General features: G+C 38.2%; 1 protein-coding gene across 2 annotated transcripts; it reads right to left on the bottom strand.

Annotated features, from left to right (window-relative positions):
• Positions 1–382: 382 nt before the first annotated feature.
• Positions 383–90,929, bottom strand: LOC124605121 (biorientation of chromosomes in cell division protein 1-like 1). Of its 2 annotated transcripts, none has more exons than XM_047136597.1 (7): positions 90,629–90,929; positions 89,001–89,141; positions 49,558–49,706; positions 2,376–6,995; positions 2,201–2,279; positions 1,968–2,092; positions 383–1,129 (listed from the first exon to the last, which is right to left on the bottom strand). In XM_047136597.1, the coding sequence occupies exons 1-7, from the start codon at positions 90,640–90,642 to the stop codon at positions 1,053–1,055; spliced, it is 5,205 nt and encodes a 1,734-aa protein (XP_046992553.1). In that variant the 5' UTR covers positions 90,643–90,929; the 3' UTR covers positions 383–1,052. The 2 variants fall into 2 exon arrangements, with proteins under 2 accessions (XP_046992553.1, XP_046992552.1); XM_047136596.1 differs by having other exon boundaries at positions 89,001–89,125.
• Positions 90,930–121,896: the final 30,967 nt, after the last annotated feature.

Here is a 121,896-nt window from a genome sequence, read left to right as displayed (position 1 = left end):
GAAAGTCTGTTGTGAGATAATGACTTGGCCGTAAAAATTACTGTGTGTGTATGTCCATTCGATCACCCCCCCCCCCTCCCCCCCCCCACACACACACATACACACCAGCAAGTATCAGACTGAATTGTTTGCTTGTAACACCATAAATGAGATTACTAGCTTAACTTTTGGTTGATGCTAATATTATCTTTGACCAGAATTGTTGATTGGGAACTACGGAAAATGGTAAATAAAATATCAAACACAAAATATTACTGATATATCTTAAAAAATTACAATTTTATTTTGTTGATTAAGTACATACCAGTTATTATCGTGACAATATATTTTCATCTTATTATTTTTTGTAAAAAAAGAAAAAAAAAAAAAAAGAAGAGAGTATAATCAAATGTCACTGAACCTGCAGTTGCATAAAAACAGAAACAACATGTTTTTCGGAAATGAAAACACAGGAATTCCATGAACATAAAGTCTGTACTGTAAAATTTAAATTTTACACAGTCATAAATGTAAAAACTGCAAATTTCTTGCTGTACAAATTATCACAGCTAATAAAACAAAAATGGTAACATTGGTGGTATGAAACTATGCTGGTGTGCCAACTTTTGAAATGAATGTAGACACATTGCAAAAGTATATAAATAAGAATTATTTATACAAAGTAAGTAGAATTGCAACTGAAAGATAGAGTTCTGTACATCAGTCAATATTCTTGAATTTCTTAGTGTTCAAATTGCTACTGATTTGAAAGACTAAACATTCAATACACTGAGTTTTTATAACTACTGTAACTGTAATCTCGGTTTTTCTAGGAATTCTTTCCATACATCCAGTCCAATTCTGTTCACCTTGCACTCGAGTCTGCAGAATCTACAGTCTTTTATTACTATATGTATACTATGTACAATACAAACTCTTGCACTGTCTTACTCATAACCTTTTTACATTTGTCATGTCCTCTAATATACAGTTTAAGTACACAATGTGTGAGTTTTCACCCTGGTTTTAATAGGAATCTGAGGGATAAAAACTCATTCAAACCTAGTTGTTAATCATCTGTATGTGCCTTTTTCAGAATGAGAGGATTCACATCCTTCAACAGTTGACCGACGCTTCTTCACTGTCACTTCTGGAAACAAAGGAACAAACTGTAAAGAAGCATATCCAAATGCAAAATATATACTCAGGTATAGTGGAACAAATATTTTCACAAAATATGATTAAAGTTACAAATGAAAAGTAAAATATATAAATAATACTTTTGGTAGATAAAATATACTTACTTAAACTTCGCCATTACTAGAACAGCTGGCATGAAATTTACAGAAAAAAGTAATTAAAGAATATTAATCTTGAGCTCTCACAACAAGGAATTCCTCCACAAGGCAAAGAAGTAGTGCGTTGGGGCACACATATGAAAAGGAAAAAGTTGTGTACATCCGTGGAGAAACACTCAAAGTATCAGGGGGGAAAAATCACTGCTAAATCTCTAAATATTTTTCTTGAGCTTTTCACACAGGAAATTCTAGTTGTGAAAGCTGAAGATTCATTTCTGTTGATCCCTTACTTGCTCATAAAGTTTCCTAAGAGGTAAGTAGGTGCTTTTCATATTTTCTGTATGCATTCTGCAAGTTCTCTTCTCAAATTACTCAATATAGATGCAATTTACTACGTAGCACAGACAGGTGGAGGAATTCAAGAACAAGGTGTATTGTATGTATTAACCTCTGTACAGTAGTATATGTTACTTAAAATTTGACAGCATTTGTGTCAATCCAGGCCAAACAGTCAATTAGCTCACTAAATATACAAAATGACCTTATTTTGCAATGAACTTTCATAGGTATATTTTTCAACAGTAAAAATGGAGCAACTCAATAGATTTGTCCAATTATTCAGTTTTGGAAAATCAAAACTACGTAGAACTGGCATACAGGCTAATGAGAATGTTACCATTGTTATCTCACCTTCAGGTAGTGGTGGGGACTGTTGTTTTGATTTGGCACGCCTTGAAGTTACATTGAAAAGTGGCCTTGGTTTATACAATTCATCACTGCTGTACCGTTGGCCACGATAAGTTGTTGTGGCACTCCTAAATAGAAAGCAAGAATGAAAGCTTATAGAAAAATTGTATACGTGGTCTCTCTGTACATTTCACAGATATGTAAAGCTTAATGCTGCTAGTCAAACTGAAATCTACCTCAGTGTTCTTTTGCTTTCAGACTCCTCTTGGTTCAAATTCACAGTATCCACATCACCGTCTCCTATGTTTCCTGCTTCTGTAATGTCAAAAAACAAACTTTTGTAAAAGAGCAATTATTATAAATGTTTGAAAAATATCAGCTACAGATATGTGATAGGATACTGAAACTAACCTCTGTTGTCCACTATTTTTTTGTTCTGTTCTCCAGATGATGCTGATACATCACTCTCGGGACTCAGTGGCATGACAAAATCAGGTGTAGATGTCCGACTGTTACTGTTGTCCACTACTACACCTTTTCCAGGAGCAGGTCTGCCAAGTCCAGGTCGTCTACTGCGACCTAACAAGTTGCGTCTTGGTTCTGACGCAGGTTTAGGCAGGTTTTCTGTTATGCCAATAACTTTTTCTGGTGAAATCTGTTTCTGCATACCACTCTCTAGCATCAAGTCTCTCAGAGAATGGAAAATTAAATCAGCAGATAGTGGTACTTTCTCATCATCTGAACTGCTTTTGTCAATGTTGTTGTCTACATTAGACTTTTCATCTCCAACATATTCATCCTCATCAGAGTCTGCAATTACATAACGATTATCTGGACCGTTGCTGGGAGTGCAGTTCACAGCATGTGAGTTATCAGGCTCAGAATTGAGATGTGGAGTCTCACGTACTTCAGGTGCTGAAACTCGTTCGAGAGCACTTTCTGATGGTGCAGATGGTATTTTATCAACACATGCTTCTGCCTTTTGTTCCGTATTTATTTGCTTGTATATGTTCCCAGTAGATTTTGTTTTACCACTACCACCACCATTTCTTTTAAAATGCCTTTTGTGAGAATGTACTGCATTATTGTCACTACTATCTATATCTGTGGTAGCCATAGGAACCCACTCCAGAACATAGCCTTTGGGTAGTTTCTTGCTTGTTGCACTAGCATCAAACTTGGCATGATTAAGTTCAGAGGAACTCTGGCTGTTATCTACAATGTTCTTGTTTGTTTCATAATAAGCTGTGCCTGAACTGTCAATTGCTGTTCTTGATTTTTTAGGAATTCCACCTGGTACATCCTTTCCAGTATTTGTTTTAGATTTAGACAATGTAGGAATGTCATTTGTTTCACCAGTGATGTCTTCAGATCTCAATGTTTTAGCAGCACTATTTGCTTCTGTTACAGAAACAGTAAGGTCACTATCAAACCCAAAATGCTGACGCACATATTTGTCAACTATTTCCTTAACAACTTTACACTTCAAATGTGAAAGTGAGTGAGAGGTTGATGTTTCTTCATTATCACTGTCACTACAATCTGTGAAACAAATAGGATTTGAATAAAGGTTTTCTTCATAAGTTCTTATATAAGCTGCAAGATTTTCTGTCTGTTGTGCTGACGCTTGTTCAAAATGTGTGAGATCACCATCTACATCACTGTTATCATGGTCATCACTGTCTTCATTAGGAGAATCTTCTTCTTCAGGCTTGAAAACACTACTTGGAACTGTCTCATTGTCTGTATGCATATGAGTATTTTGCTTCACATTCTGCAGTACGGTTTCTTTTGCTGGCAGTGGTATACCTTCCTGAGACACCAATTTATCTTCATCATTTGTCAATGCATCTTCACACTCTGAAACCTGGAAACCCACTGGATCAGAGGACTGCAATTCTCCTTCTTTAACACCAGCTGTGCCTAAGATTTCAGTATCATTCTGCTGTTTCCCCCTCCGATCCTTTATTTCACTGTGCTTACCATTGTGATATCTGTTTCGATTTTCTATCTTGGCCATTGATTTTCGTAGCTGCATTATTTTCTTGATCTCAAAAATGTTTGCAGCAATTTTTGGTTTTTTTAACTTCAGTACCAATTTTCCAGAGTCATTGCTACATGAATACTCATCTAACTCCTCTTCGCTCTCAGAATGCTGATGGAGAGGTCGTTTTTTTAATGGAAGTAAGGAAGATGGAGATGACTCTGGTGATTTTGAAGGGGAGTCATCTTCATTGCACTCTTCAGATTTTGCATTTGTATCTTGTGATTCAGTGACACCACCTTCTGTTTTTCCAGTGCCACTATGCCTACTGCTTTTCTTCTCTTGTTTTTGTGAAGACTGAGATTCTGTACTCTTTCCCTGGGACTTATCACATGAAGTACCATTGCTGTCTCTATCAGTCGACCTACGGTCTTCTGAATTTTTGTCTCTGTGAACAAAATGATCATCCGGTGCACTTTTGCTCTTGTTTTCCTTCTTTTTCTCTTTATCTTTATTTTCATTTTTTTGTGATTTGTTTTCGCCTTTCTTATCAGATTTTCTGCTGCTACTGCTACTACTGCTTTCCCTGCTCTTATCATGACCTTTCCTATCTTTTTCATTCTTTTCATGAATTCTTTGTTTGTCTTTATGTGATTTTTCTGCACTTTCGCCAGACTCAGTTTTAGATTGATCTCTCATCTTTTCTTTTTGGTCTTCTTTGTTAGTTATTTCTTTTTCTGGTTTGTCATCATTAGATTTTCTAGGCTTCCCATCAGAGACATGCTTAGTTTTATCACTTTTATATTTATCTTTACTTCGTTTGCTATCTGATTTATGTTTTTCTTTCTGTTCTGCGTCCTGATGAGTCAGTTTTGAGGATGAGTTTTCATTTCTTGCCTTCTCCTTTTCACTCTTGGATTTTTCATCTATTTTAGTTTTGTATTTGTCGCTTTTTTCTTCCTGCTTCCCTTTATCTTTCTCTGATGTTTTGCTAGACTTATCCTCTCTAGACTTCTCTCTCCTTGAGCTATCTTTACCTGCTTCCTTTCGATCTTTATACGTGTTTCTGTCATTTTTCTCATCATGGCGAGAGTGATCCCTTATCTTTTCTTTCTCTGATTTAGAGTCATGTCTTGAACGTTCTCTGTCACTTCTTTCCTCATGTTTGTGTTTATCTTTACTTATTTCTTTGTCATCTCTTTTACTCCGTTCTTTTCTCTCATTTTGCTTGTTTCTTTCTCTGCTGTCATCACGCTTGGAGTGATCCTTAGTTCCTTCTTTTGACTTTCTGTCATCATGTTTCATATGTTCCTTGCTACTATCTTTTGGAAGTTTGTCATGTCGGCTTCGATCTTTGGTAATTTCCTTTTCAGATCTTGAACGTTCTTTGGTCCCATCCTTTGTGTGTCTGTCACTCTGAGAATTATCTTTGCAGTGTTCTTTCTTTCCCTGTTCTCTATGTGGTTCTTTAATATTTTCTTTTCTTGAAGAAACTTCTTCAAGACTGCTACTTCTATCGTGTGACATATCTGTTTCACTTTTAGTCTCAGCTTCACATTTAAGTTGTTTTGTATTGTGTCCTTCTTTAATAAACTGTTTATTATCTTTTGTTTCATCCCCGGGTGGGATACCCATGGAGGTAATACTTTTAGCTTCCCCTTCATGTTCTTTGAATTTTCCAATTAGTAGCTGAGAGTCATTTGTGTTAAATGATTCTTGGATACTATCATAATGATGGATACCTTGAAGGGACTGGCTGTCTTTTGTGTCAGTGTCTGTCTCAAATTGTGTGTCACTTTTGATGTCAATGTGGTCCATTTTACTGTACCCATCAAGTGAATTATCTTTTAGCAAAAATGTTTCTGTATCTTCATTCTTAAAGTTAACACTTGTACTGTTTGCAGGAACTATGTTTTTTTGTTTGATATCAGATAGTGTTGGAGTGATAGGATTTCCTTCACTACAATATATTTCATTAACATTATCTTCGCCAAAATTATCAGTATGTTTTTCCACCATACTGCTCTGTTCAGAAACCTCAAGAGAGTCATAATTACTGTTCAGATTATCATCCCAACTGTAATCATTTCCAGATTTATTTGTAAGATTATCCTGATTTTCAATTTTATTGTCTTTAAAAATAGAAGAAAAAATTGCCATTTTACATTTAGGTTTTGCAGCTGAGACCTCTGCTTCACTTACATTGCATGATTCCATTCCTGCATAAAGCTGTGATTGGGAGTCATTTTCATCAATACTGTTTTTTGGTGTCTCTTCTGTCTGAATGCTAGCTGAATCAGCAAAATCAAATTCACACTTTTGTAATTTATTAACAATGCTTTCTGTGTTGCTTTGTGAGTGTTTGTTCCTGAGCACTTCTTCATTTATCTGCACATCTTTACTTTTATCCTGATGTTCTTCTGTCACATGAGGTGAATGGCTAAAAACATGTTGTTGTGAAAACGAAGCAATTCCTTCAAATTTTTGTTTCAAAGAATCTTCTGAAATTTGGGAAAAAGCCCCCTCTTTGTTGTCATTAGCAAGTATTTTCGAAGACTCCTTCTGCTCATCTGAAAACTCCATAGATAATCTGCTGTTAGATGATACTTTGGACAGTTGGCTATCCTGGCTTACTACATCTGACACTGGACATTTTGGAACAGACACGTCTTTTTTACTGTCAGAAAATGAAATGTCGGAAATCTGACTGTCTTCGCTACTGAGACCTGATATATCAGACAAATTGCTGTCATTTGAATCATGGTTTGAATGTATTCTTTCTATTGGTTCAAATGGTGGAGATGATTCTTCTTCTTCAGTAACTTTACTCTTATCTAGTCCATCATCATTATTATCCAATTCTTCATCTTCTTCTTCTTCATCATCATTATCATTATCTTCATTATCAACATCATCGTCATCATCTTTGAAGGTATCACTTTCTGGAGAAATGGGATCCAGATCTTTTGGAAGCATCTCACTAAGAACCTGAAGGGGCTCAGGTTTCTTTTCAGGAGGCTGCTGTATTGGTGGAGGGCACATGGTAACTGCAACAAGAATTTTTAGTAATATATCTCAGGAGCAAAACTGTATTGCATCAAATACAAAATAATATTGTGTGCGTTAGTCATTGCGAGAAAATGTTACAAACAGCAGAAAACATTTTCTAAAATTACTTTCATGGAACGAATGTTACCTCATATCTACAAGTTGTATTAACATACACTCATAGAACATAGGAAGAAAGCAACATTAGATACTGTTTATTAAACTTTTGCTATTTTTTATTTTCCCCTGCTATTGACTATTTGATCAAAATTATACTTTCAGGGAAACAATGCTGTTTATGCAATTTGCAGCTTCCAAAAATTTATCTCTATATGAAATAAAATAATTAATCTTGGGTATAGAAGTATAAAACATGTCACAGTGGTATACAAGTACTAACATGTGCAAAAAAGCTAAGTAAATAGCTGATTTTATCTAGAAAAATCACAAATAAACACTGGCAATGATAGACATGACACATGTAATGGATTTTCTGAACTTCCACCTGCAGCACAAATCTTAAGACCTTTCTTTTTTAGCAGATATATCTGAATAAACTTCAGGCTTATTTTCTCTTAAGCACTGTGCGTTTAGGAATTACTTCCTTTCTGATGTAATAACATATACTTGACTAAATAACCATCTCCATCTTATTTTCTATGCCTGAATTTCACTCAGATTTATTAAGTCTCAGGTATAACTATTAAAAACACTGTGATTGTGTGTCATTCTGACACACTTCCTATTCTATACAAAGCCTCACTACCTATCTTAAAATTTCTTTCTAAACTACTTAATATATTAGATTCAATAATTCGTGTAGTACTCATGTTTTGACAGCTGCATTCACCATCATTGTAACTGCTGATGAAAAAGAAGCACTAAACACTATTTCATTTACTCTACATCTACCTCCTCTCCCTCACTCTCTCCGCTCCTTAAATGTTTGTTCACCCGAAACATCTATATCTAAGTCTGTCAGTTCATCATGAGACTTGTTAGAGCAGATGTGCCTGACACTGTACTCAGTAAAAGCTTCTTTCTGTTCTTGTGTGTGTGTGTGTGTGTGTGTGTGTGTGTGTTTTGTTTAGCATATCAGTTAGTAAATGAAATTGCAACCATGTACTTTATACCACCAATTGTTAAATTCAGTTGTTTTAGTAGCAATATTGAGTTGGAGAGGAATTTAGCAGCCAGTAAAGGCAACAGGTGATTTTTGCCTTTTTGTATTATTTTATATTTCAAAACTGTACCCAACAAAGCATCTACTGCAGTAACCAGTATTGATACAGAACCAGGATCCCATCATATGAAAGATACACTTCGCTGTATCCATGTAGGAGATTTGCTAGTTCCATTTACCGTTTGTCAAGTCTTTCGAAATGTGCTTCTCTTTGTTTCCTTTTTCTTATAAGTGGACAATGAAGAAATGTAATGAGGTTATATAAACTGAAGGGTCTCTGTGTCACAGTATTTCCATTATTACACAACCTCTGTCCAGGAAGTTTGGTGAATGGTGTCATACAGCTCACGTGTGCCACTGCCAAACCCTGTACTGGACAGGTTAAGACATTTCTGAAAATGTTCGCAATGGCACTGTGCATGTGTTTTTGTGTAAGCAGCACAATGTACAGTGAAGGTGAAGTGCAAGCAGTTGAAATGGAAAATGGATTAGCGAACAAATATGCTGTACTGTCTGAGACTTGGAAAATTAGCAAACAAGGAAAATTAGACAACAGTTTACAAAGGACATGCTATCACCTTCAAGTATGTTTATGAGTGGTTTAAATGCTTCCAAGAAGAGTGAGACACCCTGGAAGGCGCCCCCTGAACTGGCTGGCATGCAACTTCCCACACACTCTGAAAAACATACAGAAAGCGAAAGAACTTTTGTTCCAGGATAGTCATGTGACAGTATGAATGATAGTATGGGAAGAGGGAATCAGTCATGAGACAGCTCACTTCATAGCCACCAGGATTTGGTTAAATGCAAGCTTTCTGTTACCTCATTCCCCACTTTGACACTGGAACAAACACCACTTTGACTTAATGCCTCTGGAGACCTCATCAGCCTGGCAGATTGAGACCCAAACCACCGTCACAAGCAACACCTTGAAGGCAAGTGTCATAGTAAGTCCTGACAGGTCCTGGGTCACCAAAAAACAAGAAGGAGCAGAGTCATTGAAAAACCAGAAGGTGCATAGTGAGAGGTTCTGCTCAAGGTGTTCTTCGGGTCTGAGGGTCCCACTCATAAAGAATTCCTCTCTGAGGGCACCATGATAAATACCATTTCCTATTTGGAAATACTGAACTGTCTGCTGTAACAGATGAAGTGGGTACACCCCCGTATGCCAAAGAAGGCAACTGGATGGACATTGCTCCACGGAATTGTCTGGCCACACACTGCCTTTCCAGAACAGCAGTTCCTGGGGGAGTTGTGTCACTTAATCAGCCACCCTACTCCACAGACTTGTCTCCCTTGGACTTTTTGGAGATCTGATGTAATGTTACAACTCAAGTGCAACATAATGTTACAACCCAACTGAATGCTATTCCTAAAGATGACTGTGTCAGGAGTTTCCACTATGTGTACAGCTGTTCCCAGAAATCCATTACCATCAACGTGAACTTTGAAGGACCAACTGCTGTTTCAGGTAAGCCAAAAATCCATTTGCAATTGAAACACATTCATCAAACTATCCTGGACAGATGTTGAATTTTGCTTTCCTTTACTTGGAGGCTAATATTTACAAAATTCTTGATAATGAACCACAGCATTATACAGTGATGTGTAGTGTAAAAGCCTCCCAGCACGATGTTAACCAAGAAGTGGAATAGTACATGACAGTACACTACATAGGAGCTCTACAGATCCAACTATGATTACATTTTCAGAACTAGCCCATAAAACGGTAACATTCGTACCTATATAAAACAGTAATTCTACAAAGAATAACTAGTTACTTACCTGGAAAACCATTAAGAATATTTACCAGCCTCTTACTAAGACTGGCAGGTTCATATCTACTACACATCTTTTTGAACACACATCACTTAGCAAGTGAGGAAAATGTGCTATCTGGAGGGAATGTTTAAGTGAAGTCTACATTCAGATGTAAAAGAAACTTTCTTTGTGAAAGAGCTTTAAGATGAGTTATTCATGCAATGTTGACAAATTTAAGGACAAAATTATGCCAGAAATTATTTAACATTAACTTTGGAAGGTAACCTAATAAGTTTTTTTTTCTGGAAATATGTACAGGTGTCCACATTTATTTATCTATTAACTGTGGGATATGACACAAGAATGAGAAATAATATTTAAAGAGTTAAGGATACCAGATACAGAAAATGACAAACAAACCTTTATTATGAGAAAAACAGAACTATGATTGTTAAATATAGGCAGCAAATGGCAACTTCATGACTTCAACTTTTGAAGTTGTATTTTAACTTATCCTGCAGCTAAACGAATATGTCTTGACACTGCTAGGAAGAATTGTACAGTTTCAAACAAACAAAAATTACAATCAAGAAAAAGTACACATATGGTTTCACAGAAACAAGTATTACAATTATGCAGTGACTGATGTGAAAACAGAATAACAACAAAGAAATGTTTACTTATACAAAAATATTGTTCCTTCATGAGTAGAAGACAAAGAACTATCTGATTACTTACATTTTCGATTAAGCAATGGACAAGTCTACAGAATCATCATGTCATGTGTTCACTTACAAATGGGTGCACACATTTAACAGAACAAACAGCTATTCTGCAGTGTTTCATGTGTAGCAAAACATTCATTAATTGTCATATTTAATGGACTTATTAATTTATATTAAAACTATTTATGTAAAGAATTGATACAACTAGAGAGATATGGATAGTAGTTCTAATTTTCTGGTGAGATGTGAATGAATGTAATTTCATATTGCTTAAAATAAGAAATGAAAAGAAGAGACTTAGATACAGAAGATATAAATAGTATTCATTATTCAGAGTTTCTCACCTTGAACCTAAAAATGATCTCATACTGAAGCTAAACAATATTCTCCTGATGTTAAAAATTCCAGGTACTCTTGCATTTATAGAGCGCATAGAGGGCACCACCATCCATCATGTGATGTTGACGGTATGCCTATCTTTGGAAGGCGTCATCATTCTCGATTAAGAGTAATCGATTGTCATTCTGCTGGGGGAACGTCGAGATCCATATTTTGTCCAACTTTAAAACTTCCTCTTTTCTATTAAAATTATGGTGTTTGTGAATCTCTATTGCTTCTCTATACGTGCGCACATGATAATGGGATGTTCGTGCTAAAACGCTTGTTTCATTAAATTTAATTTCATGGTTCCCATCTCGAAAAACACGCTCAGCTACAGCCGATTTTTCGATGTGTCCTAAGCGACAGTTTCTTTTATGTTCGGCTAAGCTGGTGTTTACACTTCTTTTCGCTGCTCCAATATATACTTGTCCACAACTGCAAAGAATTTTGTGCACCCCAGGTGTTGCTAGGGGGTGTCGGGCATCTTTTGCATTTCTTAAATATTCCTTAATCTTCTTGGTGGGTCTGAAGATGGTTTCAATCCCATACTTGGCCAGAACTTTCCCAATATGGTCTGTGACTTTATTAATGAATGGTCGGAAAACTTTTCCAGTAGGTGACCGTTGTTGCTCTGGACTTCTGGATTCTTTTCTTCTTTGATGGAGGGCTCGATCAATTTCCTTGCTGGTATATACGTTTTTCATTAAGGCTGACCGTAAGTGATTAAGTTCATCTTGCAAGTAAGCTGGCTCTGTCCACCAAGGTTTTCATGACACCTCTTCTTTGCGTAGGATGATGGTTTGATTCCTTGTTGAGGTATCGATCCGTGTTATTGTTCTTTCTATATACGTTGTGGCCCAGCGTATATAGAAACCATCTTCAGACCCACCAAGAAGATTAAGGAATATTTAAGAACTGCAAAAGATGCCTGACACCCCCTAGCAACACCTGGGGTATACAAAATTCCATGCAGTTGTGGACAAGTATATTTTGGAACAACGAAAAGAAGTGTAAACACCCGCTTAGCCGAACATAAAAGAAAATGTCGCTTAGGACACATCGAAAAATCAGCCGTAGCTGAGCATGTTTTTCGAGATGGGAACCACGAAATTAAATTTAATGAGACAAGCATTTTAGCACGAACATCCCATTATCATGCACGCATGTATAGAGAAGCAATAGAGATTCACAAACACCATAGTAATTTTAATAGAAAAGAGGAAGTTTTAAAGCTGGACAAAATATGGATGTCGACGTTGCGCCAGCAGAATGACAATCAATTACTCTTAATCGAGAATGATGACGCCTTCCAAAGATAGACTTACCGTCGACATCACGTGATGGATGGTGGTGCCCTCTATAAATGCGAGAGTACTGGAGCCTCAGTGGCAGTAGCCGGACAACCTGAGAAGATGTCTCCCGCAGATGGAGACAAAATGTTAGGTGGAAATTTTATGCATTGACCACACCTCTCAGCCCGGAATTTTTAACTGAAGACAACACCGGCTGTGAAAGCCTACACTGTATGATTAATATTCTCCGGTATACATGTGGACTCCAAATTAACACAAAGTGCTGAAGTTTCATTTTAAAGCATCTCAACTGATTGAAGGTCTATTTGTTGAGAAAGCTGTTGTGTGTGTGTGTGTGTGTGTGTGTGTGTGTGTGTGTGTGTGTGTGTGTGTGACACTCTAACTCTCAAGACAGATTCACCCAAAAGCTAGCAATATTCTCAGCCTTAATACACTCTTTGTGGGACTTCCACAACTGTTGTTAAAATTTTTCTTAATAAATAAATCTGCTCCAGTTGTACTTGGCTAATACTTTATTTGGATAAAATCGTACACACGATCTGGGTTTCAGTATGTAAATCTCATCTTAAGACACGTGATAGCGCTCGAGAAAGTTGCACCAGTCATGTAAAAACAATCCAGCAAATTTTGTCAAGTAGCATGTGAGATCCTGCACGAGTGACGCATGAAGTTTCTCTGAGTCAACCAATACTGCACAGATTACATGGGGCCATGTAGGTGCCCAGCCTGCCACATATCGTGGGAGCCTAGCAAGATCAGTAAAAAGACTGCTGCACGAATCGAAATGAGACTCTTGTGTACACATATACGCCAGTTCGGTGGTGCCCGCTCTCTGGCAAATATGTGTACACAGGGATCTCATTTCGGTTTGCACAACAGTCTGTTTACCGATCTTGTTGGGCTTCCACAATACGTGGTAGGCTGGGCACTTATGTGGTCTCCTTCACCCGGTGTGGTACTGGTTGACTCAGAGAACCTTTTCATGCATCACTTGAAAGCTACTTGATAAATTTGCTGGACTTTTTACATGATTGGTACGACTTTCTTGTAAGCAATCAAGTGCCTGAAGATGAGATCATATTGAAACCTGGCTCATAAGTACGATTTTATCCAAATAAAGGATTGGTCAAGAAGAACTGGAGTGGATTTATTCATCATGAAAAATTCTCAGTCATATTTATGTGCCTACTGATGATTCAATGCCTCAAATATTCTGCTTATTGTAACCATTACTCCTTTCATTATTTATATTCTGTATTATTGTATTCGTTATTATTTTTCTTTTTGTTGCAAAAAATTGGTATCTGATATTACACGAGTGTCATAAATATTTCAGTATTGGGAATGAGTATGTAAGAAAGTATTTGCGTTCAGATTAACTAATGTTTTAGGAAAAACAGAATATGGCCCAATTACTTTTGTCACAAATTATGCAACATGCACCAAATTTTCTTTCATATGAAAGAATTCCAAGTATCTTCTCACACAGTAATTTACTTGGTAACAACAGAAGACTCAAAGGGTTGCAGTCAATTATTGTAACAGTGGACAGGCAGGCCACAGTGCAGAGAATTACTCACACATTCAATGCAGGATGATAACAGGTGAGCGGTCCTTGCTATGGGGTACAGAAGCTCCCACACCACGAGTATACATCTGATCGCTGCTTGTCAAAGGAGACATACATTATTGTGATCATATTGCTACACTGCTTTGGATGCTTGAAGCACTGGAAGATTTGAAGCACTGGAAGATTTCAGTTGCTCTGTGATATGAGATGAGCATACGTCAAAAAAACACACAAAGCAATACATTCTGTTATCAAAAGAGCACCATTCAGGCAGATGGTAGAGGTATTCAAACTGGGGAAATGTTTACACAGGAGGAAACAGGTTATCTGACTTGTATGACATCATCATTCACTGATGAGTGACACAGGAGCCTACTATGTGATTATGTTCATCCATTTGTTCACTTTTAGCACACTGCAGGCCACCTGTACATTATCAAGGCAACACTCCAAAATGGTTTAAGGAATGCTCCAAAAACACTAAGAGTGCTTGATGGGCCACTAGATCACATGATCTCAATTTTACTGAGCATACTTTGAATACCATTGAGTGAGATGTGTGAATTTTGGACCCCACTTGAATCCTCCCCTGTTGAGTTGCCAGCAGCAATTGAGTGGTCATGAATTGGGATGGCTCCCCAATACCATGGCACATAAGTGTCTTATTCAGCTGCTCATGAATGTCCAATAAATACAGAAAAAATAGTTACTTGATTAGCAAATGAAGATAATGTGCCTGTTGAGTTAATGTCTCATTTGAGCTCTGCTACACCAACAGAGAACTCTTTTACAACTATACTTTCAAAAAAAGGAGGTCCATTAGAAACGCAATTACATTAAATGAATGTCGTAATTACTTTCGCGGTTATCTACAACCAACCTAATGTTTGTACACATGTAGCAAATGGCAAGGTAGAATTGTTAATTAGTACAACTTGTGAGTGTGCTGCTATAAACATTACTGTTCACTTTTCCAGTCAATGTTATGAACAGTGAATGCATTTTATGATGCCTGATTTGTTATCTATCAACGCCTGATATAAAATAATTGTACACTGTAGTTTATTTTTAAGTGACTTAGTAGATTCTCATTCTCATTGAAATACTTTCGCCTTTCCAATTCTTCTAGTTGGGTATTATTATTTGTCCTTCTCTTATTTTTTCTTTCTTGCACCCTCCCCTTTAAAAAATCCTCACCACACACTATAAATAAATAAAAACAACAAAAAAAGTGTGAAACTTTAATTACTCAATTATCAATTATGACACATTGCACAGCCTTTATTATGATGCATTTCAGAGTCGTCGTTTGAATATCAGGTCACAGATTTCACTTTTAGCTCAGCAAAATCCCAGAAAATCAACTGTGTAAAAATTCCTGTAGTAATTTGGATCTGTGTTTGCATTCCTTGAGAGCTCTGCATTTGAGATTTGTACACTCACACTGTTTACAAACAGTAACAAGGGAATTACACTTTGGGGAAAGGCATCTCTGGTGAACTATCATTACAATGTAACAATAAAAATAATCAATTTTTGACAATATAATGCAACTGGATAGATAAAAAAATCTACACGCCAAGGGGTGGCAGCAGAACATACACATAAAAGAACGCTATACTTATGCAAGCTTTTGGAGTCACTCACTCTTTTTTCTGGCAGAAGGGTTGAGAGGGAAAGAAGAGAAGTGAAGGAAAAGAACTGGAGAGGTTTAATAAATGGGGTGGATTTCAGAAAAGCCACCCAGAACCACAGGTCAGGGGAGACTTACCAGATGGAATGAGAAGGAAAGACTGATTGTTGGGGACTGCACGGTGCAAAACTTGAAAACCAGAGAGTGTATTGTATGTAATTGAGGTGGGAGAGGGATGGCAAAAATTAGACAGGTCAGAAAATGAAAGATGTAGGAAACTAAACGGAATGGAAAGGAGTAGTTACTGTGAAGAAATGCTGAGATGGAAGAAATTAGCATAAATTAAGGCGAGGTGGGTGGTGAGAATCAAGGACATGTTGTAGCCCTAGTTCCTACTTGTAAAGTTCTGATAAACTGGTATTTGAGGGAAGAATCCAGATGGTGTGTGTGGTGAAATGGGCACCAAGGTCACGACTGTCATGTTGTAGAGAACACTCTGCAACAGGATATTGTGTGTTGCCAGTGTACATCCCCCTTTGCCTATGCCCATTCATCCTAACTGATAACTTGATGGTAGTCATGCCAATGTAAAAGGCCGAACAGTGTTTACATAACTAACAGCTGGTATATGACGTGCTGTTCCACAGGTGGCTCTCTCTTTTATAGTATATGTTTTGCCAGTTACAGGGCTGGTATAGGTGGTGGTAGGAGGGTGCGTACGGCAAGTCTTGCACAGTGGGGACAGTCACAGGGGTAGGAGCCACAAGGTAGGGAGATGCGTGCAGAAGGAGCATAGGGTCTGACAAGGATATTGTGGAGATTGGGAAGGTGATAAGAAGTGTTTCTAGGTGTGGTGGGTAAAATCTCAGACATGATTTTAGGAGGTCACAGAATTGTCAGAGTAGCTGATTAATTACATTCAAGACCTGGGTAATACTGAGTGACATTGGTGTGTTCCAAAGTTGTTTTCCAGCAGGATCAGCAGTACCAGGACTGGATGTGATGGCCCGGGATCCATAAACCTTCAGCCCCTGCTTTGGTTTAGATACATTGATGACATCGTTGCCATTTGGACTCATGGAGAGACTGACCTTTAAAATTCCTGGAATCTTTAAATACCTTCTCCCAATTAAATTTCACATGGTCCTATTCCGAATACCATGCCACTTTCCTTCATGTTCATCTTGTCCTCACCGAAGGCCAGCTACACACTTTTGTCCACATGAAACCCACTAACAAACAACAGTACTTACACTTTGATGGTTTCCATTCTTTCCATGTCAAACGTTCCCTCCCATACGGCATTGGCATTCAAGGCAACCACATTTATTCAGATGCAGACACTTTACTGTGATACACCACCATCCTTTGCTGGATGTAATTATCCCACCAGCCTAGTTCAGTGGCAGATTTGCCAGGCCATCACATCCAATCCTGCTACTGCTGAGCCCTCTGAAAAACAATTTTGGAGCAGACCACTTTCCACTCAGTATAACTCTGGTCTTGAATGTATTAATCAGCTACTTTGACACAACCATGTCCTCCTAAAATCATGCCCTGAAATGAGATCCGTTCTGTCTAAGATTTTGCCGCCACACCTAGAATAAACATTTATGATGTTGCTGAGCAACAATCATAGATTATTTTTCAAAGGAACACACTGTCACTTGATTGTTTTATTGGTTAAGTACAACCTAGGCTATGGCCTTTTATGCCATTTTCAAGTATTTGATTTTATGTCTTTAACGTATGTTGCAGGACACGTAACATGTTGTCAGGCTCAAAGTTGGCCATGAATGAAGAAAAATATTGGCTCCCCATGAAATGCTAGATGTAAACCACCATCTTGTAACAGATGAGTAAATAATCATGGAAGCACATAACATTTAGTAAAAACAGGCTTATGTTGGTAAATAAAAGATGAGCATGTATCCTTAAAACATAATAATGGTGAAATCAAAGAGTATGATTAATAGAACAATTAATTATTTGATTGTTCTACTACTCATACTCTTTTAATTTACTAAATATGATATGCTCCCACAATTATTTGCTGATCTGTTGCAAGATAGCGATTTTACATCTGGCATTTCGTGGGGAACCAATGTTTTCCTTAATTTATGGCCAACTTTGAACTTGACAACTTGTTTTGTGTCCTGCAACATATGTTAAAGACATAATACTACCAAAGGGAGAGCTGCCTGTGAAACGACACATCATATACCTTCTGTTATGTAAACACTGTTTGGCCTTTTACATTGGCATGACTACCACCAAGTTATCAGTTAGGATGAATGGGCATAGGCAATAGGTGTACATTGGCAACACACAATATCCTGTTGCAGAGCATGCTTTACAACATGCCTGTTTCACCACATGCACCATCTGGGTTCTTCCCAAATATCAGTTTCTCAGAAGTCTGCAGTTGGGAACTAGTGCTGCAACATGTCCTTGATTCTTGCCACCCACCTGGCCTTAATTTACGTTAATTTCTCCAACTCAGCATTTCTCTTTAGTAACTATTCCCTTTTTCACTCCGTTTAAGTTTTCTACATCTTTCACTTTCGGATCTGTCTATGTTTCACCATTCCCCTTCCACCTCTGTTACATACAATGCACTTAGCTTTTCCCTTTAATTAACTCACGCATGATGTTTTTGCAGAATCTCTATGTTGTATACTACCCTGTCTTCCACCTTTAGGCTCTCAGTTTTCAAATCTCATCCAGTGCAGTTTCCACCAATCCATCTTTCCTTCTCATCCCATCTGGTAAGTCTCCCCTGATCTGAAGTTCTGGGTGACTTTTCCAAAATTTACACCTTTTCCTACACATCTTCCATCCTTTTCCTTCACCCCTCTTCCTTCCCCTTCGAACCCTCTGCTGGGAGGAGGAGCCACTGGCTTCAAAAGCTAGCATAAGTATAACCTTCTTTTATGTGTGTGTTCTCTTGCCTCCAGTTGGTGAGTAGAGTTTTTTATCCATCCAATTACATTATATCATTACAATGGGTTTCATACAATTTGTAACTGTAGAACTGCATACACAAGAAATATTTAAAAAAAGTTCCACTTTGTGTTTTAGTTCCAGGACTTTTTTCACACATGTATAAGACTCATGTGTACCAGAAGCTTCAAACATATGCAGTAGAAATTTCCTGAATCTCACAAAAACATGTAAGTTATATGACATTCAAAGCAGGATATGGCATTTAATTCATTAGAATTACTGAACAAAGAAAAATGCACTGAGAAGACAGAAAATTATTGGTCAAAATTCGTTATAATTGCTTGCCAATGATACACATTGCATGCGAGATCACTATGCTTCATTTACACCACGGGTGTTGCATAACCAAGTTGTGAACATGGCTTCCATGATTGTTGTTTGCCTTATTGTGAAACTGAAGTTCATAGGTGTCAACACTGTACACCAATGATATGTGCCTAACAGACGAAGGCCAAAGAGAATTGGATGAGCTGCACACCCAACAGTGGACCACAAGATGTGATATTTGACAGAATGCCACCTCATTTGTGTACACAGCAATGAAAGACAAAAATTTTCTGGCACTGTAGTGGAACACTGTTCAGGTGTACTGCTGTCTTCTGCTACAGTTTTCTAGTCCTTTTTATACGAGTTTCACATCAGCTTTGACTGCAATGATGACAAAATATATGTGGAATACTATCAACTCTCTGACAGCATCGCTGAGCACCATAAAGGCTAAACGTGTGATATTGCAGGATATCATGCACAATACTACCTGAAAAAAATTGTACATAAACAATAGTACTCACAAGGGGACCTTACAGAATAATTCTCTTTGATTTTCCTTGAATGTCAGTACCCAGACATCTACGGCAGATGGCTCAATTCTCAAACAAACTTGAAAAAAATCACATCTGAAGATTTTGGAGCACTGTTAAGTACAAAACATCTTGACGAATTTAACAGAGCTGAATGGAGAGCATAGAATCCTTATAATCATGAGTTGTTGATTTAACTTTTTTTCTCTACTTTTACTTGAATTCTATATTTATATTCACATGGAAATGTTAATTAATAAATAAATAATTAATTATAATTATTTAATATAAGTAACATCTTTTTACTTTTAGTTCCTAGCTGCATAAAAAGACAAGTATTCACAATAAATTAAAATTTGATAAAAGATGAAAAAAAAAACATGACAGTATTCTTGGTATACACAGTTTTTCTGTTTGACAATAAGGCATCTCATGTTTCTGTATCAAATGTTAATTTATTTTCATGCAATGACAAATTGTACAAAATTATTTTTATTAAAAATTATGTATCAGTTTTAATTAACATTTCCTCTTTGACAATTAAAAAATGAACCGTAAACTTCAAAATTATTACTCTGCTATGCTACCGACTGGGCTAATGATGGCGCTTATAAATGCTCAAAATGTTTTGTACGTAACAGTGTTAATTCTTCAAATCTACATTGGTGATTTTTTCAAGTTTGTTTGTGAACTGCATCATACTGCTTTAGAAAATTTGTTTCAGTGCACTGATCTTCGGCTCATGTAAGTATGAACAAAATCAAAGAGGTCTTGTTGTCCATATATTAACGCAGGTCTACAGTTGTATTTCAGCACAAGATGCAAAGAATGTTTACGATTTATAACTACACAGAAAATAGTCTGGTCTGCCCATTTATGAAACACTGCTCCTACTGGACATGCCCAATTATCATAAGTTATCAACTCTTTTTTGACATTCATCTAGTAGTGTGCAGTTTCTTACTACAGTGTGTTGTGGTGGAGACACTGAATGTATATTGACTGCACTCAAAAGACATTTAAACCTTGGACATTTGCTTATTACTTGTGTCACTACCACTGAAATATTCACTAACACTAGAGTACAACATTAACCGAATTCACTGGTCAGCAGTTAAATAACTTTAGTTTACGTGAAATGTACTTGATTTTCTTTTCCTGTTGGCGTTATTTTAGGTAAATGAGACAGGTAGTCATATACTCTGATACCTATGTCTCTGAGAAAGGTCCAGACAACTTATTTTGTTTACTAGATCACTGGAAAGTTTGTTTCTATTGACAGGTTCAATATTACGTAGCTTTGTTTTTTTGGTATTACTTTCTGAGAACTAAATGGCAAAAACTGATGGATTGTGTGGCTTGTTTATTTTTCCTAATGTTTCCTTCAATTTCTACTGCCTAGAGGAATGAGTGCTGCTAAGGGAAGCAATCTATTTAATATCTACACTACATTACCGATTATCTTGTCATGCAAATACCCGCTGTTCTTGGAGGATTTCTTACTATATGTAAGGAATGTATTTTCTGTGTCCCAATAGCAAAGATGTGGGGTGTGTAAGATGGAAGCTCTGGTAGGGCTGTAGCAATGAGGAGTAATGCACAGAGAGTAAGCTCCACCACTCCTGCGCATAGTATCCACAAGATAAATTGGACTTGTGCCTTGTGTTTCATACTGAGCACTGATGACGGCATTAGTTGTTCTGAAGGCATTTTCCTGGCCTTAATGAGAATGATAAAAGGAAAATGCAGAAAACCTTAATTATATTGGCTGAATGAGGATTTAATTTCACTCCTCCAACACAAGTCCAGTGTCTTAACCACTGAATGAGCATACAAGGTGCATGTTTTGAGAGAATGCATAGCATGAAATAACGATAAAAATAGAGAGGTAAAGCAATTGCTTTAAAGAGACTGTCTACTACACTCAATAACAGTAGTTTTGTCCCTCAGGTGTACCTGCCACAGAGTAATCCTTGCACCTAGTTGTTGCAACACCGACATACTTAAAATGAGCTAACTTGCCATTCATTAGAAAACAATGTTGGCAGAATGTATGTGTCATTCCAGAAGACAATCACATAATGTGTTTTAAACTACTTAGGTAAAAATCTGTGCTAGTACCTTATTGTGTCTATAGAACGGCACAATATAGGAGTAAGCCTAATAGTGAATATGGTATGTGGCTGAGCTACTGTGTGAAGCTTGGTGGACATAGTACTGTAGCCAAGACAGACACAAAGCCACTTTACACACCAGTACAAGATTATAAGCCTACTAGGTCTTCAGGTGATGAAGAGACTGAAAGAATGTATGGTGAAATAAAAGACATTATTCAATTTATTGAGACAGAAGACAATTTAAATTGTGATGGGGGATAGGAATTCAACAGAAAATAAAGGAAGAGAAAGGAAAACTACCAGGGGAAAGGGACTGTGAGAAAGATTGAAAGAGGAAGCCACTTGGCAGAATTTTGCTCAGAGCAAAATTCAATCATGGAAAACATTTGGCTTAAGAATCATGAAAGGAGGTTTTATGTGTGGAGAAGACCTGGAGATGACAGAAGATCTCAGATAGCTGACGTAATGGTAAGACAAAGATGTCAAACTCACATTTTAAATTGCAAAATATTTTTAGAAGCAGATGCAGACACTGACCATAACTTATTGGTTATCAACTGCAGATTAAAAATGAAGAAATTGCAAAAAGGTATGAAACTAAGGAGCTGGGATCCATAAACTGAAATAACTAATGATTGTGGAGAGTTTCAAAGGAAGCATTAGGCAATGAAGTGACTCAAACACAGAAAAGAAATACAACAGAAGGTGATAGGTAGCTTTGAGACATGAAATAGTGAGGACTGCGAAGGATCAAATAGGCAAAATGACAAGTCCCAGTAGAAATCCTTGGGTAAAAAATTATTAAATCTAACTTACGAAAAGAGTCAACATAAAAATGTTGCAAATGAAAAAAAGTAAAAGAAAATACAGATGTCTAAAACTGAGAGAGTGTAAAATGGTGAAGCAGGAAAGACTATGGGAAAAATAGATGCTGCCTACAGAAAAATTAGAGAGATCTTTGGTGAAAAGAGAAGCCCTTGCATGAATTTCAAAAGTGCAGGTGGCAGTACTAAGAAAAGAAGGGAAGGCTGAAAGGTGGAAGGAATAAACAGAATGGATGTACAAAGGAAATAAACTTGAAAACATTATTATGGAGGGGAAGAGGAAGTAGATGGAGATAAGACGGAGGATGAAACATTGTGAGAAGAATTTGACAGAGCACTGGAGTAGAAAACATTCCCTAAGAATTATGAAGATCTTCAGGTGAACAAATGATTACAAAAGTACTCCACCTTGCAGGCAAGATATATTATACAGGACAAAATACTCTCAAACTTTAAAATGAATGTTATTATCCCTACTCCAGTCAACAGAGAGTATTTCCGCACCATCAGTTTAATAGGACATGTCTGCGAAATACTTGATATATATTATATAAAAAAGAATGAAAAGATTGGGCGAAGACGACTTTTGGTGAGGATCAGATTGTCCTCCAGAGAAATGTAGGAACTTACAAGGCACTACTGACCATACGGCTTCTCAGAAGATAAACTACAGAAAGACAAACCTATATTTGTGGCATTTGTAGATTTAGAGATGGTTTTTAAAGGAAGTATGGGAGGCAAAAGTAGACAGGGAGACCAAGGCTTGTCTACAGTAAGCATGTTCAAATAGATGTAGACCGCCTTGTTTATGCAGAGATGAAGAGGATTGCACAGTATGGACTGGTGTGGAGAGCTGCATACTGAAGTCCACAACAATGATATCAACAACTTAGAAAAAACACGAATTTATTTCCTTTGTAAATTAGTTTAAAAACTAGTAAACGTCTGTGCTACAAAGTATAAATAAAGGTAAACTGAAGCAGTCTTTTTGCACACATCCTCTCACTATCAATACAACCAAGATAGAACTTGATCAAAAGGTTCAATAACAGAAAATAAAGTATATTTGTAAAATGTTTGATTACTGTAACAAGCCCACTGGGAATAGATTAATGAAGAAACCTGTTTCATAATAACCGACATACTTGCATAAGTTTTACATTAATAATATTAACATTTATAAATCATCAAAAGATGCCAGTAACAGAAAAAGGCAATTATATATTACAAATGTCATGCCTGGTATGCATATGCAAAAGATTTTACCTCTGCCACAGACCATATGGTAGCTTTCGGAATACATGTACATTTTGCACGGTCATGAAGAGAGTGATTCACAATGTAAATACTGCCTTCCCATCATATAATATCTAACAGGAACTTCGTAGAAAAATGGGATATTTAATTTATCTCCCCCCACCAACCACCACCTCGTGTGTCTTTCCTCAGTATGTTTCAGTTGTCTGCAATCACACTTCAGTGATATTACAATAGGCCATTCTTAGTAAATGCAATACATCGCTTTGAAAATTTCGAAATGTCATGTGTAAAAATACAAAATTAATGGAAGCCATATATCTGCAATGATTATGCAATGAATCATTAAGGTCAAAAAATTAAAACTGAAGAAATGATCAGCAGAAGATTATTTAAGAAATTATATAAGAAATCATCAAAATGGTAAGAAGCTTCAGCATTTGCAATGAATACCTGAACTGAAGAAACTATCAGTTTAATTAAGTCACGGCTGCAAAATACTGACGCGAATTCTTTATAGATGAATGGAAAAACTAGTAGAAGCCGACCTTGGGGAAGATCAGTTTGGATTCCGTAGAAATATTGGAACATGTGAGGCAATACTGACCCTACGACTTATCTTAGAAGAAAGATTAAGGAAAGGCAACCTACATTTCTAGCATTTGTAGACTTAGAGAAAGTTTTTGACAATGTTGACTGGAATACTCTCTTTCAAATTCTGAAGGTCGCAGGGGTAAAATACAGGGAGCGAAAGGCTATTTACAATTTGTACAGGAACCAGATGGCAGTTATAAGAGTCGAGGGACATGAAAGGGAAGCAGTGGTTGGGAAGGGAGTAAGACAGGGTTGTAGCCTCTCCCTGATGTTATTCAATCTGTATATTGAGCAAGCAGTAAAGGAAACAAAAGAAAAATTCGAAGTAGGTATTAAAATCCATGGAGAAGAAATAAAAACTTTGAGGTTCGCCGATGACATTGTAATTCTGTCAGAGACAGCAAAGGACTTGGAAGAGCAGTTGAACGGAATGGAAAGCGTCTTGAAAGGAGGATATAAGATGAACATCAACAAAAGCAAAACGAGGATAATGGAATGTAGTCGAATTAAGTCGGGTGATGCTGAGAGAAATAGATTAGGAAATGAGACACTTGAAGTAGTAAAGGAGTTTTGCTATTTGGGGAGCAAAATAACTGATGATGGTTGAAGTAGAGAGGATATAAAATGTAGACTGGCAATGGCAAGGAAGACGTTTCTGAAAGTATTTGTATGGAGTGTAGCCATGTATGGAAGTGAAACATGGACGATAAATAGTTTAGACAAGAAGAGAATAGAAGCTTTCAAAATGTGGTGCTACAGAAGAATGCTGAAGATTAGATGGGTAGATCACATAACTAATGAGGAGGTATCGAATAGGATTGGGGAGAAGAGAAGTTTGTGACACAACTTGACTAGAAGAAGGGATCGGTTGGTAGGACATGTTCTGAGGCATCTAACGATCACCAATTTAGTATTGGAGGGCAGCGTGGAGGGTAAAAATCATAGAGGGAGACCAAGAGATGAATACACTAAGCAGATTCAGAAGGATGTAGTTTGGAGTAGGTACTGGGAGATGAAGAATCTTGCACAGGATAGAGTAGATGGAGAGCTGCATCAAACCAGTCTCAGGACTGAAGACCACAACAACAACAACAACAACCTCAACTGAAGACTGCAGCCAAAAAAGCACATTGCAACGCAAAAGAACATGTGTGTGATCAAAAATGTTATTTTTGCAAGAGTTGTTAGATCAAAATAGTGAGATAATTACCGAGATGTAGCACCATAAAACAGTTCATAATATAAAATTTTTCTGTCTCAGTTGCAAATTATTTTTATTAACATATGACTGGGTTCAATGCCTTATGTACTGTTGTCAAATATAAAATGCTTGGTTACATATAGCATGCTAATGTGAACTGCAGTTCTTTAAGCAGCAGACTGTGCTTCGTCTCCTGTTTATGATGCTGTAGTTTACATTCACATGCTATTCACAGTCAAATGTTTTATATCTGTAAATGGTACGTGAGACATTAAAATCAATTATTTTTATTAATAAAAAGATCTTGCGATGAAGGCATAAAATTTTTATATTACTTACTCTTTACATCACTTTTCCTGCAAGAAACATGAATTTATCCAGAGATTTATTATTACAGACAAGGATTGGCTGGGCTACTAACAAATACAGTAGCTGAGAAGGACAAATACAGGATCTGAGAAATGGTGACACATTGCCACTAAAAATATACGATAACAAAAACAAATCTGTTGTCTGCAAGTTTACATGTGGATCTTGTGTTATGAAAAACTCCAAAGAACCAAAGGACACAAGTGGGTACACATATTTATTTATTTATTCTCTTTGAGTGATTCATATAATTCAGGGCACCAAGTGTGTACAAAAGAAAACTCTTTTGCATGTAAATTGTCTGTCTATGTCTCAGCTTGCACTGTATATACACTAAGGTGACAAAAGTCTTGATACAGAAATATGCACATATACAGATAGCAGTAATATTGTGTACACGAGGTATAAAAGGGCAGTGCATTGTCGGAGATGTCATTTGTATTCAGGTGATTCATGTGAAAAGGTTTTCGATGTGATTGCGGCCATAGACGGGAATTAACAGTCTTTGAATGTGGAATGGTTGTCATTGCCAGACGCATCGATATTCCATTCTGGATATTATTAGGGAATTCAATATTCAAATCGTTCAAATGGCTCTGAGCACTATGAGACTTAACATCTGCAGTCACCAGTCCTCTAGAACTTAGAACTACTTAAAACTAACAAACCTGAGAACATTGCACACATCCATGCCCGAACTATTTAAAACTAACAAACCTAAGAACATCGCACACATCCATGCCCAAGGCAGGATTCGAACCTGCGACCGTATCAGTCGCGTGGTTCCAGACTGAAGTGCCTAGAACCGCTCGGCCACACAGCCCAGCGATTCAATATTCAGAGATCCGCAGTGTCAAGAGTGTGCCGAGAATATCAAATTTCAAGTATAGCCTCTCACCACGGGTAACACAGTGGCCGACAGCTTTCACTTCATGACCGAGAGCAGTGGCATTTGCTTAGAGCTGCCAGTGCTAACAAACAACAAACACTGCACAAAATAACAATATAAATCAATGTGGGACATACGACTAATGTATCCGTTAAGACAGTGTGGAAAAATTTGATGTTAATGGTGCACCCAACACAAATCCGCTGAGTGAGTTACCCGTAACTCACTTGCCACTCCAAGTGTCATCTAGCGGCATTTTGTAAACCAGACAGGTCAGTCTGTCTAGTATAATCTGCTCCCTGTTGCGAAATATTGTAATTTTGTGTGTTCATAACTGGACTTTCCAGGTCCTTTGTTCATGCAGGTACTGACAAGCAGATGCCTCAGGCAGTCTGGAGACATTGCAGCAGGGACCTTGTGAGCTACTATTGAATATCACATTGTGAACTTGTAATGTAATATGGAATAAAGTGTTCTCATGTAAAGATTGTGTTGCAACTCATCATTGTGGATTGGAAATAAGGGGAGGGCTGTGAGTCATCTCATACTACACACTCCAAACTTAAATCTATGAATGCAGGACCAGAGGCTTGCAAGTGAACCACATACAGAACCCCATCAAACATTTATGGGATGTAATTCAGCTTGTGCACAAAATCCTGCACCATCAACAATATCATATTTATGGACGGCTACAGTGGCAGATGGCTCAATATTTCTGCATTGGATTTTTAATGATTTGTTGCGCCCATGCCATGTAGAGTTGCTGCACTATGCTGGGTAAAAGGAGTTCTGACATGAATTTAGGAGGTATCCTATGACTTTTGTCACCTCAGTATGTTTAAAAGAACACATGGGTACCACTGAAACAAGCATAAAATTGTTCACAAAGAGCCAAACAAATGAGGCATAAATTTGTTTTCTCTGGAGTGGTAAAGAACACAGAACAGGAATTCCAATGCATTCGCATATGCAAAACAGAACCAAATAACTTTTGTGAATAAATATTCTTTAAATCTGGAACAAGAATAAATCACTCATTGCCTAATGAAGTTATATCAGTTAGTTATTTTTTTAAGCTGGGGAAAGAGAAATAACTTTTCTTGTTAAACATACAAGAAGATCTTTGGAAATTATGTAATGTACTGATTTGAAGAAAAAAAGCATATAAGGATTCTTAACACATAACACTTTTTCTTTGTTTGTAAATACCTCCTTCATCTGTCTAAACAACAGAAAGTAATGTAATCATCCATTGTTGCCCATTACAATTCCTTCACTTTTCTATGCATCTGTTTTAGTGTTTTGCAAGTTACGTTAATTTGTGGCAAAACCAACTGTTCAGAACATTTATGCTCACCATCAGATGATGATGAAAAGCAATTCACTTTGGTAATCCATGGGACAATCAATGTATCAGAATTTTTTGAAGATTGTGGAGAGTATTAACATCAGCAAACAAAATACCTTTCAGTAATAAGTCCTAGAAGATTATTTCAGTTGCAGGATTCAGCTTGTCATAATGCACCTCACAATAACAAGAACTGTATGCTGCATGCATTTCTCCAAATGTGCAAAATCTCTGAAGGATAGGATTTTCAAAATGAAACTGTGACCAAATAAAGGCAGGCAAAATTTTTAGTAACCAGCTAATATCACAAAAAAAGGTGATACAACACTTAGCCTTTGACAGCAGCACAAAGGAGGAATAATGTGCAAAAGTGGGCTAGGAAAAAGGTAATTTCCTTGGACTCTTCGTACTCTAATTTGCTGAATGAAAGCAACTCTAATTTAAAAAGAATTAGAGCTTGTATCACGTAGAATTTTTGTATATGTTTGCTGCAGTCGAACAACCTGTGATGTTTTTATTAAATTGTAGAAAAAGAAAAATATATAACTGTTCCTGCAAGTAAATGAATTGTGCATTTATTGTACGTAATATACAGAATAGTCAACCACACGCTAATTTTAGATATAGATTTCATTGAGACAATCTTCACCTTCATCAGGAGGCTTTAAATGGTACACTGAATAACAACTTGAGGTACTGACAATCACCATCTGAATACATTCCCAGATGATTAATATAATGAAACCTCTTGCACTAATATACTCTTTCAATTGTAACATTGTCAAACTAGTGTGCTACAATAGTTTAACAATTCTCTTCACAATATGTACTTGGCAGTTTTCCGGTCAGTATACACTGTGATGAATTTTTCCGACCTCTCATACTTCATTCTTGTGCAAGTGCATGCTGAAAAGCAATGCTTCCAAATTTTTGGTGAAAACTCTTAAAGCTTAAAATAAAACAAATGTTATTAACATTTTATATCATTGTTCTTAATGTTGAAATATTTATTTCTCATCATAGTCACCCTGGTGACAAACACATTTCTCCCAATGAGAGGACCAGTTTGTAGATAATGTCATTGTAGAATGTTTGACTTTGTTGATGGAGCCACAACCTACCTCTGCTTTCACCAATTCATCACTATCAAAGTCAAGTCCTCAAAGATGTTCTTTATGCCTTGGAAACATGGAAATCAGATGGGATCAAACATGAAAATCAGATGGGGCCAAGTTAGGACTGTATGGAGGATGATTGATGACAGTGAACCAAGGTGTCAGATAGTTGCTGATGTTGTAGCACTCGGGTGTGATCTCGCATTGTCATGCTGAAGGAGAGTGTGCTCTGTGTGTGGATGAATTCTTCGAATTCGAAACTCAATTACAGCATGCTGTTTCTCATGCACTGACATAGTCACATTACACACCACCATGTTACACGATACAATTTTGAGCCCTCTAGTGGCAGAGGGCTGCAAATATGTAGACGTGACGAATAAGGATGTAGAATGTTAATAACGTTTGTTTTATTTAAAAAGCTTTCAATATTTTCCGCATAAAAAATTTGAAGGTATTACTTTTCAGCATGTCTTTGTATTTGCCCTTCTGTAACCTACACTTGCTGCCTAGTTTCTTCATGTCAATATTGTTACAATATATAATATGCTTTCCTAAATCTTTTGTGGACAATTTTTCAACAACAAAGTCTGATCTGGGCGGTGATGTTACAACTAAAGCAGTACACACAGATATTATTATGGTAACCAATTAATTGAATTTAGTGTTTCCTATTTAACATTAATTGTATTACACATTACATCTCAAAACTGAAACTAAGATAAAGAGATCTTTTGTCCTCCAGCTAAAAATTCAGCATACTCAAAGAAAATCTAGTGCTTATCCAAGGCAGATGTTTAAAGGATTATGTGTGAATATGGCAAACCTTCCAGTGGACATACAACACACACTGTTCAGGAGCTTGCTGCGAAGCACTAGTGCCATTCTTGCCTTTCTCAGGTCAGCAAATATACTACTGCAGAACTTTGTATTTCCACGGGTAATTTGAGGGACTATAATAAAACAAGAAATGTGGCCCATACATCCACCTTTAAACAATCAATGGAAATGTGAGTTAGAAATCAACAACTAGGGACAGTAGTTCCGGATTTCTAATACGAAACTCTACCTGCTATTTCAATACACAAGGACAATCAATAAGTGAGTCTTCACTACAGAGATTGCCAAGGAAATTACTGACATAGTTTAAACAGACGCCTGAGTAATGCCCGCCCAGCAGCTTGTGAGTAAACAATACATGTGCTAGTGGGCACTTAAATGGAGCAGCTCATTGTATCTTGCTAGTTTATACCAGAAGCTGGTCAGAAGATAATGGATTGAAATATTGTAGCAGCAAATTATGTACTTATTGGCAGTTTCTGTGATAGTTTATGGGACACTTGCATTGCCTACAACTGTCAGTATTATTGGAATGTGAAATTCTGTACGATTTATTTAAAGAAAGGAAAAATAATCCACTTGCCCCTCCACACACGCATGCACTCACAAGCAAAATATAACACATTTCCAACTATATCCAAACTATTAACTTCTCTTAATATATGTAACACACAATTTTGCATCTAATATGCACTCAGAACAGAAAAGGTGGTATATTTTCACTAGGTTCTCCTCTCTGCCCTTTGTAGACATTTCAGCTTGGAGAGCTGACAGTACTTTGATGTTTAGTTGGTATAAAATAGATATTCTCATACTCAATTTTTTTAACCTATTTCTAGATTTACATTTTCTCTCCCTTCAGTGGTACTTGTTAAGCATGCAACTTCCACTTACATATAGACCAAAGTTACTGCTGAGTTATTAAAGAGTCAAACTGACACATCAGGAGAATAGTAAGTTAAGTAGTTGGCATTTTCTGTGCACTTTTACAGTTTAATTCTCAAATTAGTAGTGGTAGGATGGATACGATGTGTGCAGGCACAGGAGGATCTGACTGCTGTCCCCGAACAGCCGAAGACTGAGTTGCTGGTCAGCTGTCCGCAGGCAGGTGCCCTGGGATATAGCGACAGTGAAGCATCTGGCACATCATATGGGACACCTCAGGCGTCACTTGTTTTGCCCATGGCATCTGCTACCATGGTACCTTATTCTGACCAGGCACATTGGGGGCATGGTTTACTTGTTATCAGAAGCTTCAAAATAATGTCAATGGCCGGAAAGAAATCCAATGTGCACTCAGTGTGTCTGGCCGGTGGGTCTCATCCAAGATGTGGCTCTTGTCAGCAGTAATGACAGCTGTGATTTGGTTCTGAGGCCATTTTTGATTAGTACAGGTGGCTGGAAGTAGAGCTGAAAGGTGCTAGCCTCACTCATGGGATGCAAGCAGAGCTCACAATCTGCAGTATTCTACCCAGAATTGATTGTGGTCCTGTATTTTGGAGCTGAGTGGAGGGCCTCAAACAGAGGCTCCATCGATTCTGTAATGTTCTTGGCATCCGATTTCTGGACCTGCATTAATGGATGGAGAATTGTAGGGTAGCCACTAGTAGGTTGGGGTGCACTACACACTGGAAGCGTTACTTGGGTAGCTGAGTGCTTGTGGAGTGCATGTGGGAGCTTTTTAGGCTACATGATAGTTTTACATTGTCTGATGAATGCTCACCAGTCGATATGTGGAGAGGGAAATCAGATCCATACACAGTGTAGGCAATTCGGCTGTCAAAATTTTAACAGTTATTTGCCGACTCATTTGTAACAGAGTTTCTGCATTTACTGCCACACGAGAAATTAGTAGTGCTCAAATTATTGTTGGAACCGAAAGCTGGATGAAACTCGAAGCAGAAACCTCCGAAATATTTAACAAGGCATGGAATGTATATTGGAAAGAATGGTTAGACAGATAATGGGTAGATGCAACAATAAAAATATTTTCTCTATTGAAGCTGAAATTGAGTCTCACTGTCTACTTAAGTGAACATGAGTAACCGGTCTATGTGAACTCAAGTTAATTATTGTTTGTTTTTATTGGCCACCCAATTCTGTCGTAACAGTCATAGAATCATTTGAAGGAAGTCTACACTTGGTAGCAAGGAAATACCCACACCATGCAATTTTAGTTGGAAGTGACTTTAACCTACCAAGTACAGACCAGAATGTTTACAAATTCACAGCAGGTGGTTGGATAGACAGTCTTGTGTAGTAATACTGAACTTGTTTTCCAAAAACAGTCTTGAGTAGTCAGTTTGACAACCGATGTGAAGTGGAAGTGTTTTAGACCTTTCAGCTACAAACAGACTTGACTTTAGTGACAGTATCACTACAGAGACAGGAATTAGTGTTTGTGTTCATGACGATGTCATCACTTACTAAAGTCTATAAATCCATCATAAGACTACGACAGTATTTATGCTGGAAAGAGCAGGTAATCAGTAGTCAGCATCCTACTGAAACAGTGAATAGGCAACATTTAGTTCCTCTATGATGGATGCAGGAGAATTATGTGAAAATTTTAAACTGGTTGTAAATCATGCTCTGGAGAAGTATGTGCTGAGTACATGGATTAATGAGGGAAAAGACTCACCGCGGTGTAATAACAAAATTTGGAAAACGCTGAGTACATGCAGGATTGTTGCACTCTTGTGGGGGAAAAATGTGGAAATGTTGACAAGCAAAGTTTGTAGAAATCTGTGTGTCTGTAAAAATATCGAGTCACAGACAATGCAGCAACTTCCACTGTCAAGCCATAGCAAAGAATCTTGCTGAGAACCTGAGAAAATTCTGGTCCTACGTAAAATCACTAAGCTGGTTAGCTGGTTGAAACCTTCTATTCAGGTACTCATCGACCAGTCTAGTGTCGCAGTAGAAGGCAGCAAAAGGAAAGCTAAAGTTTTAAATTTTGGGTTAAAAAAATTATTCATGAAGAGAATCACACAGACATACCATTGTTTGACCATTGCTCTGACTCCCACAGGGAGGACATCGAAATAGACATCCCTGGCATTGAGAAAAAACTGAAGAGTTGAATCCAGATTTTCTTTTACACAGAGTACTCTATGGCACTAACTTCTTACTTGGCTTGCATTTATAGTGAATCTTTCACCCAGTCCAAAGTCCAAAGTGAATAGAAAAAAAGCATAGGTGACTCCTGTATAAAAGAAGAATAAAAGAACAGACCCACAGAATTACAGACCAATACCCTTAATGCAGGTTTTCTGTGGAATTATTGAGCATATTCTAAGCTTGAATATAATAAATTCCCTTTGGGGAGAAAAGCTTATAACCACTAATCAACTTGAATTGAGAAAGCATCACTTGTGTGAAACTCAGCTTCCCTTTTTATTGCAAGATATCCTGCGAACCAAGAAAGAAGAGTAACAGGCAGATTTGATTTTCCTAGATTTCCAAACAGCATTTGAAATAGTGCCCCACTGCAGACTGTTGACAATGGTTCCAGCATATGAAGAGGTTCCCCGATATGTGCGTGGCTCAAAGACTTCTTAAGTATCAGAAGCCAGTATGCTGTCCTGAACGGTGGGTGCTCATCAGACACAAGGATATCATCAGGAGTGCCCCAGTAAAGTGTGTTAGGACACTCTTGTTCTCTATATACATAAATGATCTGACAGACTGAACACCAATCTGTGATTGCTGAAGGTGGTGTAGGATACAGGAAACTATCACTGTTGAGTGACTGTAGAAGGATACAAGATGACTCAGACCGAAAGTCTGCACGTTGAGATGAATGGCAGCTTGCTATAAATGTGGAAAAATTTAAGTTAATGCAGATATTTACGAAAATCAGTCCTGGAATGTTTCATTACAATATTAGTGGTGTGCTGCTTGAGTCGATAAAATGTCTGAGCGTATCAGTGCAAAGCAATATGGAATAGAATGAGCACGTAATGGTTGACCTTGGTTAATTGGGAGGGTTTCTGTAAAGTATGGCTCGTCTACAAAGGGTCTGCATACAGAAAATTTGTGTGACTTATTCTCAAGTATTGCTCGAGTTTCTGGGATCCCCACCATGTTGGGTTAAGGGATGGTATCAAAGCAATTCAGAGTGAGCAGCTAGATTTGTTACCACAAGTATTAGAGTGAAGACAAAGTTCTCTTTGCGAAAATCTGTTGAGAAAATGTATAGAACAGCATTTGCAGTGGACTGCAGAAAGGACTACAAAGACAAGATAAGGGAAATCAGGGCTTGTACAGAGGTTAATAGACAGTTATTTTTCACCCACTTCATCTGCATGTGGAATACAACAGGGAATGACTATAGTCAAATTTAAAATTACTTGATAGTTGACAGTTCATGCAATGTAGTTGGTTTTCTCTGATCAGAGTACTCAACGTTGTGCCTGAACTGTTTGCTGTTGCCAAACACCGACAACAATTAGTTCACTTCCAATTCCTTGTCCAGCTTTCTTTCTTTACGTGTTTCAGCCTCACACATAGAAAGTTGTATGTTTAAATCTCACCAAATACAGCAAAATATTTCATTTCTCTAAAGCTAATCAAAAGACTCTGATTACTATTTTCATTCCATTAATTGCATTAAATGTAATCCTTTTATTTTTAATACTTTGCTGCATCATTTTCATCATCATATTGGCTTTTTTATTTGCTCTTATTTTTCTTCTTATCATTCTTTTTTAATTTGGAATCTGCTCGTGTTGCCTATAATCTGCAACCAGGACTTCTCATTGTTTGGTAATGTGGCATCCCACACCCAGTGAGAGGATAGTTTCAGGTAACCAATGACAGTGAGAAATTAGTTTGCTTTTAGTACAACTGAAATTTTTCTGTCTTGAGTTTGATCATAGAGGTTAGCTTTAAAACCATGAACAAAGTGATCAGATTTTAGTTCTGCTGCAGATTGCTGATCATCATTTTCTCAGATACATTTCACACATGATGTTGTGGTTAGGTTAGAACATGAGTTTAAATTCAGGGCTACAAAACCCTTCGTCTGCCACATTTCAGTCATTGCTCACTTAAAATCAACTGTCAACAGAGCATCTCCCATTTCCATTGTACCTCTCATGGTGGACATTTTCAATATTGTGTTACACATTAACAGCATTTGTGAAGCAACTTGCCATGTTTTGTGTGTCACCTATAACTGGCAGTAGCATGCAGCATATGTGGCAACACTGTAGCAGCAAGTGACAGATGTCAGCTATCAAGTAATTTTAATCAGACACTAGTACTGGTACATATTACACTCCACCACACAACATATGGTGGCTTGCACAGTATGTATGTAGATGTATCAACCCAAGTAACTTTAATATAGGGGCAGAAACAGTTGTACTGTCTTCTATAAGGAAACCTTTAGGTAATTATTTACTAGTGTAATTTTTGGATAGCTGTTGAAAGGAATCTAATCAGGTGTACCTACCCTATGGCTTGTGGAATTATATAAGTTCACTTACACAGTGTTCTTTCTTAAAACCTACATTAACACATAAAAATACGAACTGAGACATCATATTAATACACATTTTCACAGTATTAAAATTTAATATAATCTTTCTGGCTCTCAGCTATGCAAAGCAAACCAAATTCTAAGCTTCCAGCTTAATAATCTGCTGTCATTGTTTTGGTGGCACATACTAGCTGATGTATGGTTATGTTATTGTGCTCAAGCAGCTGGTGCTTCATCCATTGTTTATGTCATATATTTTTTTTCACTCCATATATTTTTTTCACTCCATGCTCATTCCAACATCTTAAATTTTGCATGTGATTATAGTTGGAATGTCATAAACATTGGAATGAACGCTATCTTGAAAAGTCAGCCACTAGGAAGCGACCTTTATAAAATGAAAGCTGAATATTTGATAATACCTTCTGGAATAGTATTATAAATTCAGCTGAATGAGAACATATTGAATTATATTTGTTAAAAGCCCTACTGTCAGGTGGACAACACACCTTCTGTAACATCATAAAAAAACCACGAAAGTAAAATAGAAGATAACATCCCCAAAAAAAGATGACAATTTTCAGCTGAGCTCAGGACAGCAAACCCAAGCACAATGGATGTAGAACACATATTAACAATACACTAAGAACCGAGAACAATTGGCAGCATCACTGTGTAATGAAAGCACCATCAACCACATACTTGTCTGTAGTTACCACATACAAGGGCGAAGAGTACTTGACTGAAAGTTCACGGACTTTGAACCACTTCATCTGGCTTGAAAATAAAATAAACATTCCTCATAAGTAATCTGAGACATAAAATCAAATGATACTGAGAACACTTTATTGATTATTCAAATTTGATGAACATGGTGAACATGGAAGTACTGCATTAACGTATTTCAACATGCACAACACGAAAACTAACACTACACAATCAATATCTCTAAACAGTAAAACGTATCAATCAAGACGACTGTGTAGAAAGGCAATGAAAAATACTTGGATCGAGTTATACAAAAAATCATAGTAGTATTGCACATGGATCTCATGAGTGTCACACAATGGCAAGGTTCACACACTGGAGGAAAATGAGACTTTGACTAACTGGAAAAGGACTATAAATTATTGTAAAAGTGAATGAATTTAATTAGTTGTTTCACAAAGAATTACCCTTTCCATCAGTAAAAAAAACAATAAACAGTAATAAGTACAAAGCAGAACTGTGCGAAGAGAAGTAAATGCAAATTCAAAATACGCGAAACTACAGCTTAACACCAAATTTCTTTACACTTCAAATACCATAGAGAGAGACAGAGAGAGAGAGAGAGAGAGAGAGAGAGAGAGAGAGAGAGAGAGAGAGAGAGAGAGAGAGAGAGGGGGGGGGGGGGGGGGGGGGGGGAGCCCACACACATTTGCAAACACCAAACTGCATATGCACTTACATTTAATTAGGTATTATTTTTCTCTAACATGTTGTATCAAGCAACAAAGTTACGCCTTCTTTTTAATAGTACAGGCATAGGGCACATAAACACAATTGAAATCTGTCTGCTTGTGTCTGTATATGGGTGGATGGATATGTGTGTGTGTGCGAGTGTATACCCGTCCTTTTTTCCCCTTAAGGTAAGTCTTTCCGCTCCCGGGATTGGAATGACTCCTTACCCTCTCCCTTAAAACCCACATCCTTTCGTCTTTCCCTCTCCTTCCCTCTTTCCTGATGAGGCAACAGTTTGTTGCGAAAGCTTGAATTTTGTGTGTATGTATGTGTCTGTTTGTGTTTCTATCGACCTGCCAGCACTTTCGTATGGTAAGTCACATCATCTTTGTTTTTAAATATACAATTGAAATCTTTGCTAGCTTTCGGACAAATCCTTTTCCAGAGCTCAAAGCTGCAGAGACACATACAAAATCTGTACGGGTGTGTGCAAGTGTGTCTGTGCTCTATAAGCTTTGAAAAAGAATTCATTGAAAAGCTAACTCAGCACCTTTTAATAACTCAGAGGCGCTGTTGTTCAGTGAGTTGTCTGTTACCTTTATTCTTTAAATTATTTACATACCGCTTTCCATTGCCATACTTGTTCTTATCAAGATAATGATGCACTCTTCTCTGTGATAATACCAATGCTGCAATACCCTATGGTTACAGTGCCTGGAAATTTACTGTTTATGACACTGGTGTTCATGGCCTATGTGTATTATAGCATTCCAACTTGGCTAGATGTGCAAGTAGTTTGTTACATGCATTACTACTCTCACCTGCTGATAAAGTATCTGGTGCAAACACCTAGCACAATCATCATAAAAGGTTTTTCAGAGCATGAGGAGAGGAAGAAAATCTCAGATCACTCATAGTTCTTACTGATAAGAGTGACACACACACATTAGAACCGATTGATCAACTATGCTATTTTAACAGTCCACTGAAAATTTTGGGCCAGAAACAATCACTCATGGCACAGAACACAGTGCAATGAACTGAGGATGTACTGCCCCAAATATTATAATAATTCAAAGATAAATCACCCCTTAATATCTCTACACACAAAACACAGCCTTAGCCAGTCATTTGGTGCACCAGCTGTGCAAGAAGAACTGGCAATTACGTCAACTCAAACACAATAAAAAAAAATAATAATAATATTCTGTTAACAGCTGTTCTGATGAGAAACTTGCTGCGGATGAGATGAAATATGAAACTATTTCTGAGATTATGTGTATGGAAGCAAGCAGTATAAGGAGTTGTAAAAGAAAAGCATTGACTCACTGAAGATGAAAAGTAAGTTGGGAGATGTATTTAGATGGTTCAGTGTCCACAATACTACACACAAAACAGAAAGATCTGGATTCACGTACCAGTATGGCGCACAGTTATAACTTTCACACTGGTCAAGATGACTGAAAATTCAGCCAGTGAGTGAAAGTTTCAGTGAAAAAACTAATCATAGGTTTGGTAGAAACCATTATATCCTCCCAAAGGAGCTAGTTCTATTGGATCATTGGAGAGGCTTGATAGGGAATCGAATCACAGCAGAAAATCTATACCTCCATCCACATTTGTACTTTGATAGCCACGGTATGAACATGCATCAGCATCTCAATGCTCCCTTCTTTCCATTTGTGCATGGTGCACTGTGTCCAATTAACACTGAGTTGTTTTCATTTCACTATCTTGGTAATGCAAGAGAGATATGTGAGAAACAATGTTTTATACGACACAAAAATTGCTTCACTTAGTGTCTCCCTCTGAAAGCATATCTGTGATGTTATCATCCGAAAGCATATCTGTGATGTTATCATACTAACTGAGAAATCATGTGGTAAATCACACAGTTCTCTCAATCTTCTCCGTCTGTTCAATTAGCCTACCAGGATGAGTTCGACATGGACAAAACACATCATTCCAGAACCAATTAGATTGAAGTTTGGTAGAATAGTACTTTTGGCAATTACACATCTTTAGGATTCTTCCAGTCATGAATTAGTTTTCCTCACAACTACGTACTTGCAATCATTCTACCTCCATCACTCCAGAAGGATGTTGTTAAATATTTATTGGTAATCACCATATTCAATGACTGATCAGGAATGGCATAAACAATACAAGGTCTTTATCCTTATTACTAGTGGATTGTAGCTGTGAGTTAGGCATTACAGCCTTGGTCATAAAAGGGAGGGATCAAATTTAATATTCCAAGATGGCACATGTTTTAATCTGCCACATGGATCAGCCTTCTTCTGGTTTACTCTCTTTATTTGTGTCACGGAAGCACATCAATTATATGACTTTTCCATAACCAAAGGGCAGTTTCTGCTTGATTACAGCAAAAGACGCTAATTACTACTTCTACGTAATTCTAACATGTGGTTTGCTGCACTGTTAAATTTTTTGTGACAGCATGCAAACTTCTACACTAGTCTATCCTGAGAAGAAAATGACACTGTCACCGTAAATGGGGAAATCTACAGTCACTTTACAATAACAACACAAAATGAACAAGACTACTTGTATTTTTGAGAAACTATTTATTGTTACTCACCATAAAGAAGGTACGTTGAGCTGCAGACAGGCACAATGAAAAGATTGTTACACATTGAGCTTTCAGCCAAAGCTTTCTTCAGTGAAGAAGTTATCCCAATTTGGACTTTACATCTTTTGAACTATTTATTGTGGCTTATTAGTGGGGGACCTATTCTTTTTTACTTCTGACTGTGTCCTTACAATGAACAAGTTTCATGAAATTGATCAGTTTGGTGGCAGTTGATGAGTAGTTTAATACAGATGTGTTATGGTGCTTGGCTATAAATATTTTGTGCACAAGATCTAACACAAAATAAAAGAGACCGATGCTACAAATTTGTGCTTACAAATATGCTCAATTAGTGACCGATTGTCTTCAAACTATGATCCATTTAAGTTTACACCCATCTTCATTCAAATCTTCTTCCTCTTCTCAGAATAGTCCCATATACTGTTTCCTGCGAGTCTGCAAAGAAGCACTGCAGTTTTTGCCTTCCAGTAGTGCGTAAGAAAATGAACTAAAGTACTCATCCACTGTCAATGAAATTATCAACTTCGATGAAACTTGCCACAGAGTTAGGACATTTTGTGATTAATCGGGTGATAGGACACACCTTGAGACATCACTTTAGCAATGGAGGAAATGTATGGTTAAAAACTGTACAGGGAGATCAAGGCCTGAAATTGCAAGCAGATGCAAAGGGATGTAGGTTACAATAATTATGCAGAGATGAAGAGATTGTACAGGACAGACAAGTGTGGAGAGCTGCATTAAACCAGTCTTTGGACTGAAGACAACAAAAACAACAACAATAAGTTTGGTCCGTGTATAGTATTTATAACACTGAACATCTCTACTAATTTACACTGCAAAAGATTTCCTCAAAATCTGCAAATGCATGCCATTAGTACATATGAGTTAATCCTTTGATTATAAGACAAAGTCAAAACTGTTTTTGGACACCTTTTCCTACTCTGATGTCAATTATTATTCTCTAACACCTTTTCAAGTTTTCTTTCTGTTATTCCCTCAACAACAACTTACCAATGTGAAAGGAACTGATTCTAATTTCTTTGGCAGTGTGATGTCAGTAAGCAATATGTCTCTAATTTCAAAAGTTTTGTACAGCATACTGAGCAATCTAATTATTCAAGATATAATTAATGACAATGATAATTCTCAGAAGCTAAAGAAAAGAATAAATGAAAGTTGGGCACACTTCCTACAGATTGCTTGAATTTCAGTTTCTCTGAATACAAATCCCAGTTTGTATTTTTTGGAGCAATGCGAGAATGACTATATAAAAGAAATAGAAGTGTTCTTTTCCAATATCATACATGTGACACACGCTTGGGTAGTTAAAAAGCTGAAGAGCATAATCTGGAAAGCAGAAACATTTTTATGGCACTGGATTTTCTTACAATTAAAATTACTAATCACCATTTAATAAGTTGCAGTATGCAGTCAATGTGCCTTGTTAATAAATTGGTGGACTAATATCAATTATCATTACTTTGCATATCATATCAATGCAATTTGAAACTGATGCAATGCCCGTTAATATGCCCCAAATATCTGAAGAGTCAGCTACGTGAAAGCTCCTTGTACCGTTATGGACAACCATTGCCTGAACCTTACATCTGGTTTTGATGTATTTTTTCACCTTGTTGCTTTCCTTTGTGCTTTATGGTACCATATTTACACTTCTGGTATTAATACATTTCCTTCTTACTTCCCAAATCTGCATTTAATATTTCTCTGTGGAATGTCAGTTTCTCTTACAATTACACTCTACAAATGCATCTTTTATCTTACACTCTACAAATGTTTCTTTTATCTAGCTAGCTTCTTTGGGATTTCTACTATACTGCTGGTTATCTTTCTTCAAAGGAACAAAGATTCTCCATGGGTGATAAAGTCATTAGAAACAGCACACAACAGGAATTACACAAGGATACAGAAGGACATAAGCCATATCATTTTGAAAAGCATTACCGTTTAGGGTAACCATGAACAACCTGAATTAGGATGGCCAGATGAGGATCTGAATACTGGACTTCCTAAATACAAGTACCATTAAACAATGGAAAATCCAGGATAGATTAATGACAATAGCATGAAAAGAATTGTTGCTACTCACCATATAATGGAGACACAACGAAAAGACTGTCAAACAAAGCTTTCGGCCAAACAGGCCTTCGTCAGAATACACACACACACACACACACACACACACACACACACACACACACACACACAGAGTCTCTGGCTGAGAATGCCAGACTGTTTGGCCAAAAGCTTTGTTTGACTGTCGTTTCGTTGTGCCCATCTGCAACTCAGCATCTCTGCTATATGACGAGTAGCAACTGTCCTTTTCATAATACTGTCATTAAGTACACGTACAGTGCATTAACCACTGTGTCCCTTGCTTTGTAGGTTTCTTTTACATTCCATGTATTCTTAATTTATCTTCATTCATACCTAATGAAGTAGTACTGGACTTGCAAATCCCTACCCAGCCACCTTAAGTTCTCTGCAAGTGCCCGAAATTATTTTTGGTGAATGTTACAACAGTTCCTTAACCAAGCCTTAGTTACTATCTTCCCCTATCTTCTGAGTTAACATGTGCTTTTTCCAATTACCTTGATGTTGATGATTTAATCTTCATTAATTTTTCATTACATCCATAAGCATAATTCACTAGTTTTTATTTTGCCTACCTCTCTTGTCTAGCCATACGTTTGTTCAGCCTGAACTTCTAGAATATAATACAGAAGGAATAAATTCAATGAACTACTCCCAGTTTTTCACTTAGTTCAGAGGTCACTATCTCAGAGCATTTCAAATTTTACTATCAATTCTCAAAATCTCACTTCCTTCCATCATTTGATTTTCACACTAATTTGGTTACAGCCCTACTGCATATCTGCACCTTGGTATGATTAATATTTTTAATGCACATGTTTGTTGCAACCTCATACAGCTGGTTCACACCTCTAGGCCAACAGAATACCCTAAACTTCTGGGTAATTAACCATTCTATAATTAAGAAGCTGCTGGCAAACTGACTTATCTTATGTTGGCACCACATGGAAACTGCTCAGAACTTTAGCAGTGTGTGGGATTTAATACAGAATTGTTGAGCAGTAAGGAAGGACATCTACATGACCATTATTGATACACTGTTATGGCCATTAAAACGGTGCATTCACAACTACTAATCTAGTTTCTGCTAAACTTTACTTTCTGATACATAGTATGCTTTAATCTAAATTTACGGTTATGCTCTAAGATACTGTAAACTTTATAGCAGAGATAAATCAGTTCCAATGTTAATTTGTTTCTCTTCCTCTCTTTCTTCTCACGTGCGCTGTGTGCCAAATTCTACTTGCAACATCTAAATGAGCTCTATGCAGTAAAAATGTAAGGGGGTATGGTGATGGGGGAGGGGGCACTAATATGTTCTTACAGTCCCTTAAGAACACAGCTTCCTTGAATTTTAAGTGTAGTCAGGCAAAGTGATGCATAATGTTCATGTTCAAGTGCTTGCAGAGCACCTCAGGAATGATGACCAAATACACACATCTACATTTACATAAATACTCCACAAGCCACCATATAATGCACAGCAGATGGTACCCAGTACCACAGTTGGTCATTCCATTTTCTGCAGCACTTGAGAAGGTCCGCTGTCTGCATCCCTCCATACAGGCCCTGATTTCTCTTATCTTGTCTTCATGGTCCTTATGCGTGATGCTTGTTGGTGCAGTAGGCTTGCTCCAAAGGCTGATGCAAATGCTGGTTCTCTGAACTTTCTCAACAGCATTTTGCAAGAAGAACATCTTTTCTTCAGGGATACCCATTCCACTACATGGAGCATTTCTGTAATATTTAGATGTTGATTGAACCTATCAGTAACAGATCTAGCAGCATGCCTTTGAATTGGTTCTATGTCTTCCTTTAACACAACTTGTTGGGGATACCAAGCACTCAAGCAGTACTCAAGGATGAGTTGCACGAGTGTTCTATATGCAGTAAATTAACCGACCTTACATGCCCATTCGATTTCACCTAATTTTCGAACATTACACCTAGATATGTAATAGAAATGACTGTGTCAACAGAACACCACTAATACTGTATTCAAACACTAGAGGGCAGTTTCTTCTACTCCTCTTCGTTACCTTACATTTTCCCCACACACAGAACAAGCTGCCACACTGAAACTCCAATCAAATCATTTTGTATCCTCCTAAAGACACTCAAAGATGACACTTCCCCATGAACTATAGCATCATCAGCGAACAGTCAGAGATTGCTACTCATCCTATACTTAAGATTTTTCATGTATATAGAGAACAAGAATAATCCTATTACACTCCCCTGGAGCTCTCCTGATGATACCTTTGTCTCTGACGAACACTTGACATCCAGAACAACACACTGAGTTCTATTATTTCTTCACGCCATTCACAACTCTGACAAGATATTCCAAATGCTCGGACTTTTGTTAACAGTCTGCAGTGTGGCACTGCTTTTCAGAAATCTAGGAAAATGGAATATGCCTGCTACCATTCATCCATGGTGTGCAGGATATTGCACAAGAAAAAGGCAAGTTGAGTTTCACACAAGTGAATATAAGCTTTTTTCCTTCAAGGAGATTTATCATAGTCAACCTCAGGATATGCTCAAGAACTCTAAATTGAACATGCATTAAGCATATTGATCTGTAATTTCGTGGGTCCTCACTATTTCCCTTCTCATTATGGATGTCACATAGGCTTTTTTTCCTGAGCTTGGAACTACCTGTTGGGTGAGAGAGTCATGATAAATGCAAGGTAATTACGGACCAATGCCAAGGAGTACTTTCTGTAAAACCAAATTAGGGTTCCATATGGACCTCTTGATTTATCTTTTTTCAACTCTTTCAGTGCCACTAATGCCTATTTCTCCATATGGGAGATTGTGCAGAGGCCAAAGAATGGAATGCCTATATGACCTCATGGATTTTTTTCAGATGCGAGTTTTAAAACTTCAGCTTTTGTTTGTCTATCTTCTGTTTTCACACCAGACTGGTTTATTACTAACTGAACAGTAGCCTTTGATCTGCTTAGTGATATCACATGGGACCAATATATTCTAGGATTCTTGACAAGATCTTTAACTAGCACATGACAAAGGAAGTTTTTGTATGCTTCCTGCATCAGTCTTTTTCTAGACACATTAATTGCTACTAACTTTTTCCTATTGACATTTCACATTCTTTTTTGACCCAAGAATACTGAAATCTCTGTTTTCTCAGCATTCTTTGAATTTTGTTATTAAAACATGTCCTTTATATACTGACTTCTCCAAAGTGTAATTTACATCCGGTTTAAAATTTTTCATAATTCCTTAATGTCCGTCATATTGGATCTAAATGATGTCGATTCTCCATCTAAGTAGGATGCTAACACTGCTTATTTGCTCTTTCCAAAAGGTTTCCCAACCTTCTTGAAGCATTTATTACCTTTAGTAACCACTGTGGCTATGATGACATATTGATCACTATATTTCACTCTATAACATTACCACTCTACAATATTCCCATTGCGCATGGGTTGCCACACTAGTTAATCAAGACAGTTTTCAGAGAAAAGATTTATAATTTTTAACAAGACTGTCTGTCCATACTATCAGCAATGAATCCTCTGACATCACAGTTTATATTTGGTCAGTTCAAGTCATCTGCAACTGATTCTGCATGATCACAGTACTTTTGCACAACCACGTCAAGACTTTCATTGAATGATTCTACAACTGTTACACCAGGATCAGATCAATAATAAAAACATTCAATGATTGTCTCTGTACGTCCATCTTTTTAGAAATGGTTGTGGGACTCGTCTGTTCGATACAGGATGTCAAATTAAACACCTTTCAGCTATCTAGTTTCCGAACTTGTTTTAGTTGGCTACAAGTTTCAGCATTTTACTACACCATCTTCAGACCGACTGAGTTGGCAGATGATGGTTGAAGCGAGCTACTCATACCAGTATTGCAGGCTCCTGGTTTGATGCGAAAAAAGGTAGAATCTTCCTACGCGTTGGTCAAGGGCCTGAAGATGGCATAGTAAAACTCTGAAATTAGTAGCCATACAAAACAAGTTTGGAAACTAGATGGCTGAAAGGTGTTTAATTTGACACTCAGTGATTGACCTGAGTTCACCTAGTAAAGTTACCCACATCTATATAACTTTGCAGACTCAATTTAGACCTCAACCCAGTAGAGAGCACTGTAGTCTGGGCACCTTGCCTACTCATCACTACACTGGTACCCCTCCGCTGGAGAATAGTTAGCCTTCACCAGACCATGGTTGCACCCAGTACCAGTAAGCACATTCTACGTGCCAGGTTGGGTCCTACCATCGGTCATGCCCGCCGCACCAGCAGACCACCGATTGGAGTCATAGCCCTCACTGTGAGCACCTCTCACCAACGCTAGGCTGGACTGCTGTCTGCCACTCCCAGGTGCCATGCCACACTGGACGTCATCCCACCAGTAGCTGCTGTCATTGAGCTATCACCCCCAACAACTGTCGATGTCCAACATCCTGGACGTCTATGTGCCAGGTTGGGTCCTACCATCGGTCATGCTTGGCTCCTTTCCCTTTGTCACTTACTATGACTCATGGCTTCATCGCATATGTGGTTCCTGGGCAATGATTGAGAGTGACATTTCAGTTTGTACTTAGTAGTGTGGACATTTGTCACGAACACGGTATTTGATTTATGTTTATTATATCAATGATAAATAGTTGTGTGGCACTTGTGGGTTTCACTGGTAGTCCCTTGGCCATGGATACATAAGTATCAATTTTGAAAACTTCCAATTTACAGTCATCTTAATTATTTAAAGATTTCAACTTTCTACATTGAACCTTCAAATGTTTTTCTCAGATGGAATACTCATACTCCTCAGAATTCTCCTAATGAAATACACTGCATTATTTGTCAAACACCCCCCCCCCCCCTCCCCCCAAACATAACATTCATGTATACGTTTCATACCGTACCACTTTGAACACCTACTCAGAAAATTTTATAAATGTCAGACTTACGTGATTAGTCAGTAATACTGTACCTAGGGGATTAATTTATCTCACATGCATTATGGATCTTTAAATTATGTGTAGAACTGACTGTTGCTGAACGAAGCAGCACTGTATTCAAGCAATCTCCTGACTTTTACAGTTATTTTGAGGTAATCACTATGAACAAAGATATCCCATATGAGAAATCGGAGAGAGCTACTGACTGAAGTACTAAGTTACTTATGCATGTTTTGGATGGTGTTATTAAACATTCCACAGAGTCTTGCCTGATGTTACGTTTGTTTCTGATCCAGAACAAACAACATGTTATTCAGTTACTAAATGATCAAATCTATTTTATACCTCATGAAATGTTCAAGGAATGCATAACTCTTTAATATGTGTCATACACTTTAGTATTCATGCAATTCAAATAAAAATGGAAACTAGATATCATTCCAAAACAGGCACATGGCTTGGCCATTGTTCATCTTCAGGAGGCACAGTTTCCAGCATGATTGATAAAAATACATAAAAATAAATTACAGCTCTCCTAGGTTTCAGAACCACAGGTCTGGCAGAGGGAAGCAGAGTACTCACTAAGAGGGTCACACAATGCATAACGAGAAAAGAACACAAAAATTTAAAAACAAAGATGCTAGAGGGGTAAGAGATAAAAATACTACTCATGTATGATCTTTGCCTCCCTTGCCCCATGCATTCCTCTTATCCCACTCTTCAAGCAACCTACTTCTACACACCATCCCTACTGTCCATTTTCCCCCTAGTATTTCCTTTTTTCTCCCAAGAAATTAAACTAATGGCCCTGTAATCTAGGACTCCTATTATTATTATTATATGTCTCTATCACCCGTACTGTGAGTTTTGACTCATGAAGATAGGCTCAATACTGGCAAGCTCCTCTGTTTCTTTGGGAAGTTAACAAATTTCTAATTTGTGTTTTCTCTATTACTTATTACATGCCATAGGGAAGTTCTTGTAGAATGTAAATACTTTAGGATTAAAGGAGACTGATTACCGAAAAACAGAAGCATTGAGTTGTCAACAGGTAAACACAAAAGAAAGAAAACTTACTAGCTTTCAGAGTTATCCTTCGATGAGCCAGAGTAACACACACACACACACACACACACACACACACACAGATATATGCCCCTACATTGTGCTCGCTAGACTAAGAGTGCCAATGCTACTTTGCAGCAGTTGGACTGCAAAACACATTGGCACTGTTAGTCTAGCCAGCACCATGTAGGAGCATAGGTGTGTGTATGCACATGTGTTTGATTGTGTATGAGTGTTTTACTCTAGCTCATCAAAGCATGACTCCAAAAGTTAGCAAGTTTTATTTCTTTTGTGTGTGCCTAATGACAACTCGATGATGCCTAACAACAACTCAAGCTTTTCTGCTTTTCAGTCAGTGGTCTACTTTAATCCTAAAGCATTATCATTTATTACATACTGAAATGAAACTTAAAAACAAAAATTATTAACGTTAAAATAAAATATAACATTGTCACATGTCTTACATGTCAGCAAAAGATGGAGTCTCCAAATTCATGCCAGTTAGACTCTCTCTCTCTCTCTCTCTCTCTCTCTCTCTCTCATTCTCATTCTCTCTCTCTCTCTTTCTGCCTGCCTGCCATCTGTCTGTAGGAAGAGATGAACTACTTACATAGATAATGGCACATACATATATGAGGGACCTCTCCAAGTTACGTCCATTTGAAGTATGTCAACTTTTTTCAGTGGAGCGTATTCTTTTTTCATTAGGACTGAGCTGTGCATTTTGCAATGTAGTGTGTCACTGCCACACATTTGAAATAAGATATTTTAACTTTAGTGCATTTATTTAATATGGTCTTGCAGTATGCTTGCTGCACTATTGGGTACAGTTCAGAGTGTGCAGCTTCAAAACCATATGGACACTTCATCTAATTTCTCACTTTTAGTTTGTCCACACTCATACTATGTTGTTCTTCCTACCTCATAATGAAATTATCATTTTCATCCAGAGGGGGGAGATTGCTCAAAGTGTGGGATGTAATAATGCCAAAATCCTCATATATGGCTGTGACATGCTAACATTGAAGGAGGTTAATATGCTTCAAAGATTGGCAATAAAGGTTTTAGGAAATACTTGTAATCACAACACAACACATTCACCATAATATTTTAATTGTATGTCACTACCGTGTGAGCAGAAATAAGTTAGTTACATAAGAAGGTTATGTTATACAGCACAATTCTTTGTTAGTACAGTTACGTGATATAAAGCTAAATATACACATTTCATACAGCAATTGAGAAGAAGACAGTTATAACCAGGCAGAAGTCGTTTGTCTAATGAATAATGAAACAACCATAGGAATGTCCATAAATTATGTTAAGAATTGTATGAAACATTGCCCCACAACATGAGAGTAAATAACACCAACAGCTTGACAAAAGAGGCAATAAAAGCATCACCTACATTTTGACAGGAAGGTCAATACCCCAGTTGGTCATGGGCCAACAGAATGATTATGGTGCAGAAAACCAATGTTTGCTACCATACTATACAAAAGTTTCAGCTAATCAAATAACTAGTATTTAAGTTTAAATTTGTTTATTTTTAAATATGCAGTTTCAAACTGCTCACTTACTACACACAAGAAGAATGTGATTTAATCTTTAAATCTGTGATACATTGCAAGTAGAAAGAGGGTTGTGAAAAGTAAGGATGCGATCAAAAGATGTCCACTCGCCTTACAACAACGGGAACTGCGTATGCTGGATATACATACAGATGTAATTTTGAATACATATTTTTATTTCGTCGATGTACTGCAGAAATTAAATTACCTGTCAGAAATAAATACAAGAAATTATTTTGAAACTTAAGTCTAATACACGGATACTTCAATCCCTAGAAATGCACTAAGTGCTATTTGGGTAAATGTAACATCAAAAAAAGAAAAAAATTCAGAGAAAAAATGAAATTTGATCTGTAGCTATCTAGTTTTGAGCCAGTGGCTAATTCATTTTCCTCACCATTGAAATTTTCCTTGTTTTTCTTTGGTTTCTCAATCCCAAGGCAACTGTAAACAACATCTTCTATTTGTGGTAGGAACACGGGCATAATTTTTGGATTAACAACTTGGTCAACTATCCTCTCTACACCAATGTCAAGGAACCCTGATCTGCACATACAGAGAAAAAAACATAAAATAATCTTATCTTTTGAATAACAAAGAAATTTTCTTCATTAAAATAAAAACATTCACAGAACTGGTTAATATTTTTGTGCAGTAATTAAAATAATGGTGTAGGACATAAACAATATCCTAATATAAACTTTATTTGTATACAGTGCAGTGAAACAGGCAACTTTTGTTAACACACCACCAATTGCAGATAGTCAGCTGTCATATATGCCTTGAAATATTTACCATAGTACTTAAGATGTAAATGATAATCACTATGTCTCTTACACATTTTTATCTATATTTATTTTATGAAGACATACCACACACATCAGTGCAACATTTTCTGGTAACCTTGGCAAATATTGTACCAGATGGTGTTTACTTATTTATCTTTTTACGTTTGCTTTGCATCGAACCATCAAAACGATGGCTTTTACAAACATCAGATATAATGAGATTATAATAAGCACACATACAACATACATTACACACAAAAATTGTTGCATCTTATATCAGGGTGTATACGTGGACAAGGAAAAAAAAATTCCCGGATTTCCCGGTTAAAAATACACTTTCTCCTGGGTGAAAACATACTTTTTCCCTGTTAACTGACAGGATATTTTCTCTCGGAACTGTATAACTTATCAGTCCTTTAAATGATTATGGTTTTATACACGGGCGTAGAATTTCCCGCCGCTTTAGAAAACTAAACACACGGGAAAAAACGCGGTTTGGAAAGATCTTTGATGTGCAGCAACATGTACGCTGCATATTTTCGTATTACGAAAGTATAAATTCGAATTCCATCAAACACCACATGTTACTTTCCAAAGCATTGAGAACGAGATTGCAATGCGCTTTTGTAAGCCAGTCATAGCTCATGTTACGTGATCTCGCCAGCCGATGACAGCGGGTAATCAGAGCTTAGGACACGTGATGCAGTCAGCCAATAGCAACATCACTGTTAAGTAGCGCGAACACACGAAACGCAAAGCTTTCACATATAATATTGGTCTCTAAGATTAATACGCTGCAAGAGAAGCTAAGCTTTCACATATAACGCTCTGTGATTTAAGAAATTCATCGTACATTCTCGCACGGGATACAGTAATATCTTAGCAAGCACGGAGACAACAAGAAGAACTGCACCACAAAATGAAAAAAATGATTAGTAATATCCTTTGTTGAGTATTGGTTCTTACCAGTCAAAATTACAAAAATTTAACTGATAACAAAAACAATGGAAAATTCCCGGAATTCTAAAAAATTCCCGGGTTTTTCCCGGTTTTCCTCCGGATGAAAAAATTCCCGGGTTTTTCCCGGATCTCCCGGGTCGTATACACCCTGTATATTTACTTTATGTATCTATTACTGTAAAGTTGATATGCTGCAGGTATATATCACAAGCACTGCTTTAAAATTCACTGAATGAGTATAATTTTTTCTTATCAGAAAAGATTTTAATTTTGTATTGGAATCATTCACTTTATATGTTCTTTAAGAGTCTGGTAGCATGAAAAAACAAATCAAACCATTTATGTATGGGCTTCCACCTGTCATTTTTAATTTTGTTCTATGCTGAACACTGTCACATTTTATCCTGTTATTGTGACCATGTACTTCACTGTACTTGATAACTCTGGTTGATACATAAGAAATAATGTTCAGTTAGGAACTATCTTTGCGATCTGACTGATGAGATATAAGCTACTACAGACTTTTCCACGTGCAAAATTGATGTGGTTTATCTATCTCAGATTTTCATCCACATACATATCCAGAAATTCACAGCTGCCAGATTACGTTGCCAAGGTATTACATAAATTATTTACAATGATATGATGAGAACTGCCTGTTTTAAATGCCAATAACTATATTTGGTAATATTCACCTTGATGCCCTCATCACTGAAGTATTTAATTAATTCCGTAACACCACTGGTAGCAAAAGACTCTAGCTCCTTACTGTCTATACTACAGAATAAAACTACAATGTCATGTTAATAACTTATTGTATGTGAGTTAATGTGTTGTGAAATGTCTTTAATATCTGTGAGCAAGAGAAAGAAACCAAGAACTGGGCCCTGAGGTAACCTTGTATCACTGTGTCACTGTTTATAAATCAACAGGTGTAAGGCTAAAAGATACACAAGTGGATCCCCAGTGCAATATGACTTCACCTTTATTTCAGAAGCGACCTATGGTTGATCAACTCGAAAGCTTTTATCAGGTACATATTCTGGCCCAATGGACAGTACACTTCTTGGGGGAAATGTGTAACTGCTGTAGCCATGATTAACTCTTTTCTGAAATGGTGCTAAGAATGTACATGCAGTAAGCTAGTTCGAGATAATACAATCAAATATCTTACCGAAGGTGGAAATTGATAATATTAGTCAATAGCTGAGACATCTTCCTAACTTTTCTTTTTACACAGTGGTCTCACAACACTTTTTTTTTTTTTTTTTTTTAGACAGAGGTATAAAAGTTTTTCCTAATGTTGCAGTCAATCAGGCACAAGAAGAATTAGAGATTCCTTTTAAGTACATCTTAGTAATTACATTAGATGAGCCATCCCATAGAGATAAACATTTTTTTCTTTAGGATATGTACTGCCTTGAATACTTCCTGCTTGCTTAGCCCCAAATTCAAACTGGTGACCTGTACATGAGTAATATGGGTTTGTTTATAAACTGGAGAAGAGAAATAGTTATTAAAAAATTACATATAGTATTTGAGTTTTTCACAATGTTACCATCATGACTAATGCTGAATGTTTCCACATTTGTATTCCTGAGAAATTAATAATACTTATCCTTCAGCTCCCAGGATACTTTACTTATAAGACTGCTGTGTTGCTATACTATTAATCTGTTTAATAAGGTTAGCTATTTCAGTTTCAAAAGTCTTTTTAGCATGATTGTACTGTCCAATAGAAATCTGCATATTAGTAGCTTTATGAAGCTGTATGATTAGGGTCAGGCAAAGTATACAGGTATAATTTGTCTGAGCCTAATCATATTTGGTGACAGTTTTAGTCAAGAATTACTTCAATTTCAGCAATGATTTACTACCTTCTGGATTTTTCTGAGGGGATAGCAATAGTCAGAGTGTCTCAAGGTGGTTGAATAGAAAATGTTCCATTGGTCATCAGACACTTTCACATGGTACTCAGAACCCTTTTCTCCTCTGCAAATCTGTATGTAAAGGCATTAATATTTGAGCTATTCAGAGTTCATTTCTGCAGAAAAATTCAAGTCATTTTTAACACAGACAAATGTAGGTACTCTATTACATGACAAATGTGGTCAAATACTGTAAAGAAAATCTAAGCTACTGTAGTTTATGTTATCCATAACATTTTTCGTGATTATAGCATAATCTATTCTTGCGGAGCATGTGTCCATTACTATAGTGTCTGAGCATACTACATTAAAAAGACTATATGAGCTTAACATACCACTGACTTTCATGTTTACCGTCTGAATTAGTATCTATGTTAAAGCATCAAATACAGTAAAGTCATCAGGACCACTCTGATAAACTCAACTACGAAGTCTATTTATGAATCACATTACATAAGTATTTGATGGATGACATACCTCAATCAATTTATGGCTTGCTACCTTAAGATCATTACCATATTTGGAGCTTATCACCTGTCGTTTCAATTGGTTCTTATTTGGTATGGTGTTCAAGAAAAGAATTTTTTAACTGCTATATGTTTACTTGCATAAACTGCAACACCACTAAATTTATGGTTTGCCTGTAATAATAATCTGGTAGTAAGTAGAGATGGGCAAAACTGTTCTTTTCAGAGATCGGATCAGAACTGTTCACTCCCTGAAATGAACTAGCTCTTTTTCATGACTCACCACTCATTCACAATAGAAAATAAATGGAAGGCACATTGCCCTTTAAACTTGGCTTATTCCAGTACTATACCTGTATTTTGATCTTATTTGATCCTATTTTGAAGTAACACAAATAATGAGTAAGAATTTTGTATTGTTTATTGAAATTTCCACGATATGACAAAGTTTTTGATTATTGATTTATTTTGCACTATCGTAGTTTTGGTTTTGTTGCCATTATCATGGACAAAGGGGAAGTAGTCATAAAATATCTGACATGTCTGAATGATTGTAATACTGTGACAACAATCATTCAGACATGTCAGATATGTAATAAATATTTCACCTTTGCACATGATAATGGCTACAAAGTTAAATAGCATGCTGATAATGATAATATGCTGATAACGTATAAAATCCATACCCCACTGTATGGTCGCAATGGTTACAGCTTCTTACAACCACGAAAGAGACCTTCAAAACGAACCCACGATTTCTGTTATATATTTATCCTGCGATAAGAAAAAGTCAGGTTACGAAAATAATAAGAACTTTTTTTTTGGGTGATCGGAAAATGTTGTAACTTGAGATTTACATTAACAATATATTTCACTATAATGTATTAAAATTTCATTAACCTCGTACAAATACATCGCAAGCCATATATTTTTAAAGTGAGCGTTTCCTTCTGAAGACGCCTAAAATAGCAAAATCCGTACTACAATAAGATGCAGAGGCGCTGAGTCAAGCAGGTCGAGCCGCGAGCTGTATTACTGCATGAGCTAAGGCCGCAGAGACCAGAGTGACACCTGAGTTGCTTTGCTCAACACTCTGGCTAGAGTCGAGAACGGTAGGGTGAGCGTTGAGCAGGCGAGTTCCAAGGGTGGGGGGAGCGGTGAATGGCCACCAGTCACCCGCTCCGAGACAAATCGTCCGTTCTCTTGCGAGCAGGTTGTTGCAACTAGTTCTTATGTTCTGCAGTAGGAGGCTCTCGGTCCTGTTGCTCGCATAACTGCCCAGAGGGCAGGACGTGCGACTGAAACGATCGCCGACGGAGTGCAATGCTAAGTTAAGGTGTGCCAGACACTGCACGCGGCAGAGGAAGCACAGAGACAGCACGGCATATGTGAAACACAAAATCCAATGGGGCACTGCACAATGCAGGCAGCCAAGGCAGAAGCAGGGGAGAGGCCGGCACTGGCTGTGTTGTGTGGCGTGCAGTGTACTCTGACCAGCAGAGGCCCCGCTGATCTGCTCCGACTCTCTCTCTCTCTCTCTCTCTGCTGTGGGAAACGTTTGGAGCTACCGTTCTTTTTTTCTGAATCACTGATTGTTCACTCCTTTGAAAGATTCAACTCTATGAATCAGTTCAGGAGCGGAACCCCCATCTCTACTAGTAAGTAGCCCTCTAATTTATATATAAATGAGTGCATATGTGAATGTATGCATGCTGCACATCTCCTCATAAACCACTAGCTTGATTTCAACCACATTTGGTACACATACTGCTTATTGCCTGGAAAGAAGTACTGTTGATGAAGTACCACCTTGCTCACATAACGGTGGAGCTGGGGTCAAGAAAGGGTAGGTAACACCTGACATCTAGGACACCCTTCACAACTAGCATGTTGTGTGGGCAGTATCAGAAGGTGTTCAGGGGGTATATGTGAGCAAGAGCAGATATGGACAGTTAGAGGTGGGAGTAAGAGAGAGATAGGGGAGAAGCAGACAGGCTGAGAGACGGGGAGGAGGTGACGCTCAAAGAGAGTGGAGGAGGAGGTCAGAGAGAGTGGGGAGGAGGGAATGGACAGAGAGAGAGGGGGGGGGGAGGAGGAGATGGACAGAAAGAGGAGGGAGGAGGCGATGGAAAGACAGGAGATAGAAGGAGATGGAATGACATAGGGAAATGGATGTGAAGAAAAGAGAGATGGGGGCAGAAGGACATGGAAAATGGACAGAGAGAAAAAGAGAGAGAGAGAGAGACAGAGAGAGAGGAAGGGGAGGGGGAGAGGGGGAGGCAGAGAGAGAGAGAGAGAGGGAGGGAGAAGGGAGGGGGAGTGGGAGGAGGAGAACAGAGATGCCATGGATGTGTGTCATATATGCGCCGTATGAGTGCTTGGGCAAAGCTGCTGGTAAAAGGCTAGTTTTTATATATTATTTCATTGGACTTTAGTCCATGTTCAGCTATTACAAATACATGTGGTGAGTGTTCCTCTATGAATATCTGTAACAAGTCGTGTGGTTCCTGATAAACTGTGTATGTAAATTAGCGGACAAACTCAGCAACGCCTAGGTATTCACTCCATCAATTTTCTATTAGAAATGGGGAAGAAAAAGAAATGCTTTTATAGTGTAATACCAAAAAAATTTCATTTACATGTATTTGTGAGAACTCTTTTGAAATTATGAAACAGTTTCTGTACACTGGGCATAGCTGCCTCACTTGTGTTTGTCTCTCCATGGTAACACCTCTTCATAGCTCTATAGATGAAATTCGCCTACAGCCATTGTGTTTCACAATTGAAAGCTGTCAAATACACAGCCAGGTGTCAGGGATTTCCTTAAGTTGACTCAACTACAGGAGTGTCTTTGTGGTAAAGAATAAATGTATTAAAACATTATTTATGAAGCGGCATTTTTTCACACACCTCAGTGTTAATGATGCCAGTTCTCTTGAACTACACATCATACAATGATATATTTATGTAGGTACATTCAGTGGCATATGTGGATACTGTCTACGAAATGTATTGTGAATAGAGTTAGCTGCAAAGAAGTAATAAATTTAAAGGTAATGCACAATGCAGCATTTTCCCCCGCATCTCAGTGTTTACGACATCGTACCTCCTGAACTACGATACGTAGGTGGTTCTTACAACCACAGCGATTGTTGCCCAACAGTGAGGGATGTGTGTACCAAATTTGGTGGAAATCGTTAAAGTGGTTTAGGATGAGGTGTGGAACATTTACACATACATACACATATCAAACAATGGAAACTCCAGGTTCAAATATCAACAATGTAAGGAAAATGGCAGACTGCTACTCACTGCAAAGATGACATGGTGAGTTGCAGACAGGCACAACAACACGACTGTTACACATTTAGTTTTCAGCCAAAACTTTCTTCAGAAAAGGAAACGGACACACATTCATTCACACTAGCAAACACACCTCATGCACACATGACTGCCATCTTCATCAGTTCAGACTGGAATGGCATTCTGCTCCAAACTGCCAGAGATGGGGGTTATGTGTGTGCTTCCTTTTCTGAACAAGGCTTTGGCCGAAAGCAAAATGCATAACAGTCTCTTTGTTGCACCTGTCTGCAACTTAACGTGTCATCTTTATTGTGAGCAGCAATCTTTTTCCTTACATTTTTCACATACATACACCCATTTTTATAATACGTGTGCATATGGATGATTTGTCTTTGATAGCCTTCTCTCTTTCTGATTTACCACTTTGCTTGAGTCACATTTATTTAAGTTACATTTTTTACAATAACCTATTGCATTTACTGAACTATGTTGTAATGATTCATAAATTTTTTACAGATTGCCTTTTCTGCAAGTGTACAGGACTCAGGTTCATACAATTTACAGCTCTGAACACTAGTGTGATGGTCCTTTCCCCTGAAAAAAGCCTTGTGATTGTAATCTAAGGCAACTGGATCCTCTTTCTTACTAGCTTTGCCACCCAATAGACTTATCTGGGTAACTAGTTTGGCGTTTCGCTTTCTGTTTAGATGCCGTCCATGGCAACAGTGAATGATATTATAGTCTCATACACTGTTTGTGTCTTAACGTGTGCAAGAAGTATTGCACTCAACTTTCTCATCTTTGACATGATTACCATAGGAATACAGTATCTGGAAACTGCACCTTCAGAGGAGAATATGATATAACGTAATGGAGGGACATTGTGTAGAAAATGGAGGTGGTGGGGGGTAATATACTATTAACACTCACTCAAGGTCAATGGAAAATTGCAACACCAGGAAGGACAGCAAATAACAATATTTTACTTATTGTTTGGCCATACAGAGTAATAGGATGAATAGGTGATTAAATTCGTGGGTGATCTGGGGGGTATAGAGGGTACGAAATTTTGTACACAGAGGTGCTACCTCTGGCAGCAAAAGTGGCTCTAACCTGGCTGGGCACCTAGTCAGACTGATCTTGAATGGCAGAATGGATAATTTATTTCATGCTCCTTCAACTCTATGCCATGACACATCAACTGCAGAGGCAGGCGAGTGATGATATGCAACCCACATCGGATGTTTGCAATGGGTAGAGATCTGTATTGCAATAGCCCAAACTCTCTGTACCAAGGTAGATAACGACAGCAAGGACAACATGCGATCTTGTGTTATCTTGTTGAATGATAATGTCATGGGGACCTTGAAAATTGGGCACAGTCACAATCCTAACCATGTAAGGAAGGTAATGGCTTTTTCCAAAATTAATAACTATGAGGACCAAAGGAAGCCGTGTTGTATAGCCAGTGGCTTCCCATACCATTACATTTACCCACACAATGATGAAAACGAATGCAATCTGGCAATGTTTGTTAACCTCATGGTCTCCAAAAAGGGTTACCTCCATCATGATGTTGCATGCAGAACTATCTGAAAAGATGTTGTCATGCCATTCTGTGTCCAGAGTTATGATAAGGAGCAACACTGTCAGTGTGCCTCTTTCTACAGTTGCAGCACCACAGAAAGCTGCAACCGTATTTGCCAAGAAACACGCCATGGTGTTTCATACGTCACTGCACTGTCTGTGTGGATACTTGTCTCACTGCAAACAAGACCACCTCTTGACTTCATATATGCATGCCTTGGTTGTACAATCCTGCACTGCCAAGGGAACAATACGTCTGCTTCTCAGGCACTACTTGTGCAGGGCCGCACATATCATGCACAGCACTGAGTGCGGTCCTCCTGAATCCACCGATTCCATATTCACATGACTGTCATGGACCTCACCAATGCGAGCAGCAATAATGGGGAACAATGTAATGCAGTCTCAATAGGCCATGGACCTACCACTGTCAAATTCTGGCAGATGGCAGTTGGCATTTCTCTTTCTTACAAGATGAACAGAATATTACCTCCTCACAAACAACCAACATTCAAATACCATTTTCAAATGAGACACCTACTGAATAATCTTTGCTTACATACAGAATGTATTGTATGTATGGGTGAGCTGAAATGCTAAGGACTTGCATATTCAGATACATAATACACTTGACACCAATTTGACATTAGTCAAAAGTCACCTTCATGGCAATTTTAAACCTTGAGTGGGCATGCCCATGTATAAAGTGCACCCACCACAAATAAAATTGTTCTGCACCAGTGTTGTTTCACAACTGTGAGTCCATACCTATTCCTTCATTACTGCTTCAGCTAACGCAGTGATAAATTGTTTCTTCATATGTCCAAGTGAAAAGCAATAATATAAAATAAACAGCAAGCTGGGTGAGAAAAAAATGATGATCCATGCAATAAAATGGCACAGAATATGAGCTAGCAGCACAGTCACAGAATGAGACAGTTGTGTTAAACTGTTATAAATGATCCATAGAGTATATTCTCTGTGGTGAATAAAACAATTTCAACTTATAAACAAGAGGCTGTGGTGCAGTTAAGTCTCTTATTCCACACGTGCCATCTGCAGCATTGGAGGGTAGCTTCTGTGTAGTATGGAATCAAACGAGAGGATCTAGAGGCAAGTTAAAGCTATAAGCCAGTCTACAAAACACGTTTGGGTGTGGGAAAAGCTGTTGTTCATAGGGAAATGTCCAAGACAATTACATAGCATGAGCACCTACGTCCTGTGTATAATTGTCAGGCTACGCCAAGCCTTTGCAAACAAACACTGCACTGGTGGTACAAATGAATGAACTGTAGAAGCTTTACTGCCATTATTGTTGGGTGCTGTTGGTCATTTACAATGTTGTATTACTTTTCTAAGACAAAATGAGTGACAACACAGTCACTGACTCATCGTAGGAGCCACCTAAAGAAAAATCCAGTGTCTTATCCCAAGTGCAACCTAAAGAAAAAAAGCTGACTGCTCACAACTAGGGCAGAGAAATAATAGCATATTTTCGTGCATATGGTACATTGCTTTTAGGTACAACTCTAAAATGTTTCTTTTTCAGGCACAAGGAGAGGTCTAAATAAATAATAGATCATAAGTAGAGAAACATCATTCAACAATTTATGGCTGTGAGGCTGACTATGAAGAAGAACATAGTACCCCTATTCTATTGTAAAAGGTGCAATTTCAAAGAGATCAATAAGGTAATCTTGCATGTTACTTATATTCACTATAGAGACAGTGACTGCACTAACATAATTAGCTTCCAACATTGATGTCATATACCAGCTAACATTCAATTTACTTATGTTTTAATTTTGATATTTGCTGGTGGTGGTACCCAAGTACTGTTTGTTTGAATATTTTTTTCTCCTCTATTAAAGCACTTTCCTTACAGCATGAATATCAAGCAGAAATGATGAATTTGATTCCCAGAAATCACAAAAGAACCAAGTGTTTCTGATCGTAACAGTTTCAGTACGAAAAAGTATGTGTTTACCATGTTTTTGAAAATTTTTTAGATTCTTACAATTAAGATATTAAAACTTCCTTCAAGTAGACAAGGCGCAGTGGTTACTAATACATTGCAATGGACCCAAAGTTTACTCATGTTTCGTGCACCATCTGTTAAGAATGGATCTCAAGATAATTAGTGTTTTCTACACACTGTCTGTAGATGCAGTCTGTTGTGATATATTTCAACTACTTCATACATTTAGATGTTTACACTAGAACTCAATGTATCAGATTTGACTGCCTTTGTGTACTTTTTGCTTGTTTAGCATTTTGACTGTATTTTGATATTTCAAATAGTTAATATTTTTGTCCTGAGGTTCCTCCTGCTATTAGCGATGGCCCTATTCACAAAACACATGGAAATGAATGAATCTGAAATAATTTCAGAGCTTTATGATGATGACTATTCAGATGTTCCTACTGAGAATGAAGATTCAGATGACAGCGTGAATGAATGTTTTTATGTTTCTGAGGATGAACCCAGTGACAGTTACACCACTAGACCTGTTCGAAACGAAGTTGACAGTGTTTTCAAGTGATTCCAACAATAATAATGATGGTGAACCTGTTCTTGTGAATGACTCATTTCAACATACATTGACCCTTTTCAGATGATGCCCAACTTAAGCCAGTGCACAAGTGACACTCAGGCACTGTCTTGAATATTCTAAGCAATGTCTTACTGTGGTAGACAAGATTATTAAAATTCCCTGCTTCATGGATAAAGACATATTGGTGTGACTAATGGACATGGGTGCAATTTGAAAAATTTAAACACAAAAAGTGACAACAGGCTGACTTTCATTAAATTAACTTTATCAGAAAAAAACCCTGTGTGAGAAACTGGTTTAGTCACGAAGACCATGATTCAAGGAAGAAGCAACAAGGTAGGAAATGAAGAAAATCAATAATGAGATGCCAGCATAGAAAAAAAGGTCAAAAGCTAGAAATGTGTGAACTGGCAGAGGGGGAGTGTACAAGTCACAGAGAAAGAAGGGGAGGCTGTAATTCTTCAGGCTTTCCCAGTGATCTAATGACATCTTGGGTTGTCGGGTGTTCTGCCGGATAACAGCGTTGTTCTTGCACGATATTTCGGTAGCATAGCTCGTTACCTTCATCAGACCTGAGACCAGGTTGCACTTGATGAAGGTAACAAGCTACGCTACCGAAGTATCGTGCAAGAATGACACTGTTATCCGCAGAACACCCAACAACCCAAGATGTCATAGGAGAGACTAACCATAAAAGGAACAGATGAGAAAAAGGACAATAACAGGAAAAAGAGGGAAAGATGCAGTGAACAATACAGACAAAGGAAACATAACAAAACATGCTAATGAGAGAAGGAAAAAGTAAATGAGGAGAATGATGTGTTGGTAAATGTGCCAACACCTTGTAGATAGAGGAGGCCGAAAAGGAAGCTATCTAACGCAGACGGGCGTGAATTCTGGAACAGGATAAGTATTGAATGCTAATAAGAAAAGTATGCAGCTCCTCGAATACTTAACTTTATTCTATCCTTGTGGTACATCGCTCTTGATAATACAAATAAGACTATCTTCAGATACGGTTAATGGCGCCTTGCTAGGTCGTAGTCATGGACTTAGCTGAAGGCTATTCTAACTGCCTCTTGGCAAATGAGAGAAAGGCTTCGTCAGTGTAGTCGCTAGCAAAGTCGTCGTACAACTGGGGCGAGTGCTAGCCCGTATCTCGAGACCTGCCTTGTGGTGGCGCTCGGTCTGATCACACAGTGGCGACACGCGGGTCCGACATGTACTAAATGGACCACAGCCGATTTAAGCTACCACCTAGCAAGCGTGGTGTCTGGCGGTGACACCACAGAGAAAACAATAGCAGAAGAAGAGAAGTATGGAATCTAACATGCCATTTACAATGAGGTTATCAGAGAAAGGGGATGCTGGCTTGAAAACAATAAAATAATGTTTCTATATGAAACAACTACCTTTTAGGTCACAGTGACTCAAAAATTACATCTACATCAATACTCTGCAAGCAACCTCGCCTCACAGTGTGTCGCAAAGGATACTTTTTGTACCAGTGTCACTTCCCCCTTTTCTTATTCCAGTCACCAATGGTTCGCAGAAAGAACAACTGTTGGTAACACTTAGTGTGGACTTGAATCTCTCTGATTTTATCTTTACTGTCTTTCCGCAAGATACACATAGGAAGAAGCAATATATTGACTGACTCTGCCAGGAACATATGCTCTTGGAACATCAACAGTAAACCACACCACGATGCACAACGTATCTCTTGCAGTGTCTGCCACTAGAATTAGGTGAGCATCTCTGCAACACTTTTGCACTTAGTAAATGGACCTGCAATGAAATGTGCTGCTGCTCTTTGGATGTTCCCTATTTCCTCTATCAATTCTACCTGGTATGAACCCCCACTGATGAGCAATATTGAAGTACTGGTCGCATGAGTGTTTTGGAAGCTACACCCTCGATTTATGGAGTACATTTCTTGAGGATTCATCCAATGCATTTCAGTCTGGCATCTGCCTTACCAGCGATTAACTTTATGTCATTGTTCCACTTCAAACTGTTCCCGTAAGCATAATCCTAGATATTTTATGGAAGTAACTGCCTCCAATCGTTGTTCTGCAATCATTAATCGTACAATAACGGGTCTTTCTGTCACTGTAACTAAATATTACATAAAAAGATTTGTTTGCATTCTGTTTCACAGACTTTGATAACAGAACAGAACAAGCAGACTGCTCATTTTTTCACAACTTCAGCAACTAGTCAATCAATAGCGCTGGGAAAGTTAAGAGGACTGTAACAAAACCTAGACATCTGTTTGTAGCCCCACTACTCAACCTCCGTCAATAGCAAGGACCAGCACTTATTATTTCCACCTTGTGTGAAGATTACGTATTTTCTTCTAGTTGTCAGACATAATCTAGCACTGATTTTATATTATAATGGAGCATATGTTGCGCAGTTCCCCTTTTGCATCAAACAACTATCTCCTGAAATACAATAATCATCAACGAATTTTCAGCTAAAGTATGAATGTTCTCCCTGGAATATTCTCTCATAGAAATATCTTTTTCAGTGTGCAACCAAGATGTTTTTGTTCACATTATTTTGATGTCAGCTGTCAAAATATTGTGAACAAAACTAGAATTGTTGCTTCACTTGAATGCCTGGGATCTTAGTGTCTATCTACCATGCTGAGAAAACTATGGACTTCACACAACCACAATATGAGTGATCTTCGTTTCTGAGAAATCTCTTGAAGAGGTACACTTCTGGCTCAATTTTGAACATGATAACAAAGCAAAGAATGGCTGCTAAGAGAGGAATGTGGAATTTATATAACTGTGGAGATCAATGTGCATAAATGTGTGGGACATATGCTGAAGCAGAACAATGCAATTGGAATTCTTTACTAGCAGTTCATACCTAAAATTTACTGGATGTGGTTATTAAATGCAAGCAAATCTGTGAAGTATATTGTGAGGTTCTCTTTTAATTTCTGGCTGAACACAAATACTAGGGTGTTAAAAATACATCAGAGGCAGTGTAAGTAATAAACTTAAGTACCATATGTAGAGAGGGTCACATAAGTAAATGTAAATTTCCAAATGTCACTTACAAAAGCAATAACTAGACATGGACCATTTGGAGGTGGTTTGTCAGTACCCCTTCCTCTAAACTGAGAACTAACTCATGGAATCATTTAAAGGGGTCCTCCTGTTCAAAATGGAATTAATTAAAAGCAGGAATTTACAAATTTTTTCACATTCAAATCATAGTCAGAGATAAATATAATGTAAACTGTCACAAAAGTCTCATATATGACTAGGGTCTGACCCCAGAACATCACTATTTGTCATCCGACAGTCACTGAACCACCAAATCATATAAAGTTTTACTTGAACATAGCTTTACAAAATATTAATTTATGGATAGCCCCAAAACTCTCAAAGTATACAAGAATATTAAACTATAGCATTTTGCTACAGGGAGGAGGAAGAAGATAGTATGTTGTTTCCAAGGATGAAAGAGAGCATCCTTAATTTTTGCTTATGAAATTTCTGTAATGAAATTTTTACACTTTAGTGATGTCTTAAACTTGCCACTGCAACAGAAACAGAGAAAGCAAGATCTCATTTGATTGTTGTAGCCTAGCTCCTCTTGAGGGACCAACTTCATAACTAAAATCTGAAGGCGTGTATTATTTTTTAAAGTGTGCATTTCCACAAGGACAGTTTTAATTTGGATTTAAATCAGAACTGCCACTCGCATGTTACAAATTTGGTTTTCCTTTCCATCACAGCAAGTTTTACCCCCTCTGTTGTTGTCAATTGCCAAATGTTATCCACTGTAGCTGAGTGCCACCTTTTTGCAGGCTTACAAATCAGTGTCAATGTCACAACATGAGTGCAGACAGCCATGAGGCACATAAGAACTATGTATTGGTAGTCTTCTCTGCAGATCAGATCTGAAGTTTGGATTTTCTTTACTTCGGCATATTAATGATGTTAAAACAAAAAGCTTCAACTATTTATAGCAAATCGCAAAAAAATATTGAAGTAATAGTTCTCAGGAAAATCACATTTCACATTCTGAATTAGTCCGAAAGTTTCTATTTGGTAAAAAATTTTACCTCCTCCTGTACATCATCTGCCTTTCCTTTGGGTGCAGTGTGCAACACTTGCATATTATGGCCAGTATCATTAACAGAATATGCACACCAAAATCTGTCTTATTCTGGAAAGAGGTGTGATCTGCCTGGGCAATGTAGTAACAGCCACAGTCCCTGCAACTAACCTTACGCACTCCAAAACTAAGAACTTTATAGTGTTTGGGACTAATTCATATTGAAGATTGCCAATGCAGAGTTGTTGTCATTCTCAAGGCCTGTTCCACTACTCACACTGCCCCTGTTTAAACACATCTGCAGGAAGGGTGGATGAACTCTGGCATTTGACAATGGTTTTACTATTAGAGTGAACCACTGCCTTTATTTACATTTATTCATTCAAATGACTACAATTACATTTCCTGACACTTCCCTTTGTTTTGATTTCATCATTTCTACATTTTACGTAGCTACCTGTCTGATAATTGTGTCTGTATACACATAATCTTGACACATTTTTCGTGAATTTTATATTTATATTGGGATTATCAATTGGATGTTCTTTTTGTAACTGGCTCCATTTCTTTATAACAGTTATTTTAAAGATAGTTCTTTCTGTACAGTTCTTAAATTTGTGAACTGTGTGTCCTTGTATGTCAACTGTTGATTGTAACTCAGAAACTCTGATAGTGACTGATGCGCATGATAAGTCTCCGGCTGGCTCTATATGCCGACACATGTGGTCTGGTCAGATTTAGGATATTTTGTCAATAGACTCATAGTTAATGATTTCGTAGTGGTTAACACTGCCTGATATCTCAAGCACCAATGAAAGTCACAGCATGATAAATTGTTTTATTGCTTTTGATGTTTTAATATGTCTTAAAAATATGCTATGATCTAAAAATTTACTGGAAGTTTTTACTACGTTACCAACTTGAAAGACAATTTTTCTGTTTGTTTCCTAGATCTGAAATGGTTGTTGGTCAACTGAAACTGATTCTTTAATTACTAATGGACTGTACCACAATCAAGACTACTGACATTTGTACTAGTATCACTCTGTTTCATCCGAGTGATAAGAGAACCAAGTAGATGAGGTTCCCAAAAGTTGTTCACAACTTATCTGTTTGAGAGCTGTGAGGATCACATAAATTTCAGTGTCAACTGCGCAACAATTTGGTAGGTATGTGAAATATTTATGTTATATTTCTCAAAATAAATAAGCAACCAACAACACCAGCTTATTTGGAGCTAACAGCTGAACAGCCACTTTGACCATATACAACAGAACTAAATACGTAGTTATGTATAAAATTTGCAGCGAATTCTTTTATGTATATTAGCACGCAAAATTTATCTAGAGGATTCAAAATAGTCAAGTTCACTGCTTGATCCAGCACTGCAATAAAATCATATCTGTTACATGGTCCTCTATTGTGATATGTTTCATTTAGACTTTGTGACTTATGGGTGCTTGAAGAATTCTCCCTCAGCTGGTACAGGTCAGCTTGCTCTGTAAGAAACTGCTGACAGCCTGATACCTGCACAGCACATGCATCCAGTATCTTTAGACAGGATGCTTGAGCTGACTTGTAAATTGCAAACCTGCAGTCTAGTTAGGGCTGGGCAGAAAGGTTTATGGCAGACACAGTTAAAATAAGAAACTTCCTGGCAGATTATAACTGAGTGCTGGACTGAGACTCAAATTCAGGACTTTTGCCTCTACTGACTGATTTCCCAAGCACAACACAAGATTTGTCCTCACAGTTTTACTTATGCCACTACCTCAAAAACAGAAAATGTTAAATATGTATTTACTGTCCACTTCTTCTCACTCTAAAGCAGTGGTTTTCAAACTGTTTGCATCTATGGCTTATCTGAGCTGAACAGCTGAACAGGAATGATCCAAGGCTCCTTTCACAAATGATATCAAACTCAAAGTGTGGTGTAACTGAACTTAAGTTTTGAAAAAAAAAGTAATAAGAGTGGTTACATCATTTTTGACTGTTGACATTACACATTTTAATCAACTATTTGGTGTTACATCTTATTCTTGCAATGAAATCAATGGGAATCATTCTTCATCACCAGTTCTTCAAATCTCGGAACAAGATTGGAAATTGTGACTCACAATTCTTTCTCCACATTCATTCACAATTTAATTTCTTGTTGACAATTGCTGAAAAACCTAACACACATATGTAAGCTATTGCAAAAGATCCAAACTTATAGGGCCTTGTTACCTACTTGTAGATAGCCCTGCTTCATCATGCTCCAAAACTCAAGATGGGATGACCAATGTGATATGTGGAGAAATATCAATAAATTGTTCATGTTCTTCAGTGGTAAGGTTGGCGGAAGCTCTGTAGTGAAAGGATCTTAGAACAAGTAGTGTTGATCAACTGGTTCTGCAAAGTACTTCAGAAACTAGTCACTGATTCTCATTAAATGATCCACAAACACAGACTTCAATTCTTAACACAACTGAAAGGCGCTGTCTTCTAAAACTGCATGAAGAGCAGGGATAACTAAATGTATTTCTTTATTATCTAACTTTGTCTCCCACAGCAGTAATTTTTTCTGAAGGCTGAATTTTTGTCTTACAGAGCAGAATGTTGATCTCATTACCTTCAAGGGATCTCACAAAGTTATGCCAGCTTAAAAACAAAGTCACTGCCTACGAACTTCTAGGAACTCAAATGTTTCTCTTGAACAAGGTAACAATAAAGTTAATTTCAGAGTTCATACTCTTACACCCTTTCCAAAACATTCCCACATGAAAGCCAGTAAGAGTTACTGTAATAAATTAATGAAATGTGCTCAAGTCCCCATATCAATGCACACTGGTTGAAAACATCTACACTTGAGCTGGCAACTTTCAGCACTTCGATCACAGATTGCAAAATCTTGTAAAGGACACGCTCACGTGTGCGCTCACCCCCACCCCCCCCCCCCCCCCCTTTCCCCCGAGCGTTTTTCGATGAATAAAACAGTATGTCCCAATACCATAAGGGGCCTAGGGGCCTCCTTATGGTTCCGAGTTTGCAATCCAGCATAACGGTCAGCCACATTATTACCTCTATCTATACATATTCCTACAGTTTTCCCAATTAATGCTGTTTTCTCCCATAAAAAAGTGTGATGTTTCCATGAGGTCTGTTGCTTTTGTTCCAAGAGTTATTTCCCTGGACAAAATAAGATCTTCATGAGATTTGTTGTCATGTAGAAACCGAATGTAATAAACTATATGTGCATCATTATGGTTGTCTGCAGCTTCATCCAAATGAATAGTGAAATCACCATTAAGTTAGAGTTTTTGACTCAACTGATCAATAATGTTGTCAGCCACATTGAGCATTCAAAGACACACTTGCCAGTAGCCTGGCAGCAGACACACCTATCATAATAGATACAATGTCCACAGCAGCTGGTAAAATAAGGTCTCTTGCTCTTTGCTACATGGGAGGCAATGTTGTAAGATGAAAGAAATGACTTGGTAGGAATTGTAGTTTGTTTAGCGAAAGTTTTTTTCTCAGAATGAAATCCGCCCCTCCCTCCTGGCTGTGGCTATGCCATGTCTCCGCAATATCCTTTCTTCCAGGAGTGCTAGTTCTGCAAGGTTCACAGGAGTCTGTGAAGTCTGGAAGGTAGGAGATCAGGTACTGGCAGCACTGCAGCTGTGAGGATGGGTCGTGAGTCGTGCTTGGGTAGCTTAGGTGGTAGAGCACTTGCCCGCGAAAGGCAAAGGTCCCGAGTTCGAGTCCCGGTCCGGCACACAGTTTTAATCTGCCAGGAAGTTTGACATGTAGTATGATTCAAATGTTTTCTACCACATTGCCATGGCAATGACACTTAACCTCTGTTCTGTTAGATATCACTACTAATGCACATTAGATATCACTACTAATGCACATGTTGTTCATTCACTCAGAATGAAAATACATCAAATTATTATTTTTAAGAAACCACCATCACTGTAAGGCTTGACACCCTGGGAGCTGCTACACACAGTTTGAAAACCCCTGCTCTAAAGCCTTAACTGTAACATACAAGTTGCAGTTGTGAGGTTGGTTGAGGAGCAGTAAAACATAAAATAATCATCTACAAGTGTAGAATAGTTTACCAGACACTCAACTGCTATTTATAGCAACAGAGATTGTCAACCAAATTACTTACATGAGAGACTCCAGCTTTTTGTATAAATTTTTCTGAATGTGTCTTCTGAAACTGCTTTACCAAAGATTACAAATAAGTTCCTTTCAACCACCACACAACTGTCACTACGACAGATACATAGAAATATGTGAGTGTGTACACGCAAAACAACTCCAGGTAATTGATAGACGAAGGACTACTTGCCCAGATAGGGTTCCTGTTGCTATTTACACTGACTAAGTGGAAGCAGAGTCTATGTTTGGCCATTGGAACAAAAGAGCACTGTGTGATACAGCATTTGAATCCTGGAGAAGACAACAATATCAAATAGAGTAAACCTACTGTGTCCTAACAAACAAGCCACTATAAGCAATGAATACTACTGTTCCCAAAACAATCCATGAGAGTGAAATTCCCATTCACATAGTTGGGTTTGGTCACACCATCTTGAGCTGGTAGCTACAGCTTTCTCTTCATAATCTGATAGAATGACTAAATAATAGCACTTCCTATTTCTTCCAGACATGGTTTTTAGGAGTGAACTCTTAGTGTGGAATTTCAGTAAGTAGTAAGCTTGTTAAATTAGCAATAATGCTTGAAGCTGGGCCTCAGAGTTTCCCACTGGGTAAGTGGCAGTATCTTTTTCTCTTTAGCAAAAGTGAGTTTGAATGACATTTCTGTGAGCTGTGCTGCACGTTCAGTGAAGTAGCAGTTAATGTGACTGCTGGCACACTGTGGGTCGCCAATTCAAATCCGATCACCAGCAATATTTGTTATTCAGTATTTATCATTTCTTATGTTGTTCTGGGATATTATATTTCTGTATAAATATCAGTGCTTCCACCCAGGAGAATCGTGGTTGTGATGTGACATTGTTTGGTGGTGCACTCTGGTACTTCAGAATATCTACAACACAATGACTCTGATGATGGTGATTATGATTTTGGATGTGGAGCTCTCAACATCATGATCTTCAGCACCCCCACAAAAAGTCAGCTTGCCACTGATTTTGGGGGGGGGGGGGGGGGGGGGGGGAGGACAGACATGCAACAGCTGTCCCCACATGTGGAGTAATTTATAATACATTACATCCATCTTCCCACCCCAGCACTTTACAAATGAGGCCCGGCAGTTCACAAAATTTCAGAATCCATGTAACACTGTTTTCAGTGTCAGTGAGGAACTGTTGCTCCAATTAGGCTACATGCAAGCTGTTGCCAACACAAATAGTACCTGGAATATAAGCAGTACATCATTCTGCTGCATATCTTGTGTCCATCACGATTTGACTGGAACACTAAATGCAGCAGGTGCGATGATATGTTGTGTTTGACAAATATGTATTTTTACTTGGATGACATAGAGACAAATTCCAGGCTGAACTGAGGAAAACATCTGGTGAAAATCAGCAGCAAGTCTGCTTTGCTTAGCAGAAGACCAACTGACGAACAGAGCAGTTTTACAGAATGTTTTGGCCAATGTCACATTATAAATCCAATTATCACAGAAGCCATCAAAATCTCTCATTTAACAAAAGGAGTTACAGAAGACATGTCAACACCACAACAATGCCAATCTGCCAGCACATTGAGAAAATGCAACAGAAAAGAGCCAGACGAAAGATGTGTGACCGACTCCCAAATGTTATTTCTATGGTAGTTGTGGAAGACCGCCAAGACCCCCGTCTCTCATGTGTCAGAGTAAGAGAAGAGATACAGCAGTTTATGACAACCAGAAATGTTGGACCCAGTACACAACAGATCAGCCACAAATTCTGACCCTGTATGTCAGGAGGTACTCGGAATGTTTAAGTAGAGGTGTATCAATCTCTAGCACCAATCTCTGCCACTAGTCAAGCACATAACAAAGAATGGACTTGGCCAACTAGGACTTATGCTCCGTCAAATGACAAACCAGCTCTTCCAGCAAGGACAACTTTCACAAAAGAACAGACATTTATAACATGGAGGATAGCATAACAATATGTTTCCACTGTGGACATCCTGGACACACTGTATGGTACTACAGAGAAAGAAGATGAGTGTTCGAAGACTATTATGCTGCAAGATACCAACCACCACAACAGACCTATTCACGCTGATTAACGGCAGACAATTAATGCCGACCAGTGGGATGAAGCCCATAGTCATGTCCCACATGAAGTCGCTCCCCGGCTGCTTCTCTAGCCGGCGAATTCTGGAACACTAAGTGGGGTGACCATCTATGGAGGTGGTGTTACTACAGATGAAACTACTTTGTAGATGACACTTACCATGATCTCAGGGAATGTCATCAATGATGGCCAACCTGTCTGTGTACTAATTGATTCAGGGCTCGTTTTTCAGTAATTCTGAATGCTTATAATCTCTAGCTGAAAATGACTATGTTTCATGATATGAAAGCTATTGTGCTGAAGATCGCAAATGATAAATACTTCTGAGAGGAAAATGTATTGCAAGAATAACCACCAATGACAGAACACAGCCCTTCAAATTTGTAGTTTTAAATGACTGTAGTCAATAACGTTGTTTTCAGATGGGTCTTCTTGCAGGCATCAAAAGCAGTCATAGACTGAAGAAGATCAGAGCTCCAGACTGATGAAGTTATTCGAACAAGCACACAAAACAAAGATTGCTCTGAGCAGTTGTATGGCACTGAAGACTTTGTTATCACATCATCATCAACAAGAAGAGTTCCAGTCATCAGTTTATATCTAACTTAAACTGTGAAGCTTGTTCCCTAAAGGTATGTGCAAACCAGTCTAGGATGCACAGTTCAGAGCCATTGCTGAAAGGCCGTGCTCTGCTACCACTACAGACAATGCATGGAAGGTAGTTTCTATTGAAATACCAACAGGATCTGGGCTACCTGAGGAACAACAATATTTCAAATATGGAATGGAACACAGACAGACCAAATGTCCAATGGTAAAACACTGTATCAGCACTAGGGATCACCCACAAATTACCCAACACACATGCAGGACCACCACTCCCCCCCCCCCTCCCCATGAACCTTGCCGTTGGTGGGGAGGCTTGCGTGCCTCAACAATACAGATAGCTGTACCGTAGGTGCAACCACAACGGAAGGGTATCTGTTGAGAGGCCAGACAAACGCGTGGTTCCTGAAGAGGGGCAGCAGCCTTTTCAGTAGTTGCAGAGGCAACAGTCTGGATGATTGACTGATTTGGCCCTGTAACACTAACCAAAACGGCCTTGCTGTTTTGGTACTGTGAATGGCTGAAAGCAAGGGGAAACTACAGCCGTAATTTTTCCCGAGGGCATGCAGCTTTACTGTATGATTAAATGATAATGGCGTCCTCTTGGGTAAAATATTCCAGGGGTAAAATAGTCCCCCATTCGGATCTCTGGGCGAGGACTACTCAAGAGGACATCATTATCAGGAGAAAGAAAACTGGCGTTCTATCGATCGGAGTGTGGAATGTCAGATCCCTTAATCGGGCAGGTAGGTTAGAAAATTTAAAAAGGGAAATGGATGGGTTAAAGCTAGATATAGTGGGAATTAGTGAAGTTCGGTGGCAGGAGGAACAAGACTTTTGGTCAGGTGAATCCAGGGTTCTAAACACAAAATCAAATAGGGGTAATGCAGGAGTAGGTTTAATAATGAAAAAAAAGTAGGAGTGCGGGTAAGCTACTACAAACAGCACAGTGAACGCGTTATTGTGGCCAAGATAGACACAAAGCCCAGGCCTACTACAGTAGTGCAAGTATATATGCCAACTAGCTCTGCAGATGATGAAGAAATTGATGAAATGTATGATGAGATAAAAGAAAGTATTCAGGTAGTGAAGGGAGATGAAAATTTAATAGTCATTGGTGACTGGAATTGGACAGTAGGAAAAGGAAGAGAAGGAAACGTAGTAGGTGAATATGGATTGGGGCTAAGAAATCAAAGAGGAAGAGGCATGGTACGGGGGTTGTTTTTTAAGTAAGGTCCGTTCGCGCGTGTAGTTCCGTATTCGCGCGGATGCCGCAACAAGCCACCGCGCCATGCCGGCATCCTTCCCGTTCACACTGATGCAAGTTGCAGCTCTGTAGCTGACGCGTACGCATCGCTGCACTACTTTATAATGTTTACGATTATTGAATCACCCGCCGCGTGTGAGATACGGTCAGTGATACGTTTTTTGACCGCGAGAAGCCTATCAGCTGCAGAAATTCATCGTCAGTTAACAGAAGTTTATGGCTTGAATGCAATGAGTGAAAGTGCGTCAACGAGTTAGAGAGTTTAAAAATGGCCGTCAAAACGTCCATGACGAAGAACGCTCAGGCCGGCCCTCTGTGATCACTGATGATTTGGTGGCTGCAGTAGAAACAAAGATTCGTGAGGACAGAAGATTCACAATTTCCACTCTTTCTTTGGAATTTCCACAAGTTTCAAGATCGGTTTTGTACAAAATTGTGTCTGAAAACCTAAACTTTAAGAAACTGTGTTCTCGGTGGGTACCCAGACTCCTCACTGAGGACCACAAAGGGAAGAGATTTGCCACTTCATCGGACTTTTTGATTCGTTACGAGGAAGAAGGGGATGACATGTTGAGTCAAATTGTCACTGGAGATGAAACATGGGTATCCCATATCACTCCCGAAAGCAAGCGACAATCGATGGAATGGCGACACACAACCTCATCCGTCAAGGTCAAAGCCAAACAGACGCTGTCAAAGCGCAAGATTATGGCAACTGTGTTCTGGGACCGGCGTGGTGTTTTGCTAGTGAACTTTATGCCACGAGGAACGACAATCAACTCAGATGCCTACTGTGCAACTCTAAAGAAGCTCCGCAGAGCAATTCAAAACAAAAGGCGCGGCATGCTGACAAAAGGAGTTCTGCTCCTGCACGATAACGCTAGGCCTCACACCTCTCACAAGACTCAGGATTTGATTGATTCTTTTGGCTGGGAAGTTTTGGACCATGCACCATACAGCCCTGACCTTGCTCCTAGCAATTTTCACCTTTTCCGGTACCTGAAACACCATTTTGGCGGGCAGCGCTTCAATGACGACGATGAAGTGAAAGCGGCCGTGAACTCTTAGCTGTCGGAGCAGGCGGCCGAATTCTTTAAAGAGGGAATTAAAAACTTAGTTGCACGGTATGACAAGTGCTTAAATAAACAAGGCAACTATGTAGAAAAATAGGTAAAAGTGTGTAGAATCAGAAAATAAATTTTTTTTGCAAAAGTATTTGTATCTTTTTTTAAAAATAAAAACGGCCCTTCCTTAAAAAACAACCCTCGTAGAATTTTGCACAGAGTGTAACTTAATCATAGCTAACACTTGGTTCAAGAATCATGAAAGAAGGTTGTATACATGGAAGAACCCTGGAGATACTAAAAGGTTTCAGATAGATTATATAATGGTAAGATAGAGATTTAGGAATCAGGTTCTAAATTGTAAGACATTTCCAGGGGCAGATGTGGACTCTGACCACAATCTATTGGTTACGAACTGTAGATTAAAACTGAAGAAACTGCAAAAAGGTGGGAATTTAAGGAGATGGGACCTGGATAAACTGAAAGAACCAGAGGTTGTACAGAGTTTCAGGGAGAGCATAAGGGAACAATTGACAGGAATGGGGGAAAGAAATACAGTAGAAGAATAGGTAGCTTAGAGGAATGAAATAGTGAAGGCAGCAGAGGCTCAAGTAGGTAAAAAGACGAGGGCTAGTAGAAATCCTTGGGTAACAGAAGACATAATGAATCTAATTGATGCAAGGAGAAAATACAAAAATGCAGCAAGTGAAGCAGGCAAAAAGGAATACAAACGTCTCAAAAATGATATCGACAGAAAGTGCAGAATGGCTAAGCAGGGATGGCTAGAGGACAAATGTAAGGGTGTAGAGGCTTATCTCATGAGGGGTAAGATAGGTACTGCATACAGGAAAATTAAAGAGAGCTTTGGAGAAAAGAGAACCACTTGCATGAATATCAAGAGCTCAGATGGAAACCCACTTCTAAGCAAAGAAGGGGAAGCAGAAAGGTGGAAGGAGTATATAGAGGGTCTGTACAGGGGCGATGTTCTTGAGGACAATATTATGGAAATAGAAGTGGAGGTAGATGAAGATGAAATGGGAGATATGATACTGCATGAAGAGTTTGACAGAGCACTGAAAGACCTAAGTTGATACAAGGCCCCGGGAGTAGATAACATTCCATTACAACTACTGACAGCCTTGGGAGAGCCAGTCCTGACAAAACTCTACCATCTGGTGAGCAAGATGTATGAGACAGGCGAAATTCCCTCAGATTTCATGAAGAATATAATAATTCCAATACCAAAGAAAGCAGGTGTTGACAGATGTGAAAATTACCGAACTATCAGTTTAATAAGTCACAGCTGCAAAATACTAACGCGAATTCTTTACAGACGAATGGAAAAACCTCCGACCTCGAGGAAGATCAGTTTGGATGCCGTAGAAATGATGGGACACGTGAGGCAATACTGACCCTACGACTTATCTTAGAAGAAAGATTAAGGAAAGGCAAACCTACATTTCTAGCATTTGTAGACTTAGAGAAAGCTTTTGACAATGTTGACTGGAATACTCTCTTTCAAATTCTGAAGGTGGCAGGGGTAAAAAACAGAGAGCGAAAGGCTATTTACAATTTGTACAGAAAGCAGATGGCAGTTATAAGAGTCGAGGGACATGAAAGGGGAGCAGTGGTTGGGAAGGGAGTGAGACAGGGTTGTAGCCTATCCCCGATGCTATTCAATCTGTATATTGAGCAAGCAGTAAAGGAAATGAAAGAAAAGTTCAGAGTATAAAGTACATGGAGAAGAAATAAAAACTTTGAGGTTCGCCGATGACATTGTAATTCTGTCAGAGACAGCAAAGGACTTGGAAGAGCAGTTGAACGGAATGGACAGTGTCTTGAAAGGAGGGTATAAGATGAACATCAACAAAAGCAAAATGAGGATAATGGAATGTAGTCAAATTAAGTCGGGTGATGCTGCTGGAATTAGATTAGGAAATGAGACACTTAAAGCAGTAAAGTAAAGGAGTTTTGCTATTTGGGGAGCAAAATAACTGATGATGGTTGAAGTAGAGAGGATATAAAATGTAGACTGGCAATGGCAACGAAAGTGTTTCTGAAGAAGAGAAATTTGTTAACATCGAGTATAGATTTAAGTGTCAGGAAGTCGTTTCTGAAAGTATTTGTATGGAGTGTAGCCATGTATGGAAGTGAAACATGGACGATAAGTAGTTTAGACAAGAAGAGAATAGAAACTTTCGAAATGTGGTGCTACAGAAGAATGCTGAAGATTAGATGGGTAGATCACATAACTTTTGAGAAGGTGTTGAACAGAATTGGGGAGAAGAGGAGTTTGTGGCAAAACTTGACTAGAAGAAGGGATCAGTTGGTAGGACATGTTCTGAGGCATCAAGGGATCACCAATTCAGTACTGGAGGGCAGCATGGAGGGTAAAAATCGTAGAGGGAGACCAAGAGATGAATACACTAAGCAGATTCAGAAGGATGTAGGCTGCAGTAAGTACTGGGAGATGAAGAGGCTTGCACAGGATAGATTAGCATGAAGAGCTGCATCAAACCAGTCTCAGGACTGAAGACCACAACAACAACAACATGCAGGGTGCACTAGACTTCTGAATGATTCTTAGCTCAGAAGAAATGGAGAAGATGCTGCAAGGAAACAGCATCACTAAACATTCGGTGAGTCCTAGGTCTTCTACTGTGGTCCTTGTGAAGAAGACTAAGGATGGCACATGGTGTTTCTGCATTGACTCCTGATCATTGAAAAAAATCATAAAACAGAGATGTCTACCCACTGCCACACACTGATGACACCCCCAATACTTGAATGAAGGAATGTAGCTCTCAACTACAACACACAGACATGCTGCTGGCAGACTGATGTTGATGAGCCTGACAACCTTTATGAATTCAAAGTTTTGTCATTTGGGCTATTTAACACTCCAGCAATCCGAGTTTTGGCTGGTCAACCTGCTTCGACACCTTATACATCTGGCATTTCTTTGCTATCTGGATGACATTGTAATTTTTTTGAAGACATTTGGAGTACATGTATGCTGCTTGACAGCTGTGTTGAAGTGTGTTCAGACTGCAGACCTCCACTGAGTCCTTATTGCCTCTGAAATCAAAATTTGTGGCACCTAGTTTATGGCAATGGAGTTCATCTCTATCCAAAGAAAATAAGAGTAGTTGCAGATTTCCTCACCCCTTGGCGCATTCGCGATGTGAGAAGTTTTCTCAGAATATTCTCGTACTGCCGGCAAACCATACAGGACTTCTGCCCAAGGCATGTCCTTTGGAACAAATACTGCACAGGGCTGCCAAATTTTTCCAGAATGAGGTGAAAGAAACATTTTTCCTTATCCTTAAGGAGACGTTAACAATTTCTACAAAGAAAATAAGAGTAGTTGCAGATTTCCTCACCCCTTGGCGCATTCGCGATGTGAGAAGTTTTCTCAGAATATTCTCGTACTGCCGGTAAACCAGACAGGACTTCTGCCCAAGGCATGTCCCTTGGAACAAATACTGCACAGAGCTGCCAACTTTTTCCAGAATGAGGTGAAAGAAACATCTTTCCTTATCCTTAAGGAGACGTTAACAATTTCTACACTCTTAGCACTGTATGAGGAGAATGCCATGACAGAGATTTACAGCACTGGTGGTGGTTATGGGCTAGGTGCAGTTCTTGTGCAAATTCTGGAAGGTGCTGGAAAGGTGATAGTTCATGCTTTCACAGCACTTTCCAAGACCGAGATGAACTACTCTGCAATTGAAAAGGAGTGCCTTGCAGTTTTTTGGGCCATCAACAAGTTCTGGCTGTATTTATTTAGCAAACTATTCATCCTTGTCACAGACCACTATTCTCTATCCTGGCTGATTAGCCTGAAGGATGCTCATTTGCCTGTAGCAATTTAGGGAAATCAAGGAAAACTTAAACCAGGATGGCCAGATGCGGGATTGAATCATCGTCCTCCCGAACATGCGTCCAGTGTGCTAACCACTGCGCCACCTTGCTCGAGGGTGCGATGGGCTCTGAGCCTGCACAAGTATGTCACAGTGATGTACAAAAGCGGAAGCAAACACAAGGAGACTACTGCCTTTCAAGAAATCCTTGTTGGAACACAGCGGTGTGGATGAAATCTCAATCATTGCTGCATTGAAGACATTGCTGCTGAACAGACAGGATACAGCATCGCCAAAAATCATATAAGCTTTAGAGAATGAGGGGTCAACCAGAGGAGAATATTGATTAATAAATGGAATACTGTAGAAGAGGAACTATGGGGCAGAAATGGTTGCTCGTCATCCTGGATCAACAATGGACAACTCTTTTGAAGTATTTCCAGTTCCAACATCTGGTCACCTGTGATTTGTGAATACAGAATACTCTAGACAGAATAAGACACAGGTATCACTGACCAGGTTAATTGGACACTATGGTAGCCACTGTAAGGAATGTCAGCAACAGAAGCATGTGGTGCAATTACCTCCAGGGCAGTTGACACCAATTCTGCCTGCAGCAGTGCCATTCCACCAGACTGGTATTGACTTCTTCGGGAGGTTCCCAAAACTGTCGAATTGGAATCAATGGATAATAGTCTGTACTGACTACTGTCACCAAATCTGTGCCAATTGCTGAAGCTCTGGAAATTGCAAGGTTCCTTTTAGTCAATACTAGTATCAGAGCTCATTTCAAATTGTGACATCAACCATAGAGTGATAACTGCTTACCACCCAAAGATGAATGGCCTCTCAGAATGCTTTAATCTGTTGAAAGATATGCACTCAATGTATACTGATGGCTCACTGAGAGATTGGGATACAATTCTGCCTGTCATGAAATTCATAAATAACACAGGGAAACAACACACTGCAGACTTCACATCATTCTCCTTCTGGTCCACGGTCACAGGGCTGAAATGACAATGGATACAGTGTTCCCATTTCAAATGGACAATACTCAGGATGACTATGTGAAATGCTTCATCCCCAATACTGAAGAAGCAAGAAAGTTGGCTTGTATATGGTCCCCAGATGCCCACGAGGAAGACTGAGATGCTATAACGCTAAGCAGTGGCCAGTGAGATACAGCTCGGAGGTCTTGGTAAGGATTTTCACACTAGTGTGGAAAGTGGGTCAATCAGAAACGTTATTAAAATATTACTTTGGGCAGTATCATATCCTTCACCTCTTGTTGGATGTCACAAATGGAAGTCGAGGGTTATGACCCTTCCTCAAGAAGAAAAAAGTGCGGAGACATCACTCATGTACCCTGTATGAAGCCCCCACCACAGTTCTGGTGGACAGACTGATGATGGGAGCTACCTGTTCAAGGGAACAGAAGGCCCACTTGGCAATCACAAAGCTTCAATGAGAGTGCTTATCTCTGATGCTCATCTTCGTGAAGGGCTTATGACAACATGACCCTAACATATGGATCCTCCGGCACTGCCACACAGAGAGCCACTGACAAGATCTAGGTTAATGTAGTTGTCTCCAGTGAGAACTACTTAAGCAGTTGGTTGCTGTTTCTCCAAATGACAGAGCAATGCTGTGAGATGTGCCGCACATGTGATGGGGTAGCAGTTACAGTTGCTGGCTAGTATACTGTGAGTGACCAAATAAAATCCAAAATTTCTTATGTTTGTAATGTTTTCATATTCTGGAATATTGCGTGCCTGCGTAAACAGAAGCAGTTTCCATCCAAGAGGCTGTTCTGTGTTTATGTAGGTGATGTAATGAATGTGCTTCCAATGCAAAGTGTTGCATTTCATTGACAACGCTCCTTGCAGGTTTGGACCTGATTTTGGTTATGACATGACAAAATGGAGGGTAGATCAGCAGAATATTAAAAATAATTCCAGGAACTACACTGCTTTTATATTCTTAGTAGTAATAAAGGGTATTCATCAGCCAGATATAATTAGAAAAACATTTGTTGAGTTCTGGTTCATTTAATTTATCAAAATACCTGAAACACGTTTATTAACACAATACTTCTGAATTAAACACATTTTCTTCAGTTTGTATCAATTTTCAGTATTGTATTACAAAAGAATTACAGTGATAAAAAAACTATTTTCTCTGAAAACTTAAAATTTGATTTTGCACTGTTTTACAAACAAAGAGAAGCATCCAGAAGAAACTTCGCACACTGAGAGTGTATGTGATATTATTTCAGTGCCGCGATTACAATATCAGTTCAAATTTACAATGAACTTGGCAGTATGAGCACACTTATCAACATGGCATTGCCCCCCCCCCCCCCCACGGCCTGGATGCATGCACTTATTTGCTTGGGAAGAGTTTCACAAGCTCGCTATCACTATCTCCCTCCCATCCCGCCATCACAAACCCAGAACACTGTGTAGCCTATGATGTGTCATTACAGTCTACAGTGCCAGTGAACTTGGATTGAAAGTTATTTGTATTATTCGTAACAATACAATATTTCTGTTATTAGCTAATTTCGTAATGGAAAAAATAAAAGGTATCCATATGATGGTTGGTTGGTCGATTCGGGGGAGGGGACCGAACAGTGAGGCCATCGGTCCCATGGGATTAGGGAAGGATGGAGTATGAGGTCGGCCATACCCTTTCACAGCAACCATCTGGGCATTTGCCTGAAGCGATTTAGGTAAATCACAGAAAACCTAAATCCGATTGGTCAGATGTGGGTTTGAATCGTTGCCCTCCTGAATGCAAGTCCAGTGTGCTAACCACTGCATGATGCGGGCAATAAAGTGACAGTAATAGCATATACAGAAGCACATAGAAACAGAGCAACTGAGCATAATTTCAGCCGTCCACCAACAGAAAAAAACCATTCGCAATTGGGAGGCTAGTAAAAAAGAACTGAAAAAAAAGGAGAAGACTGAATACCAAACGGTCAAAACTAGAAGATGACATTTTGAAATGGATTCAAGAACACCATCAAAATGGCATTGGAATTAATACAAAAATGATTCACATACACACTCATATGCCAGCATTACAGTGCAACTTAACGGACTTTAAGGGTAGAGTGGTTGGTGCTAAAGGTTAATGAAGTGTCGCGGACTTAGCATGCAAACCAAAACTAAAATATCTCAGAAAATTCCACAGGAGTATGAAGAGAAAACACTCTTTCCATCACTTTATTATTCAACATCAAAAGAAAACCAGTGTGGAACTACGCCAATTCCTCTGACATCTGATGTGCCATGTAACAAAGCCATTGTCATGAAAGGCGCTGAAACTGTAACTATAAAAACAAGTGGACATCAAAAAATGCACTACACCGTTGTCCTTTCATGTTGTGCTGATGGTACTAAACTTAATTCAATGATCATTTCCAAGTGCAAAGCAATGCCAAAACCTACTAAAATACTGCCAGGTGTTGTTATTCATGTACATGACAAGCGTTGGATGGACGAGGCTGGTACGAAATTAAGGATTAACAGAGTGTGGGAGAGAAGGAAAGGTGCTTTATTGAAGAAGAGTTCTTGTCTTGCGCTAGATCAGTTTAGTAATCATTTGAAAAATTCTGTGAGAGATAAATTGAGACAGGGAAAAACAGTGCTTGCTGTTATTCCAGGACGACTTACTTCACAACTGCAATCTCTTTGCGTTTCAATAAATAAAACATTTAAAGTGTATGAAACAAATGGATGATGGATGAAACCCAACATGAATTCATGCCAAACGGAGCTTTAAGATGACCTACAATCAAACAAGTGTGTCAGTGGATAAGACAGTTGTGGTCCAGAATGAGAGAAGATATTACTGTTAAATCTTTCAAGAAGTGTGGTAAAAGTAATGCTTTCAATGACACTGGAGACCATCTTACATGTGTAGAGGACAATGGTGATGAGCAAGAAGAAGAAAGTTCAGATGATGAGTTTCAGGGCAGTTTGGTTTTATAAACTAAGATTTTTTTGTTTGACTTTGCAGTCTAATAACAAAAAATGGTAAAAATGTTATATGTTTTAAAAATTGCTTAAAAAATAAGATGTGTCTTATAGTTCATATCATCTTATAGTCCGTAAAATATGGCAGCACGAAGAAACAGGATGTTTGCAACATACCGCTGTGCCGTAGGAACTCAGTCACAACCAGAAGTGACCTGATGTCACATCCGATGGTTCCCTCCACTACACTACACCATGATCTGAGGGTAACACTATTGTGCCTCTCCAAAAACATTGGAAGAACGAACTGCTCCCCAGATGGCCGCCATATTCACTGACTATGGTCATCAGGAGTAGTGCAGAACCACAAAGCAGCAACAGCCCACACTTCCTGGTCACAGCACCACTCCAAAAACAGCAGTTTGTGTTGAGATGTTAATGGCAGCCTATGCATGGGATGGTAGCCTCTGGCCATTGGTGTGCAATAGCAATGAATGTTGCAGTAAGTTCATTACTTGTTCTCAGATGGCATGCACAGATGTTAATAAAGGTTTCTAATGATCATTGTAGTTTCAGGCAAAACTACGTCACATGTAAATTCCATATACACAATGAGAAAAATGCGATCATGGAAGTTTGTCACTGTGTTGGTGTACAACACATTAAAGCACATTAGTTTCACAATTTCAAGTAAAACTACCAATGGTAATGTCAATGTCTTAAAATCAAGATCTCTTTTTGCATGCACAATTCACACCTGATATAGTTATGCCCAATCAATTATGAACGTAAGAATGTGTGGAGTGTAAGATGCTGTATGATTACAGATTTCCACTGTGATACAAGTAACAGTGGCAGCTTGAAAATGCCGATGAGAGTAAAGTTATCTAATATTTTTTAAGCATGAAACAAACTAATTGCTTCAAAAATAAAAATAGTCTACTTAGAAAAATGAATTTTCCTCAGAAATTTACAGCAGTTTTGGACTGATGCATACAAAGGACTAATAGTGTATAAAAGTTTATTCCAAATATGAGAATCCTGGTTTTAGTGATGGTTTCTGATCCACTACACAGCTAAATTGCTTTGCTTGGTCTCACTGCATAAACTGAACAAATGCAGCCAGAAAGAAATTATCCAAACTATTTCACACCTTTGGTCACTTTTAATGCTGACTGGAATGAACTTTATTTAATCGTTTACCAAAGTCAGATCATACAGAAAGTAGCTAAATACATATTTCAAAACAGATCAGCTGTAGCAAGGGACAGAATACATGCATTAGTTAGGCACTGTATTCCTTTACTGAATTTTGGGATCAAATTCTAAGAGTAGTAACCCATTTCAAACAGACAGCTGTCCAATTTTTGGATCACAAATTTTCACAGTTTGTAGTAAGCGATACAATGTGAAATAAGGGAAAATTTCAGTGTGACAATGCCATGCTGACATAACTGAGTTACATAGTTACTTTATTGCTGTGTTCCACGTAACTGTCCAAACCTACCATTGTGTGCATTATTTCAGTCCAACACGTTAGCATTAAACATGTCAATAAACATTTGCTTCTTTCTGCCTAATTTCACAATCTATTTGAGATTAAGTAAACAATATGAGTCAGCTTCCTAGTTTGAATTTGCACATGGGAAAGGGTCACATTTGTCAGAACAAGACTGTTTCTATTGACATGGCCCAAAACACATTTTTGCAAATTATGAGAAACATTCCGGTTTGAGACCATGATAACCTAGATCCAAATAATACCTAGCCTTTGTGACAATCACTGTATGAAAGATTGAAGAAATTTCATTATGAGCCCAAAACTTGCCTGTACGTATAATGAGAGACATGAAGCTTAACAATATATGTATAGTAAGTCAACTAAATTTGTTTATGTGGCCTGGTGCCTTTATTCTTATATGGGTTGGCAAAGAGGTTAAGACACTGGACTCACATGTGGAAGATCTTGTTTCAGTTATCCTTTCAGCCATCCACTCTTAGGTTTTCTGCAAAATCACTTAAGGTAAATGCTGAGATGATTCCCTTGAAAAAAGAATCACTGGTTTCCTTTGCCAATCTGAGCTTCTGCTATACCTCAAATAACCTAGTCATTTGACGTTATGTTAAATGTAGCAACCTGTTCTAAATATCTCAGCAAGAACTGTCAATGCTATCCAAATATTTAGTGTTGAGGATCTGTTGTCATGGATCTAGTCATCATTCTTATAGAAAAAACCTCTTTTAAAATCTTTCTGTATTTTTTATGAAACTGCAGACAATTTTTGATGTATGACAAAATAACATCATTTAAGTTCTTTTTACTGTGCCCTACCAGAGTGGCTGTTTTGAAAATGGAACACTCAAGAAATTGTAGATGGCTGCTTTCCCAGGACCATTGTCCCAAAAGTGGATCGCCAAAACTGGAAGTGTAAGATTTTTTTAAACACAGAAACTTCATTTTCTATAACTTTTTAGTTCACAAAGATGTATTGAAGTTATTATTTGCAAAGAAGTTGATTACAAATTTATTACACTTTGTAACAACTAAATTGCTCAGAGAGATTTTTGCATCACCCCCATGACTTGCATTTTTTTCCTCAATATTCTTTTGACCACAGGAGATTGCTTTGTACAGCCACCTGTGTAACAGAGATAAATCTCCATTCTCAGTGTAGTTTAATGGAGTGCACTTCGTCTCTAATCATCAATGGGAAAATGTGATTTGTGCAGTGTGTTCACAAAATAACCTGTGTAGATGACGTGATAGGGGAGGGCACAACTGTAGTGGTGAGAGTTCTCTCACGCCATCCATCATGCGGTAGGGCAGTTGCAATTCAACTCACAAGCATAACTTCTGAATTACAGCTAGCATGTAAACAACTGAGATGGCCACTACCAACAGATGAAGCACAGTTCTCAGAATGTGACAGCAAACCAAGGTGGCTGCTATTCAGAGAAAAGGTGTGGACTCACCCAGTGCTGAGGAGGGGAATGCTTTTCTGCGTGTGTATGAACTTATTTTGCACTAGCTCTACATTGTTCTGTCAGTTAAATGCCTCAAAAGGTTATTTCCCACAGGACAGGTTGTCAGCGAGGGAATTGTGAAATAATAATAATAAAAAAAGTGGTGATCACCACAGCTTTGTCAGCTGAACATTCAGGTGCTATAATGACATACAAAACACTGAAGATGTGCCTCACAGTGGTCTGTCTTGTGGTGATTGCCACAAGTCAACACCACCAACGGTGATCACAAACTGCAAATTACTGCTTGTTGATACCCAAGGAGAAAGCAAATGGATTGTGTGCAACCTTTTGAGGCAAACTGGGAAGGTGGTGTCAACAAAAACAACATGCAAATCAGGTTGGACTCCTGCCGTCCATAACAAACAACTGTAGAAACCACCTGGTACCATAGTGTGTGAAGAAATTGGGAAAGGGTACATTTGGTTTGGGACCTGGACCAATGGCATTGGGTTCTTTTTTCTAAAAGTGCACAATCTGCCTGACGACTGATGAGACCATTGTAGCAGACTATGAAGGCGGCCAGGTACTACTGTACGTCTCATGGGTTGAGCAAGGAGGTACGCCTCTCATATTTTTGGCTTGTATAATGTATGGATGTTGGACACCTATAACTACTATAAAGAGTAACTTGAAGGTTGTGCATTACTGAGACAGGATCCTTCTACCTCTTTTCCAATCCAGCAATCAACATTTCAGCAATGGGTTCATGTTTCAAGACGATAATCCATCAATACAAGTCCACCGTGTGAATAACTTCCTCCGGGAGGCAGGAACGAACTGAATGGAATTGCCTGTGGAATATGCTAACATGAACTTAACTAAGCAAGCTCAGGACCAATTTAAACTTGCATTTTGTTATGACAGCAAAGCACCTCAAACACTGGATGACCCCAGCAGGGCTGGCCAAAGAGAAAGTCAACAGTTATTGAGATCTATGGTCACCATTCTTCACTATTTATAAATCAGATGATTTTTCCTTACTTCACAAAGGTATGTGTGGCACAATTAAATTCCATTAAATTTTCCTGCTATTGCTTCTTCAAAATCCTATTATGCCTTTTCTACAAAACTACCGAGATAAATTTTCTCAGCAAGATTTGTCTGTAACTATAGGAAATATGTAAAACAGTTATGACATTTATAATCTTTTTTCCTTCTGTACCGAAAAGTAATCTTCTGCCATTGGTCTTCATTGGCTGTTCTGTAACAACATTCCATATGAATATTATCTGACAGTTTCAGCTGTTAATTATGATGCATATGTGCCAGAGATTTCTTATCTTTTCTTTTTACAACAAGCTTACAACATTACAATACTTTCCACTACTGCTTATTCTGACTGTTTTACAATTTTTTTTTATTTTTGTTCCAAAGACATAACCATCTCTGATGAAATCTTTTAGGGCCTGCATCTGGATCACTGCATTCATATTTCACAATGTTTTGAAGAGAGTAACACTGATGGAAACATCATGGAATTTCAGTGCAGCCACCCAGATGGAAGTCAGAGATTTCATGAGCACATATGCCGGGAAAGTCTACACTCACATACATCCACTCCTATAATGATTGAAGGTTTACTTAGGCCTAATGTTTTTTAATAACACATCTAATTAATTTTTGGAGAAATTCTGTTTCAAAACTGCATACAAACTTAAGATGTACTACTGAGGCTTTTTTTCCCCTTGTGTGAATATGCCCTCTGAGGACCAGGTTCCAGTTTCAATTCTTCATTTTTTGTTCTTTTCTTTTTTTCCAGTATGCCTTCATGTGTTCACTATGTTTCTTCTTTCTGTCTTCAGACCATTTTGACCCAGTCTTTTTAGCTATCCTACCTTGGAGTCCTTCCATTTTCAATACTTTTTCCTGAAAGGCTTCTCTGTTCTTTATATCGTCTATTCATATATTGTTCCTCTCTAAATCCTTTTTTTACTTCGTTGACCCTCGTTGTAGTGAACTTTTTACCCCAACAAGTATTTGAAACTCTTATTAGTTAATCAACTGCCTTGCATTCGAAACAGATGCCCAAAAAACGTGAGTCTTCTTTTTTTCATTACGTTTGAAATATTTTCTGTAGTTTGGTATATTTGTGCATTACTTCATAATTTGCAACCTCCTGCTGTTTTTTGTGGTTCAAATATTTTCCTTATAATTCACATTTCTGGTACTTCTAATTTATCTAAATTACAGTTTAATACCAGGCATTGGCTTCTATATAGGCATTCTGGCTGCATTATTGTGTTGTAATGCCTTATTTTTGCATTTCTGGAAAGGCACTTTTATTGAAGAGGTCCTTGCTGCTGATACCATATGCTCTCGTCATTTTAAGCAACCTTTCCTCTATTGCAGATTTTTCCAAAGCATTTTCTTGAATTATCTCCCCAAGATATTTGAATTTTCTTACCCTCTCTGTTTGGCCAATATCCATCTTCAGAAATTTTGGAGCATCCTTAATGTTTGCTGCAAATTTTGCTTTTTCTGGAGAAATTTTCTCTTTGTATCATAATTACATATCACAGTTCTACCAACAGATACAAAACTCTGTATTCCACTATGTACTGAGTGCTTCCTGCAAACACTCATTTGCTCTTGTGGTTCTGCAACTTCCCCTTCTCCACTTTCTTTGCATGCTATAATTATTTCTTCAAACCTTTACAAAATGTTAGCAGTTCTAGAAAAAAAAGTTTGTGGAATATTGTCTTTGCATCATATACATATGGTGGAAAACAAAGGTAATTTTAGTTCAGTTCTCTGTTTCTTATATTCACTGTAAAGAACAACAAATAATTAATACAACAGTTTCCACATCAATTACCCATAAAACACAGAAAGAAAGATAAGCAACAGGAGAAGTCACACAGTAACAATTAATCAATGAAGACAATGAACATTCAGCTCTTGTCAAAGCAGTGAGAACAGAAAATAAAATAAAAGATGTCTGCAATCACATTAATTCATCTCCTACCATGACAATGGCAGTAAAAGTAAGTGGCAATCCCAAGACATATTTTGCTAATGTTAATGAAGCAGCTGAGGATGGAGTCAGGCTGAGACCTAATTTACAAGTGGAGTGGCTTTACAGTAAATTTGCATAGGTTATTCCAATGAAAGACAATTTCCTTGTAGCTGCATTCTTAATTTTATTTATATGTATATATCATGTATGTACGACTCACACTTGATTTCAAGACAATATTCTCTCATCTTTAAGTACCTGTCATGTGTGCTTCATGAATTGAATGTCCAGTATTGCAGTTGCCATTGAATTAAGGGGGGCACTTATGGTGCATGTGCCACACACACCACTAGCGTCTCCCTTGATGGAACGACACTTAAAGTACCTACGGCATTCGGTTCGTGAAACATGCCTAATAGGTACCTAAGACGAGACAATATTGTCTTGAAATTGATTCTGCATACGACATAAATGAAGAAGAATTAAAATACAGCTGAAAAGAATGTTTTAATAAATAGAAGAAAAAATGGCACATAGCCAATAACTTTGTGACATGGTTTCTCTAGTAAAAAAAAAAAAAAAGGTCAAAAATCCACTGTAAAGGATTTGCATAAGAAATATGAAGTTAGTTCAACATTAATGTTATTTTATATACCACATCCTGATTAGCCAGAGTGTCAGTCTGTTGTCAATGTGGAGTGCATAAAAACGGGATTATTCCACAACTAAATTTCTACAAGCACAAACTTTTGTGATCACGTTAAGTTTGTATAAATGATGTTCGACCATAAAATGCTAGTAAATAATTATTCCTATTTGTCTTTACTGTCATAGCTAAACTTCTACTGAGGGTTGTCTTGCTAATGACACATATAGCATTACCATGGTTAAGACTATGTACAAAACATAAAGTGATCCAATATGGATATTGAAAACACCAGCATTTCTCAAGTACTACTATAGCTCTTCCTACCCTTCACTTTTACTGCTATTACTACTACCACTGCCACCACTACAACTACTGCTACTACTTTACTACAGTCGCTACTATAGCAGCAGCATCCCCTACCAACCATTATGCTTTGTAGCCTGTGAACTTGTGCCTATACATAAAATCTATAAATCCAGTGGTTATGTAATACTCACTCATGAATATGCTTACGCAGACTATCCCGCACTTGATTTTTATTAAGATCTGATTTCCACTCTTGTTGGGCAAGAAATGCTGACACACTTGTTTCTACTCTTTGGTGTAGGTTCTGGTAGGCTGGCTGTAATGAATGAGAACTACAACATAAATGTTTCAGTTAACATTCACATGTCAAATTAAAAAATCAGAATAACTTACCTGATGAATCGTCATATAAGACTGAAAGAAAACACCACTCATGTTCTTATGCAATTAAACCACTTCAGTTCTTATAATGAATGTGTTGTGTTATAAGCTACTGTAAGAATGTCATTTTCACCAGATAATAAAAATTGGACTCACCATTTACAATGAGAAGAGAGGCACTGGTTTTTATTACCAGCAGCTCTACCACAAGAAGTAATTCAGTTTCAATTTGTTCACAGACAACACTACCAATCAAATTAGCTCTCCCTCCCCGTAAATTATGACTAAAAAGAGCATAAAACACAGCAATACAGTCATTATGTGGGAATTTATGAATTTTTGGAAATTAATTAGTGGCAGTGGAGTAAAGAATCTAAAAACAGCATTCGTGATTAATTAATTATTGTGTATGTGTTTCTAACCCTCCGCACATATCTTCTTTTTAGTATTTTTTTTGAGAGGGGGGGGGGGGGGGGGGGAGAGATCTCTGGTACAGAGTTACAATGGGAGTTATGACTATATAGGCCTAGACAGTAATACCTCACTATCAATACAGAAAAATGCAACTCTAACAAAACATTAATGGCATTATGCATTGAAAACTCATTGAAACATCGAAATCCTTAGGTATGTGGTAGGATATTACACGACAATGAAAGCTTTCACTCTGTACACTCCCTATTTTAACCAGCAAGAATATGAATTAAAAACTATTCAACTAGGCTTCATATTATACAAATATATTTCTTTTAGATTTTAGAGCACTGCCTGTCTTTACATTCCAATTACAATTTGCCCTGCAATAATAGAACAGTGATGATCAAATATTTCTTTAGTTTTTGATTGATAAACAAAACCCACACGAGAAATTATTTCGTCATTACATCTCTATTCATTCTATGATAATGATTGGCATGAGGGGTGATTACAAAAGATCTAACGTGCGTTCAGATATGTTCTACGCAAAAAAAGTGAAACACCATGCAGTAAAATCAGAATTCTGAGGTCAAATCTTATACGAGCGGCTATTGGGTTTTAATTATTGTGGAGTGCCACTGAAAAGAAAGGCTTAAAAGCAGTGTAAAGATTTAACTATGTCGAACTTGGCCAGACGAGGTGCACTAATGTTCCGATTATATGTCGATTTTTCTTTGTCAGGAAAACTAATCATTATACTTGTTATCTATTAACATCCCATGAAGCAAGAATACCGAATAAGTTTAATTAATCTACTATCTTCTTTATTGTTTCCAACAGCTTACGAATCACAGTCTTATTGTCTGTACGTAGGGTGAACTAGACAATTACGGAAATTCTTCATTACTGAAATTTATTGAGCTCCACAAAAATTAGTATGGTTTTTATTTTTTTGAAAGCATTGCTGCTCATGAGTGCGTATTAAAAACTACATAAGTAATAAATTTATGGCTCGGCTTACCTTCGTATCAACATCAGCTATACATTCTTTGCGGAATCTATCGAAGATCCCTTGAGATTTCAGTTGTCCAACTATTTTGTCAACAAGCCTTGGATCACCAGGAGGATACTGAGCCATAGAGACCTCCATTTTTGACACTAGCTCTTGTGTTTACAAACAGCACTCCAAGAGACACTTATATCTAGAATGCCTTCTAAATAGTGCACACAAAAACAAATATTTGTCTTCAAACACAACCCACTTTATTTACAAAACCTGATCCATTCTCACATACATAAACTACGATCGCCATAAACAAACCAACGATAAACACACTAGCACCACTAGCAGCCAGTGATCACTGCTAGCAAGTGTCAACAAAAATGTGGAGTACATGTCAAAAACCAAAACTCTTTGTGGAACAACAGACATATTTGTTATTTATTTAGCTTCAGTTATAGACCAATTAGTAATTTCCACTTGATACTAAATATACTGCAACCTTAGCACTAACCTGTTTTGATATAAATTAAACTTTGACGCCCGTTGTTGTTTAGTATCGATCTTATCTCAATTACATATAAAATACTGTTCTTTTTTATAAATTACTACACGGAATATTGAACATTGAACATCCCATTTAAAATATCACACCTTTAAATAGAGAAAACTGTTTTATAGGAAACCCCATGTTTAAGGAAAAAAATTAATTTTTATTGAGAGTATTTGAGGCAATCGAGAGAAGTCGAAGTTGCCGTATTGTATGAGCTAAAGCGGCAACTGTAGATGTAACAACCCGAAAAAATAATTTAGGGAATAAGTTTAAAACGAAAGGAGACAGGGGCAAACTTGTACCTACAAAATAACTGCAATCTGATTCTCATTACTGACAGAACTATATTAAACATGTGAGCGAATTCTCACGGGCCGTTACTACACCGTTTATACACACTGTCTGTTACGTCAGGTCAGTGCAGGTCATGTGATCTCAGCTCGCATGGCTGTCCCGAACACTTTTTCGTGAGGATTCCGGTCTTCGCAAGATGATTCTCAATTGATTTTAACTTTATGCCCAGTATGTACATACACAATGCAATAGCTTATCTACATTGATACTGTAGTCCTCTTTTCTACGAAAGGACATTTATCAGACTCAAACGGTTTGCAGTTTGCAGGGACAGCTTGTATGTTAGAGAAGGAAGATAGAAGTGCGAAACAAAACAAAGAAGGATGTATGCTCAAAAATGTTATTATATGGTACAGAAAGGGAATTTCACACAGAAGGAGCTCGAGGAAGAGGTCTCTGCAATTTATAAGCATTTTAGAAAGTCGAAGCACCTTTTTTCACTTTTTATGTTAAACTGCACCCAGAATTACTAAAAGAAACTCTGTTACAAGCTACCATCACACCCTGTGAAAACTGGTTTGTGGAAGGCTAAGTTAAATTGTCAGTTCAATGTACATTTCTGCACTATTGTAGTCATAAGTCCTTCAATAGCTTTCTCTTTAAGAATTATACGTTTTATTTACATCTTGTATTTAGCTTTAAATAGCTCAAGTACCTTATTTATACTGGGGTTAGTTAGTGAAACCACAAATATATTGACCACTGTTGCATGCAAAATTGTTTCACACACAATCAAGAGAGCTACTTACCAATAAATAAACCAGCCACAATCATATATTTAAACAAACAACTTTAATACATTACTTGATGTACGCTTCACAAAACAAATATTTTGCCACTGTTGTAGTGTCTAAAGGTTTCAGTCCATTTCCTTATCAAAAATTACAAATGCCTACCAACATAAGACACACGTAAATTCCCCTTGCAAATTAATCTGATTTTACCCACAGAATTTCTTTTACTTGAAGTTCAGTAATCAACTTCACTGTGAAATATTAGGTTAAATACGAACCAGTATGTATAAAAATCCACTTTATAAATGTAGTTGAGGGAAAGTAATTTAGTATACTCATGTCGTACAACTCAGACTGCTGTCCAACTGCTTCAATTAATCTTCCATCATTCAATATAAAATTATAAATTTTAAGAAAAGAAATAACGAAATGAAACAATTTATAACAAATAATACAAAAAACTAATAACTAAGACTTAGAATAACAAGTGACATAAACCATGAAAGTATGACGAAACTAAGCATGAAGATGAGCATGTAGTTGCATATCAGGAATAAATAAGATTGCCTTTACATGAAAAACAATGGATGATGACATCAGCTGTCAAAACTTTTTTCCAAGAAACCTAGATGGAGCAGTAATGTGATGTGACCTGATGGGAAGTGTGGATGCCGCCATTTGAAATGAATTGTGGAATGTTTTGACAGGACACGATGTGACGACCAGTGTGCATTGGCCTGTATGCAGTCTTCTTAGCTAGTTCATAAAAAGCTTTTGTGAAGTTGGCATAGTAGGAGACAGGTGGGCTACTGGCAAAAATGAAGGTATGACAGATGGTCATGAGTTGTGTATGGAATTTTCGATCTGTAAAGATAAGGACGGATTCTTGGTTCGAATCCTGGTATGATGCTACACACACACACACACACACACATACACACACACACACACACACACACACACACACACACACACACACGGTTTTAATCTGCCTGGAAGTTTCGAACCATCACACGCTTAGCATTATGGAAAGGCCATACAAAGCTTGTGGATCAATTGTAATCTTTGTTTCCGTACACTGTAATTAGCAGTTAAGATACGAAAACCTCAAATTCAAACTGAATTATTTGCCTTTAAGCAACTGTGGTGTTAATTATTATTATTATTATTATTGTTACTAACACCAATTCTAGGGTGTTCACCAGCCATACCTGGACAGATAGTGTGACGTTTATAGTAATAATAACACAATAAACCGAATACAAAATTCCATTTTAAACTGATACTGAAATGAATACCACAAAGTATATTAAATTAAGAATTAGATCACAATACACTTTACAACAATAAAACAATCAATACTTGCACATCATGGAGCCTGTTTCCGTTGCACTGTGTTGCAGCTCAGGTGGACATTGTTCTTTCACCAGGGAAGTATGCTTCAACATTTTATAAAGGCTGCTCTTTTAACCCTTGAGTGTGCACACCATTTTTTATAACATGAATGGGCGTGCAGCGTACTTTGTACACATGTCAAGAATAGCTGTCGTTATGTTACCAAGGAAAAGATGTATGAGCAACATCACAGTTTAATCTTAGTTTAATTAAATAATCATAAAATAAACTTACATTACGAAAATTAAATCATTGTTTAATTATACAATAATAAAATAAACTTTCGTTATGTAAGTTTATTACCACTTAGAAGAGTAATGAGCCACTCAAAAATTAACACTAGAACCTCAGCTGGGTCACTCGTGACCCACTTCATAATTCTTTTGTTTGTCACTCCTTTGTATTATTGCCTAGAGTGTTACATTTCTGTGACTTTTTATGAAATAAGGTAATTAGTGATTATACTTCATTTCACATTTTATGGCGAAAACATAAAAGAGAAATATGAAGATTCACCTACAACTGCGGAAGGGTCAGTTCTGACCCACCCGATGCAGTTGCTATAACAATCGCATTTTTCATGTAGCTTCATGCCTATTGTTAGTATGTGTTTGGTCAACAATCGCAAAACTCGTTTTTGCTTCACTTCTGGCTGACGTTCCAGTTTTCAGCAGGGCACAAGAAGCAGAGAGGTTCAAACAAGTCTGACCTTGTATGCAGATATTGTGCACCCAGAGTTTTGTACCACGAAAACGGGTTTAGTAATGCACATTGTCTGTGTAGATAGTGCTTGTAACTTACGAATATATTATTGCCAAATTTCTACGCACAGAAGAGGACATTATAAATGCTCTAAATGAGATTTTAGATAATGAATCTGAGGGCAAACCGCTGGACTCTTTATCTGTGGAAGAATTTCCGTCGCCAATAGTTCCGGATTCTTCATCAGAAGACGATGTTACCCCTGAGAAGGTTCTACTGAATGATGATGAGAAAGGTATGCTTGTTTATGTGTTTGTTTTATAATAATACTTTGTTTTGTGTTGAATTTTTACAAGTTATATATTACATTTATGAAGGATTTTTTTGTTCTAATATTACACAGTATATTCAATATTAAATTGCGTTCTAATATGTATAACTACTATTACAGGAACAGCTGCCACAAAGACTAAGTCAACTTGAGGAAGTTGATGTCCTCAAGGTCGGTGTGGACAACAAAATGCCCAGGGTTCTGGACTACTTCAGTTTACTTCAGGTAGCGATATTGTAGCACCCAATGGAACAACCTGGAAAGTTGGAGTAATGGGTGACTGTTCAGCTGGAAGATATGGACAACAGAATGTTTTCAAAGACAGTGCATGGTATCTAACGATGATGGACAAAATTTTGAAACATATTGTACAATGTACAGAAACTGAAGCACGTCGTGTTCTGAACTCAGATGAGTGGACTATAAAAATTGAATATCTGGAAGCTTTTATAGCTACCGTGGTGCTATTGGAGTTAAGAGCTTAGAACTACACACATTGTGGTCAGTGAAGTGGGGAAATAATTTTGTGAAATCAACAATGGCTCGTGACAGATTCAGAGAGATAATGCGTTATCTCAGATTTGACATTAGATCCACAAGATCAGAACGACTAAGAGAAGACAAATTTGCTTTGGTATCAGAAATCTGGAATGAGTTCATTGCGAAATCACCGTCTAACTACATACCGGGTCCATATATAACAATCGACGAACAACTTTTTCCTTCAAAGCGTCGTTGAGGATTCACGCAGTTTATGGCCTCAAAACCGGACAAATACCGGCAAAAGTATTGGATGGCGGTAGATAAAGACGCAAAATATATTGTGAATGCTATCCCTTATCTAGGAAAGGATGACACTATGCGGAGTGATAAGCGTCTTGGTGACTTTGTTGTAAAAAAATTGGTGCAACCTTACCTCAACAAAGGAATAAATGTCACACGTGACCATTTTTTAACCTCCTTAGCGCTCTCTGAGACACTGAAAGCTAATTATACGAGTTTTGTGGGCACAATAAATCGATCTCGCAGGGAAATACCAGTCTGTATCAAGAAGGCAAGAGAACAGTTATACAGCACTGTATTGTTGAAAAAAGATGATACCACACTGACTGTTTATCAGTGTAAGAGCAACAAGAATGTCCTGATTCTGAGCACTATGCATCCTTCTGTGACGCTTGAGGATGGTATAAAAAAGAAGTCAGATACAGTTACGTTTTATAACTGCTCTAAATATGGAGTGGACATGGTCGACCAAATGGCTCGCAAATACTCTGTCAAAGCACCATCGAGACGTTGGCCTGTTCACACATTTTACAACTTGCTGGATTTGGCTGGGATAAATGCGTGCGTATTGTTCAATTCTCTAAATGATAAAAAATTGAAACGCAGTGATTTCATCCTGCAGCTGGGGGAGGAGCTTGCTGAGAAGTACGCAGCTACTAGAAAGACTAGCGTTGCTGTCAGACCTGAAGATATTCCTGACAGATAAAAAAAGCGAACACGTTGCCTTGTAACGTCTAACTGTGAAGGAAACAAATCATTTGTAATGTGTCACATCTGCAAGAAAACTGTGCGCAACAAATGTACATCAAAAGACTATTATTTGTGTTCATTATGTAACGGTAGCCAGTAAAAACACTCAGCAAATGCATGTAAGTTTTAAAATATAAAATTATAATTTGTGTAAACCTTGTTTATTTTTGTTAATTTCATTCTAAATTTCCTAGTGCTTCTAACAATAGATTCATTGGCAGTAATAATAAGGAATTGACATAAGGGAAATAAAGGAAAAGATCGTGGGTCATTAGTGACCCAGCTGTGGTTCTAGGTATGTCCAAATATCAGCGGTTCTAGTGTTAATCAACACAGTTGCTTCAGGTCCCAGTCAACTGCTTATTCGATTACTAGTTGTCTCTTGGACAACTGCCTCATTGTGGCTCTGTGCTGCTGGTTCTGAATCTGGATCATTTTCTTGCATGGATCTACCTAGCTTGCTGTTTATTTCGTATTACCGGTGCTGTCTTCTATGTTTGACAACACAACGTAACGCAGTATTAGCTGGAGCAATAATGAAGGCATAGATGCAACCTTGGAATTGTAAAACAACAGTGGAATGGTAAAAGGCAATGTTAATTCTGGCTGGCACACTTTATACACTGGCATGCCTCTTCAAGGGTTAATATACACAAAATTTTAGTTTTAAATTGCTCTTTTGGTAATGAGTGAATATCCTTAGTCAGAGGATTAAATAATTTTGGGCCACCATAGGGAACCTGATCTATGTCTTTGTTAATTGACATCTTGAACATCTACCTTACTGTGTTTATTGTGAGTGCTGTGTCGATGAACTTCATTTCTCTCTCTGTAGGTCTCATGATTTGTCTTTGTGTGAATGAGGCATCTGAAAATACTTTCGTTGAAAACAATTAGAACTTCTAATCAAGAAAAAATTGTTGCAATGGTCAGTTTTTTTGCTTGAGTTAATGATCCTCATTGCTTTCTACTACAATCAAAGCAAATTTTGCAGAATAACCCCACAGTAACAGCCCATAGCTGATATAGCTGTGGAATATTGCATAGTACACTATTATCACTTAAGCAGTGTCATATTACACAAGTAGTTAACACACATAAATACTAGCTATGACATGCAGCTGTGCTCGCTTATCAAGTTTCTTGTAATAATTTTTTGATGATGAGTAAGTAAGCTGTTGTACATACAATAACATCAGCTGGCCTCGCATGACTCCCTATTCATTATGAGCATCGCATAGCTGATAGCCAAACAGTGTGTGTGGAGGGGTATGAGTATGTATATATTATACAATGCATCCATTACGCAACAAATTTATTAAAATTTACGGTGGTTTATGTTCACTGATGTAAGAAGAAAACATGTTCCATCCCATTCTTCACCCACTTAAAGGTCGATTTTTTTTTTTACTTTCTAAAGTAGGCTATGTTTCTTCTTGGGGTTTTGACTATCTCCATGCCACATTACATCGAAAGTCGTTCAGCTGTTTGGTTGTGAAAACGTAACAGAGTTACTTTTCTATTTTATAATGTTAGTGTGGAAGTATGGACTTCTAGGACTGTGTAAGAACTTTATTGTAGCTGCATGAATTTACTGGCTAGGAGACACCAATTTGGATGTTTGAGCACTTAGTGCAAGTCTTTTTATTTTACGCTGCTTCAGCGACTTACACATCAATGCCGATGAAATGATGATGACAACATTCACACTTGGTCCCGACTGGAGAAAATCCGACTTGGCTGTAACTGAATGCAGGACCTTGTGATTGATAGTCAGCAAGGCTAACCACTTCTAAAAAAATATTCTCACACTAACTGTTGAATGTGCGTTTTTCCTTCTTTCTCCTGTTCTTATTCCTTATTCAATGTAAACTCTGAAAATTAAATCTTTTCAGGCTGAAAATGGAGAAAAGTAAAACAAGAGAAGTCCCTTCTTTGAGATTCTGGTATTTGCTCTGGTCTAGTTAAAGACCATTAGCATTCTGGGAGGGGTGTCAATCTTCACCTCGTATATGTTATCAGTGCAAACCAAAAGAGAAGATTAAAAACTTTTGGAAGCGATCAACATTTTTCTGCCACACATTTGTCATACTCTCCGATGTTAATTTTAAATTTAAGATTGATAGTATAATATGTCCAGAATAGCTGTGGTAATCGAACAGTATGTGAAATAAGCCACTAGTAGGCATACAACTGATGCTTTTTCCCTGATAACATGGGCAAGTCTGGGTGGAAAACGACATTCAAGTTGATGGTGGTATGGCTCATTCTAGTAGTAAAATCCAATTTCTTCCTTGTTCATGACCAGACTGCATTTTCATCTGAACAAATGAACCTATGTGCAAGGGTGTCCTCTAACTGACACGTTCTATGGAGAGGACTGGATATTAAATTGATGTTGTGCAACTTAACTTTTGTTGGAACCTTGCCACAGATTCCATGCAACCAAGTGGATTTGACACATTGTGACAGGAATATTTGATGAATGTTTCACCAAACTCTGCTCCAGTCTGTCGATGGGTAACTTCTGTAAAGTGGGTGTACTGGTGGATACTAAAATACGTGTTGGTATAAAAAAGCTACAGAATCGTGGAGAATTTCTCCCCTATGTAACTTGCGATTATGAAATACAGCTGCATGTATGCAACAGAGGTTCTAGGTCAGATATGAATATTGCTGATGAAATGTGAACTAAACCACAAGACTATTAGCTGTTGATGTGTATCAGTAGTTTTGTTATAATGAGTGTTGGTGACACCACTAAAATAAAATATGCAGTTCTGAAATTATTAAATACCTTTAAACTCACGAAGAAAGAAAATGATTTGTAGTTCAGTCCAGCACAAATTTTATAACATTTGTACATACAATAATGTCAGCTGTGTTCATGTATCTGTGTTACTAGTGGCTGCTCTAGCATATCATATTCAAATATAGGCTCACTAAAAGCTGACTGCATGCTACACATAAAAGGCATGACATCCCTCTACTTATCATGCAGTACGTAAATGACACCATCTTTGTGAGTCTTCAAGTGATTCAGAAGATGTGCATGATGCTCAGTGGAGAAAATGCGATGGGCTTGTGACTGATTTTAATATGGAAGTGTGGATTAAACAAGGTGAGGATTGCATAAACATTATGTTCATTACATAGAGTATTTTCGCAAATATGATGAAGTTCAAAGAGTAATTATGTCTCAATTTTTTGTGTTATATTCTTCAAATGGGTAAATATCTTCTATTACACATTCTAAAGTATCCTATGTTATTCCTCGGCATTCAACTTTATCTCCATACCAAATTTCACCAAAATTATGTGAACGGTTTAGTGGTGAAAGCTAAATAGGCAGAGTTACATTCACATTTGCAATATTAGTATGGATTATTACGCAGGAACTGTTTATCTTGTACTCATTATATAATTAGTTCTGTTATGCATATATATATATATATATATATATATATATATATATATATATATATATAAATTTGTGGAACGTGTGGAACGATTTAATTCAAAATTTCCTATGATTAATAAATATTTGGATCAAATTAGGCCAGAATGAAGTTTAATAACTGTTATTTGAAAACAGTTACAAAAAGTCCTCAAAATCACGCCTTCTGCTTGAAAGCATGCCCATGAAATGCTGCTGAGTGACTGTTACACTCTTTCAAAGACTCCTGGCAAAGTGGAAGTTGCATTGGAGGCTGTCATAATGTGAACTATTAGATCTTCATCAGTATCAATGGGTGTTTGATAGACATTAGATTTCATGTGGCCCTAGAAGAAAATATCAATTATCGTCAAGTCGGGGAAATGTGCAGGCCACGCCACTGGCCTAGTGCGGCATATCGAGATCTCAAAAAGGTTTTATCCATATGCATTCACACTGCATATGCGAAATGCACAGGTGCTCCATCGTGTTGGTACCACATTGGTGGAACTTGTTCCAACAACTCAGGCAGAGTTTCTCGTAGAAACATTAAGTATATGTCTGTGTTCAGTCGCCAAGTGAACATGTGTGGAACGAGCAGATTATAGTCTACCAAGCTGGTCAAGATGCCAAGCTGGCCCAAATGTTGACAGCAAAGTAATCTTCATGACCACAAGCAAAGACAGCATGCGGATTTCCCCATGCCCACATGTGTTGATGGTGGCTGTTGAACATACCCTCCCATGTAAGAGATGCCTCATCCGTCAAAAAAAGTCTGGTTGAATGGCACACCTTTGCAAAACCCACTGGCAGAATTCAATTCGATGTGGAAAATTGTCTTGGGTAAGGACCTGAACCTTCTGAAGGTGATAGTGGTGCAAATCATCTTCACGCCGCACACACTAAAGTGTGGAATGGCTTACACTCATTTCCCACATAACACACTGCAAGCTTGTTGAGGGTGTTTATTCCAGCAGTGCTAAGTATACACTGCATGTTGATGACTGCGTCTGAAATAGGTCTTAAATGCGCACGTGCCATTAAGAGAACATGCCAGTGGAAGATGTACCGCAAGTGAGCCTGTCTCTCATAGGGTCCCGTGGATGGCAGTAAACGTTCATGGATCTGGCACCCGATGACTTGGAAACTGATGAACATGCAAACGGTGGGCAAAATGAGCTTTTCCATCTCCAGCCCTGCAAGCACAGTGCGTATCTGCTCTTTCCACCCAAGAATAGAGTTCTATTTGCCGTCCACTTCACACAGTAACAAACACAAATGTGACATTGTTTGATGATAAACTTTCGAAGGGCAAACCAGACTCTGCAGGTGGTACCCTACCTATGCAACACCTACTAAACAAGCATTTGCACAGCCAAAAGCAATGTGTTCACGTACCAGTAAGACATGGGAAATCCACAGTGTTGTCCTGCCTGGCATATCTGCAACTATGTCGACTACAACATTGGTGAATAAAGGTTATAAACGTTCAGCCCGAAGTCTATTTTGATGTCACACAAACATTGAAACTGTTCCCCTACAGACCTGCTACCATGACAGCTCGGATGGCATGTAGTGTGCTTACCCCCTTGGTGGCGCACAACACTGTTCAATAACACCTAGCGCCTTCAACTAAGGGATACAGACATGGGGTGCTATGTGAAATATGCTTGTTATGACCCACTCTACCAGCCCCCTTGTTTTCTAGATTCATTTCAGATATACCCTGTATATAAATGGGAAAAGTTGTTTCAAAAAATCTTTGGAAAGTTCTTCACTGATATACTTCAAATTTTAGACATTACTCTAATAAATTTTTGGACAAGCATAGATTACCTATTTTTCAGTATACATAATGTAAATATGTACTTAATATAAAGTGAGTCACATAAGACGTAACACCCCTGTCATTTCGTGAATGTTACACATTCAATGTTAGAGCGTCGAGTGGCACATATGTTTTTGTTTGGTTGATGTTTTTAGCACTGGTATCAATTCAGGTATTGAACTAAATACATTTTTTTAAATGGAACTGTGTACTTTTTATAGCTCCATTTGATAGCTCTTGGGAAGGCAGTTAGAGTGATATAGTGTTTGTTAATGCTGATGCTGAAATCCCCGTAAAAAAATTCGACAAGTGTCTTAGAATGTGAGAGCATGGTGGCTGGACACGGCATTTGGGGTGCAAACACTGCCAAAAAGGCGTCTTGGACCAGGCTGCATATGTGTATAGCATTAGATAGGCCTGCTCTACGAGACTCAAGCTTTATTTCCTCTTGAACCAACTTATTGCCTGGATGCAGGTTCACCTACGAATATTGCATATCAAAAAACGACATAGGCTAGAATCCAACTTATGACAAAGTGCTTAGGAAAACTGTTTCACAGTTGTGTGTCCTCTCAGATTACCATGAGCTGAAACAGAGAAATCATCTGTTCAATCTTCAAAAATAAAGAATTATTATACGCTGCAAAATCCTACTACTGTATTAAAATTTAAATGTTAGAAGGAAGATTTGACCTCTTTTTTCCTGTATGTGGCTGTGTGCTTGCTAGAGGTAAAATACTTGCCGTTGGACAACTGCCTCTACCTACATTGCTCTAAATTATATCATAGGGGCTACATTCGTTGAACTAAACACTTTATAAAAAAATACTTTGATGACCACCTGTACATCGCAAAATAAACACAGGGTGGTATTTAGTGAACCACATGAAAAAAACGTAAACTAGTTACAAACTACGGCTTGCACACATGTTATTCAACATGTAAACTTCACCATAGATATTCAGATTTCGGTTGTGACATGTGTTCAAACTGTTGACAGTGGACTGAAAGGTACATTTCCAGTCGCCATGTGAAAGAATGGTGAACAGATGTAGTTACAGTGGATGATATGATAGAGCATGCACTGGATATTCGACGACCGACACATATCGTCTGGTGTAGTTGGGGCTTAGTCACAGAGTGCGTCTTTGACTGCTCCCCAAAGAAAGAAATCGAGAGGAGTCAAATCGGGGGACCTCGCAGGCCATTTAACAACAGTATTTCGTTCTATCCAACGTCCAAGAAAGTTCTCATTCAGTATTTGCTTTGCAATACGAGATGAGTGCGCTGGACAACCATCGTATTACAGCCATATTACTCTCCTAGAAGAACTGGCAGAATGTTAGGAATCTGTATCCCACACTGAACAAAAATGGACTTAACAAACACAAAGTATGACTGCTTCAAATTCTGTGTGCTGTTTGTTATATGGTTGGCATGAAAGTGATACACATTTTTTTTCTGTCATTCAGGTGATATAAAAACCATGAACCTGCTGTGCCTATGTTCCATAATAATTTAAATTATGCTTTAGGATATCATGGCTCACACAATCAAAAACTTCAGCCATGTCGCATGATATTCTCAATGGTAGTTGTTTTTGATTTCTTGTTTCTAGGATAACATCTGTCTAGGTACATACAGCCTGTTCAGTTGACTGCCCTTTTTGAAATCCAAACTGTTTACTACTGAGTATGTTTGCCTGTATTAAGAGTGTATAAAGTTTATTGAATATTATCTTCTCAAAATTTTTGAAACTACTGACAGTAATGGGTTGAGTCAATATTCCTATACTAATGTTTTTTGTCACTTAGGTGCTGTGGTTTGCGAACATCAAGTTTAAGTATCTGTGAGAAAGCACACTACAAAAAATTCAATAAACAAGTAACTCAGTATAGAAGGAGCAGTAGAATGAAACTGAGACAGTTTGAAAAAAGCAGGTAAATAGTCAGATGAAAATGAGGTAGATGGAAAAAAAGTAATCAAATTCCTCATTATTTAAAAAACCTTCCACATACCCTCATAACTACATCATCATCATCATAACATCATCATCTTCCTTTGAAGTACTAGGCTGTTGCCTGTTCTGAACCCACAAACAAAATCATTCTCATCTTAATTGAGGTCTTCTAATATCTCTTTCCCCATTTGGCTTATAGTTCAGGATCTGTTGGGGCATTCTGTGACCTGCCATTGATGTGTTATCTTCAATCTTCACAATATTTTTGAATTTTTTAATTCATGTTGAAAATATTTAATTCTGTTCTAATGTCTTAATTTCTAATCATGTCACTTCTTGTGCTGGCATTTGTCTTTCTTAGGGACCTCATCTTTGCTGTTTTGAATTTTTCTTGTGATAATTCAGTTTTTGCTTCCATAAAGCTAAGACAGAAACTGCCATCAATTTATACAATTTCATGATGGCCTCTTCTTGGGCTTTATGCCCTAGTTTTCTGCTAACTGTACCACACATAGCTCGGAATTTGTTTATTTTATTTTCGGTATCAGAGCCAAAATCAAACCCAGTTGCACAGCTTAAATAAGAGATGTGAGAGATTTGTTCTAAAGCTGATTTATCTACAACAATTTTTTATCTGACTGAATATTTTCCCTAGAATGCCATTATTTTCATTTTATTACAATAAATATTAAAGGTGTATTTCTTGCATATTTCGTTCAGCTGGTGTGCTGATCTTTAGAGGTCATGTTCATTGTTTTAAATAATAACGATATGATCGACTAACAAAAGCACATGCAGGTATTCTTCAATCACCATTTTTTAATTCCATTGTTTACTTTTTATTTACATTTACGAAGAATAAAGTCAATGTAAATATTAAAAAGGGTAGATGATAGCCCACAGCCTTGTCAAACACCTTGGTTAATAATTACTTCCTACTTGAGCTTGTTACAATGCTTATATTTTTGTAAAGACATTTTGCTACCTCTATTAGGTCATAAGTAATCCACATTCAGACATAATCTTCCATAGGTTATCATGGCTCATACAGTGAAAAGCCTACTCAAGATCGAGAAAGGCCATATAGGTTTCTAAAGTAAAATTTCAGTGTTTTTCGGTAATGTTTTTATTTATGGACACATTATCTGGGCACAAATGACCTGATATAAGTCCACTTTTTATTCAGGACTAATAGCTTCTGTGATATTATTCATGCAGTTATTGATTATCTTTGATTACAGTTTGTAAGTAGTGTTTAGAAGACTGATTCTACAATAGTTTTTATAATCATTGCATTTCCCTTTCTTGAAGGGAAAGGACACTTCTGCTGTATATGAAGGACCTAGGATCTTGCAGTTCGTTGTAAAATTTTTTGTCTAGTGATAATGCTCCATATTTTATTAATTATACATTTATTCCATCTATTTAAGTAGCTCTTCTGTTCTGCACGCCTTTCAAAACCTCTTGTGGTTTCTCCACAGCGATTGGATCTACTGTTTCATTTCACACACTTCTTCCAGTGACATCTTGGGCTTCTGTGTACACCATAAGTCTGTATAATGATTTCTCCATTGTTCATTGGGTATAAATTTCACTGATGCAGTGTCATTTTCTTTCTTGTTCAGGGTTTTCCTGATATTTAATGGACACTGCTGTCTACCATGTACATCATGTTGTAAGACACTTACGAATGATACGAATGAGTCCCATGCCTCTTGGCGTGCTTTGTGCACTATTAATTTGCATCATTACTTTTTATTTTGTGTGTTCCCTCGGTAGTGTGTCAGCAGTACGCAAGTAGCAGCATTACTGCATTTACTAGGTAACCTTGTATTTTAATAACCATGTAAATTTTGTGTTGAATTGTTTGTGCTCTCTGTGGATTAGTTCAGACGTTCTTTGCACAACAGTTTTTAGCATGGATAGGGACTGCAACTGCTGTGTTCGGATGCGGGCTGAGGTTGGCATCCCCTCGCTCCCAGTTTCAGGCAGTGTTGGCTTTGGTCACACAGCTAGAGGCTGTTGCTAATGGGCATCACTGTGGGGGTCCGGATGGAGGTTTGTCAGGGACGACCACCTTGTCCCATGCATCCCCCAATCGGACTACGGCTGTGGCTGCCCGGGATACTGCCCACATTGAGGCTGACCTTTCACCCCTGGTAGAGTGGGAGGTCGTCTCGAGGTGTGGCAGGGGGCGAAAGACATTCCGGAGGGCTGATCGGAAGGCCTCTCCAGTTTGTCTGACGAACTGGTTTCAGGCTCTGTCTCCGGCTGATACCGATCTTTGGCCGGACATGGCTGCTTGTCCTGTTCCAGAGGTTGCCCCTCAGTCTGCAAGATCCGGGCGGTTGCAGAGAGTGGGCTTACTGGTAGTTGGGAGCTCCAACGTCAGGCGCGTAATGGGACCCCTTAGGGATGGCAGCAAGAGAGGGGAAGAAAACCAATGTGCACTCCCTTTGCATATCGGGGGGAGTCATTCCAGATGTGGAAAGGGTCCTTCCGGATGCAATGAAGGGTACAGGGTGCACCCATCTGCAGGTGGTCGCTCATGTCGGCACCAACGATGTGTGTCGCTATGGATCGAAGGAAATCCTCTCTGGCTTTGAGCAGCTATCTGATTTGGTGAAGACTGCCAGTCTCGCTAGTGGGATGAAAGCAGAGCTCAACTTCTGCAGCAACGTCGACAGGGCTGACTGTGGACCTTTGGTACAGAGCCGAGTGGAGGGTCTGAATGAGAGGCTGAGACGGTTCTGAGACCGTGTGGGCTGCAGATTCCTCGACTTGCACCATAGGGTGGTGGGGTTTCGGGTTCCACTGGATAGGTCAGGAGTCCACTACACGCAGCAGGCGGCTACACTGGTAGCAGGGGTTGTGTGACGTGGACTGGGCGGTTTTTTAGGTTAGATGGCCTTGGGCAAGTACAGAAAGGGCAACAGCCTCAAAGGGTGCGGGCCAAAGTTAGGACATGCGGGGAACAAGCAGCAGTCGGTACTGTAATTTTAAACTGTCGAAGCTGCATTGGTAAAGTACCGGAACTTCAAGCGCTGATAGAAAGCACTGAAATTGAAAACGTTATAGGTACGGAAAGCTGGCTGAAGCCAGAGATAAATTCAGCCGAAATTTTTACAAAGGCACAGAAAGCATAGATTGCATGCAACCGGTGGTGGCGTGTTTGTTGCTGTTAGTAGTAATTTATCCTGTAGTGAAGTAGAAGTGGATAGTTCCTGAGAATTATTATGGGTGGAGGTTACACTCAACAACCGAGCTAGGTTAATAATTGGCTCCTTTTACCGACCTCCCGACTCAGCAGCATTAGTGGCAGAACAACTCAGAGAAAATCTGGAATACATTTCATATAAATTTTCTCAGAGTGTTATAGTCTTAGGTGGAGATTTCAATTTACCAGATATAGACTGGGCCACTCAGATGTTTTGGACGGGTGGTAGGGACAGAGCATTGAGTGACATTATGCTGAGTGCACTATCCGAAAATTACCTCGAGCAATTAAACAGAGAACCGACTTGTGGAGATAACGTCTTGGACCTACTGATAACAAACAGACTCGAACGTTTCGACTCTGTAAGCGCAGAACAGGGAATCAGTGATCATAAGGCCGTTGCAGCGTCCCTGAATATGGAAGTAAATAGGAATATAAAAAAAGGGAGGAAGGTTTATCTGTTTAGCATGAGTAATAGAAGGCAGATTTCAGACTACCTAACAGATCAAAACGAAAATTTCTGTTCCGACACTGACAACATTGAGTGTTTATGGAAAAAGTTCAAGGCAATCGTAAAATGCGTTTTAGACAGGTACGTGACGAGTAAAACTGTGAGGGACGGGAAAAACCCACCGTGGTTCAACAACAAAGTTAGGAAACTACTGCGAAAGCAAAGAGAACATCACTGAAAGTTTAAACGCAGCCAAAACCTCTCAGTCAAACAAAAGCTAAACGATGTCAAAGTTAGCGTAAGGAGGGCTATGCGTGAAGCGTTCAGTGAATTCGAAAGTAAAATTCTGTGTACCGACTTGAGAGAAAATCCTAGGAAGTTCTGGTGTTACGTTAAATCAGTAAGTGGCTCGAAACAGCATATCCAGACACTCCGGGATGATGATGGCATTGAAACAGAGGATGACACGCGTAAAGCTGAAATACTAAACACCTTTTTCCAAAGCTGTTTCACAGAGGAAGACTGCACTGCAGATCCTTCTCTAAATCCTCGCACAAACCAAAAAATGGCTGACATCGAAATAAGTGTCCAAAGAATAGAAAAGCCACTAGAATCACTCAACAGAGGAAAGTCCACTGGACCTGACGGGATACCAATTCGATTCTACACAGAGTATGCGAAAGAACTTGCCGCCTTTCTAACAGCCAGGAACCGCAAGTCTCTAGAGGAACGGAAGGTTCCAAATGATTGGAAAAGAGCACAGGTAGTCCCAGTCTTCAAGAAGGGTCATCGAGAAGATACGCAAAATTATAGACCTATATCTCTAACGTCGATCTGTTGTAGAATTTTAGAACATGTTTTTTGCTCTCGTATCATGTCGTTTCTGGAAACCCAGAATCTAATCTGCAGGAATCAACATGGATTCCGGAAACAGCGATCGTGTGAGACCCAACTCGCTTTATTCGTTCATGAGACCCAGAAAATATTAGATACAGGCACCCAGGTAGATGCTATTTTCCTTGACTTCCGAAAGGCGTTTGATACAGTTCCGCACTGTCGCCTGATAAACAAAGTAAGAGCCTATGGAATATGAGACCAGCTGTGTGGCTGGATTGAAGATTTTTTAGCAAACAGAACACAGCATATTGTTCTCAATGGAGAGACGTCTACAGACGTTAGATAGTGTCAGAAGTTCCATGCAGCTTTTTGCGAATGATGCTGTAGTATACAGAGAAGTTGCAGCATTAGAAAATTGTAGCAAAATGCAGGAAGATCTGCAGCGGATAGGCACTTGGTGCAGGGAGTGGCAACTGACCCTTAACATAGACAAATGTAATGTATTGCGAATACATAGAAAGAAAGATCCTTTATTGTATGATTATATGATAGCGGAACAAACACTGGTAGCAGTTACTTCTGTAAAATATCTGGGAGTATGCGTGCGGAACGATTTGAAGTGGAATGATCATATAAAATTAATTGTTGGTAAGGCGGGTACCAGGTTGAGATTCATTGTGAGAGTCCTTAGAAAATGTAGTCCATCAACAAAGGAGGTGGCTTACAAAACACTCTTTCGACCTATACTTGAGTATTGCTCATCAGTGTGGGATCCGTATCAGATCGGGTTGACGGAGGAGATAGAGAAGATCCAAATAAGAGTGGCGCGTTTCGTCAGGTACTGAAACTGAGCAAATGTATAAATTTCATTACAATTTTTTTAAAATTAGTTCAAAAATTAGTTAAACTATTTCATCTATATTGTTTTTAATACATTTAGAATGTTTTAATGGTTGAAAGATCATGCCATACAAATGCCAACAGAACAATAGTGAACATTTTAATGCCAATTTAAAAACTGTTGTATTTATTTATTTAGCATCCATTCCATCATACAGACAATATTGGGTCCATCATAAACAGAAACAGGTTAACAATGCAGCACAAAACTGACCTGCATACAAAAATAAAACAGTAAATTTACATTCTGTCAAATGATAAATCAGGTTAAATTAATCACTGCTACAGATAGAATTCATACAAAATAAACTATAGATGTTAGGCTAAAGTCCTATAAACTGCACCATAATAAATGCAAAATATAAAAGTTATCACTGCAATTAACACACAATTGTACTTCCTCTTTTGTGGTCTATTACAGGAATGAGATTACATAACATTAACTGTAAATTCACATTCTGTTTGAAGATGTTGTGAGGTTTGATCATTGGTAATAATAATATAGAGACTAAAGTGTTGGAGTTTTGAAGGAATATGTAATACACAAACAAAACAAAGGCAGCTCAAAACTTTTAACAAACCTATTGCACTTATTGTGATGGTTAGTTTTCGATTCTTTACCTTGATCTTCATAAAATTCATTTAGTGAATAAAAATATTTTTCAAGTAAGTATTTCTTAAACCCTAATCTAAATTTTGTAGTATCTTTTAAATCTTTAATGTGTTGTGGCAGAGCATTTCAGGCACTTCCCCTTTTATTTTGTTTCGATGGTTATTATACAGTTTCATTCGCCTTTGGTGTATCTAAATTTTCCCTAATTGATATTAGTCTGATGAACTATTAGGGTAAGGGTAAACCACTGATTGAGTTCACAGTACATGCATGACTTGGGTAGCAGTAGCAGAATTAAACTCAGCTATAGAGACAGATTTTCGGACGCTGGAGGTGACAACTGCATAAGGGGCAGATTTAGAACTTTCCTCAAGCAGCAGGCAAGTTCTCGGTACCTTCTTATTGCTAGTCTTCCCTTCGTAGTCGTGGGCCCTGCAGAGCATCGGTTTATGGGCCGCAATTTTGGCGGTCCGCCTGGTTCCGCTAGGAGCCGAAGCAAGAGGGTAGCATTCATTTCACGCTAGGTGAGGAGAGCCCTACGTCAACGTGACGTAGGCACGCGTCATCATGAGTTTCACGAGTTGTCCTATCGACTGTTGTGTGGATTCTGTATGCATCGACTGTTGTGTGCGTCTTGAATCTGCACTGTTCTTTGTTCTTAGTTGATTTACAAGATGAAGGCAAAATTAAATGGAACTAGATGGTTTAATATTTCCAGCAACATTCGAAATTACTTCCAACTTCAGTTTCTCAGTTTAACGTTTCTGCCCACATGAATCATGTACAATGCATTGGCTTTTATAAAAATACGAAAGACTTTAATTTCTCCCAATTTCACGTTTTTATCCACATGATTTATGCATGATTAATCGAACTAAAAATGCCTAGACACTTTCGTTATAGTTATGATTCCTTCATTCGGATATTCGTAATGTTCATGAAACACACAATAACATCCCACATTCTTTGGATTGCAGCTTAATAATTAATTATTTCATGTTTCTATCCACAGGATTTAGACACGATTCTTCGGAATTATTTTTTTTAATGGGGTAGCATTCATTTCAGGCTAGAAAAATAACAAGACACTTTCTTTAAGGTTATGATTCATTCATTCAGATATTCATTATGTTCATGAAACACACAGTAACATCCCACATTCTTTGGATTGCAGCTTAATAATTAATTATTTCACGTTTCTATCCACAAGATTTATGCACGATTCATCGGATTAAAAAAAATGACTAAAAGCTTATTTTTTACTCTCGTTATGGTTCCTTCGTTCAGACATTCATTATGTTCCTGAAACGCATAATACCATCCCAAATGGTTGGGATTACAGCTTAATAATTAATTCAACTGGGATGAGCGTAACAGATAGCTCCTGTCACTTCGTTTGTACACATGTATTTACATTTAGCTTTGACGTTATCGCCGGCCGGAGTGGCCGAGCGGTTAAAGGCGCTACAGTCTGGAACCGCACGACCACTACGGTCGCAGGTTCGAATCCTGCCTCGGGCATGGATGTGTGTGATGTCCTTAGGTTAGTTAGGTTTAAGTAGTTCTAAGTTCTAGGGGACTTATGACCACAGCAGTTGAGTCCGATAGTGCTCAGAGCCATTTGAACCATTTGACGTATTCGGTACAACCGCAAAGATCGATACACGCACTCATGTAGCCGATTTAGGTTATTTACGTCACGATGACGTAGTGTTACGTCACTATGACGTAGGATTCTCCTCACCTAGCGTGAGATGAATGCTACCCGAAGCGAGAGGTGGGGACGCCATGGCTGAATGCGAAATAACACTTCGTTAGAAACTGGCTTTATTAGCTAGTGGTGTGGGAGTCTGGTCTCCTTATACCATGTGTGGATCAAGGTAAAGCTGGCACCCGGCGAATGTGTTTACTACAAGAAAAGTGTACCTTGTGAGACGGATCGACGAATTTCTCCGGATGTTCCGTTTCTTAGATGCCGCCACGCCTCGCCAAAACGGCGCCCACTAAATCGTTTTATGGACGAGACGGAGCTTGTTTTCACTGGGAAGCTTCCCTCATCTTGTGAAATGCGCCGGGGGTTTGTCTGCAGGAACTCCAGGCATTATGCACTGTTTCTTCGGAGAACAGAATGTGTACTGCACTGCAGTGATTGGTTGAGAAAGATCGAGTCTCCTTGCTAGAAAACATGATTGGCACGGTTTATTCAAGAACTTCGTGGGGGGGGGGGGGGATGGGAGGGGGGAAGCTGTTTTTTCCGAAGGTTTTGAGCAACGGAAGAGGGGAGGACTAGCTTCTCGTCCGTCGTGGAGTACAGACGCTAAAGCTCTTCCGTTTCTATGGAGAGAGCAGTTAGTTGTAAAATCGTCTTGACACCCAGGCGAAACTTTTATATTTTCGCAGACGTGAGACAATAACCAGCGGACTCTCCTGCAGTACAACGCACCACCGAACCTTGTAGCTTCGGAAGCGCCCACACGTAGACGACAGTATTTCGTCTTTCACTGGCTATGTCGGTAACGGTGCGCAGCATCGGCAAATTCAGAAGCATATCAATCGTTTTCACAGCCATCTTTTTCATATGAGCCTTGTACTCACAGTTGTCACTCCCAGTATTTTGACGTGAGAGATCTATCAGTGGAACGATACAGCAGGGTGTGCTTGCTTAGATTGTCATCCTTCCACTCACAGTTGCCAGTCTCATCTACACGTAAATTCCAGTTAGGTTCCCCAAGTCTATTGCCAACCAACCTGAGTTCGTGTTAATGAAATGTTATAAAGTTGAAATTTCTGTTTATGTATTTGTTCTCTCTTGACCTCGATATTAATTAATAAATCTCGTTGTGACACCATAGATCCTTGTTATTAATTTTTCAGTGACACTAATTCTCATTCTCTTCTACGTCATTTATTTTGTTGTGGGTTTGAAGGAATGAAATTAATTTTATTTCAAGTTACTCAGCTCATTAGATGATACACACAGGGGCCACTATATAAGAAATGTCAGATTTCCTTGTGCTATTGACAAACGTGGCACCTCTTAGGTGTAGTGATCGCGACTTTTTAGTCATTTGGCAGACGGAGAACTGCCGCCACCATAGTCTAGCGTGCAATGCTTCTGAATTTGTGTGTTCTTTGGTATGTTCTACATGCAGATCATTCTTGTTCCTTGTGTTATAATTGTGACAGTCTACATTTGTGTGCAGATTGCTTAGGTTTGCTTTGGCTACAAGTGCACACCTGAATATGTATAGTGATGGCAAAGCGAGAATTTCTAATTTCTGCAACAGTGACCTGCAGTGAGCTTCAAACTGATCGTCCAAAAATGAAATAAACAAGAATACAAATGCCTACAGTTTAAAATTAGGAATCTTTCTGACATTTGTGCATTATGTATGATGTGTACTTGAATTTGTAAAGAAAGCAGATCCATTCTTAGTTGGATCTTTGAAACAGCAACTCGCAGATCCTCTTCCAGTTTCAGCTGAGACCCATGTTTTGTCGCTATTAATGCCATTGCCGAAAATGTTAACTCACATAAGTAAGTTAATGCAAAAGTAAACTGGGGTATTAATTGCGAATCTGCACCCAAAAGTTTTCAAGATACTTAGATTTGAATTCATTTCAATCTGTTCCATCACTGAGAGTTCAGTTGGCTCCTCCTATTGTACTATTGACAAGTGGTCTTTTATTATCCTGATGAATGGACTGTGGATCCAGTCATACTCAGGTGACGATTATGGAAACATATCCTCGAATTTTTCCGAGGGTTTTCGAGATCTATTAAACTAATTCAACTAATTGTAACTGTATTCCATCCATTTTCCTTCAGGAAATCATTCAGACATGAAAACATCTCACAGTTGCCCTTCTCCGTCCGGGCTTTCCAAAGCCCACATTTTCTTTCAATAAGGGTGTTGCTACTACCCTGCAGAAATTTCGCTGAGAAGCCCTTACAGACCCACATTTTTTGAGTCCTGAAGAAAGATTCGAATTGTTTCAGACGAAGGGGGGCGTGCCTGCGTAAAATGATGCTCCTGTTGGCAGCTGCAAACGTGTTTCGATGAGGGCATTGACCCTCTTATCTCAGTGTGAGGTAAATGTATTAACAGTTACGTTGATTACTTTTGAAATAATCAACAGTTGACTTTCTTCTTTTTCCATCTGTCTCATTTTTATTTGACTGCCCCTTAAATTTCTGTCTTGAAGTCATACGTTAATATCATTCAGTTTCTCAAAAACGTCTGCTAAGTAGCATAATGCAGTATTAGAAGCCATTTTTCTTCCAGAAACACAGGCGAGACATGTTCAATAGAAAAGGAAGAAGTTCATCCCGCAGCTTCACAATACGATCAAGAATTTTATCACCACACAACCAACGTACCTCTGTGTGCAATAGAAGCGAATCATTAGTAAAATCCATCTCACCGAAAAGAATACCCTACTGATTGAAGCTCCTGCTTTCGGAAAATTTATAGCACTGACTGCAGCGTTCAGCACTTACTTACCTTACGGTTAGCTGGTTTAGTAAACGCTACCTTCGTGTGTATAATGCAGTGTGTGAATTTTATGGGAGAAGAAACAGAAAATACTTTTGCCTTAAACACCTTTTAGTTAAATACTGCCACCTCATCGGTACATAGACGAACACAATTTGTGCATGACATATTGTTGTCAAATAAAAGGCAATTCGCGATCAAGAAAATATCTTCCCCTGTAGTCCTCCCTTCCAAAGCTTTAAAAGATAGCAAATCCTCGTGCATATCACTATCTGGAAAATACTTCCATTATCAGTAGTCTCATCAAGTTGAAGTGCGAGTGTTACTCTAGCAGGAAGATGTGATAGTAATTTATTTTTTATGTCGGTGGCTATTGCAACAATTCGACGGGCCACAGTACCATGTGACAAGAAGACCACACGATAGTTTTTTATACTGTGTATGTGATACGGTATTTGAAGTTCACAACACAGTTATGAATCAACCAAAAGCGTTCGGTGCAACTCTTGAAAATTCTAGAGAATATCGGTGTTGAAGTTTTGTGAGAACCTTTTAATTCATTAAAGCTGGGAAGCTCTTTGCTGGGCAACGTGGTTGTTTGATAGAATGCTCGTTTGCCACGTCAATTTGATTCTCACCTGACGCAAGTTTTTAAACAAAAGTACATGTTGTACAAGCATTTCTGTGAAGGCTAAAATGCTTAAAGATGAAAGAAAATATCAGGAGTGCTCGTGACTGAAAGTTGCTGGATTGCTGTTTCGAGTCTCCTTTGAGTAATTATTTCTTTCGTTATCTCTGTTCATTTCGAATACTTAATCATTTAAATATAAAATTCACCAAATGTTTGCTAATTAATTTTCATCTCATTGCGTTTCTTATGAAAAATCACGTTCTCTTATTTCCAATTATGTACCGCACACAATATTCCAGTGCTCATTGCAAAGATAAAACTGCCCTATAATAAAAATACTGCTAATAAAGACTGTTTAAAATATAAAACACCAAAAAAAATTTTTTCCCTATTTATTTATTTTACACTTCATCAATATACCTGTAAACATACACCTGCCTTAAGAAATTTGCATCAGCCAAGACCTGAACACATGTAGCCCATATGGCAGGTGAGCATTCTACTAAACATCCACGTTGACCACTGACAAATCATTCTTCTGTTAAAACTAAGTCCTCGGAAAACTTCAAAGTCGATTTTCTCCAAAATTTTTGAGTTGCACCGAACTGCTTTGGATAATTGATATTTAAGATGTGAACATCTCATACAATAAATATAAAAAGTTACAAAAATCCAGTGATCTCCTTGTGAGAGTGGTATCGACTTTAGACTCTCGTCAGACATTTCTCAGGGGATGATTTCTCACATTTTGAGGGCTGTAGGAAGAAGTAATTTCTCGCCAGTAATGAGTGATTATTTGGATTTTTCAACTAAGTGGAAGTCCTCTAGGGATTCTATTAGGGCAATCTCAGAAATGTAACATTTCGTTTCAGTTGTTGCTCATGAGGCTTAAAAAATTCTGTGGAGTCACCTATATGGTCTAGATGTTTTGTCTGCCAGTGTCTGTTTAGTTTTATAGGCTTCAAGGTATGGCTGGCTTCAATCTCCAAACACATTGCGGTTGGCCCACATTATTCAAAAGAATGATGACAAGGCCTAAAGGAAGATAACTAACTTGATACTTACACAATATGGTTTTGCATTTAGAATTAAAATTGCTGATAGGAATAGATGAATATGCGAAAAAAGAATGCACGGTTTTAGACATAAAACCTGATCACTGGTCGCCCGAGACAGAGACTAAGCCCAAATCGTTCACTTAGGTGGCCAATAAAGCTGGCTGCTCCTCAGAATTCTGTCCAGCCATATGCACGATTTGGCAACACTGTTGTATGTGGAAGCGTCTGGAGGTCGCGCTGTTGCCTTCTCGAGCTTTCCCATTGATGTGGCAGATCGTGGTCTGTAATCCGTTCATCATAAGAATAAACCTGATGTAAACAAACACAAATGCGGTGATTGGTAAGAAGCTGTAGCACACGTACACTGGTGGGTTTAGGCTCTTGGTAGTAGATCCTACTTACGCATTAGATATATCATTACTAAGTTACGTTAAATGAAATTTTAAGATATTCAAAAGTATTAACAGCAATCAACGTTTTTCTTAATCACACTTTAGCTACGTAGTTTTTATTTTAAAACTCGTACACAGTCACAGTCTCTGTACTGTTGTGCTCTGACTGTCATGCTTTTAATACGCAGTCCGAAAATGGCTGAGGCTGCTTTATGTTCCGTAGAAAAAACACGCGCGTGGAACTCCGTTAAAAAGTGCCAAGGGATAGGCTGATCTTAATGTTTTTCATAAATTTACAGATATAACCGGCTTCGAAACGCTTTCCCAGCGTAGTATATACGGCAGTTTATGGATAAATTCATATTGTTCGTGTTGTGTAGTCGGTAGCATAGTGGAAGGTGAACCTAGGTCGCTATTCGTGCGAAAGTTCAAATTTCCCCAACATAATTTTTTTCTCGTTCAATTTGAAATATCTGCATCTTGTAATTATGAAACTCATCATCATTTTTTTATGAATAATGCTCATCTTCTTGTTTCTAATAACATATTGGATGCGAAATTCCTGTTCTCATTTCAAATAAAAATTCTTAGTTATCAATGTTTTGTGAAACACTGTTCATGAAAGTTGTTTAAATTTAGAAAACATAACAGTTCAATTTTTAAGGCAAAAATGAAAAACCAAATCCTCTTTAGTTGGACTATGTCATTCGTCTTACACCACAGAGGTAGATATGTATCGTAGAAACATGAAAAATAATCCTTTTCATAGCATCGAGCACATCATGCAAATGCTGCATTTTTACCTTTACTACTGTACCATTACAATATGAACCCAGCACAACTGATCTAGAGCCAAGCTGCTGGATTTGGCCCGAGAAGTAACAAGACTGTTAAGCTGCCAGACGTACTGGAACTAACGCACATAGCTTTTTCACACGTCACTGCCGAACGCTGGCGGGATATAGAATGGCTCGTCATAAAAGAAGAAGAAAAAATGCTGCGCCTGGTTGACTTCGTGGATTCTGTTGTTGTTAGGGTCGTTATCAACGTAGCAGGTGACACTTCCAGGACTGAAACTTATTTCTCGGATTCGGATAAAGACGGAGCTAGGAGATTATCAGACGACTGGCTGTAAGTAATACCTTCAGTAGCGACTATGCTGTGAAATCCTTCAATACCGTCTTACGTCACATAGCTTAAGCAGAAAAATTACCCTGTAGTTAAGTCAGGAGTTTTCATTATTCTTGGTTTTAATTACAATAGTACGTTAGCTAAAAACAATAACGTGTTGCGGTTTTCGTCTTGTTTTCTAAGGAGCGTATTGTGGGAGATTTGCAGTGAATTATTTCATTCTGCTTAAAAATTAAAAGACATTCGAAGCTTTATTGTTCCTCTGCTCGTCTCTTTTTACGCGTGAACTGCAGCTGGCCACGACACTCCAGGCTAGCTGAACCAGCTGACCGGCCAGTACTATCCAAGTTAAATGCGCCGTTAAAGCTGTTGTCCCGTGTTATCACTAAGTCGATGTGCGGGTAACGCCCAGCACAAAACGTACCCTTATTATCGTACCTGACCGTACTTGAGACAGCTTGGCTGCAGTCCCACGTGAAACGGAAATCCAATGAGGTTCCAACAAAAGCGGAAGAATACATAGTGCAATGTTTACATCATGTTTATTCTTATGATGAACGGATTATAGTGGTAAACATCGCACAATGTAGGGACAAAGTCACGAGATCGAATCCATTCTTCCCTCCGTTTTTAAACTGCATTTCGGCTGCCTGCTAAAATTATTAGTGTAATGGAACTTTAAAGATAATTCGCTTCACTTTCTAACTCCCAAGTAATAGAAAAAACTTCCATAGACAACTCTACAGAATATCTCGTGGGTGTCTCATTATCAGGTTTACACTCCACAGATTTCCTTGCTTGCTGCAGCTACTGGCCGCCGGCTACTGGCCACACGCCTCCCATTGCCTCTTGTTAGGTGCCTCTGACCAGGTGACCATGGCGAGACGCTATGAGTGTATTCATCAAGTGGCATTTTCTTTTTCGAAGTTATAGTATATATCTTACAGCTACATATGGGAATTTAATACTTGAAACTCGTGAGGATTGTTTAAGCTTTGTAAAACAGAGTTGGATGTCGGGAAAAGCCTATCATTTAGGGCACATTGTTTGCTTTGGGTTTAATGGAAAGTTGAAAGCAGTGGTGGTAGTTCGAAACGTGTTGTATTGTGTGTGGGGTGAGAGCTCTCAGGCAAAACACGTCACAAAGGATTTCCTTCTTTCAAGGAAGTTCGATCTGGCATGAACAATTTACAACATTCAGGAAGTTTCGATAACTGACATACATGATAAACTGCGATAATTTAACAATCGTGGGACATTTGCATTCAATAGGTAAAGTTCGGAAGTCGGGTTTAGGAGTACTGTACGCTCTAATTTAAAGATTGTATTTGCTTGAACGCCATGTGTTCGCTCATTGAGCATTCCTATTCAATATTGTTACTGGTGATTAGTTTATGTTAACTTCTTACGAAGAAGAGGTCTAATAAAAGACATATACTCGACCGAAGGGCACCATGAACATCATGTTTTTCATCTGATGGCTCAAAACTGATGTTGTTTGCTACGAATTCCTCCCCAGGGGTGTATCCATCCCAGCTGGTATTTGTTGCCAGCAAATGAGACACTTTTGGTAGCAGCATAAGAAAAATGATGAAGAAAACTGCGACACATGTTGCTACTACACAATAACACGCTCTGTGATTTCACAAACTGACTATCCAAGAGTTTGTTTGGGAAGTCATCAGCACACACTTCGTCTTTTGATCTTATTTCTTCCAATGCTACCTTTCGCGCTTCTTACCGAATAACGGTCAAGAAAATTACTTTCCAGACGAAAGTGCAGTTCAAATCCGGTTTGACGACGCCTGTAACTCAAAACCAGTAGGTTTCCACAGGCATGGAGTTGATAAACTACCTGAGCATTGTCAGATTGGTTTTGGCAATATGAAAAAAAATATGGTGTTTGTGCTTAAACATCTCTCTAATGTTTATTGCTGTGTTTAACAAACTAATGGGAAACAATTAAAATATGCACTGTACTAATACAAATGAAATAAAACTTACCATGGTAACCTTATGACGAAATTGTATGTTCATAAAACATAAAGTATCTGTAACACAAGTATTCCTAAATCCGAACGAATTAGTAAGAATTTGGGCTTTAAAATTGTATATATTTACATGTTGTCTGCTGTCATACGTAGACGTAAGGAAAATGTAGCATTTCATGAATAAAGTTGTATATTCACAGTGGTCAAGAATTGTGTGAGCAGACGCGGAAAGAGACATTTTCAGTTGTGCGATATCATAAGTTTTTCGCCCTTGCACTATATGGTAGTGGAAGTTGTGATGGGGTTTTGATGGAGAGATATTCTTAAGATTTAATTACTGGCTGCTTGTAGCTTTATTACAGAAAAACAAAAAATATTGCCTCTCCTTTGTTGTCCCAGTGGGGCTAGGACAGATAAATCGCAGAGTAAAGGATGAGATTAATTGCATTTTCTACGTGGAGCGACTTTCCTGCACTCGTAACCATAAACTGATATTCTTATCTCACAACTTAAGTGAAAATCATTAAGACTATTCAATGGAAATGACACAAAAACTGAAATGAATTTAGCAGGATAAATCTATGCTAACAAGGAATTAACTCATCAATCACAGAGTTTCCAAACATATTCTGTATTGCTGCCGAGATTCAGTTATATAGTACTACTAGTAAGCAGAATACCAGCCGATGAATTCCATGAGGGTGTTTTGACTACAGCTTGTGTCTCAAAGACACAGCTGTTGAGGGACGGAATGCCAAAAGTTACAATATTTACATTATAATAATATGACATATATAATCATATATTTATACATTATAAATAAGTACACTGTTACATCCATTACATATTAAATACAGTTGAGGTAATATAGCTTACAGATTCAGATTTAGCAGCATATTACAATTTATTATGAGTTATTGAAAGGCGACAAACTTTGTATGGTGCAGAAGGTATTTTATCTGTATTTTCGGCGTTACATGTGCACAAATTGCATGAGTTTTTTCCTGAAGGGGAATAGAATCAGGGAATGTCCGAAGAAATACAAACAGAAATGTAGATGCGTAAATGCATTCAGTTTGGTCCACATAAATTAATCACTCATTAAGCTCCTCATTAATTATCATAATTATGCATGGGCATGTAATTAACATCACAACACAGTGTCATATAGGTCAAAACATCATAGTGTCCGTAACATATTTTAAGCAACAAAACTACATCTTTCAAAAAATCATCGTTACATTTGAAATGGTTTATGTATTTCGGAGATTTCATGCCAGTACTGTATAAGGAAACGCAAAAAATATAGTTAAAGGTACACAAAGGTATAAGTAAAATAATGAGAAACAAGATAACAAATACACTAAAGATTTGCACTGGTTGTGTTGAAAAGAAAAACGTCGCGTCTGACATGCGTATTTACAAGGACGCCACAGCATTCTAAGGGCCCGCAGCGGCTCGGTCCAAACATGCCACTGTTGCATAGTCCACAGCAGCACGCTTCATCTCTCTATTTGTTTGTGCAGTGGCATTCTAGAACGCCTACTTGCCTCACATTCTTTGAAAACTCACTCCCGAGTAATCTCTAGGAGCCCATACATTTCTATCACAGTAATAACACTGTCCATATTCGTACGCATACACAGGTATGAAACTTACACGTTGTCCGAAGGCGTGGGTATTCAGTTACATAATATGTGATAGAAAATAATTTCTTACTACATAGTATTTACAAAATTACAAATGATACATAAACCAGAGTGACGTTTATACACATTAGCCATGGTTTAGGTTTTTCTTTCATTTCAGTTGCTTTCAGAACATTTACTTTGTAAGCTAAATTTCTCACTATACTTTCAGCAAATTCGTTGATGACCGTCTGGCCCAAGAAATAAACTTGGAATACATTTTTAAAATTACGATAATAATTAAGTTTTTACTGGGAATTCTTTCTCAGATTAATCAGTTCTTGATTGATATTATTTCAAATAAACCATGTTTACGTTCACCTAACAGTTTGCCAGAATTGGGAAAAGCTAAACAGTAAGCATTAGTGTGAAGTATACTAACAATCTTATATGTCCATTATAAATTCTGAAATGTCATCAATCTCGCTCGGTTTCTAGACCACTTTAACGAGAATGTGGTCGGCAAATGCAAATTTAGCAAACCGCGCTTGCGCGTCGTGACGCCATATTCGCGCCTCGACTTTCTTTTTCATTACCTCTCCACTCTCGTAAATGTTCTTTCTTCACCTCAATGTCAATACTTACTCGCGGAAGGAGATCAGTTATCTCTTCCACCTAACAGGAATCCCTTCGGAGTGTACCTTATAGATTCGTGCGTCGAAGCATTGATATTCTTTTCAAAGTCGTTTATATATTTGTCCCACACCCTGTGATTGTTTACGCAAAAGTCGCCCCAGCTCACACATCTATCGCTCCGCTAGATTTCCACCCTGGCAGTGGGTCGGGATGTGTATCACTTCAGTGACATTGCTTTCCATAGCTTCATTCCATAATTTTTAAAGTAAGCTGTGCCCTATTACTGGACGATATCTCTTTCTGTTTGCTGATAAGCACGAAGTAAACGTTTGCAAGTTTGTTATGAACCGCTTTAGATGTCTTTCTTAACGGATATAACGAAATGAACTTCCAGAAAGCTTCCAGCACTACTAATATGTAGGTGAAATTATCTGAGGTCTTTAACATGGGGCCAAAGAAGTTCGAGCACATTAACTGTAGTA

Source organism: Schistocerca americana, chromosome 3 (genome assembly GCF_021461395.2).
Source record: "Schistocerca americana isolate TAMUIC-IGC-003095 chromosome 3, iqSchAmer2.1, whole genome shotgun sequence".
Taxonomy (NCBI): Eukaryota; Metazoa; Arthropoda; class Insecta; order Orthoptera; family Acrididae; genus Schistocerca; species Schistocerca americana.
Note: the sequence above shows the minus strand (reverse complement) of the source record. Positions and strands in the feature narration are given on the sequence as shown.

Bases quoted from the DNA above. Each gene is read 5' to 3' on its own strand.
- LOC124605121 (XM_047136596.1), bottom strand. From the start codon at position 90,757: ATGGAGGTCTCTATGGCTCAGTATCCTCCTGGTGATCCAAGGCTTGTT. The intron at 2,280-2,375 runs GTTAGTTTCAGT...TTGACATTACAG, and splicing joins AAAAATAGTGGACAACAGAG to AAGCAGGAAACATAGGAGAC. The intron at 2,093-2,200 runs GTAGATTTCAGT...CTTTCTATTTAG, and splicing joins GAAAGCAAAAGAACACTGAG to GAGTGCCACAACAACTTATC.